A 144,179-nucleotide genomic window follows, 5' to 3' on the forward strand; every position below is an offset into this window, starting at 1 on the left:
TTAAAATCTAAACTCCATACTCATTCTTTGAAACAAGCATCTGAAGATCATTCTTTCCCACCTCTCAGTTACATCCACCCTTCTCCACCATTAACCATACTTAACTATTTGTAGTTTCCATGATGCTTCAGTTTTGCATTTTCTTGCTTTTTTGCACACACTCACAGTCCTGTATCTTCCTGCTATCTGCTTGACAAGTAATTACTGATCTTTTAAGTACAACTCCCCTGTGATGCCTTTCATGACATCGTGTTCCCTAACAGAATGTAACTCCAGTCTTCTTTATGACCCAGATGGTACTCTTTACCTACTTCTATCACAGCACTAGTAACAGTTTAAAACTGTTGCCTCCCTTGAAAATAATTATAACCCACACTTCATAAACACTATGTGCCAGGCATTGTTCTAAAGTTGTTGTACGTGAATTTACCTCATTTGATCCTCAATGCTATGAAGTAGGTACTGTTTGTTATCTTCTTCATTCTTTGGATGAGGAAAATGAGTTGCCAAGTAGTAATTTGCACAATATTACACAGCTTATAAGTGATAAGTCAGGATTTGAACCCATTACAGAGGTGTGAGATAAAAGGCTCTTCCTAGACAGCTGGGAGGAAAATCTGAAAGGAGAGAAGACAACAAAAAAAGAGTCAGTAGTTTGGGTCCCTAAAAAAGAAGTCCCAGAGCTTGGCCCCTCTTATGGTCAAAACCTTCAGGGAGATGCAAGAATGGACTCCTTAAAAAAATCTCAGCTAGTTTTAGGAGGACCAGAGAGTGAAAAACACTGCTGCCTCTTATTTACGAAGTCTAGCCAGAGAAGTCTGGCAGCCTCTCACTGCAACACTACCATAGAATTGCAGTGCCTAAGTGAGAGTCTAGAATGGTGGGGTTGAGGGAAGCCTCCCAGAAGCCTACACTTCCATTTCAGTTCATGAGAGTACATTCCAAACTTTCCTATGCCTCCAAAGAAAAAAAATGAAAACCACCAAAATAAGAACAATTAAAAGCTATTTATTCAGAGCTTGCTATAGCAAGGGAGTGAGCCACCATTACTTGCATTTTGCAGAGACACAAAGTAAAGCAAGAGTGGGAAAACATTATAGTGGAAAAAATGGAAGGCTTCATTTGGCCTGATTGTAGGCTGTTGGCATGGGGAAGCTGGAGGTAAGGTAACTATAAGTGGGGTGTCTTATGTGATCAGTTAGGGGAGCATATTTGACTTTCTCTAATTGCTTCTAAGTTGGAAGTAGGGACAAAAATTAGGGAAACTGGCAGGTATTGATCAAGTCCTAGCTGTTTGGGGCTGACTGCTAGAGGCTGTGGTTTGACTTCCTGGACAGTTTGCTGCACAGGTTAGGGTTTGGTTTCCCAGGTTGAATGTTGCTGTTTACGGGTCAGAGCTTTATTTTTATATAGCGACCGCAGGCTGTTTGTATATTCAGCTTCTCACTCCACTCAAAGATATGCTCAAAAGTGAATGAGTGTGAGCCAGCAGATATGGAAGCCTTTAAGTTCAGAAAATGAATGATGAGATAACTTTGTAAACTTGATGACCAATAAGTAGACGGATATAAACAAATCATTCACAGTTTAAAAATCAGTTTCTCCTTTAAAACAGAGACAATACATATCACGTGCAAATGATTTTTTTCCTTTAACACCTTATTCCTCCAGCTTTCAGGCACTGATTAAAGGAACTGAGGATTGTCACTTAGCATAGTAACATTCACTGAAGGCTGCCGATAGGATTTCAAACCTGGGTAATATAAAAAGTCTACTCATTTTGCAGATACATCACCCTGACAGCCACCCACCGAGAAGACCCTTATCCCACTTCCCCTCCTAAATCCTCTGTTACAGGTTGAAAGGTGACTCCTCAAAATAAATGTCTGCAACTTAATCCTGTAACCTGTGAATGTTACCTTATTTGGAGAAAAGATCTTTGCATATGTAATAAAGGATTTTAAGATGAGGCAATCATCCTGGATTATCCAGGTGAGCCCTAAATCCAATGACAAGTATCCTTATAAAGGTAAGGCAGAAGTAGATTAGACAGAGAGAAGAGGAGGAGGGATTAGGACCATGGAGACAAAGACTGGAGTGATACAGTCACATGCCTAGGACTGTATGGAACCAACAGAAGCTGAAACAGGCAATCTATTCTCCCCTAGAACCTCCAGAGGAAATGCAGACTTGCTGACACCTTGAATTCAGACTTCTGTCCTCCAGTGCTGTGAGAGAATAAATGTTTGTTGTCTTAAGCCACTCAGTATGTGGTAATGTGTTATGGGATTCACATGAAACTAATATATCCACTAATATATCCTCCATGTAACATTTCCCAAAATGAACACAGAAGGGAATAAAAATATCTGATATCATGGGTGAGGTAGAAAGAGGAAGAGGTTTCTTTTTACACTGTTAAAGGTGGACACAGGGATATTTCTAACATCATACTGTGGGTGAAAAAGCTAGCAGAATAGGTCAAGAGTCACTTCCAAGTCCTAAGTATCTTTTATATCAATTCTGCAATGCAAACATTTTGAAAAGGCAAGTTGTGGTATAAAATTAATAGCATGTTACCAGCATTTTGGAAAAAAAGGAAATAAAACACCAGAAAATACTACAGTGCATGGCACATATTAAAGAGTAATTAACTCAGAACCCACTCAGGAGGGAAAAACAGGGGGAATTGCTGAAAAATATTGTAAGGTGAATGAAAAACCCACACCACCTGAAGCAAATGATTATGATTAAGACATACAATATACTGCCTAAGGCCTGGGCGAAAAACCTGAGGAGAGTTTCTTTGGGAAATTAGGGCATTCAAAAGTCCTCATGTATACTTAGGAATTTAGAAAGTGACTCAATGCCAAGGACAGGATGCATACTCAGAAAACAACTGAGAAGACCTTAAGATCTCACTTCTGGCTGATATATGTAGGCTCAGGGAAAGCAGAAAGTAAATGTTAAGCCAGAGTTGCAAATTGCTTGGCTAAAGCTTTAAAGTAGTGCCACATCACAAAGCCAGTTTTCAAAGGCTGGGAGAGGTGTTTTGTTTTGTTTTGTATGTGTTTGTATTTTCTGCTCCTGGCATTTAAAAAAAGTTCTTAAAACACCAGTTGAACAAAAGCTAATAGAACAGCAACTCCAGTGAACACACATGCAGGGAATGCAGTCTTTGTAACAAATAGAAAAATAGAAAAATGGACAACTATAGCCTTCAAAAATCAACAAAAGCAAACCCTGGGAAAAAGGAAGAATCTGATGTTCAAGGTAACTAAGTTATACCATTGAAATGTGCAGTTTCAAAACAAAATCATGAGCATACAAATAAAGTAGAGCCATTCAAGGAAAAATAAACCATACATGAGAAAGAACAGACATTGAACTTACTAGACAAAGCCTTTAAATCAATTGTCTTAAATATGCTCAAAGAGCTAATGGAAACCAGGGAAAAAGAACTAAAGGAAACCAAGAAAGCAATATATGAACAAAATGAGAATTTCAATAAAGAGATAGAAATTATAAAAAGAAACTAAAGAGAAATTATTGACCTTATAATGACTGAAATTTTAAAAATCACTAGAGAGATTCAAAAGCATATTTTAAAAGGCAAAAGAAAGAATCAGAAGACTGGATGACAAGATAATTGAAATTATCTAGTTTGAGAGGAAGAAAGAATAAAAGCATGAACAAGAGTGAACAGATTCTAAGGGACACTATCAAGGGAACCAACATAAGCATCATGAGAGTAGCAAATCAGAAAAAAAGAAACAAAAAAAAATTTGAAGAAATAACAGCCAAAAAAATTCCAAATTTGATGAAATGCATGAATCTATACATCCAAGAACTCAACAGACTCCAAGTAGGATAAACTCAAAGAGATTCACAAGGAAACACATTGTAATCAAACTGTCAAAAACTAAAGACAAAGGGAGAATCTTGAACACAGCAAGAGAGAAGTAAAGCTCATTAGATACAAGGAATCCTGAATAAGAACAACAGTCAATTTCTCACCACAAGCCATGGAGTCCAGAAGGCAATGAGATGACATATAGAAAGTGCTGAAAGAGAAAAAATAACATGTCAACCAAGAACACTAAAAATTATACTTCAAAGATGAAGGAGAAGCTAAGACATTCACAGATAAACAAAAGCTGAAGGAGTTTATTACCAATAGGCCTGCCATATAAGAAATGCTAATGGTGGCTGTTTAGGTTAATATAAAAGCACAACAGACTTAACTTAAAAGATTCTACTTGATTAAAGGGCAAATTCACAAAAAAGAATAAATCTATTGTAAGGCTGGTGGCAAGCACCCCTCCCTTCCCTAATGAAAAAAGAGGTGGCTCCTCCTGTCCCTCGGTACCCTCCCCAAAACTTAAACAAAGAAATTCCTTACTCCTGGCGCCGACATCTCCTGGCCAAAGAAGCTCCCATCCCCCAGCCCTAAAAACCTATATAAACCCACTCAGACTTCTGGGCGGGGCAGCTTCTCTGGGTACCATGGGTCCCGTGAGGCTTGCCTGGGTCCCTTTCTCAGGGGCTTGTTACCCCCACCCAGGAGCACCCCAATAAATCCTCTTTACTTGTCCCTTTCAACTCTGCTCGTCTTTCTTTCTCTGGCGCCGGCTACTTCAAAGAAACCTTACATTTGGTGCCGAAACCCGGGAGGGGCGTTTGGCTGCGCTGGCCCACTCTGGGGCCTTGGCTGCACCACCCCCTTCCGAGAACTCTCACTTTCTGGACCGGGACCTCCGCTGACTGCCTTCCAGTCCCTGATTGACGACCTCAGCCTGGGTGAGTCACCCGTGTTATCCCAACCCAGATCCCCCAGGAGCCTCCATTCCTTCTGGGATACTGTTCCCTCTCCGTTAAACCGTGGGCCCACGTCGGAGGCTCCCCCGTTCCGGGGCTGAGGCTATTCGGGAATGCCTGAATTCCTCTAACCCCTTTCCATGCCGGCACACTAGTCTCGGGTGGAGACGTCCCCCCAGGCTTTTGCTGCCTCCGTAGCCAGGATACTGTTCCTGGCTGTTTCCCCATCCGGGTTGAGGTGACATGGGTGACCAAAATTCCCTGCGAGACGCCTCTGGGGTGTCTGCTGGCCAATCTGAAGGCCCTGGATTTAGGCATCCGACCCAAGTGCCTTATTCTTTACTGCAACACTGCCTGGCCAATATATAAATTGGACAATGACTCCCAATGGCCTGAAAATGGGACTTTCAGTTTCAATATTCTGCAAGACCTTAATAACTTTTGTTGCAGGAATGGCAAATAGTCGGAGATCCCATATGTCCAAGCCTTTTTCTGTTTGCGCTCCCGTCCTTCTCTCTGTCTGACCTGCCACCCCGCACAAGTCCTCCTTGTGCTGGATCCCCCACCCCCCTCCACCTCTTCTCCCTCTAACTCTCCACCGGACGTCTCTTCAGATGCCCCTTCTGCTTTCTCCGATCTACCTGACTCCCTCAGCCCTCCCCCTCCACTCGACCTCCACCATACCCACAGGCGCCCGCCCATCCTCCCACATCTCCCAGCCGCTTGCCACCGACCTCTCCAGTCAGCCAGCACACTCGCTCCCATGCAAACCCCTCAGACCAGCCCCTCCTCTGTCCGTTATGGGAGCTGGCAGGCGCCAAAGGGCTTGTGCACATACATGCTCCCTTCTCCTTTCTGACCTTTCTCAGATTGGAAAGCACCTAAGTTCATTTTCTAGTGACCCTACAGCCTATACCAAAGAATTCTGTTACTTGACACAGGCATATGACCTTACCTGGCATGATATTTTTGTTATACTATCCTCTACGCTTACTACTGATAAAAAGAAAAAAAAAACAAAAAAAACATCTGGGCAGCAGAGGGACCACCTATTGCAGTGTGTCCTTGCCAGCCTCCAGGCCCCCGCCCGCCGCGCTGTAAATTACGACAAACTCAGGGAAATCACTCAACAGGCAGACAAAAACCCTCTGGCCTTTCTCAGCTGCCTTACAGACACCCTTATCCAATATACCCGCCTAGAGCCTACCTCCCCCACGGGGACTGCTGTCCTTACAACTCACTTTATTACTCAGTCCTCCCCTGACATCAGAAAGAAACTCAAAAAGGCAGAGGAGGGCCCTGAGACCCCTATCCGAGACCTGGTGAATATGGCATTTAAAGTCTTCAATTCCCGAGATAAACAGGCAGAAGCCCAAAGGGAGGCCCGTGTCTGCCAAAAGGCACACCTGCAGGACCAAGCCTTGTTTGCAGCCCTGAGGCCGGGGAGACCCGAGAAACCATCGACCTCATCTAAGGTGACCAGCTGCACTCTGCCAGGCACCTACTTCAAGTGCGGTAAGGAAGGCCACTGTGCCAAGTGGTGCCGGCAGCCACTTCCACCCACGATGCCTTGCCCGGCTGTGGTCAAGAGGGACACTGGAAAAGTGACTGCCCCTTGGGACAGAAGTCCGGAGGGTCAGTCCTTCCATCCCTAGACCTGCCGATGGCAGCTTTGGGTCTGGCTGCCGAAGACTGAAGAGACCCCGACTCAATGACCCCATCACCCTCACTGAGCCCAGGGTAACAATCAAGGTAGCAGGTAAGGCAGTGTCCTTTCTGGTTGACACGGGGGCTACCTACTCTGTCCTGCCTTCTTTTTCAGGCCCTACCTATCCTTCCCAGGTGTCGGTCGTGGGTATTCACGGCAATCCCTCTTGACCCCCCACCACCGGTCCCCTAACTTGTCTAATAGATGACTGTCCCATCACCCATTCCTTCCTTATCATGCCCTCCTGTCCTGCTCCACTTTTGGGAAGGGCCTTATTAACCAAGCTGGGAACCAACCTCCACTTTTCCTCTGGAACTTCCGCCCTCCTTCTTCTCTCTCTCTCTCTCTCCAGATTCCTCAGCTCCGCCCACAGCCTCTCCCGCTTTACCGAGTCCTACATACCTCCTCCCACCAGAACTCGTAGACCCCCAGGTTTGGGACACCTCCAACCCAGTGGTGGCCACACACCACACCCCCGTCCTCATTCGACTCAAAGACCCCTCATCCTTCCCTTCCCGGCCACAGTTCCCTATTTCACCAACCCACCGCAGAGGTCTAAAACCCATCATAGAATGTCTTCTGCGTGAAATACTTTTAATTCCAACTGACTCTCCCTATAACACACCCATTCTCCCGATAAGAAAGCCAAATGGCTCATACTGGCTAGTCCAGGACCTCAGACTCATTAACGAGGCAGTTGTCCCCATACACCCTGTGGTGCCTAATCCCTACACTTTACTCTCTCATATTCCACCCTCCACCACCCATTTTTCTGTCCTGGACCTCAAGGACGCTTTCTTCACCATTCCTTTAGACCCAGCCAGCTACAATCTCTTTGCCTTTACATGGGAAGATCCCAACATGAACATGTCTCAACAACTCACTTGGACTGTCCTGCCCCAGGGGTTCAGGGACAGCCTCCACCTCTTTGGTCAGGCTCTCGCCCAAGATCTTCTTCAATGCCCCTTACAACCAAGCACTGTCCTCCAATATGTGGACAATTTATTACTCTGCAGCCCCTCATACTCAGATTGCCACACACAGACTGACTTTCTACTCAACATCCTTGCCTCCAAGGGCTACCGGGTGTCCCCCTCCAAAGTTCAGCTGTCTAAGCCTACTGTCACAAACCTTGGACTTAGTCTCACCCCCACTTCCTGACATCTCACTGTTGATCGCCAGCAGGCTCTTTACAACCTCTAGTCTCCCACCACTGCTGAACAAATCCTATCCTTCCTCAGGTTCATTGGTTTCTTCCGACACTGGATCCCCAACTTTTCTCTCCTTGCCAAACCCCTCTATGAGGCAGCACGTGATGCCTCCACTGGCCCTCTGTTAAACCCTCAGGCTGTCTCCCGCGCATTCCTAAAACTTTGAGACTCTCTCCTACAAGCACCCCCTCTAAGACTCCCTCATCCTAAAAAACTCTTTAACCTCTACATGGATGAGTGCCAGGGCCTAGCCCTCAGAGTCCTCACCCAACCTCTGGGACCTACTCCCATTTCCACCCCAGTGGCCTACTTATCCAAGCAGCTGGACACCACAGTCAGTGGCTGCCCCCCCCCCCCCGCCTCTGCGCCTTAGCAGCGGGCACTACTCTCACCAGGGAGGCCCTAAAACTCTCCCTGGGACAGAACTTACATGTCTTCTCCACCCACCGCTTACAGGATCTTCTAACTCACCGCTCTTTAGCCCTCCTCACTCCGTCTAGACTACGGGAATTCCATCTCTTGTTTATTGAAAATCCCACCATTACTTTATCACAGTCCCCGACTCTAAACCCTGCTACTCTACTCCCCATTCCCTGCCTAACCCTGGCCTCACACTCCTGCTCAGAAATGGTTGAAGCCTCTACTACCTCTAGACCCGATCTGTCAGATAAGCCACTTCCTACAGCGGACTTAACTTTCTTTGTTGATGGCAGCTCTGTCACAGGTGAGGATGGCAAACGCCGGGCAGCCTATGCCATTGTCTCTGCCTCTCAGGTAATAGAAGCCTCCCGACTTCCGGAGGGCACCACCTCCCAAAAGGCAGAACTCATTGCTCTCACCCGAGCCTTACACCTAGCCCAAAGCAGGAGTGTAAATATTTACACGGACTCCAAATATGTGTTATGATAGCTCACTGCCATGCTGCCATATGGAGAGAACGGGGCTTTCTCTCCACCATGGACTCCCCTGTTATTAACGCCACCCTTATCTCCCGTCTCCTTGAGGCCCTTCAGTTACCCACCCAATTAGCTATCATACACTGCAACGGACACCAGACGGACGGGTCCCCCTTCGCTAAGGGAAACAACTATGCTGATACTGTTGCCCATAGTCTAACATCCCCAAAACATCCTAGTCCGGCTCCTCTTCTTTTCCTTTCCATTCCTTCCCTCCAGCCTCACTACACTCCAGAGGAGCATGACAGCCTTCTCACCCAAGTGAGATCAACCACCACTGAAGCGTGGGTCCTTCTTAAGGATGGCAAGCTGGCTCTCCCTAAAGCACAGGCCCTGGAACTCGTTAGCCAGGTCCACTCTTCACTTCATATTGGCACTAAGGGCCTCTTCCACCTCTTACAGCCTCTATTTTCACACCCTGCCCTATATTCTCTCATCAAAACTGTTTACTCGAACTGTGACATCTGTGTCTCTGTTAACCCTCAAGGGGGCTTCAAACCCCCTGTATCCACCCACCAGACGCATGGTCACCTCCCCGGACAAGACTGGCAGGTAGATTTCACCCATATGCCACCTCACAGGTGTTTCAAATATCTTTTAACACTAGTAAATACCTTTATGGGGTGGGTTAAAGCCTTTCCCACTGCCAATGAAACTGCTGCTGTTGTTGCCTCCACTCTCCTTACTGAAATTATCCCACGCTTCGGCCTTCCTTCCTCCATTTAGTCTGACAATGGCCCTGCTTTTGTTTCTAAGGTTGTTCATCAGGTCTGTGAGGCTCTCCATGTCGAGTGGAAACTTCATGTTCCCTGCAGGCCTCAGTCCTCAGGAAAGGTTAAAAGGGCTAACAGACTGATCAAAGACCACCTCACCAAACTCATTATTGATACCCGCCAATCATGGCTTGACCTTTTACCCTTAGCTCTCACCCGGATCAGGGCAGCCCCTCGACATCCTACCTAACTTTGTCCTTTCGAACTCATGTACGGCCGGCCTTTTCTCACTAACCACTATCTTCCAGCCCAGTACCCACCTTTGGCCTCCTATCTCCCATATCTCTCCCTCCTCAGACAACTTCTCTGGGCCCACGCAGACAGATATCTACCTCAGCCTCTGGAGACCGACTCAGATATCTCTCACACAGATATCCTTGACCCTTGAGACCAGTGTTGGAAAATTAAAGTCACAGGCAAAGTATACTGAAAAATACACGACTATTACCCTTCAGCGACTATTCACGTCAGCCGTGAATATGTCCTGGCCCACCAGACACAGGTTCAAATATCTGTCAATATTCTGGAAGCAGAACAAACTCTAGCAGGACAACATTCCTCCCGCCCTAAACATCCCCCTCTTACCTCCTGGCTAAATATTATTCAACATACCCTCGCCTTCTTAAAACTCCTCTAAAATAATCTGTAATGTCTCCCACTGTTTCCTCTGTGCCTCCCTTCAGTGACTCCCTACTGGCTGCTGTTCCCCTAAACTTTTCTTACCCCTAAAAGACTCCCTCATCAGGTCCCTCATGCTCCACTCCACTCACTCGAGTTCCCGTATGGGAACCTGAGCCCACAGGCCACCTTATGCAAATCACATATACTTTCTCACCACCCTCACTGACCCCAACCTACAACTTCATGGACGCTGTCTCATTAACCATACTGTGACCATGACCACCTCTTCTGCTCCAGGACAGTTCTTCTGATACAACAGAACACTTGCCCGCTGCGTCAATACATCCACCCCGGGTCTTTATTTCCCTGTCATAATCGTCCCTCAATTAACTCTATATGGTGAGTCTGAATTCGGGTGGCTTCTCCCGGGACCCCGCTCAAAACGAGCCATCTTCTTGCCGGTCATGATAGGTCTCAACTTTGTCTCCTCCATCGCAGCCTCAGGGCTTGCAGGAGGCGCCCTGGGTCACAATGTTATTTCTGCCCAAGACTTTACAGATCTCCTACAGCTATCCCTGGAAACCACGTCGTCCACGTCACTAACTTCCCTGCCGAGACAACCGACTTCTCTGGCTCAGTTTCTCCAATGCCGCCTGCAGAAATTATCCAGAGTAGCAGTAAACCAGATGCTTCTTCACCCCTACTCTCCTCTTCCAGTCACCCCTCCACCAGCCGACTCTGGCCCATAGCCCCCACTACGCCCCTCAAAAGCAGGAAGTAGCCGGAAAGACTGCGGGGCCTTATTATCACTAAAAGGCCGGAATGTAAGGCTGGTGGCAGGCACCCCTCCCTTCCCTAATGAAAAAAAGAGGCGGCTCCTACTGTCTCTCGGTACCTGCCCCAAAACTTAAACAAAGAAATTCCTTACTCCTGGCGCCGACATCTCCTGGCCAAAGAAGCTCCCATCCCCCAGCCCTAAAAACCTATATAAACCCACTCAGACTTCTGGGCGGGGCAGCTTCTCTGGGTACCATGGGTCCCATGAGGCTCGCCCGGGTCCCTTTCTCAGGGGCTAGTTACCCCCACCCGGGAGCACCCCAATAAATCCTCTTTACTTATCCCTTTCAACTCTGCTTGTCTTTCTTTCTCTGGCGCCGGCTATTTCAAAGAAACCTTACATCTATGTTATTGGTTAAACAATGTATAAAAATGTAATTCATGATGAGAACAACAACATAAAGGGGTGTCAGGGCAGAGCTGTATAGGAGCAGAGTTTTTATATGCTATTGAAGATAAGGTTGTATCAATTAAAGGGAGATTATTACAAATTTAGAGTGTCAATTGTAATCCCCATAGTAATCACTGGGAAAATATCTTAAAAATATATACAAAAAAATGAGAAGGGAATCAAAATTCCCTATAATACACAAACAATTAAATACACACAAAGGCACTAAGGCAGGAGATTAGGGACAGAATTTGTATAATATATATATAAACAAATACCAAAATGGCAGAAGTATTTTTATCAATAATTACTTTAAATATAAATGGACTAAACTTAAATCAAAAGAAATGATTTGGCAGAATGGATTAAAAAGCATGATCCAACTATATGTTGTGTACAAGAGACTAACTTTAGATCCAAAGACATGAGTAGACTGAAAATGAAAGGAAGAAAAAAGAATTGCATGCAAATAGTAACCAAACTAGAGCTGAGGTTGCTATACTAATACCAATTAGACTTCAAGTCAAAAACTGTTACAAGAGCCAAAGCAGGACATTAAATATTGTCACAGAGGAAAATGTATTAAAAAATACAATTATAAACATACACACACCAAACAACAGAAGACCAAAATATATAAAGCTAACAGATTGAAGGGAGAAATAATTCTATGATAAAAGATGACTTTTTTAATACCCCACTTTCAATAGTAGATATAATATCTAGACAAATCAATAAAGAAATAGTGGACTTGAGCAACATTATAAATTAAGTCAAACAGAAATAAAAAGCCTTCTACCCAACAATAGCAGAAAAAACATTCTTATCAAGTGCATATGGAATATTCTCTAGAATAGATTATATGTTAGGTCACAAAACAAATCCAAATAAATTTTAAAATATTGAAATTATGCAATGTGTCTACTCCAACCACAATGGAATAAGGCTAGATATCAATAATAGAAGGAAAATTGGAAAATTCCCAAATATGTGGAAATTAAACAACATTTTTAAGCAACCAATGGGTCAAATAAGAAACTACAAGAAAAATTAGAAAATCACTAAGGATGAATGAACATGAAAGTACAACATAGCAAAACTTATGGGATGCACTGAAGACAGAGCTCAAAGGCAAATCTATAGCAACAAATAGTCATATTGAAACGAATAAAGCTCTCAAATCAATAAGCTAAATTTACAAGTAGAAAACTGGAAAAAAAAAAGAACCTCACCTAAACTCAAAGCAAGAAAAAAGAATGAAATAAAGACTAGAGCAGATTTAAATGAAAGAAATAATAGAAAACAAATATAGAGATTCAATAAAACCAAAGGTTGGTTCTGTGAAAAGATCAAAAAAATTGACAAAACTGTAGCTAGGCTGAGAAACAAAAAAGAGAGAAGACCTAAAATAATAAAATAAATAATGAAGGTGGGTGCATTACTATCAATCTTAGGGAAATTAATAGGATTAATTGAGAATACTATTAGCAACTGTACACCAACAAATTACATAACCTAGATAAAATGAACAAATTCTGAAACATACAGACTACCAAAAATGAGTCAAGAAGAAATAGAAAATATAAACAGAAATATAACAACTAAAGAGATAAAATCTGTAATCAAAAGCCTCCCAACATTACCCTATTACCAAAGACAAAGACATCACAAAAAAGAAAAAATTACAGACCAATATCTCTTATGAATATAGCTGTAAAACTCTTCAACAAATAACTAGCTAATTGAATCCAATACCATTTTACAATGATCATGCACCATGACCAAGTAAAATTTATCCCAGGAATGGAAGGGTGTTTCAACATAAGAAAATCAATTATAGTAATACACATTAACAGAATGAAGGAGGAAAAAACAGGATCATCTCAGGGGATGCAGAAAAAAAGCATTTGAGAAAATCCAACACCCTTTCACGATAAAGAACACTTAGAAAACTATGCATAGAAAGGAATTTCAACGTGATAAAAGTTATTTCTGAAAAATCCACAGCTAACATCATACTCAATTGGTAAAAGACTGAAGCATTTCCCCTCTAATATCGGGAAAAGACAAATACTTTTGCTTTCACCCCTGCTATTTAACATTGTACTAGAAGTTCTAGCCAGAGCAATTGGGCAAGAAAGATAAATAAAAGGCATCCAAATTGGAAAGGATGAAGTAAAACTATCTCTATTTACAGATGACATAATTTTATATATATATAGAAATCTCAAGGAATACACAGTATATAGCTACTAGAGCTTAAATGAATTCAGCAACATTGTATGGTAAAAGATCAACACACAAAAACAGTTGTGTTTCTATATACTGGCAATAAACAATTTTAAAAGGAAATTAAGAAGACAATGTCATTTACAATATCATCCAAAAGAATAAAATACCTAGGAGTAAATTTAACTTAAGAGGTAAAAGACTTATACACTCACAACTCCCAATTATGCCTGAAAAAATTAAAGAAAACCTAAATAAATGGAGAGATAATTTGTGTTCATGGACTAGAAGACTTAATGTTGTTAATATAGCAATGCTACCCAAAGTGATCTGCCGATTTAATGCAATTGAAATTCCCATTCTTTTATTGCAGAAATGGACAACTTCAACCCAAATTCATTAGAATTGTAAGGAGTTTCAAATAGCCAATTCAATCTTGAAAAAGAAGAACATGTTGGAGGACTCACACTTCACAATATCAGAACTTACTACAAAGTTAGAGTAATCAAAACAGTGGTATATTGGTATAAGTATAGACATACAGACCAATGTAACTGAATGGAAAGCCCAGACATAAATGTATGGTCAATTAATTTGCTAAACATGCCAAAACTATTCAGTGGGGAAAGAATAGTCTTTTCAACAAATAGTGCTGGTAAAACTGGATACCCTCATGGAGAAAATAAATACGGACCCCCTACCTCGCACTATATGCAAAAGTAAACTGAAAAGAATCAAAGACCTAAATACAAGAGCTGACACTATAAACCTCTCAGAACTAAATATAGGGATAAATCTTTGTAAGTTTAAATTAGGTAATAGTTTCATGTTTATGGCACCAAAAGCACCAGTCACCCAAATAAAAATAGAAAATTAGATTTCATCAAAATGTAAAATATTTATGCATCAAAAGACAACATCAACAAACTGAGGAGACAACACACAGAATGGAAGCAAATATTTACAAATTATGTATCTGATGATGGTGGCGTATACAGAATATATAAAGGGGACTTGCAATTCAACAACAAAGAGACAAACATGAGAACTAAAAATGGGCAGGACTTGTGTAGACATTTCTCCAAATAAGATATACAAATTGCCAACACACATGAAAAGATGCTCACCATCACTAGTCGTTTGGGAAATGCAAATCAAAATCACAATGATATACAATCCCACACCCATGAGGATGGCTATTATTAAAACACATACACATATGCACACACACAAAACAAGACAGAAATTAACAAGTGTTGGTGAGGATGTGGAGAAATTGGAACTCTGTGTGCTACTGGTGGGAATGCAAAATGGTACTGCCATGGTGGAAAACAGTTTGGCAGTTCCTCAAAAAGTTAAGCACAGAATTGCCATATGACCCTTAGATATCCACTCCTAGATATACATATATGTACATACATGTTCATTGCAACACTAATAACAATACTCAAAAGTTGAGTACAGCCTAAAATGTCTATCAATGGATAAATGGATAAACACATTTTGCTATATGCATACAATTAAATATTATTCAGCCATAAATGAGTGAAGTACTGACCCATGCTAGTCACATATTGTATGATTCAATTTATACCATTTATACGAAGTATCTAGAATAGATAAATCCATACACACAGAATGTAGACAGCTGTTGGCCTAGGACTTGGAGGATGTGGGAATGGGGAGAAACTGCTTAATGTGTGAGGGGTTTTACTTTCATAAAAACAAACAAACAAACAAACAAACAAAAAAACAATATGAAGCAAAACAAAGCAAAACAAAACTTCAGCATCAACTCTTGTCTGAGTTTCCAGCCTGCCAACCTTTCTCTGTGAAATTCAGACTTCCAGTCCCCACAATTGTGTGAGCCAGTTCCTTAAAATAATTCACACACACACACAAACTTTCTATTTGTTCTATTTTCCTGTTCCTCTGAAGAACCCTGACTAATATAGATTTTGATACCGAGAGTGGTTCTAAAGAAAAATAATGTTTTATTTTACTGTGTTTTATTTTAGCTCTGGCTGAGAAATCTATTCTTTTTTAATTGAAAACATTGTATATATTTGTGGTTTATAGCATGATGTTTTCTTAAGGATGAATTTTTCTGATTTGGTTCAGGGGTTTCTGGAATTTGTTCCCTAACTTGATTATATATATGTAAAGGAATTAATGACTCTATATCCAGTGGTACAAAGGGCACTATAAGTCCATGGCATGATGGTCAATAGAGATACACAAAATATGAGCATTGTGTACTGATAATCAAATTTTTGTAAAGGCCAGGTTCTGGGTGACCATGTATTTGATACATTAGAACATCTTTCTCAAACTAGTGAATCTAATGATATTGTCTGGTTTTTCATAACTGTAATAGAAAAAGTAGGGCAAGAAAAAAAACATTTTTGTAAAATTTATTTTCCAATTACAAATATATATGAGGAGATAGATATGCATGCATATAAATGTGTATGTATAGCAATTGATGTAGAGATTGTTATACATACAGAGGTTTATTTATTTATTTATTGGGTCATAATCTAAGATGCATTTCTTATTGGAGATCATAACCAAAAAAGTTTGAAAGTCATTATTCAAATGGATTGAGAAAAATGACTCAAACATAAAGTTAAGGCTCTTTTACATTCTTTCAGATTGTGTGTGTGTGTGTGTGTGGGGGGGGTGCTGTAACTGGCTAAAAAACATTTGTACCTGGATTGTTCTTTCTCCCTTTGATAACAAAGGTGTGATACTGAGGTTCCACTATTTTGCAGGTTAATTTTTAAAAATAGAAGCACTGTGTATAACATTTCTGACACAGATAAGTACTTGCAAAAAGACTAAATAGTTAAGGTATATTTCAAAAATATTACCTTACTTATACAGAGATAGCCTCCTACAGTAGCATTTGCCTGATTTAATTATCCAATGTGTAGTCTGCTTATTAAGCCAAATATAATACATTAAAGGATGAGTCACTAATAATTTATTTTATATATATCCAGTTCATTGGTGTAATTTGGGGGCATAATTGATACATCAGTCTATGAGCCATTATATTTAGAGATGAGATATAGTATCTGAGATGGAAAAATATGTATTTTAAAGTATGACTATATAAAATTAATAGTTCCTTAGGCAGAAACATATGTTCCTCAAGTACAATGGCTTTCAAACTATTCTTGGTAGAAACTTAGGGAGTCCCTAGAGTTACTTGGTGTTTGAGGTTGAGTGGGGCAAAGAACAGAACCAGCCAGACTTCCACTTCCCCAAATACACACACACCTATTTCAATCAGAAAAGTTCCACTTACATGTTTTTCATGCTGGGTTTCTACATGATATTTTGTTTGAAGAAAGAGTTAAAATAATCAGGTTTAAAAACCACTACCAAGTGATTGCTTCAAAACCAGGGGTTATTGGTGTTGAAAACAGAAATGCATGTTTTTGAAGAAAATCTTGAAGTGTGCACTTTATAATAATTTTCTTGTAACTTCACAAAATTTCTCTTCTGAGATGACCTTAAAAGAGATATAGTAGAAATACCACTGGATTTAGTAAGAAGCCCCAGACTCAACTTATTCTTGCTTTACAAGTTATAAATTTTGTGTCCTGGGGTAAATCATTCCATTTTTCTGGATTTCAGTTTCTTGTTGGTAAAATGAGGTTGGCTTAGACCAGACTGAAGCCACAAATGGGTTTTAGCTCTTGTGCCAAATATAATTATTGGTAGGGTCTTCCTAAAGCAATGTGTTTGAAGGATTCTGAGGTTCAATAGTAAAGAGAACCATGATTCTCTAAACAATATCCACCAGAGACAAGCGAATGGGTAGTGGAAGCTTTGGGGTGAAATATTTTACATTCCTAGGCTAGATGATCTCTTAAAATCTTTTCCAATTCTAAATAATGTAATATACTTAAAAAGGGAGGAATACATAAAATAAAATGTAAAGCACATGAATAAATGACAAAATACAAAAAAATTTTTGAACAAAGAAACTGACAAACAAATAACATAGGTAGGGAGAAAGGGAGGGATTAATCAGTGAACCATAGGGGATTTTTAGGGCAGTGAAACTATTATGTATGATACTGTAATGGTAGATACACACGTCACACATTTGTTAAAACTCATAGAATTGTAAAACACAAGTAGCGAAGCCTAATGTAAACAATGGACTTTCTTTAATAATTTATCAATATTGGTTCACCAATCATAATAAATGTTCCACAGTAATGCAAGATGTTAATAACAGAGGGAACTAGGAGGATATGTAAACTCTCTACTTCCTGCTCAATTTTTCTATAAACCTGAAACTGATCTGAAAAATTATCTATTAATAATTTTTTAAAAGTGAAAAAAATAACATGGACCACTCACCACTAAAGCAGACTGTCAAGTAAAGAAAGTTTCAAAGAAGAATAAAAATATGTTAAAGACTTGCCTACTTGTCCAGCTTCTTACCTGATCACAGGCACCTTCATGTTAAGTAGTGTATGTGTGCTGACTAGACACTCTATACCTTAGTCGTACTGAAGTCCTCATAGTTTCTTTAACATTCCCTGGTGTCTCTTGTATCCAGGCCTGAAAATATTTTGTTTCACTCTCCATGCTTCTTTTTTTTTTTTTTTTTTTTTTTTTTTTTTGAGACAGAGTCTCGCTTTGTTGCCCGGGCTAGAGTGAGTGCCGTGGCGTCAGCCTAGCTCACAGCAACCTCAAACTCCTGGGCTTAAGCGATCCTACTGCCTCAGCCTCCCGAGTAGCTGGGACTACAGGCATGCGCCACCATGCCCGGCTAATTTTTTCTATATATATTTTAGTTGGCTAGATAATTTCTTTCTATTTTTAGTAGAGACGGGGTCTCACTCTTGCTCAGGCTGGTCTCGAACTCCTGACCTTGAGCGATCCACCCGCCTCGGCCTCCCAGAGTGCTAGGATTACAGGCATGAGCCACCGCGCCCGGCCTCCATGCTTCTTTATTTGGCTAACTCCTAACACTTACTTAGCTTTTATGCCTTAGTTTATGTATTACTTCCTCTAGAAAACTTGCCTGACCACCGCTTACATACACCAACACATAATAAAGTACCTCTTCTAGGTCTTCTCTTAGCACCATTTAGTTACTTACTATATTAGAAATGCCCAGTGATTTGTCCATTATCCCACACTAAACTTAGTCCATTTTTGTTGCTATAACAGAATACCTCAGACTGGGTAATTTATAATAAAAAAAAGGCTTATTTAACGCACAGTTCTGCACACTTGGGAGTTCAAGGGCATGGCCCTGGCTTTTGGTGAGGGTTTTCACACTGCATTATAACATGGCAGAGAAGGTAAAAGGGGAAGTGGACATGTGCTGAGGCAAAACCCAAGGGGCATCCTGGCTTTATAATAATGCACTCTTGAGGGAACTAACTCATATCCATGAGAACTGAAATAATTCATTCCCATGAGAACTAATCCAGTCTTGCCAGAAAGATAATTCACTGAATACCATGAGAACAGTGCCATGCCACGCATGAGGTATCCTCTCCCATGATCCAAACACTTCCCACTAGGCAACACTTCCCAACACTGCCACATTGGAGACCAAATTTCAGCATGTTTTTTTTTAAATATATATAATGCATGCTGTTATTTTTTTATTTTTATTTTTTTATTTCAGCATATTATGGGGGTACAAAAGTTTAGTTTATGTATATTGCCCTTGCCCCCCCCCCATCAGAGCTTGAAGCTTGTCCATCCCCTAGACGGTGCACATCACACTCATTATGTATGTATACACCCATCCCCCTCCCCCCCACATCTGCCCGACATCTGAGTAATGTTATTCCTAAATGTGCTCTTAGGTGATGATCAGTGAAACCAGTTTGATGGTGAGTACATGTGGTGCTCATTTTTCCATTCTTGGGATACTTCACTTAGTAGAATGGGTTCCAGCTCTATCCAGGAAAATACAAGAGGTGTTATATCACCATTATTTCTCATAGCTGAGTAGTACTCCATGGTATACATATACCACATTTTATTAATCCACTCATGTATTGATGGGCATTTGGGTTGTTTCCACATCTTTGCAACTGTGAATTGTGCTGCTATAAACATTAGAGTGCAGATGTCTTTTTTTATAGGATGTCTTTTGTTCTTTTGGGTAGATGCCCAATAATGGGATTGCTGGATCAAATGGTAGGTCTACTTGTATCTGTTTAAGGTATCTCCATATTGCTTTCCACAGAGGTTGCACTAGTTTGCAGTCCCACCAGCAGTGTATGAGTATTCCTGTCTCTCTGCATCCACACCAACATTTATTGTTTTGGGACTTTTTGAAAAAGGCCATTCTCACTGGAGTTAAGTGATATCTCATTGTGGTTTTGATTTTCATCTCCCTGATGATTAGAGATGTTGAGCATTTTTTCATATGTTTGTTGGTCATTCTTCTGTCTTCTTTTGAAAAATTTCTATTCATGTCCTTTGCCCACTTTTTGATAGAATTGTTTGATTTTTTCTTGCTGATTTTCCTGAGTTCTATAGAAAAAATAATTTTACACTTTGTATGGAACCAGAGAAGACCCAGCTTAGCAAAAGCAATTTTAGGCAACAAGAACAAAATGGGAGGTATTAATTTACCAGGCTTCAAACTATACTACAAGGCTGTGGTTATTAAATCAGCTTGGTATTGGCACAAGAATAGGGACACAGACCAGTGGAACAGACCTGAGAATACAGATATAAAACCATCCTGATATAGCCATCTAATCTTTGACAAAGCAGACAAAAACATACACTGGGGAAAAGAATCCTTATTCAATAAATGGTTCTGGGAAAACTGGATAGCCTCACATAGAATTCTGAAACAGGACCAACACCTTTCACCTCTCACAAAAATCAGATCATGGTGGATAACAGACTTAAACTTAAGGTGCGAAACTATTAGAATTCTAGGAGAAAATGTGGGAAAAACTCTTATAGACATTGGCCTAGGCAAAAAATTTATGAAGAATACCCCAAAGGCAATCACAGCATCAACAAAAATAAATAAATGGGACTTGATTAAATTAGAAAGCTTCTACATATCCAGAGAAACTGTCACAAGAGCAAACTGACAACCTACAGAATGGGAAAAAAGTTTTGCAGGCTACACATCTGATAAAGGACTGATAACTAGAACCAGCATGGGTTTTAAAGGAGACAAACAAACCATATACAAACCATAGCAATAATATTCTTGAAAGTGGGAATAATGTGTTGTTCATGGTATTACTCTCACCCCTAACAAAGTTTCTGATACACAGAATGCAATAAAAAATATGGGTTGAGAGAATGAATAATTAATTATAATTACTATTCACAGCAGGACTCTAAAACCTAGACATTATAAAATATAGCAAATAAGACTTTTTAAGCTGATTTCCTTGATCACCCAGAATGTCTTTTTCCTTTTTATATCTTTCCAAAGCATGGGATGGTGGTAGATATATTGTAGGGAACAGAAAAAAAAAAAGAATGTTGTTGGAAGGAGTATTCACCATTAACTCTACAATGGTACCTTGGTATACAGTGTACCATTTGCTGAGGTGTCAGTCACTATACCAGATGTTTAATTTGTGTTTTTTCCCACCTCCACTCCAAGTTGTTATTATAAATTTAATATACACACTCTTCCCCAATGCTTCCACTTTAACATTTTACTAACACTTAGAAATAGTTAAAATCATGTATGATCTGTATATATTTTTAATATATACAGTGGGGAAAATTGAAATAGGATTATCTATGATTTCTCTGAAGTACTATCTACATGAACAAGGCTATTTGATTCTTTTGACTCACTTTACCAGTTAAAGCCAGTCTAGAAGCTGTCAGCCCAATACTTCATTTGACTTCTTTTCCCTGATTGAGCTGATAAACTCAACACAAGTATCAAAATGCTTTGTCCGTGAAAAGCCAGATTAAAATTGTACAAGCTAAATAGTCGAGGTAAAATCGGTACCTTCTCTGCTTTGTTTTCCTAAATTGCTTGTACATAGTATTTGCCTCAAAATTATATTTCATAGTGCAGACTTTGTGCTGCCATAGCAACAGCAGCATTCAGTAAGATCAGGATCTATGTTTTAAATTTAAGTAAATAAAAGTGTTTGAACCTCAGTTGACTTTTTAGACAATGTTTCAGGAATGTATTTATTTTATATATGGCTACCCAAAAAGAGTACAGGAATAGAAAGGGGCAGAAAAAGATGGTTTTCAGCCTAATTTTTAGGGTGATGGAAATGAGTGGCAAAAACACAGATTTTGGAAGGCAGTCTGGAGGCACAATTCCTTCTTTCTTAGGGGGCTTCAGCCTTTTTCTCTAAAGGTCATCAGCTGATTTAATAGAGTCTGCTCACCTTTATAGAGGGTAATAGGTTTTACAAAGTCTACTGATTTAAATGTTAATCACATCTAAAGAATACATTCACAGGAACATCTGGACTGCTGTTTGACAAAAGCACCAGGCATCACAGCCTAGTCCAGTTGGCATATAATTAACCATCACACCAACTTCTCAGAGTTGTTGTGAAGATTAAGAGAAATTATATAGGCAGAGTATCTAGCAGAGTGCTCGGAGTAGGTGGACAGTTTTCACCATGCCTGGTCACAATCTAACCATTGGGATTTTGGTGAAGAAAAACATGAAGAAACAAAGGGTGCTCTACATATGCTCTGGAGCCATCATGCTTTACTCAAAAGTGAGGGAATGAAAATAAAGTTGCTAAAAACAGGCCCCCATTATGTCTGATTCTTCCCCCATATTACTCAAGTAGTAATACAAATTAATAACGCAAGTTTTTTTAAAAAAAAATTTAGTCAGTTAAATAATTTGTTATGTTAAAACTTTAGAATTTGTGGAGGAAATCAGATATATTTTATTATGAATGGCAATCATTCAGAGTTTTTGTAGTAGTGGAGTGAGGAGCATGGCAAACTCCGCCCCAACAAAACAATATTTAACTGAAGAAAATTATTTAAAAAGTAATTTAAAGTTTCTGGAAGTTGTCCTAAGGGCATACAGCTGTATTGTAGTAAGGAGATGACACCATATGGTAACTCAATTCCACAGAAAGAAATGAAGAGAACCAAAATGGTAAATAAGAAGGTTAATATACATATTTTTAAAATCCCACATTGTGTTCTCCTCTCTTTTCATAGTTTCTTTAAAAGACATAAGATTATATAAAGTTAGAATTAAAACAATTTACTGTTGGATTTCTAACATATATAGATGTAATATGTATTAATATAATGATAATAACACAAAGGATGGAAGACAGGCTATAGTTATAGAGTCAAGTTTACATATCTCACTGGAATTAAGTTAATATGAATCTGAAGGCAGTTTTGATTAATGTAATGAATATTGTAAGCTCTAGATAAAAATGCTAAGAAAATAAATAAAAATATAATTTAAAAATTATCAAAAGAATTAAAACATTCCATTAATTCAAAAGAAGATATTAAAGGAGGAAGAAAGGAACCAAAAGACATGAGGCATAGAAACAAAAAGCAAAATGACAGATGTCAATCCAACTGTATCAATAATGACATTGGTGCCAAAAGATTAAACAATCCAATTTAATGGCCAACAATATCAAAACGTATAAAAAGGCCAAATCCAACTTTATACTTCCTATGGGAGATACATTTTAGAGTCAAAGATAATAATTGGTTCAAAGTGAAAGAATGAAAAATAACAATGATAAGGAGTGACTATACTAATATTACACAAGATAGACTTTTAAACAACAAAAAAGTTGGTTAGAGAAAAAGAGGGACCTTTTATAATGATTAAGGATCAATTAATGAAGAAGATACAATTATAAAAACTATACACACCTAACAAAACATGCTTAAAATAAATAAAGCAAAACTTACAGAACTGAAGTGAGAAGTAGCCACTTGAACAATAATATTAATAGTTGAAGAATTCAATGCTCCACTTTCAATTAGTCATCTTTAGAATACTCCAGCCACCACCACCAGATTACTCATTCTTCTCAAGTACACACAAAATATTCTATAAGGTAGATCGTATGTTCAGCAATAAAACAAAAATCAACAAATTGAAAAGGACCGGAATCATACAAAGCATGCTATCTAACCATAATAGAATGAAATTAAAAATCAAGAACAGAATGAAATTTGGGAAATTCACAAACAGTGAAAATTGAAAAACACACTCCTAACTAAACAATGGGTCAAAGAAGAAATAATAAAAAATTAGAAAATATCTTTATATAAATGAAAATGAAAGCAAGACATACCAAAAATTTATGGGATATAGTTAAAGCAGTGCTTAGAGCAAAATTTGTACCTGAAATATTTTAAAAGAAGAAATATATTAAATCAATACATTAACCTTCCACTTTAAGAAACTAGAGAAAGAGCAAACTAAACTCAAGCAAGCAAAAGATGAGAGAGGAAACTGATAAAATATAGAATAGAAAAAATAGAGAAAAATTAAAAAAAAAACAAAGTTGCTTCTTTGAAAGATTAAAAAAATGACAAGCATTTAGCTAGACTGACTAAGAAAAAAAGAGATAGTATTCAAATTACTAAAATCAGGGGACATAACCACTGACTAAATGGAACAAAGGGATATAACTACCGACTAAATATAACTAAATGGAAAAGAAGACATAATTACCGGCTAACTATAAGTAAGTAGGATTATAAGGGAATTGTATGCATAACTATAAACAAATGAAAAAACATAAACTATCAAAACTGATTGAAAAGAAACAGAGTATCTAAACAAGCCTTGTTAGCAAGTAGATATTGAATTGGTAATCCAATGATTTCCCACACAGAAAAGCCCAGGATCAGATGGCTTAATGGTAAATTCTACCAAATGTTTAAAGAAAAATTAACACCACTCCTTCAAAAATTCTTCCAAAAAAATGAAGAGGAGGACAAACTTCACAACATATTCTGTGAGGCTAGTATCAACCTGACACCAAAACTAGATAAAGACATCACAAGAAAGAAAATAACAGACCAATATTCCCTCGTGAATACAGATGCAAAAATTTTCAGAAAAAAATACTATCAAACCAAATATGGCAACATATAAAAAGGATTACACATCATGGCCAAGTGGAACTTATCCTAGGAATCAAAAGTTGGTTCAACATATGGAAATTGTATTAATTAAAGTAATATACTATATTAATAAAATAAAGGGAAAAAACATATGATTAGCTTAGAAAATGCAAAAAAAAAAAGCATTTGACAAAATCCAATACTCTTTCATGACAAACACTCAACAAACCAGAAATAAAAAGGAACTTCCTCAACCTGATGAAGAAACTATGAAAAACTCAAAACCAACATTTCACTTATGGCAAAAGACTGAACACTTTCCTCATAAATCAGGAACAAGACACGAATTTCTGCTCTAGAAACTTTTCTTCAACATTGTATTAGAGGTTCTAGAGAAGGCAATTTGACAAGAAATATAATATGTCCAGAGCAAAATGGAAGTAAAACTTTCTTTCCTCACAGATGACAGATTCTTGTATATAAAAATTCTTAATCCAGTAAGAAAATCTATGAGAAGTGATAAATGAATTCAGCAATATTGCATAATACAAAATCAAAATACAAAAATCAATTGTGATTAACTGTGTTTCTATACACTAGATAGATACAAACAATCCGAAAATAAAATTAAGAAAACAGTTCTATTTATAATAGGATCAAAAGAATAAAATGCTTAGAAATAAATTTAACAAAATAAGTGCAAAGTATGTACTCTGAAAACTAAAAAGTGTTGCTGAAAGCAATTAAAGAAGACCTAAATAAATAGAAAGTCACCCCATATTTATGGATTGGAAGACTTGATATTGTTAAAATGGCACTGTTCCACAAATTCAACTAAAGATTCAATTGAATCCCTATCAAAATCCCAGCTGGCTTTTTTACAGATATTGACAAGCTGATCCTAATATTCCTATGAAAATGCAAGGGACACTGACGAGCCAAAAAAGAAAAGGAAGAGCAATGTTGGAGGACTCACACTTTCCAATTACAAAACATAATAAACAGCTATGGAAATCAAAACTGTGTGGTACTGGCATAAGTACACATATAATACACTGACAAACTTATTGTTGAAATAGAATCAAATGTCCAGAAATATACCCTTACATGCAGCACATTATTTACAATAGCCAAGTTAATGGATAAATGGATAAAGAAAATGTGGTAGATATACAGGGAGGAATATTATTAAGCCTTAGAAAAGAAGAAAATTCTGTCATTTGCAACAACATGGATGAATCTGGAGGAAATAAACAAGACACAGAAAGACAAATACTGCACGGCCTCATTTATATGTGGAATCTAAAACAATCTAACTCATAAAAGCAGAGAGCAGAATGGTAATTATCACAGGTTGGCCCAGGCTGGGGATGGTGGAATCGGAGATGGTGGTAAAGTGTACAAAGTTGAAATTAGACAGGAGAATAAATAATAATTATTTAAGCTGACATATTAATTGGCTTGATTCAATCATTTCACACTGTATGCATGTATCATAACATCATTTTGTAACTCATAATTATATACAATTATAATTTGTCAAAAAATTAAATTTAAAAATACCCTTATATTTATGGTTATCTCATTTTAGACAAAGGTGTCAGGAAAATTCAATGGGGGAAAGAATGGTCATTTCAGCAAATGGTGCTTGGACAACTAAATGAACTTAAATCCCTATCCTATATCATATACAAAGGTAACTTTATTATCATAGACATAGGTGTACAAGGTAAAACAAGGAAACTATTAGAGGAAAACACAGGAGTAAATCTTTATGACCTTGTATTAGGCAGTATTTTCTTAGATATGACAGCAAAAACAAAAATACATGCAAAGACAAAATATATAAGCTAACTTTGTCAAAATTAAAAACTTTCGTATATCAAAGGACACCCTCAAGAAAATGAAAAGACAACCCATGGAATGAGAAAACATATTATCAAATCACATATATGATAACAGACTTGTAATCAGAATATATAAGGAATTCTTACAATTCAACAATAAAAAGACAAATAACCCAATTTAAAAATGGACAAAGGATCTGAAAAGATATCTCTCCAAAGAAGATATACAAATGGCCATAATCACATGAAAAGATTCTCAACATATATTTAGCCATCAGAGAAATATAAATCACAACTACAATGCAATACTACTTTCACAGCCATTAGAATGGCTATAATAAAAAAGATGAATAATAAGCATTGGATAGGAATTGGAGAAATTTGAACACTCATACACTACACTAAAGGGGGTGATGTAAAACAGTGAGGCCAATTGGGAAAAATTTGTCAATTCATCAAATTTTTAAACATAAAACAACTATGATTCTCTCCTACATATATAGTCAAAATAATTTAAAATAGGTATTCAAACAAAAAAAATTGCACCTTAATGTTGATAGCAGCATTATGTGTAATAGCCAAAAATGAGAAACAATTCAAATATCCATCAACTGATTGGTGGACAAACAAAATGTAGTTCTATCTGTGCAATGAAATAATATTTGACAATAAAAATAAATGAGGTATTGATGTATGCTACAACATGAATGAAAAAATGTGGTAACTGGAAGATAGCAGTCACAAAAGACCACACATTGTATGATTCCAGTTATTTAAAATGTTCAGAATAGGTAAACCCATTGAGACAAAAGGTAAATTGGTGGTTGCACAGGGCTGAGGGAATGGGGGATGGGGAGTGACTGTTAGTGGATACAGAATTTGTCAGGTGATGAAACATTCTAAATTTAAATTGTTATGGTTGCATAAATCTGTGAATATACTAAAAACCATTGAATTATACCATTTAAAATGGGTTAAGTTTATGGTATATGAATTATATCTCAATAAAGATGTTATAAAAGGCAATCATATTAAAATAATATTTACGTTAACAGTATGGTTACTTTTTATGTAGGAATTAAAAAAATTGTTTGCTAAATTAAGTTAGGGGATAATTGATAATATACAGGGACGGAAGTGGTGAGGTAGGGGGGAGGAGACCAGGAGGTTCAAATTAACCCAATGTGAATGAATGTCTTTTAATCAGTTTTATTGGAATTCTTCAAAGAAAAGAAATATCTACTTTATATAGAAAAAGATGAGATCAATGTCAACCTTTCTATATCTTCCACATCTACAACTGGGCAATAAAAATACATGTGAATCCTCTTTTTTTTCCTTTTTTTTTTCTGAAAGAATAAAATATGTGCAATGAAACCTGACTTCACCAAAATTCTGTATTTAGATTTTCCCAAGCAAGTAATTAACAATCTTTGTTTCAAAATTCTCTTCACCTCTACACTCAGATTCCCAAAGATGTGATGGCATTTCACAACACAATCAACCAACAATTTGCATTGTTAGGTGATAATGGAAATCTTCCTGAAAGTCAAATATTCTTAAGAGCAAATCAGCTCTAAAATGGGAAATAACAAATTAGCAGGTCTGATTTACAAACAGAAACAGGCCAAATATAATATAACAACTAGCAAGGGTTATATTTTCCAGGCAAATATTGTGAAAGTTCTTTATAAAACTGAGCTTAATAATCAGAATTTCACTTGCTTTTCTTGTATATACCAGACATATATTTCTCAGCTGACAAAATGAAAGATTTCAATTTAGGAAGACTAAATCCACCTTTTACTTTAAATATACATATATGTTAACTTTAAAATATTGTCTAATATATATAAACATCTAAAAATGTGTCTATTTTTGAAGAATGGCTATTTTTGATATCGTTAAACTTATTTGCTATTAAAATAAAAGTAAAAATGAAAACATAGAATTATGTAATTACCATCCACAGCATTTAATAAAGCTCAGGAGAAAATATTGGCTAAAAGGTTTTTAAAGCATTTTCTAATATTTATTACAAAGCACCCTATTTTCTCTAGAGTTCTCTATAGTATATTTTTGTAAACAAAACAATGGAATAGTTTGTCTCTAGTTTGTACTGAAAAATTCATAGCCTTATAAAGAAAACTTAGGAAAAAAAAAAACTTGAATTCCATTCAAATTGTTTTCTTTCTGTTATTTTCTGTTTTCTCCTTTCAAACCCTCTAAAAAAGATATTACTCATCTAAAATTATTATTATATTATTTAGAAACACCAGGAACACATAAATTATATTTCTAAAAGTACTGAGTTTATTTTAAAGCATCGCATCAAGTTTGAATTTCAGTAAACAAAGCCATGTCTTTATTACATGTTGATTTTGACAAAGAGTACAGACTTGCATACAACAGATACAATAAAAGTAGTTTAAAGTAAAAGTGTTTACTTTTCGCAATAAAATAGTATGGAGCTAAAGTACTATATATATATTTTCTGTGTAAGTGATTTAGGCCATGTTTCTTGTCTTTTTAGAATTCTTTAGAATTAATATTTCAAAAGTTGCCCCTTTTATTTGATACTTGTGCTTTTTGCTGGAACAGAGGCATAGAAATAGATTCTCTCTGCTTAGATTAATGTACTCACATAATATATGCCTAAAATGAAATTAAAAGGTCAGATATCTGAGAAATAGTGACATTCATGATCACAAGTTGTTCTAGAGGGGGGAAACCACTAAGATTACTTTTAGCAAAAATCCAAGGAAAACTAACCTTGGGCAGTGATTGTCAACCTATTTTATAATAATCAAAAGTCTGAGCTCATTGAAGAGAATGCCATTTTAAACCTACTTATCCCACTTCCATGATATACACATGTGTATTTCACTAAGGGAAGAACTTAGAAACATGATTCCATCCTAGCTGTGTAAACAAAGGACTTATCAACTGAATTCATCTATTGCTTTTTTGGGGGGGTAGGAAGTCATCTATTCTGATAACTGAAATATGCAATTAAAGGCTACTTTTAGAAACCTGGGGTTCAGTACACAGAAGTATCATCTACAAAAGAATGGGAATGTTATAATTACCACAGGAAATTACAATGTTTAACATATAAACATTATCTGCAAGTACTTTTTAATCACAATGACATCACATCAAAAAAGTACATATTCTTGTTCACTAAAATTAATGAGGCAATTTTGGAATAAGAGACAGATTATTTCTCTCTCTCTTTCTCTCCTCTTTCTCCTTTTTAAACTCTTTAATGTTGAGCTACAGATATAATTAAGCTGCAATAATAATACCAAAAAAAGGTGAAGGGTGTTTTCTTTATAAAATGACTAAAGTACATAAAATGCCTTGACAGATAACAACACTATTATATCTACTAAAAGTTTATGTTCATTTCCCATTCTCTTCACCATAACGCTCACATTTTAATTATATATTCATTTTGATTGTTTGCATGTGAAAACACCAACTAATCTATTATTTCGACATTAAGCTTATTCCTTTTGAAGCCAAGATAATTTTGCTATTTTATAAAAGCAATGGAGACTCATTTTTCAGGAAGCTTAAGGCAGAATGCTTAAGGTTCATGCTTGCTGCTTTGCCTGGGCTTCTGCTTCCTGAAATGAAAAACAAAATAATTAAGTTTATATCACAGAGGAGATATGCATGTGTATTTTGGTTAGATTTCATTAGCTCAAATTACCAAGAATATTCAAAAGCCCCCAGAAAAGATTGCTTAAAAAATTCTTAACAGAAAAACTATAAAATAGGTCTATAAACAGATATAATAAAAGACCACCTAATCATTACTAATAATTTGAAATAACTCCATAAAAGCGAGTGATTTACAGTTATAATTGACATTTTATATAAAAATGGCTAGTTTCTTTCTTGTGTGATTTTTCACAAAAATTGAGTGTTCAAAAACATTGTTACCTAAAGTTTACAGTTAATTATGTATGGTTAATTAAGGTCAAATTACTTAAAAATGTGCTATTCATTAAAATGTCATTGCTTTTATGTTTTCTGACAGTACACATGAAAACAGATCAGGTTGTCTTCCTTCTCCTCTGGCCAATGAGATACCTCTAGCATAGGAACTCTGACCTATGTGGGTGCTCTGGTGCCTGACATAGTACTTGACACAAAATAAACATCAAGAAAAGTTTGTTGAACTAAAGATGAGTGGCAAGAGTAACTTTGTCAAAAGAAACATCAGACTTAAGTTGTAGGGATGCTAGACAATATTACTCTAAGCACCTGTCACTAATTCAATACTGGACAGTCTCAGAAGAATCCAGGAGCCTCTGAGTATTCCAAAATTAGTCTCTGATACTACATTCAAAGAAAGTGGAAAAACAAAAAGAGATGCTAGATTTTTTACTCAAAAAAAGGGCAAAAATGAAGGAAAGAAATAAACAAGAAAGGACACTATTAATATTTTTAATATTAATACATCTTTAAAAAACAGGTGAAATATATTATTGACTCACCTTCTAAAATGCCTAGTCAAAAAAATAAAAAAGTTCCTAAGCTCATTTCAAGCTTCCAACTTAGTGTTTAGCTGTCAAAATGAATATATCTTCCACCTACATTATGCATCGTTTCTTTTCATAGAAAGAGTTTTGAAGAATTTCTGCACACAACACAATGAATTTTATACTAAGACCCTTCAAAGGCCTAGCATAAATTTTTAGAGAAGTACTTGTATAATAACATGTCCTAATGTGAAGTCCTTCTTCCTATGAGCACCGAACACCTAACGTCACACCCTATCATTTTTTCCTGTAATTTGTCAAACATTCCATTGCTCTCAGTTATCCTTTCTATTGGAGGAAATTACTAGCATAGACATCTAAAACAAAATTCAACTTAAAATTCTTCTAATTTGCTTTAGGATACATTATATTTAAAGTAGATTATTTACTTTTCTAATTATGTTTTATTCATCAAACACATAAGTTGAACTGAAAGCTTTATTAATACCTAAAAGTAATTAGTCAATATTTATATGAGAATTGTGAGTCATCTAATCAACCAGAGAGCCTTAGAAGCAAGCATATGAAGTGCTCTCCCTGCTACTCCCAATGTAAACATCATTCCGTAAATGCACTGGTTTTGAGTCAGATAATCCTGGGTTAAAATTCCAGCTCTGATACTCGATTATTACATGTCCTTGGACAAATTACTTAAGTTATCTGAGTATCAGTTTCCTCCTCTATAAAATATCTCTAAGGACACCTAGCTTAGAGGAATGATGTAAGGAAAAAAATGAAGATGTACATGGAGTGTCCAGTTCATTGCGTGGCCCATTGCAGGCATACATCCTTCTTTCCTGCATTTCCTCCTCCTCTTTTTTGCCTAGTAACTGAAACCAAGACCACAGCTACGTGTTATTAACGTACAGTTTCTCTTGGAGATGCAGTAAGCATAGGATGAATTCAGTGGAAATAGGATTGCTTCAAATCTCACAGCCGAGGCAGACTCCATAGGCCCTCCCTAGAGCACGGTGATTCAACCAAAGCTAATGAGAACATTTCTCTAACTAGCACCCTCTATTCTCTCAACATATTAGTGAACATGCCTTTCTGAGGAGAGTAGTTTTCCTCTCTGCACAAACATCACTAGATTTTTATTTTTAATAAAAGTATCAATTATTTTATTTCATATCTCCAAACCTTCACCTCCACCTCAAAGTAAGAAATGCTCTTTGTATTGATAAAATAGAGTAACTAATAGTAAACATTTATATACCTTGTTTTAAACACATTAAATATATAAAAGTATATAAAAATATTTGTCTCCCACAGAAGGATTCTTTGCTTTATGGAATATTTGCCATATATAAAAGTATATAAAAATATTTGTCTCCCACAGAAGGATTCTTTGCTTTATGGAATATTTGCCATAGGGTGCTTTTAAATATCAAGCTCTCTGGTGCTTTAGTTTTCAATTATTTTTAAATGTAAAGCGTGTTTATGCTAATTATTTAGAAAACAGAGAATGAGAGAAAATATGCATTTTAACTATGGTTCCTTTCAGTCTCCTTTTTGTCCTATGCATAAATTTTAAATGTAATTAGAATATTAATTATACTGTGCAAACAATTCTGTAGCTCATTTAATATATCCTTTTACAAACTATCATTTTTTAATGACAGCACAAGTTCATTCAGTGAATAAACTATTTTTGTTAACCTGATAGTTAGACATTTAACTTCTTTCCAAAGCTCAGGATTATATACAGTACGATACTTTGATTCATAATTTTTATCCATAAAGTTTATTCAGTGGATGAATTAATGTGGTTGACCCTCCTGTTAAACATTTAACTTGTCTTCAAAGTTTTAAGATTATAAACAACATTTTCATTGGTGGTTTTATCCATAAAGCTTTTTCCATGTACAGGATTATTTCATTACACTATAATACCCAATGTGAAATTACTGCATGAAGGAGTATAAACATTTTTGAGGTTTTTGCTACATAGTTGTCTTCTAGTTTTCAAAAAGGAGTACAAATTTACACCACCTGTAATATACTAGAGCATCTGTTTCAATGTAACCTTCTCAGCACCGAGTTCTATCGTTTTATTTCTGCTGATTACACAGATGAAAACTACATCTCATTTTATCACATTTCTTTTATTATCAGTGCACTTTCCAAATGTGGGTTAACTAGTTGCATTTCTTATTTGGTATACCTTCTATTAAGCCAGTACTGTTAAAGCGGGAAAACTCTAGAAATTGAGCTGAAGTGTAAAAATATAACCATTCTGATATCGAATTCATGACTTTAAGTCCTGGAAAAAGCTATTAAATACACAATGTATCAGCTCCCTCTTGTCCAGTCCTTTATAACATCCACTGTTCTTTTACTCTATTCCTACTCCAAGGCTTAAACAATGATAGAAAAAAAAAACACTATAAGTACACTGTTTTCCCTATGGGCTCATCAATTCTAACTACAGCTGGGTCCTTGCTCAACTGCCCTTCCATTCACTATTTAGCCTACTCCCTAGCCTATTTTCAAACAAGTGAATCCTTCCAATTTTCCTCAAGATTCTACCGTCCCAAATTTCCCCTCACTCTTAGTAGATAACTTTTCCTCCTACCTTACACTGAAGGTAAAACATTCAGTGAATTTCCCTAACCTTCCCACACATTAAAATTTCTCTATTTTTATCCTTCTCTCCCCATTTCTTTCAATCTCAAAAGAACAACGCATGCCCTCTCATTCCCAAGACTAACTCCTTCCCTGGATCATTCACTTTTCTGTTTCCTCTGTGACTTCTACTTCACTTCCCAATCATCCAGGTTAGTGGCCCCAGAGATAGCTTTAATCCTTCTCAGTTTTTGGCATGTACAGGCATCTCATTAATTGCTAAATCCTACAAAATGTGAATTTTTTGTGTCTCCTAAATCCATCTTTCCCTTTCCAAGACTGCTGTCCTACTTTAGGCGCTCTCAATCATTTTTCTGTGCTCTTAAGGTATCCTCTAATGGGTCTGTCTGTCTCTATTATCTCATTTCTTCAATGTTTCACAATCCATACAATTGTAAATTTTTTCTTCTTAAGACATAGATTAAATCACACTTTAAAATACAGAAATAATCACATTGTTGTTTCCTCCATTCCCCATCATGGCTTTTGGACACCTAGAGAATAAAGCTGAATCTACCTAGCACAGCAATCATAATCTTGCCCCCACCTATGTAGCCAACCTTACTTCCTAATAGAGCCTCTTCTATTTAATATACCTATTCTGGAGCCATTCTATATTATACTATGCTCCCTGATTACAACATCACATGCAACTATACCCCAATGCAATGGTTTCTATTGCTATTTCTGTGAAAGATGCATTAGGGTCACTTCAATATTTTGGAATCCCCAATAGTTCAAATGCCACTTCCTCTATGAAACCTTCCCCAACCTCCTGAGTAGGAATATATGATTATTTCCTCTGGACTTCTTCAGCACTTTATTCACACCAACTTATAAAATTTAACACAGAATGTTTTGAGTTATTATTATGTGTACAAATATTTGTTGTGTAATTATTTGTATAAATGCCCCTCACTGGGTTATAAACACTTTGAATGTAGGGACTATGCTGCATTCTCTGTATTTTCCCCACCATTAATGTCCAGTCAGTGCTTGACACTAAATAAATACTTTTGAATGAATAGATGAATGAATTAATTCTAATTTTAACTGAAGGGGAGGGAGTCATCACAGAAAACAGACTATCCTTTCATACTTCCTCAGATCTGCACTGAACCTGATGACTTAACTTGGGTCTTACTTATTTAAACAAAGTGCCTTGCCTAACTCTTCTTACAATTAAAATTATACAAAGCCTAAAGTATAACAATTTATCTATGGAAAACAAATTTTGGCAAGGAAACACAATTTCACAGTGATGTAAACACAATGCTAGTAAATCTCAAACACAAACACTCAAAATTGAAGAAGGAACTGGGGGAGTTCGAAGAATCTAACATAAAATCACCTGCTAAGAGCAAAACATAAAATGATAGAGCAGGGGACATATATTTTGATTAAGCCAGCTTGTGTGGAGAAGACCTACTGTAAAATTCAAAGGTATATTTAAAAAGTCCATAGATTTGAGACATTTCATTAGTCTATTTCATTTTGCTTTCTTTATTTGGTTTCCCCTGGGAATACTGTCACTTGAAAAATTAATTTGTGTTGGCAGGATAAAAGCCCCAAATTTAGCTAACAATTTGGTGACCAGTTTTGCAACTTAAATGCTCTTAGTTAACTTGAATGGATGACTCTATCATTTTCTCTCAAACAAAGACAACAAATGCTGCCAAGGAGATTACCTTGAACTAAGATGCTTGCTGTCGATGTAGAATCATGCATGACAGCTGAAATAAAGGAGTCTTTAAAATTGCTAACCATTTATTTGTGAATGGGTCAATGAGAAATTTGCTGTCGTGTGCAGCTAACTCCACCTACCTCCTAAACACATACTTTATGTATGTGATTATGCAGACATGTCTGCCCTACTAGGGATTAAATGAATGTAGATTAGCTATGATGCACTGCCTCTGACTTAATCTGAATAAATAAAGGTGAAAATATTACTGATCAAAAAACCCAGCAGTAATATAATGACCTATAAAGCAGGAAAAATGGGTATCATACCTTTGAACCAGGTGGTGCTGTCAAGCCTAAAAAGGCATACACTGCATTATTTTCTCTGGCTTCAAAGAAGGCATCATAGTCCTTGGTGAAAAGAAGGCAAGAAGAATTAGCAATGAGCAACCAACAAAGGAAAGAAAACAGGAGATTTATTCAGAATGATCTAGCTAGTAGACAGGATCAGCGATCTCCTATGGAGCAGAGAAGCTAACTTCCATAATGCTAGAATTCATAATGCTAGTAAAGAGTCAAGTCTTCTGGATCCCATTTAATGTGGGTTAGAAAGTGTGCTGTTCTGTTGGACAGAAACTGTTCCATATCACACAGAATTTAAATCTGCCTGTAGCTTCTTCCATAGCCCAAAACAGCCAACTATTTCCTAGTAAGAGGCTGTTTATTTCTGGTGGGAGACTGCTTTCTAGGACCTCATATTTTTCTTCCATTATTGATTTAGACAGAGATATCCTCAGAATCTACAGTAGACCAAATACTAACTAGACATGCTCAAGGCCAGAAGAATAATGAATCTGTGCTGTGTTTTGAGGAAGGGACTGAGATGCTCATGAAATATGACCAGAAAAGCAACCAAACCATTAGGTAGCTTCAACCTGGGGAATCCAAGAGAAGCCTCATGCAACTGAATTTGGGTGGGCTTCCTACTGTCATCCTCTAAGCCACCAAGCATTCTCCAAAAGTAACAAATAGACTTGCCTAAATTTGACTCTGACTTATAATCAATAGCAAGCATACATAGAATACATAGCCATTGTCTATATCTGGCCTTAACTAGTTTGATTTTTAAACACACAGAGATAAGCTTGGCATTTTGCCTAATTTATTAGAGTTGAAAAGCACTGATTATTTGCTGGCTTCTCTAAAAATTGCCTCACCAACAGGTTACCAATTGCAGAGTTCTTTTCCGAGCACCTTTTTTTTTTTTTTTTCCTGGGAACTTTGAAGATCTGGAGACATAAAGCTTAGAGCTTTTCAAACCATGGATGACCCTAAAAGTTCAAACCCTATCCGAACAAATATCAGACTAGACATTTTCCTCTTATTTAGAGTTTCTTTTAATACAGTCAGAATTGTATAGAGCCACTGGGATCTCTCCAAAAATTGATTGATTAAAGGCATCTTTTTGTATACTCTAGATGTTGACAAAGGAATAAATCCTAAACAACAAGCATATATGTGCAGGCTCCCATACTCTTTGAGTTCACTATTCAAAAGTGGAACTGGATCCTAACACTTATTCCATACTGAGACACATGACTGATAAGAGATACTCAAGGTAAACAAACCATATATATCATATCTACACTCAACCACTTTGAAGTAACCTCAGAATACTAGTTAAAAAATCTAGTAGTCACAGAGAAAGTATTTACTATCATCAAAGTAACAAAAACAACTCATGTTGGTCTTTAGATTCACTTGAAAGAAAGCAAGTCCTCATGCAGATTGAAATCCGATGATATGATGCTATGTAGGGGACTCTAGTTGACTCTGTTTCAAGTATTTTGGGGTCAAAGTATATTATCATTTCTTGGTCCAAAACATAGAAAACATAAACAGTTTGTGAATCTGAGAGAAAAGAACATCAGTTTCTTAATTAAACCACATTAATTCATTCATTCCACAAATATTTATTGAGCACCTACTATGTGCCAAGCACTGCTCTTGATGCTAGGAATATAAGCATAAACAAGACAGACTGTGACAGAGTCTGCTTCTTCTATAGGAACTCTCTTAAAGAGAAAAAGTAAAGATACTATATTTACATCTCTGGGATTCCAATAACATTAATCCAGAATGTATTCTACCATATATTGGTATCATATTAATTATAATTTCATGAAAATGAATTTTAGTTCTTCATATACATAGCATAACCTCTTTCAGAATGAAGATTACCCCCAAGATTTTGTATCTTCTATAGCAGAGCCTCACATATATAAGTAGGGTAGTAGTTTCTGTCAGGTTTCAGTCAGGAAATAAGAACCTAAGGCATAGTTAAGTGGTTCTCAACAGGATGTAATCTTTCCCCCAGGGGATAATCTGGCAATGTCTGTGGAAATTTTTGGTTGTTCACAATTGAAGATGCTGCTAAAGATCCTACAATGCACAAGACAGCCCCCCTAAACAAAAAATTATCCACCTAAGATGTCAATTGTGCCAAGGTTGAAAAACCTGAGATAGTTTAATAGAGGTAATTTAATATGGAGACTTAATTACAAAGGGTTAAAGAACTGAAAGGCAAACAGGAGATGGTGAGACAACCCAGAGATTACTAACAGTAGGAAGCTCCTGCCACAACTAGGTTTAAAGGGAAAAATAAAGATGGTGATATTATAGATCCCAGGAGCTGGGACAGCTGGTAGAGCTGGTAGCACAAAGGAGATACAGCCACTGTCATGGACACCTCCAGAAACAAGGAAAAGAATACCATGATTTTTCCCCTCCTCCATTCCTGTAATCTTCCAACCAGTAGTGCCTCCCATTATTGGCCAAACCTAATAGAGAGCAAGTGGCAATGGGGACTGGGAAATGTAATTTGCAGAGGACGGCCCCTCACAATACCGAACAGAGCAAGAAAACAAATGAAGGGATTTCTGAGTAAATAGAAAAATGAACAACACAGTGTGGTTTAATTAGAGTAGAAGCTTTAGAGTAAAACAAATCTAGGTTTAAATCCTAGTTGCATTACTACTTCCTAGTTGTGTGACCTAGAAAGCTATTTAACCTCTTCTAGACCTCAAATTCTTTATCTATAAAATAGGAGCAATACCTACCTCATAGGATTAGTACAAGAATGGATTATAATACACATAAAACATATAGCACAATTACTGAAAATGTAATAAGTTTTCTATGAATGATTTCTATGTACTCTTCTCCCCATGAATTGGAAAATGACAAATCTTTTTTTTTTTTTTTTTTTTTTTTTTAATTTCAGCTTATTATGGGGTACAAAAGTTCAGGTTACATACGTTGCCCATGTACCGCCTATCCCCCCAAGTCAGAGCTCCAGGTGTGTCCATTCCCCAGATAGAGTGCATTGCACTAGTGAAACCCCTGTGGAAAGCATTATGGAGATACCTTAAATGGAAAATGACAAATCTTACCTTTCACTGTTATTGAACTCCTAACTCCGTGCCTCGTACAAAGCAGGCACTCAACTGAGGTTGGATTCCTTTTTCATTAACAAATATTTATTTGATTATTTGTTTCTCATTTCCATTCCTTCATTTCCATCTTCCCATTTCTCAGTGATACTTGCCTTATTTCTGTAACACACTCCATTTTCCTGCACTGTGGCTTGTAAGGTAGAAATAAGCCAGGTAAATGTGGTTTCTCAAATGTACCCTTATAATCCAAAATGTGTTTACTTTCAAAAGTCAAACAATTGAAATTTCTGCTTCAAGAAGGAGAGACTAAGACAACACCTGCTTTCTTAGATTGGACTAGATGAGGCCTCTTTCAGTCCCTGAGATTCTGAAATTTGCAGAAATTTCAAATATTATGGCATTGATGTTACATTATATAAAAGAATAGCCTAAGTGCCTTCTCCTTATTTACAGAACATGTCTTTGCACATTGGCCCTGTTTGCAGCAACAGGTGAAATCTCCAGGTTCCTCTTTAGAGGTGACAAATTCACTCACAGAGAAAATATTTTCTACCAGTGTACTTTCTCATTTTTATCATATTCCTCCCTAGGATGCTCTGAATTGGCATCTAAAAGGCTTTCTGCCAAAAAGCATCCTTCTCACTCCCATATAAACATATGATGTAGAAGATTTGAATTGATGCCTCTAAACACATTTGCTCCTCAGTCATGTTAAACCTGAGGACTTATTTTCCTTTGGGTAACTACACAATAAAGGGATTGCTGGATCAAATGGTAGGTCTACCTTTAGTTCTCTGAGGTATCTCCATAGTACTTTCCATAGAGGTTGTACTAGTTTGCAGTCTCACCAACAGTGTATAAGTGTTCCTTTCTTTCCACATCCACACCAGCTTCTGTTGTTTGGGACTTTTTGATAAAAGCCATTCTCACTGGAGTTCGGTGATACCTCATTGTGGTTCTGATTTGTAGTTCCCTGATTAGAAATGTTGAGCATTTTTTTATATATTTATTGGCCAATGGTCTATCTTCTTTTGAAAAGCTTCTGTTTGTGTCTTTTGCTGATGTTTGGGGTTGATTTTTTCTTGCTGTTTTTCCTGAGTTCTTTGTAGATTCTGGTTATTGGCCCTTTATTGGATGTATAGCATGCAAATATTTTCTCCCATTCTGTAGGTTGTCTATTCGCTCTATTAATTGTTTCCTTGGCTGTGCAGAAGCTTTTTAATTTAATCAGGTCCCATTTATTTATTTTTGTTGTTGCTGTGATTCCCTTCAGGGTCTTCATAAATTCTTTCCCTAGTCCAGTATCTGTAAGAGTTTTTCCAACATTTTATTCTTCCAGAATTCTTATAGTTTCATGCCTTGAGTTTAAGTCTGTCATCCATCATGAATTAATTTTTGTGAGAGGTGAGAGCTGCAGATCCTCTTTCAGTATTCTACATGTGGCTATCCAATTTTCCCAGCACCATTTAGTGAATAGGGATTCTTTTTTCCAGTGTATGTTTTTGTCTGCTTTGTCAAAGATTAGTTGGCTATATGAGGACGGTTTTATATATGGATTCTCTGTTCTGCTTTATTGGTCTATGTTGCTGTTTTGGTTACTACAGCCTTGTAGTGTAGCTTGAAGTCTGGTAAAGTGATGCCACCTGATTTATTCTTTTTGCTCATGGTTGCTTTGGCTATTTGGGGTCTTTTCTGGTTCCATACAAAGCACAGAATTATTTTTCTAGATCTGTGAAAAATGACATTGGTATTTTGATGGGGATTGCATTGAATCTGTAAATCACTTTCAGTTGTATAGATATTTTAACAGTGTTGATTCTGCCAATCCATGAGCATGATACATTTTTCCATTTGTTTACATCCTCTGCAATTTCCTTCCTCAGTGATAACAGTTCTCCCTGTAGAGGTCTTTTACCTCCTTGGTTAAATATATTCCCAGTTATTTTATTTTCTTTGTTGCTATTGTGAAAGTTATTGAGTCTTTGATTTGATTCTCAGCTTGACTGCTACTGGTGTATAGGAATGCTAGTGATTTGTGTACATTGATTTTGTAACCTGACACTTCGCTGTATTTATTTTTATCAATTCCAGGAGTCTCCTGGCAGAATCTTTGGGGTTTCAAATGTTTATTGTAGCACAATTCACAATTGCAAATGTGTGGAATCAACCCAAGTGCCCACTGATACATGAGTGGATTAATAAAATGTGGTACATGTATACCTTGGAGTACTATTCAGCCATAAAAAATGGCGAACAACCTGGACTGAACTGGAGAACATACTTCTAAGTGAAGTATCACAAGAATGGAAAAATAAATACCAAAAGTACTAACTACTAAAATGTAACTAGTTGATCAACATGCATGTGCACATGTTAGTAAAACTCAATGGAAATCAAGCAGGTTGGCGGGGGGGGGGGGGGCGCGGGGGGGGGGAGGAAGGAATGTGTAAATTCACACCTGACAGGTACAATGCACACTATCTGGGTGATGGGCACACTTATAACTTTGACTCAAACTGTACAAAACCAATTTATGAAACCAAAATGTTTGTACCCCCATTATATTCTGAAATTAAAATAAATAAATAAATAAATAAACCTGAGGACTTAGCAATGCAAGCATATATTTATTCCAAATTTCTATAGCTCTTGCATATATTTTTTGTATCATGTCATTGCATGTATGTGGTTTCATAATCGCTCTCCCATTATTTCAGGTGTGTATGATTCTTTCCACACCCCATGCCCAACCGACTCCTCAAGAGAAGAATCTATGTTTTATATATACTTGTGCATGTCATGGTGCCTAGAATGGCCATAGGCTACAGAAGTTACTTAAATAAACAGTAAATGAAGAATACAAAATGAAGGCTCCATGGTTAAAATGAAGATGAATTAAGATGGCACACTTAGAAATCCCTGTCACAAAGCAAAAACTCAATGTTTTGTTTCCCTCATTTCTTATATGAGCTTTATTAGCTAACTTAAAATTTTGAGAAAATCTACTAATGATACCAAAATATAAGTATTACTAGCTTCAAGTAGAAAATCAGATATTTCTCTTTTTAACTAATTTTAATCTAAATAACCAAAACAGCTGACTTTTCTTCAGAGGCTTTTCTGTGGACACACTAGAAACACAATTTCTCTGGCTGGAAACAAGATGAAAAAATGTAAAGTCGACTATATATCCAAGGTCTGTATTTGTACATTCACAGTTAGTTTCGTGTGTGTGGCTGACTCATCCGTTTGCCTACTAGTAGAAGGCAAAATACTCCAGCTGGTTAGTGGTTGCAGAGGGAAAATGACTGTAAGCAGATTTGGAGGTGGGTATGAAAGAAATAGGATGGATTTGGGGCAATTTATTTCAATAAACAAAAATTAAAATTGTTTCCTTACCCCACGGTACTGGCTTTCATTGAAAATCTGAGGTGGCAGAGGGTACCCTGTGGCTGGTCGACTGTTTTCAGGTACATTTTCTCTCATCCACTTCCGATTCTCTTCATTTGCTGCAATATCTTTTTCTTCAAATCCTATTTTGTTGGCCTCTAAGAAACCAAGCACATCTTGCTGTTTCTTCTTAATCTAGGACCCAAATGACAAGAAACCATATTGCTTAGCAAACAGCTTTTGTTGTTTGTTTTTATTTTTCAAATTCAACAAAGAGTTTATGAGCTAGCATAAATGAATTGAGATATGGAACAAAATTTGTGGTTTCTTTGAGAAGATATATGCTTTTTCCCTCTTTATTATTGTCTTGTTAATGATGTCTCACAAATGAGTCAAGGACCTTTTAGCCCACAGGTCCTTCTATCAAGCTAACTTTTTCTTTTTTTCCATTGAAAATTCCCATTTTCAGTGATGCAGATGCAAGGCTAGTTGATACTATCAATAACCTAAAGTAATGCAGTTAACTCAAAATTGTGGGTAGTGGAAAACTATGTTTTCTTCTGACTATCTACAAGCCTGTCTTAATCTCATCTCTTATTGAAAGTCTTTCCAAACAACCCAAGTTTGCTTCCCATCTTAACAAGCATCGTATAGTCAATGAAAATTAATCCTTTCTTGAGGAATCACACAAGGTTCAGAGTCACTTAAGTCTCAAGTTTCATTGTTCAGAACAGAAACTGAGTAAGAAGATATAAGACCTAAGCCTGTCTGTATACTAAGTTAGGAATATATCTCTACCACTCATTAGCTCTTAACGTGCTACTAAGGTATCTTTCAGGTATGCCTGTGCTACTTCAACTAGATTAACAGATAGAAATAGCATATTTATTTTGTCTCCTCATCATACCTAGCAGAGAGTTTTTAAAATAGTAAAAGTAATACTCCTTAGTTAGGTTTCTCCTCTGATATACATTTCTTTTAGAATCTGAATTCACACATCTATGGTAATTTATCCATATTTGAAACCATAATTTAACATTTCTGAGCTGCAGGAGCACAATCAATTAGAAAGTTTCTTCATGGAGTCACACTGAAAAGACACATGAGGCAGATGCATCAAAAAATAAAATAAAAGAAGTAGTCCTGCCAATGAGAATTAAAATGCAAAATAAGAAAATCACATATAGACAGGTCCCCTCCAGGTTTACACCCCACTCCCCTTCCACACAGGCATGCATGCACAGAGGTTGTAATTTTATCCTTCTAGTTGCTCGTGATTGTCGGTAATTTTCTCCCTCATCACACAACTGCAGGAAAAACAATTTCAATTTCTCACAATAGAAGGTAGAATTTTTAAAGGCTATTTAGATCAGAGTACTGAATGCCTGCTTTAAAGATCAGTTACAATACGGCAAAATTTGCTATAAGGTAATTTTTCTAATAGGGATTATAGGTCTGTATTGGCTTATAAAATCAAACTTTCATTCTTAAATATAACATATACCTTCTTTTGATTTTTGAGGAAAAGCAATGTAAAAGTCAATAAAAAGGAGTGTCTGTCAGACTAATGGACTTGCTGGAAGATTCGATTAAATCAGTGATTTGAAATCTCCATTATATAGTAGGGGGTTCAATCAATGTGAAATGTGTCAAGTAATTTGTTGATTATTAGCATATTTATAAATTTTAATAGATATGAAAATATCCCATTAATATACTTTCAGGAACCTAGCATTCCATCAGATTTTTCTGAATGAGTAAAGAGTTAATGTTATAGCTAACATGCTAAGAACCATACATGACCCTGTCAGAATGTCATCAGTCATGTTTGCGTGAGTACACAAAAAGCAGAGGACTTTTAAGATAAATGACTCTGTGAGGCCTTTTCCACCTTATTGAATGTTTACTATGTTGAGAACACCATTCACTGTGCTGAGTTAAGATGGTGGACAGGCCTGGTATCACTGGGCATGACAGTATACCTTCACTGAAGTTACCACCCTCAAGCTATCAGCTCTGGACCACAAGAATTTCTCCCATGCTCTGAGATTGCTTAGTGACAAGTACATATGCCTCCTAAAGTGTTCTACATCTCTGTAAGGTTGAACAGAATGGGCCATATTCATCCCTTGCTAATAGGTTCTGCTATGTCAACTATGAACATTTGTTCAGCTTTTAATCTTCAGGGAATGTAAAAAAAAATATTTCCTGACTTGATTGTATCTATAAGTCCAAGATTTCACATATTAACTTTTATTTCCAAGAAATCATATTTTATATATAAAGAATTATAGCCTTTCTTATATGACTACGGGCACAAGTTCACTATAACACACCATAACAAGGGGGCATACAGTAATACTAATTTCCTAATTTCAGTAACAGGACTTAAAATAGAGACACATTGAATAGATGTGACTGGAAACCACATACCACCAGAACAAATAGGAATGGGTGTTACAAGGACTCACCAAGGAATAAAATTTAAATTTCCTACAGAAAAAAAATGACTTTGGAGCTAGAAGGTTACTGATAACCTTTTCAGCACATAAATGTATTTACAAGTGGACAATGACACTGTCCAGGAATTTAAATCAATCTTTTTCTAAGAGTAAACCACATCCCTCATCTCTACCCAAAGAATTCCAAGTCATTTCTGCCCCAATGTCAGGGATTTCAGATTTAGGGTATTCTTCCCCCTAAAGACACAGAGCAGGGCCATTGAACAATTGTTGCCTGGAGGAAACAGTTGCCTTCAACAAGCCTCAGTAAGTTTCTGGTCTACCATGCTAAGGGTCATTTCTTTTAAAGAAAGGAGACTGACAAGGTTTCTGCTATAGAAGGTACCAGCGTGAATGTTTCAAATTTAAAAGAAAAAATAAAATTTCACTAATGATACTGCAAGTGAGAAAACAAGAGATCTTTTTCATAAAGGAAAGTAACAACCTATCATAAAACATTTTGATCATGGTGGGGTTTTTGCTTTGTTTTATAATCAACCTCTGTCGTATTTTATTTACTGGCTCTTAATAAACACTTACAGAAGTTCTGACTACAAAGCACTAAAATCTAAAATTATTGTCATAAATTGTACTAGGTAGTTATTCAACAATTATTTCTTGGGTGCCCCATAAGTGGCACCCAAAGCACTTTACTAAGTTCTCTAGAACACCTAAAGAAAAATAGAGATCCCCTCCCAATATTACAATCGAGTGGGAAGGGTTAGACATAGATATATTTAAAAGTTCAATTACAACAGGGTATTTATGTATTTATTTATTTCACATGGAGCATCATAGCCATTCTTTCTCTTTCTGCACACAGAACTGACTGCATCTCAGGGCAGCAGATGTTTTCAGGTAGTCTCCAACTCCCTCACCCCCTCTTTCTTTCAGGCCTCAGGCTGACCCCTCCTAGAGAAAACCTCTCAAGAGAATGACCAAATGCAAGCACCCTTAGTACAGCACTTACTACCATTTTCAATCCCTTCCCAACCAGCTGGGATAGAAGATGCCACCTGATTAGAATATGAAAACCAAAGCATTTCTCTAATAACATAGTACCATTGATGAAGTCTCCATAGGTTTTGTAGTTCAAATGTGTGTGAATATATATATGTGTGAGTGTATAATATATATAATAATTTCTATATATTTTATATAAATTACATATATATAAATAAGATACTTTCTGTTGCCATTATGTTGTACTGTTCAGAGCTGCAAGACAGCAGTATAGATAGGTAGAAAGGCCCAGGAACATCTCATCATGTGGTGCTTTTAGCTCACTTCACAAGCTGTGCAGTTTGTCTTTCCATCAGTCCTCCACTCTTCGCTTCTGCTTGGATTTTATGAAAACCATGGCTTTGATGAATTTGCACCTGTGCTAGTGCTTGGGAAAGGTCCATGCAGGAATGGGCATAGTCACATGATGATTGAGATGGCATCATCCCTCAAAATAAACTAAAACAAAACAAAAACTGAAAAAAAAAAAAAGAACAGGACTAGAAAACTCAGTTTGTTTGGTTTTTTTTGTTCAGTCTCCGTAGAGACTGTCAAAAATTGCCCATGCTGACTCTATTTCAAGTCCTCATGGCGAGATATTGGCAAAAGTTTTCAATTAGCAATAATCCAGCCTCGGATAAACCACATTGGCTACGATACTGCCACTGCACAAAGCTTAAAACTCAATTTTTTTTGACATATCTAAAAAAGGAGACAAGAACATTAGCATTTGTTCTCCCCATGGAGACAGGAATGAAGAGGGAGGAGGGAAGAGGGACTTGATTTCTTCTGTTCACAAGGGAATGGCTGGAGAGTATTCTTCAGAGTTTTTCAGGTAATGGGACCCAAAGGTAGTACCCAGACAGGTCCTCAATGATTTGTTTGATTTTGTTACAAATCTTTTCCAGGGAGTCACCCTGTACAATGGCTGTAAAATATTCTCCAAACTCCTACTCCAGTTTCATGGATCTGTCATAGATCTTATTCTCTTATTTGTATGTCTGCTGTTGGTTCATTTCCATAAGGGCTTCAGTGGACTTGGGCTTGATGAAAATGGCAAGAGGGTAAAGTTGTGCTTGCTGTAGTCTCTTGATAGCATTGCCAGAAACATCTAAGATGCAGTGCTTGCCCCTCTCTGCAACTTTCCGCACTGACGGGATACTGGTCTCATTAGAGATTATCATTGAATTGGCCTGCCTCAATGAAATTGTTTTCCTAGATATCCTTCTCTTTTTCCTCAGAACACCACAAAGTGGTAGTCTTGTCCATCTACCTCATTATCTTTGTGTGGCTGGGTAGTATGTGGCACATGGGATCCAAATATATGCAAGAACCCAGAGATCAGGTCATCGTGACTCAGTCCTTCATTGGGCCCAGAATGATCACGGGCCTTGCATAGTGAAATTTCTTGCCATGTCACTGGCTCATATGACAAAATGGCATCCTCTTGTCTTTTGGAACTGCTTTTGCTGTCAATGGTGTTGGATGTCACTCCCTGTTGTATGCTGCTCTCCTGGACCATGTTTTCTTTGCTCTTGTAAAACGGAAATTTTCGAGAGAGGTGGAAACTCTTTTTACGTTTTGTTGCGATCGACCTGTTAGACTCAATCATCCCTGTCCTAGCATGGAACTTCATGGTTTTAAATCGAGCTTGCTCTTTCTTTTCTAACCTTTTCTTACTGGGGAACACAATGATCTGCTCGTTTTCTCCATGTGGTGTCACCAGCTTTGCCTGCCACCACTCATCATCAGAGGTATTAATGATATGTAGAATATCACCAGAAGAGAAGTTGAGCCCCTGGCTTGACAAGCAGCTATCACAAGTCTGATCATAATCAAACAGGGCACTGACATATAAGGACATCTTCTCACTGGTTTGGAGGGACCCAGACCCAGAGACCATGCTGCTGTTCATCATTTATTGTCGTAAGTTATGTGGCTTTGACTCAAAGTGACTGTACTCTGGCGCCGGGTTGGAGTCCAGGTCTAGTGCTGAGAAAGTGCCAGCTCGGGCCAGTCCCTCTGTCCCATGTGGAAGACTAAGGACATACAACAGGGTATTTAAATAAGAAGCTAAGACAACAATACAAAGTGAGAAGAGTCAAGTGAATGACAAAGCTAATGAGAGAAGAGAGAATAAGCACTTACTGCTATTATCAATGCTACCTAGACTAAGCTCAATAAGGATAACACAAATGCTATATTTTGCATCCATCTATATTGCATGTAATCTATAGTTTGGGTAAAAGGAAGATATGTTTAGTATAGTTTAATATAATTGGCCAGCTGTTAAAACTGAGCTCACAAAGGTGACAACATGTTATACTTGAACATTAAAAGTACAGTCTTACAAAATAAACTTGGAAACTTTCAAAATGTATGCTCATAATTTCTCCTACTAATTTATTACACATAATTGAAGTCTATAAATTTATAAGTAATTGTGTGGATGTGTATTTTGCCTTTCTAAAGCAGGTTATAATTTGTGACCCAGTCAACTTTCTCAGGAGAAATTCATATATATATATATATATATATATTCCCTCCAGTTGGTTATGTTTATTTCAAGTGTTGCCCTAGGAAGGGCCATTCTGCTTTTTAGGAAAATAATAAGCCTGCCTTTGCCTAGGCTGTGCCTAAGGATTTAACAGTGAGGGAAGGAAGAGCAAACAAAGAGCATTTAAAGCTGCCTGTTCAGTCCTTTACTAATCCACTTACAAAATACACCTAAAAAGAAAATCAAATCTAAAACTCCAGTTAATCTGTTTGACAGTGGACCAGTGCAGCATTGCCACTGTGTAGTCCTTTGGTAACCAGAGAGTCTGCATTTTTAAATGAATACTGTCATGAGTCCTTAAGCCATTGGCTTCCTATTGCTCAATCAATCTTAGGACATAACCACAGCAAGTGACACTTGTTTTTTAGTTTGCCTGTTTTACAATATTTTCAAAAGTAGTTTCGTCACAATCAGCCATGTAAAACCTATAATTCATATCTCTTTACCAATAAGTAACAAGTCTGGGTTAAGGTGACTAACAATAAGTTTCTTATTCATCTCCCACCTCCACCACTGGCTCATTGGAGTTCTCCTGACAGATGTTCCAAGATGTGGCAGCATGAGAACACAATCTAAGGTTTGCTATTTTACTGCTGCTAAAAGAAAAAAAAAAAGTTCTACTGTTACTGTTTTCCTTTTTAGTTGCACTTCTACCACAGTCATGTCTGAAGTATCATTTCTAAAGAGATGTTAAGGCCTAAGTAATTTCAAAAACAGATTCTAGTGTGAAAAGAGAGGAAAGTAGGTCTTTAAAGGTAGTTTCTCAAAAAGAGTTATGTCTTCAGGTGGTCACAGTAAGGAAAACACAGTCATGCCTTGTTTCTGGGTTAAAAAGGCTCTTCTTGACTGTGAAATATCAGTTCTGAATAACCTAGTCTATCCAGCCCTTTCTTATCTAGAGCTCCTCCTAGTCCATACTTCTTTCTAGAGTCAGAAGGAACTTCAGTCTGTCTCCCATTTCTTCAGAGATAGATTTATGTGTAGAGCCAGGGGAGGCTGTGAAATATAGTACATTGGGAGTACCATCCTACCCTAAATGCAATTGTTCCTGATACCTGAAACTCTACCATCACTGACTCGCTACTTTAAACATCACAGAAAGGTTAGACAGTATGCATATTTGGAGTGTAGGTAGGGACTCTCTGGAGAGAAGCAAATAAAGAAGACAGCAAAGTTTCTCTGTCTTAGGATTTTGCTTAGAGAACAATGCAGCCTATGCCTCCCTTTTTTCAAGAGATCAGTCACTTAATAGTTTTAGGTGGGCATAGTTAGTGTGGAAGATATAATTTTTGTACTTTAAATTTACAAAGAAACGGACAAGAAACTTCAAAGATATCAGACCCTTCCCATACTTTCTTTTTGTTTTTCTTAATAAGCAATGTACCCATCACTTAAAATAACACTGCCCAATAACCTTTTCAAAGAGTAAAATTATCTGATTACAATGCACTGCTCTTAAAAGAAGAAACAAGCTTTAACTAAGTCAGTAGCAAGTCCCTCTTATCACTCAGAAGGACTGAAATTCCTTCTGACTCTGGAAAACCGTATCGACAGAGAAAAGTTGTAGGTAAGAAAGAGATAGATACATGAGAGTATTCAGAACTGATATTTCATTTAGTTAAGAAAAGCCTTTTTAATCCAGAAAATGAGCATGGCTGCACTTTCATCTCTTGCAGGTGAACATAATCTCCACATAGTCTTATCAAATGTACATGACGAGAGAGTTGTTAACAGATTAATAAATGATAGACATAAATTTGGCCAAAGGCTTAAATCCACAGAGTTGAAACACGTACAATAATCCAACTACAATACCGGTTCCTTGTGGCCAGTTCCAACCCCTCCCCTCCCCCCACCACTTAATTTATAAGTTCCTGCATAATGAGGCTCTGCTCCACGTACCTTTCTAAAAATACCCAGCCCCCTCTCCTCTAGGATCAAATCAGGCTGCCTTTATTCTTCCCTGAACATGTGGTGCCCAAAATCTCAGTGCTTTTTCTCACTTTGTTCCCTTTATCTGCAAGTATTCCCTTTCTACGCTGATACCATCATTCAGACCTATTAATCCAGGTCCAATCTCTTTGTGAAGCCATCTGTGGCCACTCCATCCCCTCCTCTAACCTCCTGCAGTCTGCATCACCCAGTCTGGAGTTTAATGAAAGAGTACCAATGTTTGTTAATCATTTCACATGTCAAAGTTGCATCTCCTCCAGTTAGTTGATAAGCCACTTGGAGATAGGGGCCATGCCTTTTGCTTCTGTCTCCCCATACAGTGCTCCCAACAGGGCTGGATACAAAGTAGATACTCAATACAGAGTGATTTCAAAATTTTATTTTAAATTCATAAAAATTTTTAGTTTTTAATTTTAAATAAACTTTAATTTTGGAATAATTTTAGATTTACAGAAAATTTGCAAATATAATACAGAGAATTCTCATTTATCCTTTACTCAGTTTTCCCTATGGTTAACATCTTCTCCCACAGTGGTACATTCATTGCAACTAAGAAATCAACATTGGTACAATCCTACTAACTAAACTCCAGCCTATTTGGATTTCACCAGCTTTTCTATTAATACTAATATCCTTTTCCCTGTTCCTTTCCAGAATGCCACATTACATTTAGTTATCATGTCTCCTTAATCTCCTCTCATCTGTGACAGTGTCTCAGAGTTTTCTTATTTCCCATGACCTTGACAGTTTTGAGGCACACTGTTTTGTAGAATGCCCCTCAAATCAAGCTTGTCTGATGTTTTTCTGATGGTTAGACTGGAGTTATGGATTGGATATTTAGGATGAATATTACAAAGGAGAAGTACCTTCCTCATCATGTCATATTAGAAGGCACATGATAGCGACATGACCTTTTTTTTTTTTTTTTTTTTTTTTTTTTTTTTTTTTTTTTTTTTTTTTTTTTTTTGAGGCAGGGCCTCTCTGTTGCCCGGGCTGGAGTGCAGTGGCATCATCACAGCTCACTCCAACCTCAAACTCCTGGGTTCAACCGTTCAACCGATCCTCCTTGCCTCAGCCTCCTGAGTAGCTGGGACTACAAGCGCACACCACCATGCCTGGTTATTTTTTTTTGTGATGACAGGGTCTTGCTATTGCCTGGGCTGGTCTTGAACTCCGAGCATCAAGCAATCCTCCTGCCTTGGCCTCCAAAAGTGCTAGGATTTCAGGCGTCAACTGCGCCTGGCTCAACATGACTTGTTGATGATGATGTTAACCTTGATTACTTAACTAAAGCACTGTCCGCCAGGGTTCTCCACTGTTTTTTCCCTTTCCACACAGTATATTTGGAAGTCAGTAAATTCAGCTACTCAAGCAGCCAAGGTGCTTTTTTAAAAACTCCTACTGCATACTGGGAATCTGGCAATACTTTCTAGAGTTGCTTGGAAGTTTGAGAAAAGTCAGATAGCTATAATCAGCAACCTATAAGAGCTTATTCAAAAGTAATACACATCAGCCTTTGAGGTTGTCTGGGCTGGATTTTTCAATGTTATTTGGAAACATTACTTCAAAAGAAATTCCCTGGATTAAATGTCTCTTGTCAAATTAGATTAATGGGTTACCCACAATGTATTGGAGAAAATTTCATTTATTAGTGAGGTTTAGTTATGTTTTAGCCACTTTTTTCAATGTCACATTATTTCTGCCATCCCTGAAGTACTAATGCCTGTGGAATGTACAATATGCCTATATACATTCCTTTTACTAGGGATTGAATACAGGGAGATATTGTTAATGGTTACTGTTTGCACACAGATTCTTGTCCATCCCCAATGAGCAAAGGAAGACCTTATTCTCCAAAATACCACTTGGACATCCTAGAACACAGCTGGTCAGAAGATAGAGTCCTCAAAAATCTCCAGAGCCCAACAGAATACCTCAATGTTAGCATATCCCATGGTAGGGAAGATAGCAACTGCTCTAATCAAAGCACAGAGGATTGAAGCTTAAATTTTTTACAAGATTTAGAGCTCTGGCTTCACAGAAGGTGTGGACCCATCCAGCATAGAGAGACACTTTGGGATATCAGAAGGTGCTCAATAATAGTTTCCAAATTCATGAGAATTTCAAGTTGTGGCTGTGGTCTGGAAAGACTGGGAGATACACTGTCTTCTCATCCTTCGTGTCGATAACAGCTGCCCTTGGTAGAAGGCCAATTAAGTTATAGCAGCTATAGTGGGTGGGTGCTTTACTCATACTATTTCATTTAATATTCGTAATAGCCCTATAAGGTACATGTTATTACCTCTGTTTTACAGATTGGAATACTGAGCCTTAAAAAAGTTAAGTAAAGTTACCCAAAGTCACAAAGTGAGTAGGTGGCAGGGCTGGAATTCCAACCTAGATGTCCCTAACTTCAAATTGTAAGTTTGTTTCCACTATATTTCCCTGTCTATCCTCATAATATTTTGTATGGATTTTTTCTTAAGAGATTTTTATATAAGGCCTACAACCTCTAACAAAGAATAGTATCACTTTTGAAGTGTTCTTGCTATATAATTTAATTCTAACTTCTACTTATGAGACTGTGATTTTGCTTCCTTTATAATCCAAATTAGTATATACATAATTAAATCAATCTCTACATCAACAAAAATGAATGGAATACCCAATTCCAATGCTAGCATCCTCTGCTATTAGGAAGGGATCAGTGTTTGACCCCCGCCTACTGATGTTAAGGGCTACCATTCAGTCAAGCATGTAGTTACTGAGTACAAGACTACTGTTCTTACCCTGATAGAATTAAAAATAAAATAAAATAAGGATATTAATTATGTTCTCAAGGAACTTATAAATTGTAATTATAGGATTATAAATTCCATACTAGCAGATTATTTAAATGATGGAATCTAACCATCCCTTAATCAAAGTCTGGCCTCTTTCTGCTACAAGGAAGTGGGTGGATTAGGGCTGGACTAATAAGAAACAGTGGGACACAAACCCCACTTTAGAGTGTGCTAGCAATAGGCTGCAGAATTCTATATATATCAAGTCCCTCTCTGCATTATACCACATATAATCTCACTGTGAAATATAATACAATAATTATAATTTATTAAGTGCTTCCTATGGGCCAGGCACTGTGCTAAACTCTTTACATGGTTATTTTATTTTAATTCTCACAGTAATCTTATGAGGCAGCTGCTGTTTTTTTCATTCCAGATACACGAAGAAACTAATGCTCAGATGGATTAAGGAATTTGCTCCAAATCACATTTGCCCAAGCTCTGTCAGGGTAAAAGGCACTACTTAAACACTAAGCATACCGAATAACAAAATAATGTACTGTCATATATGTTGTCTCATGCTAATTAGACTGTATGTCAACTTAATGAAGGCTAATTGAGCACAGATATGGCTCATAATGCTTTTGTATCATTCTTAATTCCAAATCTTGGCCTAAGGTAAAAATAAGAACACCTGTTGATTATTTTAAGGGTTTTATACACATAGTAAGTTTTCTTAGATGATCCTTCTGTTCTTTCCCACTCTGCGGTTCTGTGATAATGAAACGTGCCAGAAGCAGGAAAAGTTACTGTGAAGAAGCAATGATTCATATGAATTACAATGACTTCACCAAAAAAAGGTGTATCTCCATTTGAAAATGTTTTCATGTATTTGGACAAATAAAGTGTGAAATTAAGAACATTCCAAAGTGCTTCCACACCGGTGTCAGTGGTTTGTGAACATAGGTGGCTACAGAAAATGAGTGCTAAGAGGGAAATAGGTGCTTTAGGCTATTCTGGCAGCTTTGGGAGTAACCTTAAAGCACAAGTCTTCCTTAAAACAAAGCACACTAACTGTTATAAGCAAGTGCCAAAGCTAAATATTTGTGACAAGTGCTAGTCTAATATATGTGGATCTTCTGATCCAAGAATTTCAGACTAAGGTTGCACTAAGAATTTAAAAATAAACAAACCAATTCATTCCAGCCCCCAGCTCCCTTCCCTAATCACTATTATCAACCCAGTACAATGAGTTCCTGCATAAATTTTATTCCTCTTTAGAACTCTGTCATTATAGGATCAAGTGAATTCGATTGGTTATAAGGATCATTAAGAGCCATAAAATGATGGCGATTTTATAGTCAGTAAAAATGTTCTCCAACTCACTACATTCTCTAAAAAACAAATTCTGGCAGTAAGGAAATTTAATTAGGCAATCTATGTACTAAAGCCACACTTCCTGTAACTGCTACAGGGCTTCTAATTCTGGTCAGACAGATTCTCCAGTCAGCCTTCCCATATAAGGATAAGCAAACACTCGCGAATCTTCAAACAGGCTGATGTGAGGTCACAGGGTAGGCACATGAGAACCAAATATGGTAGCCAAATTCTCCAGCTTACAACAAACACTTTTTTAACAAAAAAGACTATAACCACCAACTCCAAACTATCAATTCTTGAATCACAAGAAAAGTAATAAGCAATTAATCTATTTGTATTAGTGTTAACTGGATGACAGATAAAAGCCAGTCTATGTTACCTCTGCTTTTTTCTTCTTTTCCTTTTCTACTGCAGGAAAGGCTACTGTGAGATGTGCTGCTATATTGGATACATACAACAGCAGAGTATTGCATCTGAATATATAAATTAGTCCAATTTACCCCTGTACAGAAGGAAATACAGATTTTCCAAGTGCTCCATGAGAATAGCCTCTGCCTCATTGTAGGGAAGGCACAGTCCCACATTGTGACCAGGAAAAATATCAATAGACATGACATTGTTTGGTATGAAGGATAAGTCCTAAATGGATCTATGTCCTCTACTTGAGCTCCAGGGCAGAAAAAGACCCTGAGATGGGGACCGTGGCCATGAAGAGAAGATAATTCCCCCTACTTCTTGCTACCAAAACTCCTGGATTAAGGGCAAGTAAAGATTGTGTCTTGATTTCCAATGATTACAGAGTTCCTATTAGCATTATCATATACCTTGGCAATTTTGAAGGCTGATAATTCCATCAAAGTCAAATAAAATCTGAAGCATTTTGATAACATGCACCAAGAGCAGTGGAAATGTTTGTGTTCCTTGACCCAGTAATTTCACTTCTGGATTCCTAGTTTAAGTAAATAATTCAAAAGAGGACAGAATTATATGCCTGAAAAGATTATGCAACATTTTGCTGTGTCTTGTTGTTGTTGTTGATCTGTTTGTTTGTTTTCAGTAGTGAGGGATATGCCTGCATATCCAACCATTCGGACATGATTAAGTAAATGTTTGGTGGTGTGGCCAATTTTGAATGCTATAAGAACACAGAAACTGACCACAGTACATTATGAAGCAACAAGGAAAAATGTTTACCATATCGAAAGTGAAAAAGGAAGTCTAGAGAATAACACATTTGCTCAGCTGTGAAAAGGAGAAGTGTGAATATTTTTAAAGACTAACAGGAATTTAAACACAATTATTATGACTGCTTCAGATAGCAGGAATGAGTACTTATCACCTTGCTCAAGAGACCAATTGAGTTATGTTGGGATCGTGAGATTATGGGGATTTTACCCCCACACTTTTCCAGTGGTGTTATACCGTTTTATGTAATTTTTAAAAATTAATTCATATATATGGAGCTTTTACTAGAGGCAGCATGGTATAGTGGAAAGACCATAGACTGTGGAACTTGTGGCAGATGTATTCTAATGTGGCCACTCCATGATCCCCACCTCCTGGTGCTCATTCCCTTGTATAATCTCCTCCCCTTGAGTGTCAGTAGGACCTGTTACTTGCTTCCAACCAATAGAATATGGCAAAGGTGAAGAGATGTCACTCTAATGATGATATGTTACACAAGGCATTTTCTAGAAGACTTGATATGTTTATACAAGGCTTTTTCTAGAAAATTCACACTAGAGTCACTCTCTCCTTTGCTGACTATGAAGAAGCAAGCTATCATGAGTACTACAGCCTCAAGGAAATGAATTCTTCCAACAGCCATATAATCTTGAAAATAGATTCTCCCATAGTGGAGCCTTCAGATGAGAAGTCAGTCCTAACTTTGTAGTCTTACAGAGAACTCAGCTAAGCTATGCCAAGACTCCTGACACACAGACACTGTCATATAATAAGTGTGTGTGTGTTTTTAAACAACTACATTGGTAATAATTTGTTACATACCATAGAAAATACAGAGAGCCTGACTGACTTGCATTTGAATCTCAGATCCTCCACTTATTTGTGTGAATGAGCAAGTTGATTAACTTCTCTGAGTCTCAAATTTCTCATCTGTTAGTTGAGAGTAATAATACCTACCTCTCAGAATTGTTGCACAGAAAATTGTAAATAAGAGAAGCAATGTGCCTATTGCACTGCCTACCATAAAATAAGACAAATTGTAAATTATAAGCTCTCTCATGGCTCGTAATGTTATCCAGTGCCTACTATCACATCTGGCACATAGCAAATGTTCTATAAATATGCAGTGAATGAATAAATAAATGCAAATAAGCTCTAAAAGACTGATAGATACTATTTTAAATATATATAAGGAACTGTATATATACAGAATTGAGAGAGAATCCCTGCCCTCAAGCTATTAAAAATAATGAATGACACCATAGTGCATTAACCATAATACAGTAAAGACGTTCTGGGGCAGTATGATAGTGAAGGTATATAGATGCAGAACCAGATTTTGGAATCAAACATAAGAAAATTGTATCTGTAAAATTCAATATAACCTTTCCTAAGTTGCTATTAATATCAATAGAAACTACATACGAGGATGATAAGGTGTTTACATAAAGCAATGTAGTTGCTAGATAGTCACTATAAAGCAAGTGGTTTGTAATATGTTGGGCTGATGCTTGAGCATTTATGAAGTCTTATGAATTTCTTCACTCATATCATGGAGCTCTGAAAAACAAGATGGGCTGCTTAGTACACCCAGTAATGTCTGAAGGACAATTAGGAGACTAAGTTTCGAAACTTAGTAAGACATAACAATTAATTGCATTATAGTAAAACTCCAAAAGTGTTGTTCTCAGAAAAAAAGGTTTACCAAAGTAAATATACCCTGATAATGGTCCATACAAAGGTGCTTCTAATGTAAGACAGTCTAAAAGAAAGTTGACTAGCAGTTAAAGATTGTCAAGCAATACATTTCTTGAGTCCTAATGCCAATTTCCATTAAAAACCATTCTGAAAAATTGTAAAATTGTTCTTTTTCTTAGATTACCTACATTATTTGGCATCTATTAAACTGCTCCAAATGCAAAAGAATTACCACTCCCAGTAGACAGATAAATTGAAAGGAGTAGAAAAAGTTCCAGAGTTAAATCAATTTGAACTTCAATCCCTATACTCAAAACCTGCTCAAGAACTCTAGCTAGTATTCACTGTAAAAATCTGCCAACATTTGTTTCCAAGAAAAGGGGAAGACCGTAAACATTGTGAAACAATAAGAGTCACTGACTTAACCTCTGAAAGTCCCCCAAATCATTCTATGAAGAAGACCAATAATACCCACACAAAGACACATGCAAATTCTCAGAAATGCAATTCCTAATAATTTTAGATTGAAAGAAAATTCTTTCTCCACTTCCCTTTATTTTTTCAATGGGAAAGGAAGCTATTTTTACGTAAGTCCTGCTGTATTTTCATCCCAGTAAAATGTTTTTTTGCTAGGACTAAATTCTCTCTCAGCATAATAAAAATATATTAAGGCAATGGCTTTTTCAAAGTCAAAAGTGGTATTATCGTGGCAATAAAAAGAAGGGGAGCAAAACATAGAGAGCAATTCAGGGAGTTTTGACCTATTGCTAATGGCATCACTCAAGTTGGGAGAGAATCTCAACCTAACACCCGCTGTGAAGCAAAGCATCAAATGCAGGAAAGAATCATATTCCTTTGGCATACTGATCAAATTCTTCTAAATGGCACAAAATGCCCCAATTCAACTTATTTAAATTCATTTATTTACCCTTAATAATTATCATTCTATTAAATGCCTAATAGTAGGAAATATAAAATCTCTGTATGCATTATATAATTGAGTAACTTTTACAGCTAACTCTGTCAGAATTTTAGATCACAGGGTCAGCTTTCCAAACAATGAAAACCTTGTCTAACTGAATAGTATGTTTTATTAACTTCATACAATGAGACAAATAAGCATGGCTTTATTTTTTTTACACACTGAAAAATTAAACATAGCTACCTAATTCAAAACTAACCCTCAGTTACAGTCTATTCAAGGTAAAAGTCTAAATGGCCTTACAAAAACATAGGATGATTGCAATTTGTTTTTAAAAGAATTTGTAATGATCTCTATAAATAAATATATACTCATGAATATTGATTAACAATCTAAAATTTGTTTATATTAACATTTGTTCAAGATTGAAGAGGCTCAGCTGGTAGGTAAGTCTTCATCTGGTTACTTTCACACATAAAAACTGCAGATCCATGGTCACTCTCTCTAAACTTTTCTGAGAAAATAACTGCTAAACACATCTTGCCAATAATAGGTCCATATCATAATCTTCATACCCAAAGGCCTGCCCATGACTGCTGAAAACAAACACAAAAACAAAACAAAAAATAAATAAATACTATCTTTTCTGACTACCTTAGCTGTAGTACTGTTTTTTTTTCTCTATAGTTGGTGAGGTGATATGATTTCAATACAAAAGAAATTAAACACTTTCCTTTCAAGGGAGCACATCAACTTAGAGAATTCTGTATCCTGGCCAAATTATATTAATCTGTCATAGTAAAAAGAACTAGTCTGAGGCCTTAGCTGAGGAGTGTGCCCAGATGAACATTCCAGAGAGCACTAGGAATGTACTCCCAGACTCAAGCCAATAAAGCATGTTCCAAACTTTCCAGCTGAGAAACTGCCAAATATGACCTAATTAGTTAAATAAGATCAGAATCAAATGGTCCAAGAAGTTAACTAACTAGTAAACACAGGTTGTTAAAACAAAAGGGGCTTGGGTTATGTAATTCTGTGGCCTCACCACCAAATTTCTGTGCAATTTAATTGCTACCATAGTCATTTGGACTATGACTACCAATAGTAACAGCATGTCCAGCAATAATAACTACTGTCAAGAATGGTGAACAGTCTGATATTTTACCCCACTTGCAAACTAACAAGTAAGTCTGCCACCGTTTTAGGGATGCTGGCAGAAAACGTGGGCCTCCTGGGCCACAGATACAGCAGTAGCCAGAGTATCAGCATTTTCTCGTATCTGCCCCCTGATCCTCAACTTCTACAGTGTGACCCAGAGGACCAGGACAGGGAACCTGAATCTTTTATACTTGTCAGTAAGCAAACTTGCCCTTTGCTGTGGAAGGAAACACTTCATCTTTCAAGGCCAAAAGCAGTCAGTACCTCTGCTCACAAGATGTACACAAATGCAAGAGAGCAGCGGAAAATTTTCTGCAGACATATAACCATTTTTTACAACCTCTTTTGGCAATACAGAACTCCCAGCTCTTGTTTTACAGGTTTCTGAAGTAGAAGCTCATCTGAACATCAAATATACTGTTGGGTGATGAAAGCTTGTAATTTCACCACCTGGTTGAACAGAAAATTGTGGGAGTTAAGCTGTGTAGTAATTCAATTAAAAATAGAAGTCATGGATTATTCAAGAATCCATCAGGCCAGACTGAACTATTCTACCTTCAGGGATGATAACACATTCATTCAGCAGTCCCTCATAAGGTGGGTTGTTTATTTGTGAAATCAATTCTTGCAACTCATGTTACATCTTCAACTTCTCTCACTCTAAAACCAAATTTCCATGTCTGCCAAAAGACAAAAAATAAATTATTACTGCATTTTAAAGTCTAGACAAGCTGTAAAGTATTTATTCTCTCTATAAACATGTTTTTGCCTTGAGCATTGTGATCTTGATTCAAGGAATGATATGTTGAAATAAATCTAATACTATTCAAGTTTTTTAAAAAAAGCCCTGGAAGTTATAACTATAGAATCCTTATTGAAAGTAAGGTATATGGAAAAATACCCTTTAATGTCTGATGTTACTAATAAAATGTTATGTAAGCAGAATTGATTTTTTGTCTTGTTTTGTTTTGATTTTATCAATATTAGTAGTAAGCAAAACTTACAGGGAATAAAATTACAAAAATTAAAATACTCATTTTACTATATGATTTTTAAAAGTGCTCAACTGCTTACTGCAAATGTGGCCAAAACTTGTTTAGGATCCAGTGGGAGTCTATATACTGAAAAGTGAGGCTCAATTATAAGCCAGTTTCCATGGTAAGCCAGTAAGATATAGTCTCTTCATTAAGATAATGTGTTCATAGGCACAAATGAAATGATTTAGTCTAAGGTATCATCTAGTGATCTGACAATAGATAATTTATTGAAATATATTTAATTGCCCGGAGCATCTGACTGGCTGACTAACAAAGAACCATATGTATAATTAGCAGCAAACAAGTAGATCCCTGTCTATTATGGTCTTTCTAAAACGTGAATATATTATTGATATCTCTGTACAATCTACCAAAGCAATAACATCTCAGGAATGCTCCTTTGTTTGCTGGTAGATATGTAGTTTCCTTAAATATTCATGTATCTTTTAAAAGATCTACCTGATAAATATTTGTTAATGATTCTTCATCATAAAACCCTGCAATTTTAACATTAGATTTGAAGCACACCAACACTTCAGTCAAAGGACAGTTTTGTAGGGGAACAGGGAAAAAGCACTAAATATGCCTAGCCTTCCAGAATGTGTGGAATTCTATATAAATTATTCCATTTTTCTTGGTGTAAAAACAAGTGAGATTGTAAAAAAAATGCTCCCGTACAGAAATTTTAAAAATGATTAACATTTTTAAAAATTTTCTTCAGTTCATGTTTATATGAAATATTTTAGCAATTAAATCCATCCCGAAAACTGGTAGTTCTTATTCCATAGCCCAGGTCTTCAGGGAGCATCAATGGGGAAAATATTCTTTCTGTTTTAGAAATTTTTAAAATTTAGTAGGACATTAAAATTCAATTTGCCACACTTTGGTAAAATACTTGTGATAGTTATATATTTTAAATACTTATGCCATATGCCAGACATTACACTAAGCACTTTACCTCATTTTAATTGGTAAGAAAACAATTATCAGAGCAGTTAGCCCTCTTGACCAAGAAGACACAGCTAGAAAATAGTGGAATACACATTCAAACTAAGCAGCTCAACTTCAGAACCCAAGATCTATACCAACACATTATACAAGTGGAAATTAAGTAATTAAGTAAGCTGTAAAATTTTTAAAGTCCAGTAATTTTTAAAACAGAGAATTTTTCACCTTAAGGATTGAAAGGGGGGAATCTAACCAGTCAAGTCAATGAAAAAAATCTGTGGCTTTAAACTAATAAAAAGAAAACTATGAGGTTAAAATATAGAATTCCTTTCTTTTGAGATTTGAAAAGCATACTTTAAACAGTTATTCTAATACATATTTTTGTCTAATACATTTTTCCAGCATTCATTTCTTTTCAAGTCTAGAACTTAAAAATGGATTCAAAATGGTACTGCATAAAAATCCATTAAAAATCAAGTAATAATCATACAGGTTCTTATGAAACAGTTTACGATAATTAGGAGAGAGCTAGGTGTTCCTTGCTTTGAGATAGTCTTAGAAAGTTTCTCCAATAATGTAGTGTCCATTAAAAATCAGAAGGAGGTTAAAAATTATCAGAAACTTAAGTTTAGGAGCTACGACATAATTTAAAACAGTATTTATTTATTTTTTTACTCTTTTCTTTACCTGATGGTGTGTTACTGAATATACTTTCCTTGAGGCTGTACTGAATACATTTATTTCCTAAATAAACACACAGCTGCTGAACAGTTCAGAGAAAAGTTCTCATCACAACTTCTGGTTAATATGATTTGTGGGGTTCACCCACATGTAGGTATGATTAGTGAAGGTCTGGAAATTCCAGTTTTTCTCATTGCACCACTATGTAGCCAGTTTGACTAAAAGTTGAAGCTGGAAAATTTCTTGTGACTACTACATGTGCAGACACAGATGGAATTTATTTGCAATGTTAAAATTTTCCATTCAAAGGACAGCTGCAATTATTTTGCCCTTTCTATCGAGATGTCTGATATATTGCAGCAATTTTCCCATCTAGCCTAGCACAGAGTAGGGACCTCATCAATCCCTCCCTCTCAGCTAAAAACTTAATTCCATGGAATGGTCTGGTTTGGAAAGGAGATGCCCATTCAAATCTCTAATCTCTGCTTATTCAGCAGGGCATCAAATCATAGAATAAAGCTAGCTAGCTCTTCCATCCAACAGAGGGAACAGGCACATTTGGATACATTCAATGTGTGCCTACTGCCAATAATCTACTAATACAATTGAAGAAAAAGATGTCTCATGACTGTTTGTGAATAGTATTTACTGAGAAAAAGAAAAGCTTAAACTAAGTTCTAAATTCTGCATTTTTAAATGTGCACATGGCACCCCTTATGAAGAACCAAAATTTGGCCTTGAAAATTTGTTCTCAGAAGGAGAAACAAAATAGGTGTTGTTGGTTGACTTTATATAAGTCAGGTCCTGCATATTAATGAATGTATACTTTCTACAATTATACTAATAATTTCAAGATGGAGGAGGATAAAGAAGAGGAGAATGGAGTACAACACCAAACGTGGGTTATACTAAGGTATTACACTTGAGATTAGAAAGGGAAATAAATAATCACCTATCATTATAGTTAAGACTATTTTTAAGAAAGAAAAAACAAATCCAAAACTGCAGAACAGCATGGAGACCACATACTGCTTAATAGGCAGGAAAAAACAAGAAGTTAAAACCTCCATTATAGTAAATATATTTTAAAATTTATTTTAAAATGTACACTGTGAAATTCACTATTTTGTTATAGATTTCTATGAATTTTGACAAATGCATAGGTCATGTAACCACGAGCATAATCAGAATACAGAACAGTTTCATTACTTCCCCAAAATTCCTTTGTGCTACCCCTTTGTAGCATTAGTTTTAATGATTAAAATTTCAGTTCACAGATATTCTTCTTAACTACTATTACATAGTTACTTGCTGGTTTCTCTCAACCACTTTACTAAATAAGAGCATTTTTTTTCACAGAAACACAAATGGATAAGGGTCTGTATGTCAGGACAGCAAGTATTTATTAAGCACTTGTTCTGTGCCCAACAGTGTTCTGGGGACTACAAAAGAAGACAGAAATATTATATACGGAGATCATAGACTTGTGAAACTTTGCAGAAATATAAGACATTCTTAAATGAAATGCTTAACCTTCACACGGCACTTTATGCTATTACATCCATTTCTTTCATCTGAACCAAGAAGCATTCAAGAAGATTCTTAAGGAATGGAATGAGAAAAAGAAAACAGTGTTTGAGGGAAATCAGTAGAACAGCAGTATGCCGGATAGGTTTAAAACAGACTACAGGTAAGAGACTACTATTTAATCTAGGTCTGAAAGGACAAAGGTCAAGTGAAAGATGTGTGCTGTAAAAGTGCAGAGGAAGTGGACAATACAAGAGACATTATTAAAAGAAAAATTGATAGAATTTGCTGATTGTTTGGAACAGATTAAGAATTAGGATTTATTCAATCACTCACTCATTTAACAAGTAGTTATTGAGCAGAGCCTATTAGGTTCCTGGCACTTGTTCTAGGAATCATTAAAAAAAGCAATAAAGATATACAAGGAAGGTCCCTGCCCCTGTGGAGCTTATAATCTGCTGAGAAGAAGACAATAAAAAGGAAAACAAATTAATAGAGAAAATAATTTCAGATAGTCATTAACTAATGAGTGTTATCACTTATCAAAGTATTAGTATATCAAAGATGACTTCCAGGATACAAAGGGGACAGGTGCAAGGGAACTAAATATGGGCCAATGAATAGATTAGGCTTTTAAAACAAATCATCTCATTTAATTAAACAATGATACTGACAATAACATGGAACCACTGGCAAAAACAAGACATTAAGAAGGCAGACTTTCTATATGTATATGAATTGACTATGTCTGGGGGGTGTATTTTTAAGAAGGGAAGGATTGTGAACAAAGAGGCAGGGGGTAAAGATGGCGAGTTAAGTTTTAAGTAAATTGAATGCTATAAGTTCTCTATTTTGAGAAGAAATCAACCAATGAGTATGATAGCAGACAGAACTATCTGAACAAAAACCAAACTACCTTGATACAGCACAACAAGATGATATATTCAGTAAATTATATCTTAACAAGTGAAGACATTTTAGTTTGTAATAAACACATAATGGTTATTCACAGTAAGCTATGAGTGCAAATTAATGCAATATGCTTCTCTTTTGCTTTCTACTCCCACAGTCACCTGTTGATGTAAGTGTTTCTGCCTTTTTAGTGTTCTTATCACATAAAAGCAAGCTTGCCAAACCTAGCTTTCATGTGGAAGGGAAAAACTCTGAAAAAAATGTATACACACATTTACATACAAGTCTTGCTATTCCTACTACATTACAATCTCCTCAAGGGCAGCTCTCACATCTGATATATGTGTGTGTTCTTCAGAATACGGAACAGAGTGCATAATACATTAGAGGTACTCAATAAATATTTTCAAGTAAAGGCCCATTTAGGGCTGAAGTTCTTATTTAAACCACAATGCATTACATTGATAGTTTTCCTCTCTTGTGAGAATACTAACCAGATCAATTCCATTGACATTGTAACCACTGTAAAATCAGTTACTAGCAGTATTTTCATCCTTCAATAAAAGCCTGTTTTGGTCTAATTCTAAATAAGTATTTGCACACATAGTAGTAACATTCATCGGGTGTCAGGCAGATGGGAGAGGGGAGGAGGGGATGGGTATATTCACACCTACTGGATGCGGTACGCACCATCTGGGGGATGGACACGCTTGAAACTCTGACTCAGGCGGGGCAAAGGCAATATATGTAACCTAAACATTTGTACCCCCATAATATACCGAAATAAAAATAAATAAATAAATAAACAAAAAGACAATTAACTGAAGTACAGTGGAATATATGGACTTTGAAACCCAAGAACTAAACCAGAAAAGAGGCAGGCAAAGGGGTGACACAGGCAAAAATGCTCTGCTAGAACCTCTGACTCCTCCTAAGTTTTTACCTTCCACTTCCCTATTCCCAGGCCCCGAAGTCCTAAAAATGTCTTCTGTTTGTAGACAGTAAAGAATCTTTCTTAAAGCTGTTAACCAGATGCTTGATGCATGAGCTATTAGAAGACCTACTTAGAATTGGTTTAAGTTCAAAGATGGCAATATATGATACATACAGCTGATTTTGTTCTCTGCCTGTCTAGTTTGAAAACATAAACTGTTCAAAGCTGGCAAATATGCCTTGGGGCAGTAAGCATGACATTATGTGCTATATGTAGGCATAATATCCCAAAGTTCATAAAAGAGGAGGCTAAGCCAAAATTTTCTTGGAAATGTGACCAATATTTTATTTTTTTTAATTTTTTTTTTCATAATATTCTTGCTTATTTTTTTTTCAGCTCATTATGGTAGTACAAAAGTTCAGGTTATATATATTGTCCATGCCTCCCCATCCCCCCGAGTCTGAGATTCAAGTGTGTCCATTCCCTAGACAGTGCACATCGCACTCATCATGTAGGTATGCACCCATCCCCTCCCCCCCCCCAACATCCCCTCCCCCCCCACCACCATCCCCCCCAGTCATAACTTCAATGTGTCCATTCTCCAGGCAGTGTGCAGCACACTCATCAAGTAGGTATACACCCATCCCTTCCCCCCAGCCCCCAACTCTGTCCGATACCCAACTGGTGTTATTCCCAAATGTGCACTCAGGGAAACCAGTTTGCTGGTGAGTACGTGTGGTGCTTATTTTTCCATTCTTGGGATACTTCACTTAATAGAATGGGTTCCAACTCTCTCCAGGAGAACAAAAGAGATGCCACATCACCATTATTTCTAATAGCTGAGTAATATTCCATGGTATACATATACCACATTTTGCTAATCCATTCATGAATTGATAGGCATTTGGGTTGTTTCCACATCTTTGCAATTGTGAATTGTGCTGTTATAAACATTCGGCTGCAAGTGTCTTTTTTATAGAATGACTTTTGTTCTTCTGGGTAGATGCCCAATAATGGGATTGCTGGATCGAATGGTAGGTCTGCTTGAATCTGTTTAAGGTATTTCCAAATTGCTTTCCACAGGGGTTGCACTAGTTTGCAGTCCCACCAGCAGTGTATGAGTGTTCCTGTCTCTCTGCATCCACGCCAACATGTATTGTTTTGTGACTTTTTTTGGTAAAGGCCATTCTCACTGGAGTTAAGTGATATCTCATTGTGGTTTTGATTTGCATTTCCCTGATGATTAGGGATGTTGAACATTTTTTCATATGTTTGTTAGCCATTTTTATATCTTCTTTTGAAAAATTTCTATTCATGTCCTTTGCCCACTTTTTGATAGGGTTGTTCGATTTTTTCTTACTGATTTTCCTGAGTTCTAAATAGATTCTTGTTATCAGTCCTTTATCTGATGTGTAGTATGCGAAAATTTTTTCCCATTCTGTAGGTTGTCTGTTTACTCTCGTGACTGTTTCTTTGGCTGTGCAGAAGCTTTTTAATTTGATCAGGTCCCATTTATTTATTTTTGTTGTTGCTGTGATTGCCTTAGGGGTCTTCCTCATAAATTCTTTGCCTAGGCCAATGTCTGTAAGAGTCTTTCCAAATAAACAAAATTGACATGCCCCTGGCTAGACTAACCAAGAGCAGAAAAGAAAAAACTCTTATAACTTCCATCAGGAAAATGAAAGGAGTAATCATGACTGATGCCACAAGGTACATGATATCATCTATGAATTCTACAAAAATCTTTATGCACACAACTTAGAAAACATGGAGGAAATGGACGAATTTTTAGAGACACACAGCCTGCCCAGGCTCAACCAGGAAGAAATAGAATTCTTGAATAGACCAATATCTAGATCTGAAATCGAAACAGCAATAAAAAACCTTCCCAAAAAGAAAATCCCTGGACCAGATGGGTTCACACTTGAATTTTACCATACCTACAAAGAAGAACTGGTGCCCATCCTGCATAAACTATTCTCCAATATCGAGAAGGATGGGATTCTCCCCAACACTTTTTACCAAGCCAACATAATCCTGATACCAAAACCAGGAAAGGATGCAACAAAAAAAGAAAACTACAGACCAATATCCCTTATGAATATAGATGCAAAAATTCTCAATAAAATCCTAGCAAATCGAATCCAAGTGCTTATCAAATAAATAATCCATCACGACCAAGTGGGCTTCATCCCAGAGATGCAGGGATGGTTTAACATACGCAAATCTATAAATGTAATTCACCACATAAATAGAAGCAAAAATAAAGATCATATGATCCTCTCAGTAGATGCAGAAAAAGCATTTGACAAAATTCAACACCCTTTTATGATAAGAACACTTAACAAAATAGGCATAGACGGGGCCTATCTAAAAATGATACAAGCCATATATGACAAACACACAGCCAACATCACACTGAATGGGGAAAAACTGAAAGCATTCCCACTTCGAACTGGAACCAGACAAGGCTGCCCACTGTCCCCATTACTTTTCAACATAGTATTGGAAGTCCTTGCGAGAGCTATCAGGCAAGGGAGCAGAATCAAGGGAGTCCAAATAGGGACAGAAGAGATCAAACTCTCACTCTTTGCTGATGATATGATGTTATATCTAGAAAACCCCAAGAATTCAACCAAGAGACTCCTGGAATTGATCAATGAATTCAGTAAAGTCTCAGGATACAAAATCAATAAACACAAATCAGAGGCATTCATATATGCCAATAACAGTCAAACAGAGAACCAAATTAAGAACTCAATACCCTTCAAAATAGCAACAAAGAAAATAAAATACCTAGGAATATATTTAACTAAGGAGGTAAAGGACCTCTATAGGGAGAACTATGAAACACTGAGGAAGGAAATTGCAGAGCATGTAAATAGGTGGAAAACCATACCATGCTCATGGATCGGTAGAATCAACATTGTTAAAATGTCTATACTGCGCAAGGTTATCTACAGATTCAATGCAATCCCTATTAAATTACCAACATCATTTTTCACAGATATAGAAAAAATAATTTTACGCTTTGTATGGAACCAGAGAAGACCCCATTTAGCAAAAGCAATTTTAAGTAACAAAAACAAAATGGGAGGTATTAATTTGCCAGACTTCAAACTATACTACAAGGCTGTGATTATAAAAACTGCTTGGTATTGGCACAAGTGCAGGGACACAGACCAGTGGAACAGAACAGAAAATCCAAATATAAAACCATCCTCATATAGCCATCTAATCTTTTACAAAGCAGACAAAAACATACTCTGGGGAAAAGATTCCTTATTTAATAAATGGTGCTGGGAAAACTGGATAGCCACATGTAGAAGACTAAAATATGACACACAGCTTTCACCTCTCACAAAAATCAAATCACGGTGGATAACAGACTTAAACCTTAGGCCGGAAACTATTAGAATTCTACAAGAAAATGTTGACCAACATTTTAAATGACCAACACTAGCAGCTGGTGTCCTGCTAGTTAACTACTGTCTTACAACTGATTGGCAAAGACGACTACATAAACATAGTCTCAAATAAGCATGACATGTCCAGTTCCACAATTCATAATTGTGTCCCCACCACTCCTTTTTCTTTGTTTTTTTTTTTTTTCCACTTTTTGGTCTGTGTTTTGTAAAGAATTGTGAGGACTTGCCTCAAAGAGGTACATATGTTAGATACAAAAATTTTAGAAGTCAAGACAGGAAACCAATCTTTAGTAGAAAAAAAGAGGTCCATAAAAAAGATTCATTAAATTAATATACATAAAGTGCTTAAAACCATGTCTGACACACAGTAAGCATTCAATAATGTTAGTTTTTGTCATTACTACTATTTCCAGGGGTGAGAGAGGCAATATTGGTGTATTGGCAATAACACTGGACTTCGAGTCAAAAAACTTGGTTCACAATTTATCTATTCCACCTATTAGACATGTATGGTCATAAACATGTCACTTAAACTTTCAGGGCCTCAGTTTCCTTATATCCAAGAAAGGGACATGGGTACTTACCCACATAAGTTATTATGAATATTAATGTGAATATATGAGAATGTAAGTGAAAGACCCTTGTAAATATAATCAAGTAAGGATTTAATTCAATAAAATTACTTACTTGACTTTTCTCTCACTACCATAGCCCACATTTGAGTCTACTAATTTCCACGGTTCCAAGTCCCCAGGCCGTGTGTGCCTTTTGATTAGAGGATCCCTGTTACTTTGAAGCCATATCAGGGCCTTTTTGCATTGTCCTTCTTTCTCTTAATATCTCTCTCTCTCTCTCTGTCTTTCTCTCCCCCTCTCTCCCTCCCTCCCACACATGCATGCACATGCACACACACACACACACACACACAAAACTTACTGAATTTCAGATCAGTTTCTTTCCTTTTCTCCTAGAATCCTATGCATTATATCATGATTGGATCCCTGGACTGAGGCTAATTCCAAACACTGTCACTTCTTTTAGAAAGTCAGTATTCATTCTCCAAATGATACTGCTTTCAGCCCTTTAAGAAGGACATGGCTTGGTCTTCTCAGGTCCTCAGTTTCATATCCTTAGTTATATATAGCTGCACTATGGATTTTGGCAGTGCGCCTGTTGTTCAAAATGCAGACTGTTGAATCACATTCCCATGGATTCTAATTCAATAGATCTTGGGCATCCATGAATAAAATTTTGAACAGCCACTCTCTGAGATTTCTGAAACAGGTGGTCCTCATATTGCACTGTGAGAAACAACAGAATGTTTATAGAACACAACTAACACTAAGTCATCCACTACTCCCCTAGTCACATATTTGCTATTACCTCTCTCAGGAATGCCCTTTTCTTCCATCTCAGGTAATGAAAATCTCACTCATTTTTTTGAGATCCAGCTCAAATGTGGCCTCCCTGTCCATTTCTCCCACACACAGCACTTGTGCTCTTGCCTATCCAACAAGATATTGGACATTATCAGCATGGGGGTATAAGGAAGTATTGGGTGACTGTAGAATCCCTAGGCTTTACACAGTTAAATTTTGCATGAGTCTGTACCCTTTAGTTAAGTTTGCTATCAAGGCTTTAAACTGGGTAAACTAATAAAAGTGAAAAAAAAAAAACTGAGCATCTGATTGGTCAGGGTAGTAACTCAGACCACACAGGAACTGGAGAGAGGGACTGACAGTTATGTCAGGACCAGATATTGAGCATAAGAGATAAAGAGATAAAAAATAGGTGTCAGTTAGAAAACCATACAAGTTCAGTAGGGAGTATTAAATGGTAACATTCCAATGGTCTAAGAGCAAACAATGGCTGATTGCACAACTACCTGAGTATGTACAGTTGGTGAGTTATGTAATAAAAAGGAGAAAAGAAGGGAGAGTGGGACATAAGAGCAGAGTTGGCAGTGACACATGAGAAAAACTACAGTTAATAAGTAGCAAAATAGTAATTTGAACCCAAATCAAATTGATCTCACTATACCAGGAGATTTTCAAATCTTGGTGTTGCCAGGAATATAATTCAAGAAAACTAGACCTGGGTCTAAGAATTTGCATTAAAATACTACTCTGGGTGTAGGTGAGCAGTCTGTAAATCACACCTGAGAAAGAGTGAACTATTGCTTCACACTGTTTGCTTGAAGCACTATTTCTCTTTCCCTCCCTTACATTCTACTTTTGTCAACTGAGGCAAGTTTCCATATCAGCCTTTCAGAGATTCTCAACTACCTACCAAGCCCAATCATTAAAAAGAAAAATTCCCTGACCTTTTTTCTCTTTCCCCCACCCTTCCAAGCTCTAGGGTCTAAAAAACTGGAGACTTAAAATTTATGAAAAAAAGGGCAACTGCCTTTCTTGGACAGCTTGGTAGCAGTCTCTCCCAGGCATACTAAATCCTAAACCCTAAAACCCATAAACATGTTTTATTTGCTAAAGTTAAACATCATCATGTTACCATAACACCATATGATGTTAGCCTTATATTTATTGAGTGCCTACTATACACTAAACACTGTGTGAAGCATATCAGTTAATCTCTTAATCTTTAAAAGAAATCTGTAAGGCTGGTTTTATCTTAATTTGACAGATAAGGAAGTAGAGTCTCTGAGAGGGAAAAGTTAAGTAATATACTTAAGATAACCACAATTAAATAGTGGTTTGAAACATTCCACGGGATTTGAAACTATCCAGCCTGAATCCAAAGCCTGTGCTCTTTACTGTTCAATTCTACAGCCTGTGTAAATACAGATGTCTCATGAGTACTTGCTAGCTCATAAATATACACAGTTTGACTACTGGCATCAGTCTAAGATACCACCACAAAAATCTAAAAAAGCAAAGCAAAACAAGAAAAGGGACATAGTCCAAAGCCCAGAATCACAATCCTTCATAACATTAGAACATGCTTGGTAAACCTCTATTGCCAGGCATATACAGTCATGGTCAAGAATTTATATGCCGAAGAGAGGAACAAGATGGCTGACCAGAAACACCAGCAGCCAGATCATGTCAGAAAGAAGGAAAAGTTTCAGATGGAAAGAAAAGAAAAACAAACAAACAAACATAGATCGGGTGTAATTCCAAGGGAAAAGTGCCAGAACCTAGCAGAAATTCCAAGGGAAGAAATTGCAGAACAGAACGAGAAGGAGCAAGATATCAGCAGAGTTCAACCCCCAGAGGCATGGAGTCCAGTGAAAAGGGTAGGTGGAGTGGTTTGTTTTTCCCTCCCTCACATCTATGGCAGTTAGCAGGCTTCTGAGCTGCTGGAGAGCTTTTCTGCCTTCATGAGCACAAAAGCTGCTGTTGCCAGTGAACTGGCAGTTTTTTGACAACAAAGCACCAGGCTGCAAGCCCCCTTGGGGTGCTTCTTGTCATAACAGAACCAAGCCCAGATGGCAGGCACCATACTACTTCTCCACCCACTGTGCAACTTTGTCCTCCCCAGGGCACTTCAGCCCCTGAATTTTCTGTATTTCTTGTTCCCACGCAAACAATTCCCAACTGTGGCCCAGACTGCAGGAGCCACAGGGGCTGGTGGGTCCTGTGGATCTGCGTGACCCCAGAATCTGGACATTACAGACAAGCTGGCTTCTGGAGAGAGGGACAGACATAATCAGAGTGCTAGCTGTCCTCCATCCAGACTCTTTGCCTGCCCTTCCCCTCCCCTGCCTGCCGCTGCCTAGAGAGAGGATTGAGCCAAGGCTCTCAGAAACAGTTGCTTCCCCTCTGTTGGTGCATCCAGAGAGTGGGGCTCAAACCCTTCCTCTTAAAGACATGCAGAGGACTAAGGGATGCTTGGAATGTGAGCTCCCTACTCACCAGCTGTCCCCAGTGCTGCTTGCCTGGCTGCTTCATCAGAACAGGGCACACCCTAAAGTGGAGGGACATCAAACCTGCTTGAGCACCCCATAGCCAATTCAGGACCAGCATGCTTCTCCTTGGCATAGTCAGTAATTTATCTTGAGGGACATGCGGACAGGCCCGCAGGCCAGATCCTGTATCTCCAGGACTCAATTGTGTTACTTGGGGGCACAGAGGGATTTGTGAACTAATCTCAGGAGGCAAGGGAGCCAGGGTGGACAGAACTGAAAAGAGAGGGCAGCATGGGTGCTAGCCACAGCACACTGGTGAATCACCCTGCCCCCCATAGGAAGGCTGCACTGTCAGCCCAGAGCAGATTCCTGGATAGGGAAGCTTATAGCCCACAGCACCATCATGGGGGAGCTCAGCTAGTTTGATCTCCTGTCTGCTGGTGGATGCCAAAAGGAGACTGTGGAGCAGGTAAGGGGGAAGAAGAGCAAAACCCACTCTTGACAGTCAGATTGTGAATTTCAGATGGCCCCTCCCCAACAAGCAGACTTTCTGGCTGAGTGGGGTCACTTCAGCTCTGCCCTGGCAGCTTTCCCCAGAAGCTTGGAGCGGACCTTTGACCCCTGCAGAAACAGCTACCTTCCCAGCTTTTGTGGAGCCTGAGGGCAGCTTCACCCAACCCAGCCCCACCTAGCCTCACCCCCCAGCCGCCTCTGCTAAAAGGACCCATCTGGATGTTCCAGGGCCCCACCCACCACCTGGGGCATTTGAGTGCTTCTCCTGAGAGGCTAGATCTGGCCATGGGTCCCCAAAACAATACTGTAGCCTTTTCCTTCTGGCAAGTGACACATACTGACAGGAAGGTCAATTTGCAACATTTACTGACTTTACAACATTTACTTTACAACATTTACTGACTCAATCACGCGGTTTACTGACTCAATCACACGGGGTGTGGTTGATTCTTTACCCACAAGCACCACCTACTGTCTCAGAGTTTAAACTAGGTGTGGCAATACAATTCACACTGTTGAGAAAACCACAGGACTGGAGAAAGAGAAAGTATTTCAAAGACCTCCAGCCTCCTTCATCAAGGAGAGACAGGGAACCTGCCCACACGCATACTTCACAATGCTACAGCCTGCAAACAACTAGCAACTGAGAAAATAACCACAGTAAGGATATCTATAACCAAGGCATCCATCCAGAACCTAGATTGCCATCAAAGCACACACACGCAAAATCAAAGATTTTACCAAACATATGGTACAGACACACCTTCACAAAAGAAAAAAAGCCCCATCTAAACTAAAGAAAATCAAACATAAGAAGCAACAGCTGTTCCAGATGAGGAGTCAGTCATAGAACTCTGTAAATTTGAAAAATCAGAGTGAAAGGACACCCCAAAAGGGGAACACCAGCTTTGTAGCAATGGATGCCAACAAAAATGAAAATACTGAAATGGCAGATAAAGAATTCCACATATGGATCATAAGGAATCTCAATGAAATCACAGAGAAAATGGAAAACCAACTAAAAGAAACCAGAAAAATAATTCAGGAAATGGATGAAAAATTCACTAAAGATATTAACACATTAAAAAATAGAGCTTCTGTAAATGAAAAATTCATTTAAGGAAATACAAAACACAGTGGGATGTTTTAAGAATAGACTAAACCAAGCTGAAGAAAGAATATCAGAGCTTGAAGACAACTTTTCTGAATTAACTAAGTCAGTCAAAAATAAAGAACAAAGAATTAATAGGAATGAACAAAGCCTACAAGAAATATGGCATTACACAAAACTGCCAGATATAAGAATCATAGGGATCCCTGAGGGTGAAGAAAAAATGCACAAGGGCTAGAAAAGTTATTTAAGGGAATAATTGAGGAAAACTTCCCTGGTCTTGCTAGAGATTTATACATCCACATACAAGAAGCTCAGCAAACACCTGGGAAATTCAGTGCAAAAAGGTAATCATTAAGACACATCATCATCAGACTGGCCTAGGGGAACACAAAGGAGGAACTGCTGTAAGCCACATGGCGAAAACATCAAGTAACTTACAAAGGAAAACCCATCAGACTAACTGTATACTTCTCAAAAGAGACCTTATAAGCCAGAAAGGATTGGGGACCCATTTTCAATTTTCCAAAACAGAACAACTTCCAGCCTAGAATTCCGTATCCTGCAAAACTAAGTTTCACACGTGAAGGAGAAATAAAGTCTTTTCTAGACAAGCCATCACTGAGGGAATTTGTCAAGACCAGACCTGCCCTATAGCAAATACTGAGAACTCCATGGATCAGCACAATAGACACCCACTAGTGTAAAATCACCCAAAGGCTTAAGTTCAGAGCTCATACAAAACAATAATACAAGAGGTAAAACAAAGCAAATGGTACTTCCCAACAGGATGAACAGAACAGCACCCCACATATCAATTCTATCAATCAAAATGAACAGTCTGAATTCCCCACTCAGGCTGGCTGAATGGATGAAAAAACAAAACCCAGATACTTGGTGTCTCCAGAAAACACATCTAACCCATAAGAACAAATAGATACTCACAGTGAAGGGATAAAAAAATATTCCATGCAAATGGAAACCAAAAGAAAGCAGGTGTAGCCATTTTCATATCAGATAAAATTGACTTTAAATCAACAACAATAAGGAAAGAGAAAAATGGTCATTATATAATAGTAAAGGAATCACTGCAACAAGAAGACATGACAATCTCCCATATTTATGCACGTAACACAGGCACAACCAGATTCATAAAGCAAATTCTAATAAATCTAAGCAAAGAGATAAATAGCAGCATCATAATTTCTGGGGATTCAAAACACCCCACTGGCAGGACTGCACAGATCATCCAAGTAGAAAATTAAAAAAAAAAAAAAACACTCGCTTTAAATGGGACTCTAGAACAAATGGGCCTAGCGAACATATACAAAACATTTTACCCAAACACTACTGAATATACATTCTTTACATAAGCACATGGAACATTATCCAAAATTGATCATATCTTAGGCCACAAAACATGTCACAACAAATTCAAAAAATAGAAATTATATCATGTATCTTCTCAGACCACAATGGAATAAAACTAGCAATCAATTGCAAGAGAAACTTGCAACTCTACACAAAGTCATGGAAATTAAACAACCTCCTGCTGGAAGATTATTGGGTCATTAATGAAATTAAAATGGAAATCAAAAGTTTTCTCAAACTGAACAACAAAGGGGACACAAGATACCAAAATCAAGGGGATTCAGCAAAAGCATTCCTAAGGGGAAAATTCATAGCCATAAATGTCTACATCAAAAAAAAACAGAAAAATCACAAATTAACAATCTAATGACACATCTCAAGGAACTAGAGAAGGAAGAGCAATCCAAACCCAAAGTCAGCAGAAGAAAAGACATAACTAAGGTCAGAGTAGAAATGAACAAAATGGAAAACAAAACAAAAAATACAAAGGATCAATGAAACAAAAAGTTGGTTCCTCGAAAAGGTAAACAAAATTGATAGATGGCTTGCTATATTACTCAGGAATAGAAGAGAAAGGATGCAAATAAGTTCAATCAGAAATGAAAAGGGAGATATTATAACTGATACCATAGAAATACAATATATCATCTGTGAATACTATGTCTGTTTAGACAGATTGGCAGTTAGCCCACATTTCTTTCCCAGAGAGCAGGTGACATCAGTTTCTTTATCATCATCATCATCATCATCATCATCAGTACTATTTATTGAATGCTTACTGTGTGCCAAGAACTACATTGAGAACATCATCTTGTTTAGTCATTACAACAATTTTGTGATAACATATGTACTATTACCCCCATTTATTAACTGAATTTCAGAGAGAATTAAATGAATATCATATCATATAAGGTATTGTATTTAGTAAAGGATTTTAGGGACAATGTGAATTTATCCAAGTATACCTACAATAATAATAACAAAAACAACAATAATATCAAATAACATTATTGAACAGTTACTGTTTTAAGCACTTTGCTAAGCATAGTATCTCATTTAAACTTTGTAACAGGCTGGGCGTGGTGGCTCATGCCTGTAATCCTAGCACTCTGGGAGGCTGAGGTGGGAGGATCGCTCAAGGTCAAGAGTTCAAGACCAGCCTCAGCAAGAGCAAGACCCCATCTCTACTAAAAAAGGAAAGAAATTAGCTGGACAACTAAAAAAAAAAAAAAATATATATATATATATATATAAAAATTAGCCAGGCATGGTGGCACATGCCTGTAGTCCCAGCTACTCGGGAGGCTGAGGCAGAAGGATCCCTTGAGCCCAGGAGTGTGAAGTTGCTGTGAGCTAGGCTGACGCCATGTCACTCTAGCCTGGGCAACAGAGTGAGACTGTCTCCAAAAAAAAAAAAAAAAATTATAACAGTCAGGTAAATATTATTTTCTCTGATTTTACTGAGGCTTAGAGATGTCGTGTGTGTGTGTGTGTGTGAGTTTGTATGTGCATAGGCACACACACATATATATAAAGAGAGAGAGATGGAGAGATACACATATACATATGCATGTATGAACATGCATATATAATATAGTTAGCATCTATTATGTGCCAGGGATTATGTTAACTACTACACACTTTATGTTATTTAATTTCATTTGGTAGTGCCCAGCTTTGTACCCAAAGCTGCCACTTTTACAAATAGCGTCTTCTAACAGCTTGGCATTTGTCTATATCTGACTGAGTTCAATACGCTTTATATAAGGCTCTGAAAGGTTCTCCTTAGAGATATTACTGCTATAACCTATGGAAGCCAGTAAGGACTGCACAACCAAAACTGAAGAAGACTCGTGGAATTTAAATGGAAAATATTTACATTTCAATCTCAAACCAAACTGATCAGCATGGCTGGTGTTTTTTTCTGACATCAAATATGTGTCATTTTTCCACACAACCAATTCTCCATTCTCCAACACTAATTGGGTGTCCAACAATTCAATCCTGACACTATCTCTGTGGAGTTACTGTTATCTCCCCCAAGTTAAAAATCTCAGTTCCAAAAGACTTTTCCTACTTTAAATGGCAGCCCAAAGTGGGATCCCCTCATGACCTGTCATACTTCTATGTGGTCTACTACAAATTCATGAGTTCCCACAATCCCCCCTCAGGGTTGATAATTCACTAGGAAAACTTAAAGAACTCAGGAAAATGCTCTACCTACTATTATAATTTATTATAAAGGATAAAAATGAGCATCCAGATGAATAGGTGCATAGGGCTAGGTCCAGAAGCGTCCCAAGTGCAGAAGCCTCTCCGATATGAAGTCAGGGTGCACCACCCTCCCAGTATGTGGATTTGTTCAGCAATTCAGAAGCTCCTCAAGCCTTGTTGTTTAGGGGTGTCTATGGAGGTTTCTCCTCTAGGTACCAGCTGCCATCCTGAAGCTATTTAGTCTCCTTATCCCCAAGAGTCACCTCATTAGCATAAACTCAGATGTGATTGAAAGGGACACTCTTCTATCACTCAGGAAATTCCAAGGGTTTTAGGAGCTGTGTGCCAAAAACCCAGGACAAAGATATATATATATATATATATATATGTGTGTGTGTGTGTGTGTGTGTGTGTATATATGAAATACAGTAGTCTAAAATTCAAATAAGTCATTTTGAAAACTGTTAGCACATTAATTTTGCACAAATTGGATACTCAGTTTTGAACGTAATTATCTTTAATTTTTCAGCAAAAATTTGATTGGCTCATCCCGAAGTTGATCATCACAATTTAACAGATAAAAATTCAGTTAAAATGATAACTGCTACCAGTTGTTAGTACTTTCTAATCCCCCTCTAATCAGCAAGAGTAACAAATTGACTGAATTCTAGCAGAGGACAAAATCCCATAATATAGTTTACTGCCTTGTTTAGATCCTTAGGTTCAGACTCAATTGATTTTTAAAAAAGTAAGTATCCATTACAATATCCTAATTTCTGTATTCTAAAAATGATGGACACCCATACCTTCAAAGGCTAGCAATATATAGAAAATAAAATTCAACTCTCCCAATTTGAAAAAAAGACTAATGAAATCATGTTTCATAGCTCTTTTAAATGATAAACTGAGAAGTGATGAATATTCGCTTGACTACAAATTTACAAATAGAACTTTATCTACAAGTTCATCTTTTCAGATAGATATCTGGTAAAATGTGTCACTCTTGTTGGTAGAAAACTGTTTTCCTGAAAGATTAAGAGTGAAGAAATCCTGTATTGACAGGCTTCTACTGAAATAATATTTAAACCTGTTTCTTCTACATGAAAAATTTCCAAGGGCAATCCAACATGGTTTTCCTGACTTCTTTCCCTGAAGAGCCACAAATCACCAACTAGTGAACATATTTGCCTTACTTCAAAGTAACAACGTATTGTTCTAAAGATCACTGACCCAGTGACCTAATTAGGAGCCCCAAGGTACCGATAATCTCATTTGGGAGAAGTAAATACAGAAGAAACCTAGGATACTTTTGATATTAAGGCAATTAAGGGAAACCAAGCTTTTACCCAGTTTGGCTCAGAGTCAAAGTACAAACACAGGAATCCAGAGATTTATCTTCATATGTCAAGAATCAGTTGGGGATATACATTATAGGAATGAAAGAACTGAGGGATATTATGTTGATGATAGTAGTGCCAAGAATACTATGGCCACTTCAAACTTGTAAAGAGCATTAGAGTTTATAAAGTTTACCATTGTGTTTTTATGGCTCTATTTTATCTCTCCTATGACTTCAACTCCAATTTTACTGTATATTATTCAACTTGCTATAGCTACACCAGGGATCACCTGCATTCCTCAAATATGCCAAGATCATTTCCTCCTCTCAGTCTTTTCAGCTGCTATTCCTCTATGCCTGAAAGGTTCTTTTCCTTACATATCACTTACCTGGGTCTTCCTTCTTTTCTTCAGTACTCAGCTTCAATATCACTCCACAGTGGGACCTTCCCTGATCATAGTATCTAAAGTAAGTCTCTTCTTATGCTCTCACATTAAATCTTGACATCTACCTTCCTGGCACTTATCACAAGTTATAATTACATATTTATGTATGCATTTACTTCTTTAAAATCCATATTTTCCACATAAACACATTAACATCAACCACCACTAGGAAAGGCCTACACATATTTTCATGTAATCACTAAACTCATATTTTCCAGAGTCCTGATATCTAAAACTGCCTGCTTGCTGCAATACATGAGAGAACAAGAAGCAATATGGCCACAGTTTATTTTTTTAATAACTTGTGTAAAATTGCTAGAGAGTGCAAGAATTCAAGAAAGGAATAAAGTATGTGATCATATTGGTTAATACTCCAGTCATTAGCACACTATTGGCTTAGGCTATTTAACATCATGTCCAGCTTACAAGAATATAAAATAACAACAAATAAAAATAGATAAAATTTATGATTTAAAAAGGCAAGTAAAAGGTTATAATTATTTAAAGCTTAAAAAACAAATAAAATAACTGTATTTTAGAGATTTATCAAGATAGCAAGTAAAAAGAAGTCATTTCTAAAGCCAAAGTAAAAACAAGACAACTGGTTTCCTTCAGGCTAAGAAGCTGTCAACAGTCCCATCTGATAGTTTGTTCAAGAATTTTTGTGCATTCTTCACATAGACTTGAACCCCAAGGGTTTTGTAAGCAATGAGACAGGCTCTCTGTTCTGAAATAGACTCAGCAAAGTAAGGGCATGTGGGGTAGGAACTGTGCAGAACAGAACATCTTGCTTGTTTTTATGTATAAAAATAAAATGTAACTCTTAAATGGGAGACTACTTGATTGCTTCAGCAATGGTACTGGATATCTCCTTTAGATCAAAATAAAATATGGCAGTTTCAAACCCAGGAAGTAACTGAAAAATTTGTACCACATTTCCAACTGATGTGGGGTCTAACAACCAATTACTCAACATTTGGCCTTTGAATCTCCATTTTTCACAATGACAACACTCTTCTGAAAAGCTCAAAGTATTTATGTCAGGTACAACTTTACAAATATTCTCATGCCAGGTTTGGAAGATCTGTAGCATAGGCAATGTTAAACCCAATCTTACGTAAAAGGAACAAAAACAGAGAAAAAGTGAATTGCCTAAGGATACATGATTTATCAGTGGCAGAGCTGGGGATTCTATTACATTTCCTATTGTCACTATAACAAATTACCACAAACTTAATGGCTTAAAACAACACAGATTTATTCACTTACAGTTCTGGAGGTCAGAGTTTGAAATTAGTCTGACAAGGCTAAAATGAAGGTTATGGCAGAGCTGGTTCCTTCTGAGGGCTATAGAGAAGATCCCATTTCCCCTTGCCTTTTCTAGTTTTTAGAGGCCATCTACATTTTCTTGGCTTATGACCCCTTCCTCACATCACTCCAACCTCTTGTTTCCATCATCATTTTTCCTATTTTCTCATCTGTCAACAAATCTTCCTCTGCCTCTCTCTTACAAACACCCTTGTGATTACATATAGGGCTCACCCAGATAATCCAGGATAGTCAGCCCTTCTCCAAGACCTTTAATTTAATCACACCTGCAAAGTGTCTTTTGGCATATAAAGTGCATTCACAGGCTTCATAGATTAGAGCCTGGATATTTTGGGGGGCCATTATTCATCCTACTTCAGGAATAAAACTAAATCCAAGTATATTCATTCTTATCCACTAAATCAAGTTTCACTTGCTACTTGCCCACAGCTATGTCTGCTATAGGTTGTTATTGGTTTTCTGTGTGACTCTGGGATTCTCCATAAGGAAATGATTCATGTTCTGTCTGTCTGTCTCTCTCAAATGCACACACACACACACACACACACACAAACACACACACAGAGTTAGGGCATAATATTGATGTCATTTAAAGTAAAAATTTCTTTTGAAAAGCATACAATAATGAAAATATAGATAAAGAAGTATTTATTCAATTTGTTTGTAACAGGGTAAAACATTTTCATGTTTAAAAAAATTTTTGTTAAATTCTAGCTTCAAGATGGCCATCAGTAAACCCAGATGTAGAGTGAAAACTAAAGCCAGGCCTATATACCAACAAGTGAAAAGGGGTCCTCGTACTTAGTGAATTCAGTTATTGCAAATTATAAAAATTTAGATTCAGATAATTCATTTTCCTTACCCTATCCCATCTCACCCCACCCCAAAATATCCTTACCTCTACAGAAAAATTAATTCTGGAGATTCTATCTAAATTAGGAAGATTAGTTTTGATATCAGCAATTTATGTAAAACTGCATAGATTATCCCTATGGTGTCACCAGTGAGCTGTGTGACCTTGATTAAGTCCCTTCTTCTCACTGAACCTCAGTTTTATGTGTGAAATGAGTTTAGACAAGATGACATTAGAAGTTCTCTTCAGATCAAATATTATTACCTTAAATGACATAAATCACCACCTATGGGTAGACTGACTTATTATAGTGAAAGACAGTACAATCTAAAAATACGGATTGAAACCATAATCCTCACTCCGCTACTACTTCTCTAACAATGCCAGGACTAGTCATTTAATATCTGCCATCCAATGACACTTATTAACTACCTTCATATAAACTGAATTTCCCATGACTTATCTTCTTCATAAAGCTTTAAGAAGAACAATAAGATAATTATTACACAGCCTGCTAATTGCCTTGGATAATGACAGATATGACACATTAATTTACTAACAAAGATCTTAGGGTATACAAAAGCAGGGAGACTTGTTTAAAATCTCCCTTGAGGCAGAAAATCATTAGGATTAGACTTCAAAATAGGCCTGTGTTTTATTTCCTCTATAACTATATTACATAGTCAAAACGTCTTCATAGGGAGAGTAAGTTATATTGACAGTCCATAAGACACTGACTCTGCCCAGAGTGGTGTGTCTCCCTCATAAAAACAAGAAGAAAGGCACAATTCCTGTGATGTCAGATTAGATATTCTAAGGCTCTGATCATGGTCCCATACAGACAACTGCAAAATGAGATCATTGGAAAAATGCTCAATTGTTTCCTATAGAAATGCCATCCTGCCTCTTCATTACTGGCAATAATCTAAAACCTCCTATTTTCAATTCCCTATAGTATATCGGGAAATTGAGATTAATTTGAAAATTTGTGTATTAGTTTCCTATTGCTTCTGTCACAGATTACTACAAACTACACAAATTTATTATCTTAAAATTCTAGAGGTCAGAAGTCCAATATGGGTCTCATTGGGCTAAAATCAAGGCATTGGCAGGGATGGGTTCTTTTCTGAATCCTCCAGGAGAGACTCTTTTTCCTTGCTTTCACCAGCTTCTAGAGGCTGTCTGTCTGTACTCCTAGGCTCATGGCCCTTCATCGTCAAGCCAGAAATGCCTATAGAATCAATGTCATATGGTATCACTCTGATACTGCCTCTTCTGTCTCCATCTTTTACTTTATAATCAAACTGTGATGACAATGGCCCCTCCCAGATAATCCAAAATAATCTCCCATCTCAAAATCCTTAATTTAATCACATCTGGAAAATCCCTTTTACCATGTAAGGTAATATAATCAAAGGTTTCAGAGATTAGGATGTGGATATCTATAGGGGGATCATTATTCTGCCTACATCAATTGGCCCTAACACTAATAATTAATCCACTGTTATTGTACACAGATATTCACTTGTATAAATTCATCCAATGAATTCACCCAGTGAATGTAGCTAGAGTAGGCCAATAATCATAAAAATACTCCTCCTCAATTTGTCCTAATGAAAGCAAGGAATTTGAAAATCATTTTTTTTCCGGGCCAGGCGCGGTGGCTCACACCTGTAATCCTAGCACTCTGGGAGGCCGAGGCGGGTGGATCGTTTGAGGGCAGGAGTTCGAGACCAGCCTGAGCAAGAGCAAGACCCGTCTCTACTAAACATAGAAAGAAATGATCTGGCCAACTAAAAGATATATATAGGAAAAATTAGCCGGGCATGGTGGCGCATGCCTGTAGTCCCAGCTACTTGGGAGGCTGAGGCAGTAGGATCGCTTAAGCCCTGGAGTTTGAGGTTGCTGTGAGCTAGGCTGATGCCACGGCACTCACTCTAGCCCAGGCAACAGACTGAGATGCTGCCTCAAAAAAAAAAAAAAAAGAAAATCATTTTTTCCACTTAACTATAAAACAAAAGCACAGCTCTTCTCTATATCTCACCATTTACTCCAGGTACCATGGCCATCAGAGTCTCTCTCAGTCATAAGGAAAATCCAAGCACACTATTTGTCTTAATATGCTTTATCTTCTCAGAAATTTACTATATGTGTATGTATGTGTATACACACACACACACACACGTCAACAGAAAAGAACCCAAACACTGTAAAATAATTTTAAAAACTTTATTCTGAGCTGAGTATCTATGACCATGGCCCAGAGCCAAGCCCAAGAAGCCTTGAGCAGGTGGGCTAGCCATGGCTGGGTTACAATTTGGTTTTATACATTTCAGGGAGACAGGAATTACACATAAAGTCATAAAAACATACATGGAAGGTATACATCGGTTTGGCCTGAAAGGGCAGGACATCTTGAAGAGGGGGATTATAGGTTATAGGTGGGTTTAAAGATTCTTTGATTTGAAATTGGTTAAAAAATGAAGCTTTGTCTAAAGGCTTGGAATGTTTTAAGTTAAAATAAGGAAGTCTGTTAATCAGAGACAAACTACTGGATATACACTCAGGTGTGATTTCAGCTTTGTCTTGTATAGCCTTAGGCCCATTAATGAATTACAAAGGATACCTTCAAGAAGGGAGGGGGGCATGATGAGGCATGTCTGACCTCACTTCTCATGGCCAGAAACTCAGCTTGAGGGTATTTCTTTGGTCCCCTTGGCCAAGAGGGAGTCCATTCAGTTGGCTGGGGGGGCTTAAGATTTTATTTCAGTTCACATATATGTCATACGAATTCAATGTAGTCATATATGATTAAAAACTTTAAAAATAATTAGTAAGGCTCAAATTAGAAGGTGGAAGCCAAGGTGGTAAAGGACATAAAATATATCCACCATATGGAATGTTTGAAAGAACCAGCAATGCTCAGCCTTGAGACAGATAATCAAAAACTGTTCTCAGAAAACTGCAGGGAACCATGGCAGGGGTCTTACCTTAGGTAAAGGGCTCTAATATCAAGGAGAGGATTTACTTCAGAATTTAAAAATCCAAACCACTGGGTAGAGGTTAGAAAGAACCATATTTTGGCTTAATTTAAAATCCTTTCTAGCAACTAGAGTTGTCTTACAGTGGAACAACCTATCTGAACAGTTATTAAAAGTGTTAATGGAGGCAGGGGTTGTGAGGATGTTGCAGAAAGGATATAAAATTAAAGTTAGGAGGAATAAATTCAAGAGCTCTATCATAAAGCATGGTGAATATAGGTGATGACAATATATTGTGTTCTTGAAAATTGCTAAGAGAGTGGATGTTAAGTGTTTTCACCACAAAATGAAAGCTATGTAAGGTAATATTGCCAAAAGCTCAGCACTTGTCCCCGAGGCTTCATCAAAAGAATGAGGACAAGTGGTTTGAGGAGAAGGAAAGGGAGGTTTATTAATTTGCCAGCAAATGAGGAGAATGGCAGACTCCTTTCTTAATGTACCATTGTCTTCTCTATAAGTAAAAATACAGAGCTTTTAAAGGAAGGGTTTTCAGCTTCAGGGTATTGTTGTTTAACTACAGTTGATGGTTCTGATCCATCCCATCTCTGGCAAAGACATCTCCTGACCTCCACCCAAACAATTCTGTTGAGCCATCTTCTGTGGTACAAAGAACAAAGGCCACTCCCCTGACCTGACCACTGGCTTCTCAGGCATCGATGCAGGTTTTAATTCCAAAAAAGAGTGGAGGAGGTTTTAAAAAGACAGCTCATAAAATATTTTTACCCCTTTTCAGGCTGTTCCCTCTGTTACAGTAACATAAATTTTAATTGGCTATATTTAACCATTTCACAATGTATATATACTCAAAACATCAAGTTGTATATAATAAACGAATATAATCATACAATTTTGCCTGTAACTTTAAAATAAATAAATAAATTTGGGAAACAAAAAGAATTTGTGGAATTGTATTAATAGCAAAACATATAATACAGATATTGGAGTCAAAATAATAAAGAAGTGTCAATGGAAAAGGTCAATATTTTAAAAGCTGCAAAAAAGGATGTTAGCATTGAATATATTCAACAGACTAAGCAATAGGTCCATTTCACCTAGAAGATTCTATGAGTCTAGAATTAGAGTTTGCCAACAAATACAATTTCTTACATAGAAAATCTTACGCTAATGCTGCTTTTTCTATTGAGGCAGAAATATTGTCAAAAAAAGCAAAACTATCAATCAACAAGCATTTACTGAGCATCTCTTCTGTGCTAGGGATTGAAGACATATGTGACATAGTCCCTGTCCTCAGAGAGTTTAACAACCTAATGAGTTGATCAGAATAAAATAAAAAAAGACAACTGACAATATGATGAGCCTCCCTCATGAAAGATATAGACAATAAAGACAGTAAGTGCTAAAGGAATTTAGAGGTAGAGAGAAATGCCTTACCTGAAGAAAATCTGTGAGCAAAGACACAAAGGTGGGGATATACCTGGCATATGCAGAAAGTAGCTAAGCCCAAATGTCTAGACCAAAGAGTGTCTCTATTGCAGTGCTTTCCACTGATGGCACACCTGGTGATTTTTAGTACATGAATGAATACATTTATTTAATTGTACGTTTTTATCCTAATGTGCAATAGAAAAAATAGGTAATTCGCACATCAATGCCACAATTTCACAGACATTATGGTTTAAGATAAATGAAGTGTTTTATTCATGCATGCATTCATTCATGCATCCACTAATTCTATCAGCATGTATTCATTTCATACTTGCTGGGGAATGGGCATTGTGCTGCAGTCTGAGAATACAGCAGAGATTAAGTCCCTGACCTCAAGGAATTCACTAGTGGGGAAAACATAAAATTCCAATATAATGTGCAATGATACAAAAAATGCACAAGATGTTACTGGAGTATAAAAGGACACTTAACCCATATTGAGAGAGTTTTATGGAGGCGAGTAAACTATTTTTAGGAAGGTTAATATGGGGATTCTGGATAGAATGGATTGCAGAGGGAAAGACAATTGAGAAAATGCTTGATTAGTCTCTGAGTAAAAGACCAAGTACCAATTTAATTCAGCTCAGTTTTAGCCTATAGTTCTCAGAAGTATACACATTATCAAATGGATGCTGAGATTCCTAAGCCTTGTTTCTCGGGTTTAACAATATCAGTATCATCCTTCTCATTATTAAAAAGATAACCTATCATAGAAGCAAAAGTTCAGCTAATTTTTTCAAATCCATGGGTTTCACCAAAGAATACCCAAAAGAACCATGGGCTGAATATAAGAGTCTAAAATTCTGACAGAGGGTTCATTTTTAAAAGAAACTTCATTTTTCAGAAAAACAAAACTACTGTCCACACTTTAGGTCCTGATACAGCATTCTTTTTTCTAAGGCCTAGGACTTTATTTACAATAAAATTGGCAGTGACCCATAATTTGGTTAATAGTTCAACTAGGATCATTGTGTTTCCTTAGTCTTGATTATCCACAATTAAAAGAATTGGTACTGGAGAAGACAGAACTTACCTAGGGCTTTAAAGACTTGAAAGGCCTGGGTTTTGAGTGAAATATAGTCTCTACTTGTACAGGCTTTTTATGAGGAAGCCATCTTTATTAAGTTTTACAGATCATTCATCAGTCAATTATCTGATCCATCACCTTCTTTAGAAAACACTGAGGTTGAGTCAGCTTTAAATTAGCGATCTCCAGGAACAAATTATAATAATACACCCTTCATGATTTCTCTAATGACTTTAAAAAAAAAATCTGTGTTCTTAATTCCAAAGTTCAGGACAAAGGAGGAAAAAAGCCTGTTGACAAAAAAGAACTGAACAAAGGATGATTGGTGATGCATTAATACTATGTCAAAAATATAGTTTAAGGAAAATGCAGTGGAATAGTAAGTGAAGCTCAAAATAAATTTTTATATAAAATGAAGTTAGTAAATACAAACCATCTTAACCTCACAGTTTAATTTGTGACCTGAAATAAATAATACCTTCAGATATCTATTCATGATTTACTCTCAGTCTTGCCTCCAATTATGCATTTTGGGGTTAAGTGCATAACCTGTGCCTCAGTTTACCTTTCTGATTCATAAGCTGTATTTTAAAGAAGTCATATTTGCAGTATATACAGTAGGGGTTCACAAAATTGTTTATAATTTTAGGATGGCCTAGAGACTTGGACCTACTACAAATCTGCCTGAAATTGTTGAAAAACACCCAAGGAGAGTATTTTTAATATTTTACAAGTAAGTATAAGGGCTACTATTAAGTCAATGGATTCAGGAAAAATGGAAGATGGAAAGAAAATTATCCAAAAAGAGATAAGTCTATCAATAAAAGAATGTGATCCTCAACATCTCTAATCATCAGGGAAATGGAAATCAAAACCAAAATGAGATATCACTTATCTTCAGTGAGAATGGCCTTTATCAAAAAGTCCCAAAAGAATAAATGTTGGCATAGATGTGGAGAGATAGGAACACCCATACACTGCTGGTGGGACTGCAAACTAGTACAGCCTCTGTGGAAAGCAATATGGAGATACCCCAAAGAGATACAGGTAGAACTACCATTTGATCCAGCAATCCCACTACTGGGCATCTACCCAAAAGAACAAAAGACATTATATAAAAAGGACATCTGCACTAGAATGTTTATACCAGCACAATTCACAATTGCAAAGAGGTGGAAACAACCCAAGTGCATATCAATACATGAGTGGATTAATAAAATGTGATATATGTATACCATGCAGTTCTACTCAGCCACAGAAAACAATGGAGATCTAGTACCTTTTGTATTATCCTGGATAGAGCTAGAGCCCATTCTGCTAAGTGAAGTAGCCCAAGAATGGAAAAACAAGCACCACATGTACTCATCATCAAGTTGGTATTAACTGATCAACACTTAAGTGCACATATAGTAATAACATTCATCAGGTGTCGGGCAGATGGGAGGGGGGAGGAGGGGATAGGTATATACACACCTAATGGGTGTGGTGCGCATGGTCTGGGGGGATGGACACGCTTAAATCTCTGACTTGGGTGGGGCAAAGGCAATATACGTAACCTAAACATTTGTACCTCCATAATATGCTGAAATAAAAATAAATAAAAAATAAAAAAAGAATGTGATGATTTTCAAGACCATAGCATTCTCTTTCTAAAACACAATATACAAAAGTCTTTGTATGTGACAACTTTAATTTGGAAAAGTGAATGTCACAAGCAGCATATCAGCCTATTTTCTGGAATTGCAGGTCTTGTATAACCTTTCCTTAGTACCTTTTCCCTTGCTTAAAATACAACTGCTTTGGGACACAGGTGTTGTTTTTAATGTCATGTTTAACTAACTGCAAATCACTGTACATTCTTACAAGGGCACAGAAAAGAACCAAAGAGAGAGGCAGGCCAGGAGGAATGAGGGAAGGAAGGAGGGAGAGAAGGAGGGAGGGAAGGAGGGAGAGGAAAGGCGAATGGGGGGGGGAGAGAGAAAGATATGAACATAAGAATCTACAATATTTCCCATTAGGAAAAGAATTCATTTTCAGTGAAAAAGAAATAATAGCTAGGACTCTCTTCTGTGCCAATATTAAGATTTCCAAGCAAACAAGGAGCTGAGATTTTCTTGAAACATCGCCCGGTACTACGAAAAACAAATGCAAAATTCTGATTTATAAAAGGAAAAGAAAAAGATCATTATGCCTTATGTTAATAGTTTTAACAAATTATTTTTGGGCTACTAATGAAGAATGACTTTCTTTTAAAGGAATTCAAAGTACTTACTATTAATCACATTTAAAAATACCTAGCATTCCTGAGAAGTAGGGATAAGGTCATTTCTTCTATTTTACACATTTTACATGGAAGTGGGCGGGGGAGGTTAGACCATTTCCCCAAGGTCCTTTACTCCCCAATACAGGGCTTCCTGGTTGATTAGTACACTGGTGACAGGAAGGATTCCCAGAAAATTATCATTTGTTTACATTAAAATTAAAAATGTGGTTTATATTAAAATGCCACAGCCTTCAGTTCAGAGTTCTAAAACAGCTATGTCTTCTCTACAACAGCAGTGGTATAATTCAAAATTGTATAAAATGACTTTTTTCTGGAAATCAAACCTTTTAAAGGCACTGCATTGAGTCTTACATTAGCCATGTCATGTGACTTTCTTCATTAATAACACCATCAACTATCATAAATTAACAATGCTCAATACTTGAGTTTTAAGGATTACTGATTAAAGAATGCTTAAAACACTGATTTTGAAATTAGTTTAAATTCAATAAATCTCAAGTATCATGAAATAACCAATGTATGGGAACATCGCCTTATGATATGATCTTACAATGTACTGATCCACAGGCAGGAGCAATACACAGAATGCTTTCTAGAAGGAGAAGAGGGGCAGAAGAGAAGAGAAAATAATCATCAGACTTATTTTAAGCTTTCTAAAACAAAATAGATTGTAAGCTCTTTCAGGACAAAGGCCTTGTCTCCTACAGAGTTGAACATTTTATCAGTGGGTACTTAATAAATATATGTTGAATTAGTAACTGATGGATCTCTATGTATTGTACAGATCTTGACTTCCTCTGCTTCCACAGTTTCAAGAATCTGATCTCCCTCTTCACCACACAAAAAGAGGTAAATATATCCTTCACTGGTCACCCAGATTTCCACAATCTTAGTCGCAGAGTCTAAGACAAGGAATAGAAAGTAGTACTGCAGCATATTACCAGGGGAGGTTGCATATTTCCTTTTTTGGAGAGTTTACTAAGAGAAAATTGATTACAATCTTTCTGGGACAGTTCACAGACAGTCCTTACGTGGATGGAATGGATGACCTCCCATGATCCTCTGTAGCCAAATATTTCTAATATTTTACTTTCAGTATGTTTGATGCTGATGAAAATGAAATGGACTGAAAGTCCATTTCTATTCAATAGAGAAGGGACTTTCAATGTTATGCTCAAGGTTTCTTAATAACAAGTGACATAATAACAAAAAGATTAATTTTTAATTTTTTTTTTTGTAGAGACAAGGTCTTGCTATGTTGCACAGGCTGGTCTTGAACTTTTGGCCTCAAGCAATCCTCCTGACTTAATTTTTTAATCCATGACCCTTCTATCTAGATATCATTGTTTTAGTCCACTTAAAAAAAACATTATGAAAATTTTAAAGCAATAATACTATTTTAAAAAGAACTACCTTGGTGCTAGAAGAAAATTTATCCACCAGGGGCTGGGCACAGTGGCTCATTCCTGCAATCCTAGCATTCTGGGAGGCTGAGGTGGGAGGATCGCTTGAGGTCAAGAGTTCGAGACCAACCTGAGCAAGAGCGAGACCCCATCTCTACTAAAAATAGAAAAAAATTAGCCAGGCAACTAAAAATAGAAACAACCAAACAAAACATTAGCCAGGAATGGTGGTGAGCACCTGTAGTCCCAGCTTCTAAGGAGGCTGAGGCAGGAGGATTCCTTGAGCCCAGGAGTGTGAAGTTGCTGTGAGCTAGGCTGATGCCATGTCACTCTACCTGGGGCAACAGAGCCAGACTCTGTCTCCAAAAAAAAAAAAAAAAAAAAAGAAAAAGAAAAAAAAGAAAAAAGAAAGAAAGAAAATTTATCCACCAAAACATTGATGCTTATAACTTTTAATAATAAGGAAACCATTGTTGCCAGAGTTCAAATGTTTGTGGTGAGGAGAATTAGAAATATGTTGGTGGGGAGGGCAAGGGGGAAAGAGGAGTTAAAATTACCTTTTAATGATTTGGTGGAAATCTATGGAGAAATATTAATTATTTCAACACAGCCTTTTTTGCCATACAGTTGGCCAGAGGCAAAAATATTTAATAACCCCCATACTGGAAATTATCTCAAGAGGTGGTCCTTATGAAATTTAATTTTAGCAGTAACATGAAATAAATCCAAAGTAAATAAAGCATATTGATACATAGAACCACAAATCAAACATCAAATCAAACTGTCTGGAATCCTATAACCCCTGGAAAAGAAAGGAAAAGAACCAAGGAGAACAAGAAGAGAAAGACAAACATAAGATAGTTTGGGTGTTATAAATATAGCAGTTAACAAATACAATTCAGATTTTTGTAAGAAATAATTTTTTACACAGAAGATCAAGGCCAGGGTGATCCCAAGGTGAAGGGATTATAGAGATGTCTAAAAGGCATTTTTCAGATAATGAAAAGGGGCTTTAATGTGTTTTGCTTCAGAATCCCAAGGTAACTGATAGACATAGAATATGAAGCCACAAGTCTTTAACTTGTTATCACTACTACATTTGGCTTTAATCAGAACTGTTTACTAACCATGCCTCTGCAAAATATTGAAGTATAAGAAGAAAATGCAAATTGTGCTTAGAATCTATTTCCCCACCCCCTCTAGTAAAATGGCAGGAAAAGTAGATAAAGGTTCAGCTGAAGTAATAAATTAACACTGTTTTCAGAATAGTTTTTCAAAGAAAATGTTATCATTAGGGTGACTGGAAGGGGTAGGCAAAATATATTTGGACACTTGTTGGGGAGCAGGAGAATGCTGAATGCTGTGAGACATCTTAGCAACATGCGAGCAGGGAGTTCCTCAAGTATCTCTGCCTTTGAGCCCTTCATGTTTCTCCTTATGAGCAGACCATGTAACTTTGTTCCCCAAATTGACATGCCCATGCTTTCTCACTCTTCTGGCTCAGGGAGGAGTCTGAGGAATTTTTATTTCTCTCCTTGCCCTTGAGAACCTGTGTCCAGAGTCTAGTCCAGTGGCTAGCAATAAATATTTTCTGAATGAATGAGTGAACTTAGTTGAGGGTGAAAGTAAGATAATACTAGCCCAAATCATAGATCTAGAATAATCAGAACCTATCTATATATTCTATTCAAATTTTTCACCCTTTGCAAGGCTCTGCATTTGAGCATCTTTGTCAAGTATTTATATGGTACGTGTGTGTGCACATGCTGTCAAGTTTAATTCAGTGTAGAAGTACTGAACCAGAGCTCCATAAACTCTGATCTAGAGTTTAATAATTACATTTATATGGAGACCCAAATTTCTAATTTAATTCTACTTATCTTGTTTCTGAATTGTAGTCACCAGATCCCAAGTCAGCCCAGAAATCTTAAGAGGAATTATCTGCCAAATGACCTCCTAACCCTATATATACTCTTCTCAGCATCCTGGAAGCTAGATTAGCATTTAGAGGGAATGGGTACTAAGTATAAAAGCCTAAACTGGAAAATAAAAAGATTAAATTAATTACACCTCTTTATGACTAAAATAATCTGTGCCATAACAAAAAGTTAAAGTGTAAAAAGCAATATTTTCGAAAGAGTCAAACTGGTCTTTAACTGAATTTTGGTAAGTGGAGATAATGGAAACTGTCCAGCTGTTCTTCACACTTTCTATAAGAACTTTGACTTTCTTGATTATTGTCTTACAAGGGAAATTTAAATTTGTCACTAAAAAAAGATATGTTGCTAATGGTCAACATAGACTTTACATGATAACTGAAACTAGCAAAGGCTTTTATACTTTACAGATGAAGATTTTGAAGTAATTTGGATTTGTTTTGATAAAAATTATTCATTGGACATTTTCAAGTAGAATAATATAAAGATCTTTATTTGATTTTATTATTCCCTGTCACAAATATTCATCTTCTCTCCCTGTTACAATTTCCAAAACATTAATTCTTGAGTATTTCAGCCACTAGTCATTGAGTTACTTTAAAGTTGATCCTCTGCTAAAATAAAGAATCAACAATGATCTGATAAATCTAGGATGGGAAAACAGATGAACAGTATTTTTCAAGGCAAAATTCCAGTTCACTTAGTTTTGTTCTTTTTTAATGGCTCTGGAATGATATAATTTTAACTGTTTTCAACTATCTTCCTTTTCCTTTCCTCTCATCAAAATACTCAAATATTACTCTATATACTCATCTCTTCCTCATTATGTACTCCACTTCTTAACCCTTCCCAGTGAGGCTGTTGTCTTCACCATTACACTGAAACCGTTTATTTCCAAGATCATTAATAATTTCCTTATTTCGGGGGAGGGGCAAGATGGCTGACTAGAGATATTGCTTGCTGACTGTCCTGGAGGGAAGGACAGGTTTCAAATAAAGGAGAGGGGAGAGGGGATGAAGCTCAGGTGTAGGTCAGAGAAGTGCCAGAGCCTGCTGGGGTGGGGGGGGCCTCACAGAAGAAAATTTGTGAAGCAGAGAAGAGGATAAAGTAAAAAAAAAAATCAATGAGGATAAAACCCAGAGAGGCTCAGAGCCCAGGGAAGGGGTAGGGGGAAATCCCATTCTCTCTTCCACACTCCTTCGATGATCAGCAAGTTACCAAGTTACTTGGAAGCTTTTCCACTCCCATGAGCCCAAACACAGTGTCAAACACAGAATTCTGGGGAGAACCTGCATGATCCCAGAGCTTGGGCATTCCATGAAGGGTTCCCCTCTGAGGAGAGTGACCCAAGAGGCTGGAGAGCTGGCTTTCCTCCATTCAGACTCTTATCCTTCCCCACCACTCTCACCCACTGTAACTGGGGGAGCAGTGTGAATCTAGAATTTGGTGAGTGGCCACCTCGCCCCAGCTGGCATGTCCTCCAGTCTGAGGTTTCCACAGAGAGTGGGTCCCATGCCTTTCCCTGTAAGGACCTGCAGTAGACTTGGGGTGCCTGATCTGGGAGATCCCTGCCCATCAGCATTTCTCGGAGACACACTCCAGAGGGTTAGACACACAGGTCAGATCTCATGACCCCAGGACTCAAGTGGGTTGCTGGGAGACACAAAGGGGAGGTTTAGGACATGGATTCAGGAGGTGAAGGAGTCCACGGGGGTGGCACTGATGGGAGAATAATGGGAGTCCGAGGAGAGTGATCTTGGAGAGCGCCCATACCCCTCAAAGAAAAGTCATGCTGGTAGACTAGGGTGGGTCCTCCAACAGGGAAGATCCCAGCCTGCGGTGGCACAGCAACCAAGTGTGGCACGTTCAGCTGCCCAAGCTGTTGGGGAATTGCTGCTCCTTCCTCACGAGCAGCCTTCCTGGTCTGGAGAGCCTACCTTGACCCTTCTACCAGTACCCCTCCCCTAGTGGCCTGGAAAACAACCTCTGAGCCCTGCCAAGGCTTTGCAAAGCTTTCCAGGCTTGCAAAACCTAACCACACCCTGCCTCGCTCCTCCACACACCTGTGCTGTAGTGGAGATCAAGCAACCCATTAGGAGCTACAGAGCCCCTCCCAAACCCTGGGTCATTCAAGTGTTCCGCCTGAGGGACTAGAACCTATTACAGAAACAAAAGAACATCTCAGAAGTTGGCTCTTTCCAGCAAGCATCAACCAATGACAGGGAGAACAACTTTATAGTTCATTACAGCATCTACCAACTCAATCAAACACGGCGGGTCTGATTCTTATTCACAGGTATCACACATCATCTTGGTGATTAAGCTGGGGTCCCATACAATTAACACTGCATGGAAGAGGTGAAGACAGCAGGATAGAGGCAATCCAGGGGACACCACTTTTTAGGAAAGAAACAAATTGACAGGCAGCTCGATCTGTGTGAGGGTCTTCCTCTTCCACTGCAGACCTCTGGGCTGACTGGGGAGCTGTTCAAAGTCTGTGTAGAGACATTCCACCAGACAGCAGGTGCAGCAGAGATCTGGTGTCTGCCAATCCCAGGTTTCTGCAACCAATGACATCTTGATTGCTCTTGTGCATGGAGCCAGGTTCACTCAGAACCTAGCCTCCCAGCAGTAGTATTTGCATCACCCCGACCAGGCCAGGGAGGGAAAAGATGCTCCCCTATGTCATGTTCTGTGACTGGGGGCTGAGTACACCTCCTCCCTGGCATGGGAGCAGAAAAGAGGAGGAGCTTTGGATGCCAAAGGTACCATTTGGGAAGCCTGGGGCTACTGCCTCAGTGGGTCCTAGGTGTGAATGGAGAACCATAGCTAAACAGCAGCTCCAGCTGGCCTATGTGGACCCTGGGTTGCTGAGACAAACCCCTGCCTAAGCACCTGTGCTTCAGCAGTCCCCACACTGGTGAAATAGCACCCATTATGGGTGTCTCTGCTCCCCAAATCCCCAGAGCCAGCTCTAAAGATCTCACTGTGCAGAAGTGCAAGGCTATGCCTCTGTAGCTCCTGGGCTCCACCAGGCCTGTGATCCCAACCCTGAGACTCCAGAATTGTGCCTGGTCCCCAAGACTCTACTACTGCATCCCCACCACTATGGCTGGGCTGGCAGAACCTCCCTTATATCCAACGCATCATTCAAGACCCCAGCCCTGAGCAGCCACCACTCCTGAACATGGTTTGAGAGAGTCCCTAGCAAAGAAGAACAGGTGCCCTGCAATCCTATTAACCCATAACTGAGAGAAGAGGAGCAAGATGAGAAGAAACCAGCAAAAGAACCCTGGCAAAATGAAAAAAAAAAAATAGTTCAACACCCCCAAGGGAACAAAATGGAGCTACAGTAGTGCACTCAACCCACAGGGATATTGCTGAAATGACAAAAACAGAATTCAGAATATGGATGGCAAATAAGATGAATGAAACTAAAGAGAAAATTGAAAACCAAAAGAAGCCCCAAAAAATATTTCAGGAAATTAATGAAATCATGAAAATGTCACTGGAGAGCTAGACAATATAAGAACGGCTATAACAGAACTTAAAGAAATGAGGGAGTCATTTAGGGAATTTCAAAACACAGCAGAAAGCTTTAAAAACAGGCTAAACCAAGGAGAATACGGAATCTCACAGCTTGAAAACAAGGCTCTTAGGATAACCCGATCATTCAAAGAGGCAGAGAAGAGTATAATTAAGTCTGAACAATCATTGACAGAGATATGGGACTATGTGAAGCCAACTATCATTCCTATTATAGGTATCCCTGAGGGCAAGGAGAAATATCTAAAAGCATGGAAAACCTATTTGAGGAAATTCTTGAGGAAAACATGCCTGGTATGGCCAGAAATTCAGACATACAGATACAGGATGGACATTAAACACTGGAAAGATTCATAGCAAACAGGTCATCTCCAAGACACACAGTAACAAACTTAGCCAAAGTCAAAATGAAGGAGAAAATTTTGCAAGCAGCAAGACAAAAGCATCAAATAACCTACAAAGGAAAACCCATCAGGCTAACTAACTGCAGACTTCTCAGTGGAAACCTTATAAGCAAGAAGGGATTGCCCCATATTCAATTGACGAAAACAGAACAACTGCCAGTCTAGAATTTTGTATCCTGAAAAACATAGTTTCACAATAGATGGAGAAATCAAATCTTTGCCAGACAAGAAAACACTGAGGGTATTTGTCATGACCATACCTGTTCTTTATGAAATAATCAAAACAGCACTATACACGAATCAGCACAACAGATTCCCACCAGTGTCAATACACTTAAAAAACAAAAAACAAATTCACAACTCTTTTTAAACATTAGAAAAAGAGGTAAAACAAAAGAATAAGGGACTACCTAACAGGATGAACAGACCAACATCCCACAGCTGAATGCTATCAATTAACATTAATGGACTGAATGCTCCTCTCAAAAGACACAGGCTGGCTAAATGGATGAAAAAATACAAACCAAGTATCTGCTGTCTCCAGAAAACACTTCTAAACCACAAGGACACACACAGACTCATCATGAAAGTACGAAAAAAATATTCCACACAAATGGAAATCAAGAGAGCAGCTGTAGCCATTCTCATATGAGTTAAAATGGACTTTAAACCAGCAAAGGTAAAGAAAGACAAAGAGGGTCATTATATAATGGTAAACAAAGTAGTAATTCAACAAGAAAACATAACAATCCTAAATATATATGTGCCCAACACAGGAGCTCCCAGATACATAAAGCTAATTTTACTAGAGCTAAGCAAAGAAATAAATACCACCATCGTAATTACCAGAGACCTAAATACCCCATTGTCAGAGCTCAACAAATCATCAAAGCAGATAATAAACAAACAACAATGGACTTAAACCAAACTATAAATCAAATAGATCTAGCAGACATTTACAGAACATTGTACCAAAAAAAAAAAAACTACAGAATAAACATTTTTTCTCAGCAGCAGATGGGACACTCTCCAAGACTGATCATATTTTAGGTCACAAAACAGGTCTCAACAAATTGAAAAAAAAAATGAAATTATATCATGTACCTTCTCAGACCACAGTGGAATAAAAATAGTAATCAATCAAAAGAGAAACACTCAAACATACACAAAGTCATGAAAATTAAACAACCTACTGCTGAACAATTATTGGATCAAGAATAAAACTGAGATGGAAATAAAAAAATTCTATGAACTGAATGACAAATGGGACACAACCTGTCAAAATCTATGGGACACAACAAAAGCATTCCTCAGCGAAAAACTCATAGCCTTAAATGCCTACATCAAAAAGACATAAAGATCACAAACTAACATCCTGCTGTCCCACTAAAAGAAATAGGAAAAGGAAGAACAAACCAAATCAAACCAAAAGCTAGCAGAAAAGATGGAACAACCAAGGCCAGAACAGAACTAAATGACTTGGAAAACAAAAGACAATATAAAGGATTAACAAAACAAAAAGTTGGTTCTTTGAAAAGATAAAATTTATAGAGCTTTTGTTAGATTAACCTAGAAGAGAAGAGAAAAGGCCCAGATAATCTCAATCATCAATAAAAAAGGTGACATTATAATTGATATCACAGAAATACAAAACATCATCCATAAATACTATGTAAATCTCTACATGCATAAACTAGAGAATGTATAGGAAATGGACAAGTTCCTAGAAACACACAACCTCCCAAGACTCAACGAGGAAGAAATAGGTCTCCCGAACAGACCAATAACAAACAGTGAGATTGAAACAGTAATAAAAATGCTCCCAACAATAAAAAAGCTCTAGAGCAGATGGACTCACAGTCAAATTCTATCAGACCTACAAAGAACTGGTACCCATAATACAGAAATATTTCCATAATATTGGCAGGAAGGGAAACCTCCCCAAGTCATTCTAGGAAGCCAGTATCACCTTGATACCAAAGCCATGAAAGAACACAACAAAAAAAAGAAAACTACAGACCAATAAAATATCCCTTATAAATGTAGATGCAAAAATCCTCAATAAAATACTATCAAACCAAATTCAATGGCACATAAAAAAATAATCCATCAGGATCAAGTGGGCGTCATCCCAGGTATTCAAGGATGGTTCAACATACATAAATCAATAAATGTGATTCACCACATAAACAAAAGCTAAACAAGACCATATGATAATCTTTATACATGCAGAAAAAGCATTCACCAAATCCAGCATTCTTTCATGACAAAAACCATCAACAAACTAGGCATAGAAGGAATATATCTTAAAATTATAAAAGCCATGTATGAAAAAGCCACAGCCAACACACACTGAATGGGGAAAGGCTGAAAGCATTCCCCTTAAGAACTGGAACAAGAGAAGGATGCCCACTGTTACCACTTCAATTCAACATAGTGCTGCAAGTCCTAGCCAGAGTAATCAGGCAAGAGAAGAATATTAAGGGTATTCAAATAGGGAAAGAGAAGGTAAAACAATTGCTCTTTGCTGATGACATGATCTTGTATCTAGAAAACCCCAAAGATTGCACCAACCATCTCATGGAATTGATAAATAAGTTCAGCAAAGTCTCGGGATACAAAAATCAATGTACAGAAATCAGTAGCATTTCTATATAATAAAAACAGTCAAATTGAGTCTCAAATCAAAGACTCACTACTATTCACAATAGCTACAAAAAAATAAAACATCAAGAAATACACTTAACCGAGGAGGTGAAAAATCCCTACAAGGAATACTATGAAACTCTGATGAAAGAAATTGCAGAGGATATAAACAAATGGAAAAACACACCTGCTCATGGATAGGCAGAATCAATATCCTTAAAATACCCATACAACCCAAAGTGATTTAAAAGTTCAATGTCATTACCATCAAATTACCAAAGTCATACTTCACAGATCTAGAAAAAATAATTCTATCTGAAGAAATGAGTCCAAATAGGCAGAGCAATCTTATGCAAAAAGAACAAATCTGGAGGCATCACATTACCAGACTTCAAAGTATATTACAAGGCTATAGTAACCCAAACAGTGTGGTATTGTTACAAATATAGAGATATATACCAACAAAACAAAACAGAAAACCAAGATATAAAACCATCTACCTATAACCAATTGATCTTTGACAAAGCAGACAATAACATACACTGGGGAAAAGAATCCTTATTCAATAAATGGCGCTGGGAAAACTGGATAGCCACATGCAGAAGAATGAAACATGACCCAAACCTTTCACCACTGACAAAAATTTATTCAAGATGGATAAAAGACTTAGGTCTAATGTATGAAACCATAAGAATTCTAGATGAAAATGCAGGAAAAACTCTTATTATCAGCCTAGGAAAAGAAATTATGACTAAGACCCCAATGGTAACAACAAAAATTGATAAATTGGATTTGTTAAACAAAAAGCTTCTGCACATCTAAGAAAACAAAAGACAGAGCAAATAGACAACCTACAGAATGGGAGAAGATATTTCAAGGTACACATTTAATAAAGAGCTAAGAACCAGAATTTCCAAAGAACTCAAACAAATCATCAAGAAAAAAACAAACAACCCTATTAAAAAGTGGGCAAAAGACCTGAACAGAAGCTTCCCAGAAGAAAGACAAATGGCCAATAAACATATGAAAAAAATGCTAAACATCTCTAATCATCAGGTAAATGCAAATTAAAACCACAATGAGATATCACTTTATCTCAGTTTCAATGGCTTTTATTAAAAAGTCAGAAAACAATAGATGCTGGAATGGATGCAAAGAGAAAAGAATGCTTGTACTCCTTTGTGGGCCTGCAAATTAGTACAACTTCTGCAAAAAACAGTATGGAGATTCCGCAAAGAATTAAAAATAGACCTACCACTTGATCAAGAAATCCCATTAGGTATGTGTCCAGAGGAAAAACTTTTCATCAAACAGACACCTGCGTTCAAGTGTTTATTACAGCACAATTCACAATTGCAAAGATGTGGAATCAACCCAAGTGCCCATCAATTCATGAGTGGATTAATAAAATGTGGCATATATATACCATGGAGTACTACTCATCCATAAAAATTGATTAATTAGTACCTTTTGCAACAATCTGGATGGAACTGGAGACCATTCTTCTATGTGAAGTTTCTCAAGAATGGAAAAACAAACACCACATGTACTCACTATTAAATTGGAACTAACCAATGAGCACACATGTGCAGAGAGGGAAGCAAAACTCAGTGAAAACCAACCAGGGAGGAGAGTAGAGTGGCAGAGTGGGAAAAAGTCAACCTAATAGGTACTATGAACACCATTTTAGTGACAGGTACACCTGTAGCCAGGACTCAAGCATTACAAAAATGTTCCATGTAACCTTAAACATTTGTACCCCCTTAATAGTTTCAATTTCCTTATTTTGAATTCAATGACCTTGTTTTCACAATTCCTATATGGGACTAGCAAACAATGCTCACCTCCCCTGAAAATTCTTCCCTACCCTGGTTTCCATCACAGGATGCTATTCTGATCGTTCTTAATTGAATCCTCCTGTTTCCTTCTGCTGCTACTCCTTTCATATCCTCCTAAATGTGAAAATTCACCAAGGTCCTGTCCTTGTCCTCAGCCTTTTTCTCATCTCATTCTAGAGCCCTCTTGTCATCACATTCTATATCTCCTCTTTCCTGGTGAGTTCATAGTTTCATGCACCTCTACGTGTATGACTCCCATATCTACTCTCTTCCTACCATCTTTCCCAAAGTCTAGTCACACATTTCCAACTAGCCACTGGTAATCTCCACTTGTATGGCCTGTTTTGCACTTTAATTTAAATAATACATCCATTCATACATCAGCAAATATTTATTTAGAAATGTATCATGTTATAATTATATTTTGGGTAATAAGAAGTAGAAGAGGTAGATAAATTGCTGCTCATCACTCTGTTAAATTTAGAAATAGTACTATTCTACAGAAGAGCTTACAAAGTATCTTTAACTTTTGACAGGCCCATCAATAAGTGAGGAGGAATGCTAGGAAATGAACTATAAAAATATTGGCCTGGCCTCAAAATCTCTTCTGTTAGGTACAGAAATCTGCCTTATATGACTTGAAACAGTTACTGTGGAAGAGGCAATCTCTACAAATTAAGAAAATATTTAGAAAAAAGTTCAATGCTATTATATATTATATAACAACATGCCATCTGTCTTTTTTATCATATTCTTTTACATAGACTAATGACTCACCATTAATCATATGAAATAAAAATTGCTATATATTGTTACTAAAAAAAGAATTAATGCTCACTATTTCAACACTAAATATTTTGAAGAAATTTTATGGCATCAAATGCTGGTCCTTTTTATAAATGTGTGTATAGAATTCAGTCATAATTACCACATTCATTGGGAAAAATTCTAACTAGTTTTCCTTTTAGCTGTTTTTGGAGCAATCCATGTTCTGATAATGCAAGGATTCAGATTTTGCTTTTTTTATTGTGCCAAATTTCTTCCTTTAGCATGAGCTCTTGCACAAGATGGAATCTCATTTTTGTGCTAATTGTTCTATTTTAGGTGTTTTATATATATTTTAAGCAATATGATGTTTACATACTGTTTCCCTAGTTTTATACATTAACCTTAAAGTACAATTCTAAGACTTCCCTATGTAACCACATTATGAAAGCAAAAAACCCAAATCCATCTCTGTAAATGAGTTATTTTCAGAGAGTAATTAGATATCAATTTACAGTAAATCCACTTGGACATCTAGACATAAATTATTTAGACAAGATTGTGTTAGATGCTTTGGGTTTTCAAGAAACTAGTGACTGAATTTTTAACATACACACATGGTGTGTGGCTGGTGGGACCTCTCCCAAGCAGTCCCTGACATTTGGGTGGATGTCCTAGGATGTGTTGTTTAGTTCCTCAGTTTAACTTTTGGTAGAGTCAGATTAAATCCCAAGTAAGATATATATTCCTCTCTTCATCTCCCCATGGAGAGCCTAATTATAACCACCCAATTTCTAAGGGGATACAAACACATACAAAACAAAACTCATTCTTCAATTTTAGGTTCAAAATCAAATCATAAATCCTAATCCTATCAGAAAGTCATAAATGTTTAGTCATATTTTCTTCATAATATTTTTGTACTTACCTTTCAACATCCTCTTTTCCAAAAAAAGAAAAAAAAATCACATAAATTCAAAATCTGGTATAGAGTTAGACTTACTCTGGATGTTGTCACATTTCCTACTTAATCACTTTAAAATTCACCAAGTGTTTGTTTTGCCACTGTCAAACTCTCTAATCACCACCACCAACTCTGGTTGTTTCCTTAACATTGCTTAGAAAGTTTAAATTTAACACCTTTATTCTTAAATTTTAAGTACAAATTCACTGAAAATGTTTCACCCCAACTAATGCCTATTTTGAGATACTCAGAATATTTAGCTGATGCATAGGACCAATTATATTTATGTTTCTGAAAGTGTGAGATCAGTTTCCATGATTTTCAGTAATCAATTTCCAATGATAACACTTGTAGGAGCTTTCTTCCATGATACCCTTAATTTTATATTATTCATATTCAGCTTATGAAAATGATTAGAGGCAAAAAAGGTTTTTGTGACCTACTCAAATCACACAGGCAACAGCCAATAACAAATATCTAACCCTTAAAGCTAAGTGCTCTGGTTAAAAGCTTAAAATCCCTCCCCAAAACAATTTGTCTTATCTACTTTTCATTAGATCACAAGAAAATTACAGGGTAAGTTTCTTATATTGAGAGAAAGGTACACATTCAGCATTCTAACTAATACACTGTGCTATTATAACTTTGATTTTCTACTCTGAAGAATTCTAAGTTATCTACTTGATGTAACAGACCACCAGGATTATCCTTACTATTGCTATAGACCAATTACTTAAGAAGTATTTTTCATCATTTTCTAAGTTCATCAGAAAAGCAGTATTGCAATGACTTGTAAATTAGTTTCAGAGCCACATTTGGGGCGGGTAATTAGTAAATATCAGTTAGTAGGTAGAACAGTACAGAGGTTAAGATGTTTTCCTGAATCAGACAAATCTGGCGGATACTTTGCTAACTCTGTAAACTTGCTAGCTCTTTGAGCCTGTCTTTTTCCTAAAAATGGGGATAATAAGAGTACTGGCTTCACTGACCTGTCCCAACAATTAAGTGATATAATACATGTAAAGTTCTTACCACTACACCTGGCACATTGTAAGTACTCTCTTAATATTACTATCAACTAAAGCTGACAAATTTTGCATGAGAAATTAAAGTGAGATGATTTATCACATTTTTAACAAATTAAGCAATTGTCTATGTTTGTCTTCCTTCTAAATCAAAATTTAAATATTATAGTGGAGAGAACAGTTTCCAATATCATACAACTACTATTAAATATATACTTGCTGTTATAATTTGAACATTGAAAAATATGCTGCATTTATGGTGAAATGACTAAGAGGTGATGGAGAAACAGAAAAAATTTTCTCCTGTAGTAACTGTTATCAAAGATGATTATTCTCTGGTGTTTAAAAGGTAAAGTTCTATTTGTCTTGACTAATTTTTGGAAATACCCCAAGCAGAAATGATTTGTTCCACCCCAACTCCGTAACGGGGTGTCATTTCTCAAAAGAAAATGATGCTACTAAACTCCCTATTCCCTGCTACCTCATTCCCACCTCACTCTCAAGTGTAGGTTATGGATGAGGACACATTTGCCTAGTTAGGCATCATCCTGACTAAAATGGCAACTGTATTTCCAAATCACGTGATGAGATTTTAATGTAGTATTGACATAATTTCTATTCAACACCTATATAAAGAGAGTATGTAAGTAACACAGTGTTTAGGAGTGGATTCTAATGTCAGAACAAACTGAGTTCTAATCCCAGCTCTGCCATTTCTAGTTCTTTGGTCTTGGGCAATGTACTAATGTTTCTGGATCTTAGTTATAACCCCTCCAATTACATAAAATGAATCTAGTAGTAGAACTTACTTCACAATGTTGTTATAAGGATAAATTAAATTAGATTATGCAAAGTACTGGGCACAGTGCCCGACATATATAATGCATAAAGAAGTGTATGCCTTTACTATTACTAGAGTCAAATCTTGATTATTCATGCTAATAAGCCAGTAGTGCAACAACAACAAAAAAATATAACAGCACCGAATACTTTAAATACACAGTCTTTGAATTTGTCATGATGTTTTTATACTTATACTTGAATTTTGCCTGATATTCTGGCAATCTGCAACATTTCAAACAAACTAATAAAGCCAAAATGTGAGGCCTGGGGTAGAAAATAATCCCCTTGCTTAAAATTATTCTTTGCTGGCCAAGTATAAAAAGTCAGCTTTGTCTCTCATTTTAATAAAAAAACAGTCATCATAAATGAGCTGCCCCTACTCTCTAAATGTGTTTTTGTTTAATCTTGGTCTGGATTGGAGTAAGTAATTAAGTGCTGGGTTTAAAAGGCTTCCCAGTGGGCTACAAAGTACAATGCAAAACGAACAGATGGTCAGATAGTCACCAACATATTCTCTCTTAATCTGTTTATCAGTAAGAAATGGAATACAAAATGTATCGTTGATAATTCAGTTAGAGTAAAAAGTATTTTTGTAAGCGATACATGGTTGACTAATGTTAACTAATGGTTGACTGCACGATACATATTTTAGAAAAGATTTTAAAGATTAGCCACAGACAATTAGAACACTCAACCTGATTGTGTCTGAGGATTTAATTTATTTTATTCCCCAGGGCTATCCAGAGAGTGTGTTGACCTTAAGGTTTATTGAACAAAACCCTTCCTCAACAGAATTACTAGTCTTTGTGCTAGGTATGAATCCTTTTCCATTAAATGTAAACTTGCAATGTGTTATTATCTTGAGAAACAAAACGTGGCATGTTACTATGTCACAGCCGGTCAAGACATACATGAAGAATTCTGAACAGGCAGAACTTACTTCCTATAGACAAACAACTTGGAAGCTACATTGCTGCTACACAGTTCCCATCAAGAGCTACAAGATTAAGGCCTGAATTTTTACACCTTGACCTATACAAGACCAGTTTAAGCTTTCCAAATGTGCATGTCTTCTCTCTCTCTCTAATCTTGGGTGAACAGTCATTCATTCCTATTTCCCATATATTACTGACATTCATGTTTAGACATACCATCCCTCCTCCACACTAGCTCCCCATTTTTGTATTCTCTGTGTACATGCCCAGGCAACTCTTCTTCCGCTTATAGGACTTACTCCTTCCCCTACCTCTTATGTTCACATTTATCTCCTCATGCCTACTAGATGCCAAGAATCACTGGGAGAACGGATTTCTTGATGGTTAAGCACATATTCCTTGGATTTAAAACAGCTTGAGATGGATTCAAGCCATGTGGTTTACTAGCTGTGTGACCTTGAGAAAGTTGTTTAACTTCTCTGAACCTGTATACTTTATTTCCTTCTCTGAAAAATAGAGATAATCATAGTACCGAATTCATATTGTCAAGAAAAAATAAGACAGTGCCCGACACACTTAAGTATACCTACTGGCTATCATTATTATGCCTACCATCAGGAAATCCATTTCATTGGCAAATATTTTTTGGGTAAGACCTCAAAAGCACAGGTGACCAAAACAAAAATAGACAAATAGGAATACATCAAGCTAAAAAGCTTCTCCACAGCAAACAATCAACAGAGTGGAGAGACAACCTATAGAATGGGAGAAAATAACTGCAAATTATCCATCTGACAACGAATTAGTAATCAGACTATACAAGGAATTTAAACAACTCAATAGGAAAATAATCTGATTTAAAAAGTGGGCAAATGATCTGAATAGACATTTCACAAAAGAAGACATACAAATGACCAACAGACATGAAAAGATGCTAAATATCATTAATCATCAGGGAAATTCAAATCAAAACCACAAGGAGATATCATTCCACCCTAGTTAAAATGGCTATTATCAAAAAGACAAAAAATAACAAATCACAAGGATATCAGCACTCTCATGTTTATTGTAGAACTATTCACAATAGCCATGATATGGTATGAACCTAATTGTCCATCAAGGGATGAATAGATAGAGAAAATATGGTAGGAATATACAATGAAATATTACTCATCCGTAAAAAAGAATAAAATTCTGTCATTTCCAGCAACATGGACGGAGGAGGGCATTAAGTGAAATAAACTAGGCACAGAAAGGCAAATATCACATGTTCTCATGTGGGAGCAAAAAAAGCTGATCTCATAGAGGTTGAATGATGTTTACCAGAAACTAGGAAGTGTAGGGGGGAGAGAGGGATGAAGAGAGATTGGTTAATGGGTACAAAATTACAGTTAGATAGAAGGAATAAGTTCTACTATTTGACGGCACAGTAAGGTGACTATAGTTAATAATAATTTAGTGTATATTTAAAAATAGAAAATTTGGAATGCTTTCCACACAAAGAAATAATAAATGCTTGAGGTGATAGATATCCTAAATACCTTGGTTTGATCCCCATAATTATGTACAATTATTATGTAGTAATAAAAATTAAAAATAAGAAATACATAGCAAAGACAAACATATTTACTTTCATTTCAAAACTTTTGAAAAGCAAGGGCTAACTCATCTGTATTAGGGCAGAGCTAAGTGCAAGTTTGAAAACTTATTTTTTTTATTAAGCTATGAGGTATGGGGAATCTTGGGATATAAAAAAAATAAGTTAATATTGTCATGTCAATTATCACAGATCCCAATCATCCCCTAGCCCAGTATAACATCTATATTACTGGTTATTTCATGACACCCAGCAGGAAGAGTCAGAAGACAGAAATTACCAATCCAAAGCCAAGAAGCTTTTAAACGTTCTTCAGATAACTATACTTAGTCACTTATACAAGTATGTCACTTTGTGCAATTGTTCAGTTCCATCAGGATGTTTGCCCCCAAATTTGTAAGTCACGTATTAAAACCAACATGGCAGCAGTCTTAAAGGAAAAGTTCAGTAATGCAAACTGGAGTCCCTTTCCGAAATACATCACCACCTCATTTATGTTATAAAAGAGCTCTTCCTAAAGCGTATATACACTTTGTACTGTTTTGGTATTATTTAAAAGTACTATAAGATTATAATAAAGCAAGGACTTATTTTGGCAATATTTAGTACAATTTTGATAACAGGTTCATATGAACTGTATTTATTTCAACAATAGACAAATCTTTAATAACCCACGAGAAAAAAAAATTGAAACAAAACCCAAGTACCATAAACACCTGCCAGTTGCATAATGTTCAACAATGGAGTCCAATAAGGAAATAATAGAAGACAGAATCCATTTCTAAGACTCTTAGAAATTTAAGTCTCAACAAAGAAAGAGGTGCAGTTATTCTTACTTGAATAGAAATTCTGAAAACAATTTCCTCTTGAAACTGGTTTTGAGGGAGGGGTAAAAGAGGGAGAAAGCAAAGAATAAATAGCAGTATTGAAACTGCCTGGCTCTCAAAGCGAAACTAACTGCCTGATCTATTCAGTCTAATTAGGGTTTAACCAAAGGCATTAAGCTTGTTTCTGAAAACTTTACAATTAGTATATTAGACTGAGACTCTGAGCAACTCAAATTTTACTTCGACGTATCAGAATAAAAATGTATGGAAAATAATGAGGCAATAGGCTCATAAAGTGGGGTCTAAAGGAAATACAAAAGGTTTTCTTTTTTTCAACCTAAACTTGCTCAAAGCTGTAAGATTAAATTTTCTGATATTTCAAAACTGTCTAAACACATGCACACATGGTGGCCAGAAAAGACAAAGTTCAAGGGTCAAGGTTCTTGTGATTTAACATAATCTTCAGTCCTATTCCAAATCCTCTTGAGTGTAAATAAGCAAGCCAAAAAACAAAAACACCCAACAACAATCTGGAGTAGCTGCTGTTCTAAAGTTCAAGAACAGGGAGCGCAGGTTCCGATAGCCTACATCCTGAACCTACAGGTCTGCTCTTGCCACTGTGGGCTTTTTCCTTAAGTTGTGAAAAACAGAGGTACTTTCATTTATCATGAACATACACTTAGATTTCACCCCAGTTTATCTTATTCTCCACATAGCTGCTGAAAAATTATTATTCTAAATTAAAAGCAAGTGAATCCGGAGGGGACAGTGTCCTATCATTTGAAGCAGCAGCAACTCAGCCTGCCACTACACAAGAAGCCACTTGTTAGTTCCCTTTCCAGTTCTCAACATATTTGAAGCAATCAGGGAGTGTTAAAAGTAAAATCTTTTCAAAGAATAGAAAAAGTCAAAATGAGAGACAATATGGGGATAAAAACCAGACCCCCTGTCACATTAAGTTAAAAAAAAATCAACTTTGAATCATTGCTCCCAACTTCCCCTCCCATTTTGTCTGGTTCTAACAGGCCATTAAGCTGAAAAGTTAAACACCTTCTCTCACACACTTTCAAAATAACTCTATTACAGGGGTCTCACTCTCTCCAAACAATCACAATGCCCCAGTAGGCCTCCACTAAGTCCCCATCAGTTACCACATGTGTACCTCCATCATTTACAGAAGAGCACTCGTTCTCCTCACCTTAGTACTTAGAGTATATTTGTCAAATGTCTCGCTCTTGAAGCTCACCAGTGTATGATTTTACTCAACTTCTTCACCTAACCCTAAAGACCCTATACCACCATCTCCCATCTACTAAAACGCCGCAGCTTTCTTTTTCCCTCGAAGGAGAAATGTGACCCGAACGTTGTGAGGCAAACAAAGCCAAACTCTATTGAAAAAAATGAAATTGATGCAACAAAGGGAAGAAAAAGAAGGGAGGGGGAAGTTTTTGTCTTCCAAAGGAGAAGCTGCCGGACAAACTTCTGCAATTTAATGGCTCTTGGGCAGCAGAGGACTGGTGTGTAGGAAAACAACAAAGGTGGGCTCCCCGCTCTCCTTACCGCCGTAGAGCCAGAGGAAGATGCAATATATACACGGATCACCATCCTGGGAACAGCGGCTGCGGTTGGTTGGGTCCTGAAAAGGGCTGCAAAGCAGCTCCAGCAACGGCTGCAGCTGAGCTGGGGCAGAGGCTGGTGGAGGAGAGTGGGGGAAGGTGGAAGAGGAACTGGCCAGAGCCCCGCCTCCGCCCTTTCTCTGGGATCCAAGCGCTGCAGTCCCAACCCGAAACTCCGGAAGGCACAGGCTCCTTGTTTGCATCATTTCTAAACTTTTTTTTTTTTTAAAATAGGAAATCTCGAATAGCACCGCGAGATCTGTGGGAACATTTTTTTTGACTATTCCCTCCCAGAGAAGAGGGGGAGGAGGAGAAGAAAAAAGAAAAAGGGAGCAGTGAACTGAATTAGATTAGAATAAAGGATCTTTTCCCACGGAGACCAAAAATCCTGTACATAACTCCCTGCTCAGAAATGTATGCAAATAAGAAAGCAGATCTTCCTCAAAGAGCAAATTCTTTGTTGAAAACCCATGTTCTCAAAGCCTTGCACATTTTAAGACTACTATTACGTAGTGAATTTTATGTTAGCTGATTGGAGGAACTAGGCATACTAATCGATGCCACAGAGAGTTGAAGAAAAGTTTCAGGTTTCCCTAAGCCCAGAAACAAGATTGATTTTCTTTTTGAGTTTTGCGTTTTGTTAAAATAAGGACCCCTGCTTCTGTGGGAATTTGCAGGAGGCCTGATTGACAAGCTCAAGAACGAACGAAGAAATTACAACCAAAAAAAATGAAAATACTGTGTAAGAAAGTGAATTATTTTTGTTTTGCTTTGCTTTTTAACTGACTGAGGAATGGGAATTTGGATCTTAAATTGCAGGATATGTAGAAATGGTGAACAGAGATAGCAGATGATTATTTGTAGCTCTAGGGAAATGAGCAAATAATTGATAATACCCAGAGAAGGACCACACACATACTTCAAAGTGTAGTTTCAAGTTCCCAGATTATGCCAAATGGACAGAAAAAAGAAACTTGCAAGATCAGTGAGAGTGGTGAGAAGTCAGTTACCTTTCCTACTTCTTTACTTTTCCTTTACAGTTTGTCCACCCTCCCCATTCTAGTGATTTACCACCTTTACCTAGGCTCAATAATTGCAATAGCTTCCAAACTATTCCCTGCCTACATCTTTTCCCTTCTCCAATATATCTTAAACACTAATTCCAAATTAATCCTTTACATGTGATCCATACAACAGCCTTGAGAGGTGGGTACTATTACATCAGTTTTACAGTTGAATAAATTGAAACTCAGGAAATTATGAAAATAAGTAATTTTCTCAAAGTCGTATAGCTTGTAAATTCCAGAGTCACGCCTTGAACTCAGGTCCAACCAACTCCAAAGGCCACAGTCTGAACCAGCATTGTTAAAAAGCTGCCTGGAACAGGGAAAGTACTCAAAAAATGTTAGCTATTTTTCATCCTAAAACATCACTTTCATGTATCACTAAAGACAATGTAGGTGGAAATATTTAAGATAGTTCTCCATCAGCTATAAAACCAAACCTAAATTATGTTTATAAGGAGTACCCACCATAATCTGACCCCACACCTTTCATTCTATCTTACCCTTTGCTCTCCCCTAAACTAGCTTCCTTCCATAAGCACTGTTGACCACCCACTGCAATCATCACATTTATGTCCACTTTCATGGCTTTTCTCTTCCTGTCCCTTCCTTCTTCTCCCCATATCCTCATACCTTTTTCTACCCTCTCCACTTGTCCAATTCTTAACACTTTCTTGACACAACAAAAAAATCTTTATACATATGATGAGGCAAAAGTAAGTCAGGGTGATTTAGCTACACTCATCATTCCCAACATCAGGGCTACTGTTATTGTGTCTTCCAGCCCACATGACAGAGGAATCTTTCCTCTGGTTTTGATTTGGCAAAATAAACATAATTTGTCTTATACTACCATAGTACAACTTCCCTCCTCTCAATGGTCAACATGTACTCTATTTGGACCTTAGTCTCTTTTGAAATGATGACAAAAAAATAGAGAAAGAAAGAAAAAATCTTTTATTTATCTTACATACCCATATGACAAAATTAATTATCTCCAAAGAATTGAATGGTGGATTAGCAATGAGTATGGTGGGCCTTATCTGGAACTTTGAGAAAATTGGAAAGATGATTTCTGATGTATTTTTCTTTTAAATATGGATATATTAATCTAAGTGAAAATTTCTCCAATAAATTGATTTGTAAACAAAATATGTTGCTCCTTATTGATAGCACTTGAGATACATTGGGGGGCATTACTAATATTTCTAACCTAGAAATTAATTTTACAGATAATATTAAACTTGCTTCTCACTACATTAAACCATTCCTGGAATGAATACTCTATAATGGTCATTTCTGCTTCATTTTAAGCCATCACAGAATAGTCCCCCAAACCATCTGCTCATCTAATTTGACTGGAAATGTTAAGACTTGATTAAAGTAAGATGGATCAAAGGATTTTCAAATAGTATTTGTGACTTACAGTCTTAAGAAATCTATTTATTAACCAAATTTCAATCCTTTTTAAAAATTACAAAATAAAGGTATGCTGTGTGCAGAAAACTTAGCAAACACTGAAAGGAAAAAAATACCTATATGCCCAGTATTTGAAAATAACCTCTGTTAATATGTTGGCATAAGCCCTTCCAGGCCCAATCAGAGTTAGGTAAATGAGGGTAGGGATATGGGGTTGAGGGAAGTGGCAGGCAGAGAGAGAGTGTATATATTTTTAAAATTTATTTACCATAAGATATATACTATTTTTTAAATGGCTTTTTTACCTATAAAATATACTTTAAAAATTTTCTCATGTCAGAAAATATAATTCTACAACATGATTTTGAATGGCTTTACATGATTCTAGTTTATACATGCACCAAAAAATTTAAATAATTATCTATTATGGAACATATTGTTTGTTTTCAATTATTCTATATTTTAGTTCATGCTGCAGTATATATCAATAATTTTTTCCCACATCCCTAATAATTTCTTAAGAATAAATTCCTCAATGTGAAATTGCTGACAAACTGGAAAGATAATCCAGCCTATTGTTACAATGCTATACATTGGGCCCACTATTGCTCTGGTCTAGAGTGAGAAAAGAATGTTGATTTCAGTGAAGGATTAGCTGATGTTACCCCAAACACAAGAATTGGGTTATGTCTATAAGAGTCTTTCCAACATCCTCTAGAATTTTTATAGTGTCATGCCTTAGGTTTAAGTCTATTATCCACTGTGAGTTGATTTTTGTGAGAGGTGAGAAGTGTGGATCCTGTTTCACTCTTCTACATGTGGCTATCCAACTTTCCCAGAACCATTTATTGAATAAGGAGTCTTTTCCCCAGGGTATATTTTTGTCTGCTTTGTCAAAAATTAGGTGGGTATATGAGGATGGTTTTATATCTGGGTTTTCAGTTCTCTTTCATTGGTCTATGTCTCTGTTCTTGTGCCAGTGCCATGCTGTTTTAGTTACTATAGCTTCACAGTATAGCCTTAAGTCTGGTAAATTAATTCCTACCAATTAGTTCTTTTTGCTTAAGATTGCTTTTGCTATATGGCATCTTCTCTGGTTCCATAGGAAGCGTAGATTTATTAGGGAAAGAGTTTATGAAAAAGACCCCAAAGGTAATCACAGCAACAAAAAAAAAAATGAAAAAGTGGGACCTAATCAAATTAAAAAGCTTCTGTACAGACAAGGACACTATCATGAGAGCAAACAGATAACCTACAGAATGGGAGAAAATATTTTTTTTTTTTTTTTTTTTTTTGTTGTTGTTGAGACAGAGTCTCACTTTGTTGCCCAGGCTAGAGTGAGTGCCGTGGCGTCAGCTTAGCTCACAGCAACCTCAGACTCCTCGGCTTAAGCGATCCTACTGCCTCAGCCTCCCGAGTAGCTGGGACTACAGGCATGCGCCACTATGCCCGGCTAATTTTTTCTATATAGATTTTTAGTTGTCCATATAATGTCTTTCTATTTTTAGTAGAGACGGGGTCTCGCTCTTGCTCAGGCTGGTCTCGAACTCCTGACCTCGAGCGATCCACCCGCCTCGGCCTCCCAGAGTGCTAGGATTACAGGCGTGAGCCACCGCGCCCGGCCAGAATGGGAGAAAATATTCACATGCTACACATCTAATAAAGGGCTGATAACTAGAATCTATATAGAACTCAGGAAAATCAGCCAGAAAAAATTAAACAACCCCATTAAAAAGTGGGCAAAGGACATGAACAGAAACTTTTCAAAGAAGACAGACTAATGGCCAAAAAACATGAAAAAAATGCTCAACATCTCTCATCATCAGGAAAATGCAAATCAAAACCACAATGAGATATCACTTAATTCCAGTGAGAATGGCATTTATCAAAAAGTCCCCAATCAATAAATGTTGGCATGGATGCTGAGATATAGCAATACTCACACACTCCTGTTGGGACTGCAAACTAGTACAACCTCTGTGGAAAGTAATATGGAGATACCTCAAAGACCTAAAAGTATAACTGCCATTTGATCCAGCAATCCATTACTGGGCATCTACCCAAAGGAAAAAAAGAGACATTCTATAAAAAAGACATCTGTACTAAAATGCTTATAGCAGCACAATTCACAATTGCAAATATTTGGAAACAAGTCCTCATCAATACATGAGTGGATTAACAAAATGTGTTATATGTATACCATGGAGTTCTACTCAGCCATAGAAAACAATGGTGATCTAGCACCCCTTGTATTATCCTGGATAGAGCTAGAACCCATTCTACTAAGTGAAGTATCTCAAGAATGGAAAAACGAACACCACATATACCCACTATCAAATTGGTATTAACTGATCAACACTTATGTGCACATATAGTAGTAACATTCATTGGTTGTTGGGCAGATGGGAGTGGGGAGGTGGGATGGGTATATTCACACCTAATAGGTGTGGTGTGCACTGTCTGGAGGTTGGACATGCTTGAAGCTCTGACTTGGGTGGGTAAAGGTAACATATGTAACCTAAACATTTGTACCCCCGTAATATGCTGAAATTTAAAAAAAGATAAAATAAAATAAAATAAATTGGATTATAGAGGTATGAGTTGAGGCCTTATGGCCATGGTTCTAGAGAATGGAGTCTGAGGACAGTTCCTAGCAGGTCTTACTCTCCTCCCCTCCCCACTTCCCACCCTTTTAATCCCCTGATATATGACTCTAATATTCTGTACTCTTTTGAGGTTGGAGGTGGCACTTTCTTGTCCCATATCCCCTTTGATGGGCCAATTACTCATGCCCATAATGGTGTCCACATGAGTACAACACTACCCAAAATACACATTTTGGTTCTCTGTCTTGGGTTTTGGGACCAATTGCCGAGCTAGCAAGGATAGCACAGTTTCAGTGAGCTGTACATAAACAGTAGAATTGCAGCATATGGCATGGGCATTGGTGAACAGACAGAGGACAAAGGCCACAGAATTGAGGATCTGTCACATGGATGGGACCCATATAAAAGTCCAATAATCACTGGTAGATATGGTTCAGGTCACATAGAAGGCATAGGATAAGAACTAGAAGACATCTCTCATTCAGAAACTCTACCTCAGGTTTCAATCTCCATCATTCTCTCCTTCCAAATATTCACTGTACTCAATGGAGGCTCCACTTTATGATGAAAAAACTCTCCTTTATCTTCAATCTTTTCTCTGAATGTTCTTTCCACCTCCTTGCCCTGATACTTCCCCCTCTCAAGTAGAGACTGCTTATGCTCCTACAACTCCTCTGGGTTGAGTCTTCAGTGGGATTATCTTCATTCCCCATGCCAAAAGCAGCTGCATTTTCTTGCTCAGCAAATGCCCCCTGGGCAGAAGCAGATCTAATTTACCACTAATCTCTTTGGAGTTGTGATCCATTCCCTTTTTCTTTCTTTCTTTTTTTCTTTCCTTCCTTCCCTCCCTCCTTTCCTTCCTTTCTTTGTTTGTTTCTTTTTTGTTTTTTTTTTTAGAGATGAGGGCTCACTCTGTCACTCAGGCTGGAATGCAGGGGTTGGTGCACTGTAGCCTACTCTAACTCCTGGGCTCAAGTGATCCTCCTGCCTTAGCCTCCCAAGTAGCTGGGATTACAAGTGTGAGCCACGATGCCTGGCCCCATCTCCTTTTCTTACCCTGTTAATAACTCACTTTCTTGTTTAGGTTTTTGATATTTTTTAAGAAGAGTTTGTAAAATATCTTCTCACATTTTAAATTGCCTTTAGCAAGAGAGTTGTTCCCGATCACCTAGTCCATAATTTCCAGAAGCAGAAATTTTCCCTATTTTTAAACTTTTGCGAAAGTAAATATATTATTTACCTACAAACTACAAAATTGCAATTAAAAAGTGTTTAATGAAATATCTGCAAAACATTACCATATTAACTTCATTAATATTAAATTTAATGTTCATAAAACTTTTATTTAATTTGAAAACTATTTGTAGTTTAGATTTGTTTCTCACATCACCAGAATTCTCAATTATACATAATGGCTGCAGAGAAATCACTGTCAAGTATAATTTAATGAATTGCTTGTGGATGAGTAATTTTAAATTTAAAAAGAAAGTAATAAAAATCCTATAATATTTTTATTTACTACTTATATTTAAGTAAGATTGTAGGTACATTTGCATTTTTATATGTTTGATACACTGTGGAGTGATGTTTCCAAAATAATAATGCCTGGGGTCTTGATCGTCCTCAGAGAGTCTTTTTTTTTTTTTTTGAGACAGAGTCTCACTCTGTTGCCCAGGCTAGAGTGAGTGCCGTGGCGTCAGCCTAGCTCACAGCAACCTCAAACTCCTGAGCTCAAGCGATCCTCCTGTCTCAGCCTCCCGAGTAGCTGGGACTACAGGCATGCGCCACCATGCCCGGCTAATTTTTTCTATATATATTTTTAGCTGTCCATATAATTTCTTTCTATTTTTAGTAGAGGTGGGGTCTCGCTCTTGCTCAGGCTGGTCTCGAACTCCTGAGCTCAAACGATCCGCCCACCTCGGCCTCCCAGAGTGCTAGGATTACAGGCGTGAGCCACCGCGCCCGGCCCTCAGAGAGTCTTGATTGTTGAATGAACCACCAATATCACTCAGTGATGCCCTGATGCACACATTCTTGCCTGCTATTGCACATGGGAGACCAGGAATGTAACATTTTTCCTCTATTAACACACAACACATTAATATATAAATATCTAAAGCACACAGAAAAATACTACATATTGGAGGATTTACTATTCTCCTCAAGTGTCAGCAGAAAGGCAATGTCTCCAGTGGAAGCAGGGCAGGTTAAAGAACAGAGTGTTCTGTTTAGGAGTTCTAAGCCTGTCTCAGTCACTTGCTATATGGTGATGTGCAACAGCAGGAAGCAACTTTAGGACTCAGTGCCAGAAGTTATCTTGAAAGTAACTAAATGTGTCCTGAGTTCTGATCCCACCCAAGATGCTATGTCTCCAGTTAGAGCCACTAGAGGGCGCCACTCACCTACATAAATATGTGTGTGGTGCTTGCAAAAGCAAGACTTAAAAAGAGTGAATATTTTGCTTTTAGGTGGATTCTAACAAAGAAGAAAAAAATAAAAAACAGAGAGAAAATTTGAATTTTTACCACCTCTGTACAGAATTCCAGCAGAGGGATACAATGTCATTCCATCCATTGTCCCTGAGAACTTACAAGAAAAGTTCTCAGGACACATTAGGACTCCAGGCAAGAGCAACAATTATTTTCAAAACCTTCTGATACTTTTAATAAGGACTACTGACCCATACTTCTTTCTTTAGGTATCACTGATTCCAGAAGAAAAATGAGACAACTAGGTTATCATTTGGAAGAGATAGAATGGGGCTAGGGTGGAGGAAAACTTCTCAGGTATTATTTCTTCCAAAGAGAGACCTTCTTTGAGATCTGTTGTGTGTGTGTGCATGAAACACACACACACACACACACACACACACACACACACGTACACCTCAACCATGATTTAAGAAATTTTAAACCCTAAAAGGACTTCAGAGGTCATTCAGTCTAATCCCCTATTCTCCCCCCACACCCTACCAATAATAACACCATCAAGCGGTTGTCCAGGAACTACTTGTGGACAACTCTAGTTATAGTGAACTCACAATTCCTGAGGCATTTCCATTCCGTTTTTAGTCAGTTCAAAACATTAGACAATTTTTTTCTGAGGTTAAAGTGAGATCTCTTTCCTTTTGTTTCCTTGATACTAATAATTCCGAGTTATAAATTCATCTCTATTGTTGTAATAGGAGGCCGTCTGTTCTCCAAGTTAATATTTTCAGTTTATCTGACCATTATTCACATGCTGTGATCTCTACAGGTCTCTCCTCTAAGTATGTTTCAGTTTGTTAGATTCTGCACGTGGCCTCACTGTGTAACTTGGACTTTCTCATGGCATTGCAGGCTCAGATAGTCAATCTTCTCAAACGGCAGCTCAGAGCCCAGAAAATATATGGGCAGAAACTATATCATCTTTTATCTTTACCTCAGAAGTCACATAGCATTACTCCTCCAAAGAGATATACTTCAGAAACAAGGGAAAAAAGACTTGAATGGACCACGAAGTGACCTTTAAGGTGATGTGGGATTGCTCCAAAAGTGAAAGTAATTTGTCTTTTGTTAACAGAAAAAGAGCCAAACTCTGTAAAATAATTTTAAAGAGATTTACTCTGAGCCAAATTTGAGGATTATGACCTGGAGCCATGCTCAAGAAGTCTTGAGCAAGTGGACTATCTGTGGCTGGGTTACACTTTGATCTTATACATTTCAGGGAGACAGAGGTTATAGGTAAAATCATAAATCAATATGTGGGAGGCATACATTGGTTTGGCCTGAGAAGGTGGGCCATCTCAAAGGAGGGGGGGCTTACAGATTATAGGTGGGTTTAAAGATTCTTTGACTTGTAAATGGCTAAAGACATGAAGCTTTGTCTAAAGGTTTGGAATGTTCTAACATGAGCTAGGAGCTGTTTATCAGAGATAATCCATGGGACATACATTTGTTGTGTAAATTGAGGATGTGCCAGTTTGTTTTGCATACCCTTAGGTCTGTTAATGGGTTACAAAGGATGTCCCCAAGAAGGGAGGGTGGCATGATGAGGCATGTCTGACTTCCCTCTTCCTGGCAGGCAATTTAGTTTTAGGATATTCCTTTGGCCAAGAGGGGGTCCATTCAGTGATCTGGTGGGGAGTGAGACTTAAGATTTTATTTAGTTCACACTCTGTCCCCAGAACAGAATGTCATAATCCAAGTACAGTGTGACTAGTATCGTGTAGAGTAATGTGGGATCCTCATTCTGGATCCTGTGTTTCATTTTTAGCCTTCTTATTTGGTTTGGAATAGTATCTCATTGTGGTTTTAATTGACATTTCCTTAATTACCAAGAAGTGGTGCAGCATTTCATATATTTATTGCCATTTGGATATTTTCTTTTATGGAATATCTGTTTAGAACTTTTGCCCATTTTTCTATTTTTTTGCCTTTCTTTGTCTCTATTCCTAATAGAAGACTTGTGTCCCTTATTTGTTGCAAATAACTTCTTCCATCCTGAGGTTGGACTTTTTAAATGGTCTCATTTTATGAAAAACTGTTCTTAATTTTATGTTAATCTTATATCTCAACTTATTCCTTTATGGTTAGTATTTATTGTGAATTAAGAAATCTTTCCAGACCCTGAGGACATGAAGATGTTCTCTCACATTTATTTATAAAAGCTTGATTGTGGTGTCTTTTACTTTTAGATTTACAATCCACCTGTGATTTATTTGTGTGTAAGGTTTTAGATATAGATCAGGTTTAATTTTTTTTCCAAATACATATCCAATTATTCTAGCACTAATAATTGAAAAAACATCTTTTTTCCCACTGCTTCGCAATACCACCTTTGTCAAAGATCAAATGATTATACATGCATGAGTTTCTTTCTGGTTCTCTCTATTTTGTTCCATTTGTTTGTCTAACCTTTGTGCCATTAACACACCAATCTTAATTACTATACATTTACATATCTTAAAATTTGATACAGCAAGTTCTCCTGTTTTAGTCTTCTTTATCAAGGGTCCTGATTGTTGATAGCCCTTTATATTTCCTTTTAAAAAGTTAGAATGTTTGCAATTGCAAAATAGAAATATAATTGATTTTTTTACAGTGACCTTGTATACTGTAATTTTTCTAAGCTTATATGTTAATATTAATAATTTATCTGTATAATCTTTTGCATTTTCTGTTTGCACGGTTATATCAACCATAAAAATTGTTGGTTCTATTTTTCCTTTCCAATATTATACTTTTTATTTATTTTCATTTTTTATTACAGTGACAACTTCAAAATACTCATTACTTTTACTATTGCTGTGTAACAAACAACCCCAAAGCTTAGTGTCATGAAACAATCATTTCGTTATGCTCACAGATTCTGTGGGTCAGGAATCTAGGCAGGGCACAGTGATGACTACTTGTCTCTTCTCTACTATAACTTGGACCTCAGCTGAAAAGCCTTGAATGCAGGGAGTTACTTTGTGGCTGGAGGCTGAAATGTATCTGGTGCTGGTGTTGAGGTAATTCAGACACTAAGCTAAGCTGTAAATGTTGACTAGAGTGCCTACACGTGGCCTCACCATATAACTTGGGCTTTCCCAAGTATGGCAACCTCAGATAGTTGATTTTTTCATACTGAAGCTCATAGCCCAGAAAACAAGGCAGAAACTACATCACCTTTTATGATCTGACCTCAGAAGTCACATAGCATCACTTCTCCAAAGAGCTATACTCCGGAAATGAGGGAAAAAATACTTGAACAATCCCCAAGGGAACTTTAAGGTGATGTGGGATTGCTCCAAAAGCAAAAGTAATTTGTCTCTGGAATTAGATAACATCATCTGGAGCCAAATTATTGGTACAATATTTTTATCTCAAGATCTAGCACTCAATCAAAAATAATCCTGCTTAAAAAATAGATCTGACTGAAAAACTAAAACAAAAAGAAAATCATAAAAGCAGGCCCCCAAAATAAAAAAGACATATTATCATCAAAGGAGCAGAAATAGAACTTTTTGCTGACTGCTTATCAAAAAAAAAAAAATGGGAGGCAGGACAATGGAAAGATAGCTTCAATGTGCTGAAAAATATCCTGTGAAAAATAATGTGAAGTAAGAACATATTCAGATAAACAAAACAGAATTCTTACCAGAAGTTCCATTGAAATTCTAAAGGATGTATTTTAGGCAAATATTTAAAAAAGAGTATACATAGAATCTGAGAGATGCAGCAAAGAGTGAAGACCCCTACAAATGGTGAATATTTGAGTATATATGAAATGAGCAATGACTGTACAAAACAAAGATAATAATGTCTTGTGAGTTTAAAATATGTTTAGAATTAAAAGACATGAGAAAATTGTAAAATTGTATATGCAATTAAAAATCTTCCCATAAAGTAAACTATAGGCCCAGATGGATTCATTGGCAAATTCTACCAAACATGTATGGAATGAACAATGCCAATTTACTCATATCATTCCAGATAATAGGAGAAAAGGGATAGCTCCCAATCATTTAATGGGCATCTTAGTATTTATTCCAAAGGTTGATGAGTGTATTACAAGAAAAGAAAGCCACAGGGCAAACTCATTTCACTCTTGAAAAGTAGAACCAGGTGTTTTGATCTTTAAACAAAGAGCAACAAGCAGCCACTGAGGTCCTGTTGATCAAGGGGCCAACAATATCACATTTGTGTTTTAAAACAATCCCTCTGGAAGAATCAAGATGGCGGACGAGAAAAACCACCAGCCAGAGTGTCTCTGAAAGACAGCGTTTAGAAGAAAGTGAAAAAAATACTCAGGTAGACGAACATAGATCAGATGAGGATCAGAAGGGAGAGTGCCTGAAACTACAGGAGATGCCACACGAAGAAGCTGTGGAGGAGAACTGGAAGGAGAAAGGCGCCCAAGAGGCTTGGAGACCAGCAACAAGGGTAGGTGGAGCAGCTACATTTCCCCTCCCTTGTGTTTTAGACTGCAGGTGGGCTCCTGAGTAGAAAGACCTGCCCTCTCCAGCCCAGAGATGGCCACTGCCAGTGAGCCCTGAGCCTCTTGCAGACAGGGCACCAGGCTCCCAGCTCCCTCAGGGAACCTCCCAGTCTGCAGACCTGAGCAGATAGGCAGGCAACATATTGCTTCATTCTCCCCTCCCCCTTTGCCTACCGGCCACTACCGAGAGAGACAATTTAGCCACCACCTGGAGGCATCTTCAGGGAATGGGACCTCTCCTTTTGGGGACCTACAGCAGACTGAGAGGTAATTAGATTGCGAGCCCCCTACCCACCCACCCTCCTGGGTGCTGCTTGCCTGATGACTCCAGGAGAGCGAGGCAGATCCTGAGGTGGAGAGATGCCAATCCAGCCTGGGCACCCCGTGGGTGACTTGAGACCAGCACTCCTCTCCCTGAAAGGGTCAGGGACTGATCTCCAGGGCCCAGGGGACAGGCCTGCAGACCAGATCCCGTACACCCAGGCCTGAATCGCATTGACCTGGGACACAGAAGGGTTATTTATGAATGACCCTACTGAGTCTGTGTGCCTTCAGGGGCAGACAGGCGTGCCTGAGGGGCAACCCTCCTCTCACAGAAAGGCCGTGCACCCAGCCCAGTCTGCGATCCTGGGCAGGGAACCTCCCGGCCTACATGAAAGCCAGGGTAGATCCACTGGCTTGAGGTCCTGCATGCTGGCAGAGGCCTGTGAGAAACTGCGGAATAAGGGAGGGTAGAAAGGAGCAAGGCCTGCTCTAGACTGTAGGTCTCAGACAGACCCACCCCGCACATGTAGACTTTCCTGCTGAGAGGGGCCATTCCAGCCCCTCCCTAGCAGCTTTTCCCAGAGGCAAAGAACAGACCTTTAACCCCTGCTAACAGCATTTATTGAGCTTGAGGGCAGGCTTACCAAACCCAGCTCTGTCCAGACTCACTCCCTGACCTGCCCCCACAGAGGTGCAGAATAAGGACACACTTGAAAGTCCCAGGGCCCCACCCATCACGTGAGGCATTAGAGTGTCTCTGCAGAGGAAGGAGAGCTGGTTACAGGACCCAAAAACAACACTGCAGCCTGCCCCTCCCAGCAAGCACCACCTACTGACAGGGAGGTCATTCTGCACACCCTTTTACTACATCTACTGACTCATCATATAGGGTGTGGTCAAATCTCACCCACAAACACCACCTACTGGCTCAGAGACTAAACAGGGTGTGTCATCATCTAAACGAATATCTAAAGGCAAGAAGCAGCAGCTGATCCAGATGAGAAGGAATCAGCAAAAGAACTCCGGAAGTATAAAGAATCAAACGGAAAGCACACCCCCAATGAGAAACACCAGCTCTCTAGCAATGGACATTAACCAAACTCAGAATACCAAAATGACAGAAGAAGAATTTCAAACATGGATCCTAAGAAAACTCAACGTTATGCAAAAAATAAAATAAAATAAAATAAAAATTACCAACACAAAGAAACCACAAAAAAAAAAAATCCAGAACTTGGAAGAAAAATTCACTAAAGACATTGAAATATTAAAGAAAAACCAAACTGAACTCCTGGAAATGAAGAATTAATTCAGGGAACTACAAAACACAGTGGAAAGCCTCAAGAGCAGGGTAGATCAAACAGAAAACAGAATCTCAGAGATCGAAGATAACACCTTTAATTAAATAAGTCAGTCACAGAGATAGAGCAAAGAAATAAGAGAAAAGACAAGAGTTTGCAAGAAATGTGGGATTATGTGAAGAAGTCTATCGTGAGAGTTATGGGCATTCCTGAGGGTGAAGAAAATAATAATCAAGGGTTGGATAAGCTATTTGAACAGATAATTGAGGAAAATTTCCCAGGACTTGCTAAAAATCTAGATATACAGGTACAAGAAGCCCAAAGGACCCCTGGGAGAGTCATTGCAAATAGGAAGACACCACATTATGCAGTCATCAGACTGGCCAAAATATCGACTGAAGAGGCACTTCTTCAAGCTGTAAGGTGAAAGAAACAAGTAATATACAAAGGAAAGCCCATCCAAATGCCAGATTTCTTAACTGAAACCTTACAAGCAAGAAGAGACTGGGGTCCCATTCTCACTCTTCAGAAACAGAATAATGTCCAGCCTAGAATCTTGTACACAGCAAAGCTATGTTTTCTATATGAAGGAGAAATTAAGACATTCTCAGATAAACAAAGACTGAGGGAATGCACCAAGATTAGCCCTCCAAGAAGTACTCAAAACAGAGTTGCACATGGACCAGCACAAGAAACACTCATGAATATAAAACTACTCAAAAGCTAAAGACAAAAGGCCAGATACCACAATAGCCCAAGAGAGAAAACGTAGCAATGAAGTTCTACCCAACAGGATGAACACAAATCTGTCCCACCTATCAATTCTCTCAATAAATTTGAATGGCTTGAACTCCCCACTCAAGAGACATAGGCTGGCCCAAGGCATAAAAAAATACAAGCCAGGTATCTGCTGTCTCCAGGAAACTCATCTAACCTGTAAGGATGCATTTAGACTGAAAACAAAGGGGAGACAATCAATTTTTCAAGCACACGGAAGCCAAAAGAAGGCTGGCATGGTGGTTTTAATTTAAGATAACAAAGTTTTTAAAACAACAAAAGTAATGAAAGGCAAAAATGGTCACTATATAATGGTGAAGGGTACAGTTCAACAAGAAGAGATAACTATACTTAATATGTATGCACCCAACTTAGGTGTGCCCAGATACATAAAGCAAACCCTACTTGAACTAAACCAAATGATAAACAACAACACCATAATAGCCGGAGACTTCAACACCCTGCTGACAGCACAGGACAGATCTTCCAAACAGAAAATAAACAAAGAAATAATGGACTTAAACAGAACGCTAGAACAAATGGGCCTGACTGACATTTGCAGGACATCCTATCCAAACTCCACAGAATATATGTTCTTCTCATCAGCTCATGGGACATTCTCTAAGATTGACCATGTCCTAGGACACAAAGCATGTCTTAAAAAATTAAAGAAATAGAAATTTTATACCATGCGTCTTACCAGATCACAGTGGAATAAAAGTAGAAATCAACCCTAACAGAAATTCTCATTTCTACTCAAAGTCATGGAAGCAAAACAACCTTCTCCTGAATGATTATTTTAGCAATGAGGAAATCAAGATGGAAATCAAAAGATTCTTTGAACTAAATAACAAAGGGGACACAAGTTATCAGAATCTGTGGGACACAGCTAAAGCAGTCCTGAGAGGAAAGTTTACTTCTATAAATGCGTATATCAAAAAGACAGAAAATTTACAAATAGACAACCTAATGAATAGACTCAAAGAGCTGGAGAAAGAAGAACAGACCTATCCCAAACCCAGCAGAAAGAGTGAAATTAAGAAGATCAAATCAAAACTAAATGAAGTAGACAACAGGAAAGGTATACGGGAGATTAAAAAAACAAAAAGCTGGTACATTGACAAGATAAACAAAATCAACATGCCTTTGGCTAGGCTAACTAAGGCCAGAAAAGAAAAATCTCAATTAACCTCAATCAGGAACATGAAAGGAGAAATTACAACTGATGCCGTGGAGATAAAGATATCATCTATGAATTCTACAAAAACCTTTATGCACAGAAACTGGAAAATATGGAGGAAATGGACAAATTTTTAGACACACACTAGCTCCCTAGGCTCAACCAGGAAGAAATAGAATTCCTGAACAGACCAATATGAAGAACTGAAATCGAAACAGCAAAAAAAAAAAAAAAAAAAAAAAGACCGAAAAAGAAAAGCCCAGGACCAGATGGCTTCACAGCCAAATTTACAAAGAAGAACTGGTGCCTATCCTACAAAAGTTATTCCACAACATTGAGAAATATGGAATCCTCCCCAACACATTTTATGAAGCCAACATAACTCTAATACCAAAACCAGGAAAGGACGCAACAAAAATAGAAAACTACAGACCAATATCCCTCATGAATAAGATGCCAAAATTCTAAATAAAACCCTAGCAAATCAAATTCAGGTGCTTATCAAGAAAATAATCCATCACGACCAAGTGGGCTTCATCCCAGAGATGCAGGGATGGTTCAACATACACAAATCTATAAATGTAATACACCACATAAATAGAAGCAAAAACAAAGACTATATGATCCTCTCAATAGACGCAGAAAAGGCATTTGACAAAATAAAACACCCTTTTATGATAAGAACACTTAACAAAATAGGCATAGATGGGGCCTATCTAAAACTGATACAAGCCATATATGACAAACCCACAGCCAACATCATACTGAATGGGGAAAAATTGAAAGCCTTCCCACTTAGAACTGGAAGTGGCAAGGTTGCCCACTGTCCCCACTGCTATTCAACATAGTGCTGGAAGTCTTTGCGAGAGCAATAAGGCAAGAAAGCAGAATCAAGAGTGTCCAAATGGGGACGGAAGAGATCAAACTCTCACTTTTTGTGGATGATACGCTATTATATCTAGAAAACCCCAAGGATTCAACCAAGAGACTCCTGGAACTCATAAATGAATTCAATAGAGTCTCAGGTTACAAAATCAATACACACAAATCAGAGGGATTCATATATGCCAATAACACTCAAACTGAGAACCAAATCAAAGACTCAATACCCTGCACAATAGCAACAAAGAAAATAAAGTACCTAGGAATACATTTAACTAAGGAGGTAAAAGACCTCTACAGGGAGAACTATGAAACACTGAGGAAGGAAATCGCAGAGCACGTAAACAGGTGGAAAACCATAGCATGCTCATGGATCAGAAGAATCAACATTGTTAAAATGTCTATACTACCCAAAGTGATCTACAGATTCAATGCAATCCCTATTAAATTGCCAATATCATTTTTCACAGATATAGAAAAAATAATCTTGCACTTTGTATGAAACCAGAGAATACTCTGTTTAACAAAAGCAATTTTAAGCAATAAGAACAAAATGGGAGATATTAATTTATCAGACTTCAAACTATATTGCAAGGCTGTGGTTATTAAAACTGCTTGCTATTGGCACAAGTGCAGGGACACAAACCAGTGGAACAGAACAGAAAATCCAGATATAAAACCATCCTCATATAGCCATCTAGTCTTTGACAAAGCAGACAAAAACATACTCTGGGGACAAGAATCCTTATTCAATAAATGGTGCTGGGAAAACTGTATAGCCACATGTAGAAGACTGAAACAGGACTCATACCTTTCACCTCGCACAAAAATCAAATCACGGTGGATAACAGACTTAAACCTTAGGAGTGAAACTATTAGAATTCTAGAAGAAAATGTTGGAAAGACTCTTTCAGACATTGGCCTAGGCAAAGAATTTATGAAGAAGACCCCAAAGGAAATCACAGCAACAACAAAAATAAATGGGACCTGATTAAATTAAAAAGCTTCCACATAGCCAAAAAAACTGTCATGAGAGGAAATAGACAACCTACAGAATGGGAAAAAAAATTCACATGCTACACATCCAATAAAGGACTGATAACTAGAATCTATTTAGAACTCAAAAAAATCAGCAAGAAAAAAATCAAACAACCCTATCAAAAAGTGGGAAAAGGACATGAACATATGTTTTTCAAAAGAAGACAGAAGAATGGCCAACAGACATATGAAAAAATGCTCAACATCTCTAATCATCAGGGAACTGCAAATCAAAACCACAATGAGATATCACTTAACTCCAGTGAGAATGGCCTTTATCAAAAAGTCCCATAACAAATGTTGGCATGGACGCGGAGAGACAGGAACACTCATACACTGCTGGTGGGACTGCAAACTAGTGCAACCTCTGTGGAAAGCAATATGCAGATACCTTAAACAGATACAAGGAGATCTACCATTTGATCCAGCAATCCCATTATTGGGCATCTACCCAAAAGAACAAAAGACATTTTATAACAAAGGTATCTGCACCCAGATGTTTGTAGCAGCACAATTCACAATTGCAAAGATGTGGAAACAACCCAAGTGCCCATCAATGCATGAGTGGATTAATAAAATGTGGTATATGTATACCATGGAGTACTACTCAGCTATAAGAAACAATGGTGATATAGCACCTCTTGTATTTTCCTGGAAAGAGTTGGACCCATTCTTCTAAGTGAAGTATCCCAAGAATGGAAAAATAAGCGCCACATATACTCAGCATCAAATTGGTTTCACTGATCATCACCTAAGAGCACATTTAGGAATAACATTGATTGGGTGTTGGGCAGATGTGGGTGGGGGATGGGATTGGTGTATACATACATAATGAGTGCGATGCACACTGTCTAGGGGATAGACACGTTTGAAGCTCTAACTTGGGGGTGTGGGGGAGCAAGGGCAATATATGTAACCTAAACTGTTTTACCCCCACAATATGCTGAAAAAAAGACTAAAAATAAATAAATAAATAAAATAAAAATACAGTAGCAACCAAAAAAAAAAAGCAATATTGAAGGAAAAGACCAAATTTGGAGGACCATTGATACCCAATTTCAAGACAGTATAAAGTTAAAATAATCAAGACAGTGTGGTAATGGTGAAAAAAATAGACAGAACAATGGAATAGAATAGAGAGCCTAGAAATAGACCCACATAAATACAATTAACTGACCTTGTTTTAAATTTTTTATTGATACCTAATAATTGTACATATTCATGGAGTAAATGTTACATCTTGATACAAGCATACAATATACAATGATCAGATCAGGGTAACTGGAACATGATTCACCTGAAACAGTCATCATTGCTTTATGTTGGGAGCATTTGAAAACTTCTAGCTATTCTGAAATACAATAAACTATTTTCAACTATAGTTGCCCCATTGTATCACTGAACATCAGAACATCTTCCTTCTATTTAACAGAATTACCCCTTCAACAACACCTCTTCATTACTCATTCCCACCACTCTTACCAATCTCTAGTAGCCATCATTCTATTCATTACTTCCTTGAGATCATTATTTTTTAACTTTGACAAAGGAGAAGAGGCAGTACAATGGAGAAAAGGAAGTCTTTTCAACAAATGGTACTGAAACAACTGGACATCCACGTGCAAAAAAAAAATAACAACAATAATAATAATAATGAACCTTGACATGAGACCTTACATTCATCACAGAAATACACTAAAATGCATCACAGATCTAAATGTAAAATACATAACTATAAGACTCCTAGAGATAACATATAATAAGATCTAAGTGGCCCAGAGTTTGGCAATGACTTTTTAGATATAACATCAAAGACGTGATCCATGGAAAAAATAATTAATAACCTGAATGTCATCAAAATTATTTTTTTTGCCAATAATAGACAAATCTATAGTATCATCTCTATCCATATGATACTTTATGGAAAGAAAGTAGACTGGTAGTTGCTAGGGGCTGGTGGTGAGGGGTGGGAAAGGATAGGAGTTTGGGAGGTGAGGACTACAGGGTATGTGGTTTCTTTTGGGGGTCATGAAAACATTCTAAAATTTATTGTGATGATGATTTCATAACTGAATACAGCACAACTAAAAACTATTGGATTGTATACTTTAAAGTGGTGAGTTATATGACATACGAATTATATATTAATAAATCTGTTACCAAAAAATTAAAATTTCTTTTTTTTTTTTTTTTTTTGAGACAGAGTCTCACTCTGTTGCCCGGGTTAGAGTGAGTGCCGTGGCGTCAGCCTAGCTCACAGCAACCTCAAACTCCTGGGCTTAAGTGATCCTACTGCCTCAGCCTCCCGAGTAGCTGGGACTACAGGCATGCGCCACCATGCCCGGCTAATTTTTTGTATATATATATTTTAGTTGTCCATATAATTTCTTTCTATTTTTAGTAGAGACGGGGTCTCGCTCTTGCTCAGGCTGGTCTCGAACTCCTGACCTCCAGCGATCCACCCGCCTCGGCCTCCCAGAGTGCTAGGATTACAGGCGTGAGCCACCGCGCCCGGCCCAAAAAATTAAAATTTCTGCTCTGCAAAAGACAATGTCAGGATAATAAAAAGAGAAGCCATAGACTGTGAGAAAATATTAATATTTGCAAAAGACATACCTGATAAAGGACTGTTATCCGAAATATGCAAAGAACTTCTAAAACTCAACAAGAAAACTAACAACCAATTTAAAAATGGGCCAAAGATCTTAACAGAAACTTCATCAAAGAAAACATACAGATTTCAAATGAGCATATGAAAAGATGCTCAACATCTTATATCATCAGGGAAATGCAAAATAAAACAATAATGAAATAACATTACACACCTATTAGAATAACCAAAATCCAGACCACTGACAACACCACATGCTGGTGAGGATGTGTAGTAACAGGAATTCTCATTCATTGCAGGTGAAAATGCAAAATGGTATAGCCACTTTAGAAGATGATTTGGCACTTACTTACAAAACAAAACATATGCATACTAAATGATCCAGCAATCATGCTCCTTGGTAGTTACCCAAATGAGTTGAAAACTTATGTCCACAGAAACCTACACATGAATATTTATGGCAGCCTTATTCATAATTGCCAACACTTGGAACCAACCAAGATGTCCTCAGTATATGAATGGGTAAACTGTGGTACATCCAGAAATGAAATTTATTCAGCTCTGAAAGGAACTGAGCTTTCAAGTCATGAAACACATGGAGGAAACTTAAATCTTTACTATTAAGTGAAAGAAGCTAGTCCAAAAAGGCTACATACTGTATGATTCCAACTATATGACATTCTGGAAAAGGCAAAACTATATATACAGTAAAAAGGTCAGTGGCTTCCAGGGGTAGACGAGGAGGGGGGTATAAATAGGTGGAGCACAGAGGATTTTTAGGACAACAAAACTACTCTGTATGATACTATAATTATGGCTGCATGTCATTATAAATTTGTCCAAACCCACAGACTGTACAACACCAAGAGTAAGCCCTAATATAAACTATGGACTATGTCAATATAGGTTCATCGATTACAACAAATGTACATCTTTCTTAAAGTGCCACTATTTCATTCAAATTAACAGATGATATTCTCCCACCATCAGTCTTATAGAACCTCTTTTTTCTTCTTAGTGAAATCACTAATAGTTGTTCATCAGTTTCATTTACTAATTTTCTTACTACTTACTCTAAGTTGTTCCCCCATGCCTCATAGAGCCTGAGAATTAGGATAAGAGTGCTTCTGTGGTTTAGAAATGGTTTGGCCCTGCCAAGTCTCATGTTGAAATTTGATCCCCGATGTTGGAGGTGGGGCCTAGAGGGAGGTGTTTGGGTCATAGGGGTAGATCATGAATCCCTCATGAATGTCTTTGTCCCATTCTCAAGAGAGTGAGTGAGTTCTCACTCTTAGTTCCCACAAGAACTTGTTGTTGAAAAGAGCCTGGCACCTCCTCCTCTCTCTCTTGTTTCTTCTCACTCCATGTGATTCCCATTCTCTCTCCATGTGATTTTTGCCTCCCCTTTGTCTTGTACCATAGGTGTAAAAAGCCTAAGTCCCTCACTAAAGCAGATGCTGGAGTCATGCTTCTTGTACAGCCCGCATTGTATGGGCCAATAAACCTCTTTCTTCATAAATTGCTCAGTATTAGCTATGCCTTTATGGCAACACAAATGGACTAAGAAAAGTACCATGTGTGAATATCAAGTCTATGAGTATTTGGAATGCACTCATATACTACATAAACACTATAAAGGTGATGAATACTAGTATTGGGAAAAAAAATACATTGTAGAAAAGAACATTTCTATTTCTAGACTATAAGACTGTAAATAAACACTTTTGCAGTGTTTATGATGTGGCAAGAAATGTGTAGAGCCTTGTATGTACACTCATTATTCCAATTAGTTCTTCATAACAGTCCTATGAAATAGCTATTAATATTATTATCCCTATTTGACAGAGGATAAAACTTAGGCACCGTATTTAAGTAACTTACTTAAGGTCACCTAACTAGTAAAGAGAGAAGCAATATTTTGAAAGAAGTTTTATTTAATTATGTGTTTCTAACCACTATGCTATACTGCCTCCCTGAGGACAAAGATCATATTTTATCTATTTCTTAATACCTCAGAATGTGTATCACAGTAGTTGCTCAAAAATATTTCCTAAATCAATGGCTATATAATAATGCATTTTTGTAAGTCAATGGACTTTCACACATTCAAAGAATTTATGTGCCCTAGGAAAATATCTCATCGGTCTTGGAATTTTGATCCCTATTTATTAATGTTGTTCTGCCCTTACCAGTCTATGGAGGTCTGCCTAAATACCATTATTGTCTTCCAAAATTAATCTTTGAAATTCCAGCAACAAAAGCTAAAGGATATTTTAAAACCAGCTAAATAGATTTCAATATATCCTTTAATAAAGGACTATAGGATGTATCATTGTAATGATCAAATACCTATTTTAAGGTTTCATTCTTATTTTTCTCTAATGAGACTCTATTATTTTACTAGGGAATTTCATCTTAGATATGATAGTATTGACATCATTTTTTAACTTAGCTGGAATTACAGAAAAATTATTTCTAATTCTTTAAGGTCTCATTTTCCCATCCTAACTGAACACCTACTATATCTCCAGGGGTTCACAATCTCATAAAGACAAACAAATCTAAGTAAATAAATATAATATAAGATAATGACAAATTCAATAAAATAGACACAAGCAATGTTTTATGGGAAGAGATTCATCAAGACAAGGTGGATCGGAAAAGATTACATTCATTCGAAAGACAATTTACTGGGCATCTACCACCACTCGCCAAACACTGTGCTCATTATGAAAGAGACAGAGATACATTAAAACAAGATTCTTACACTTAAGGGGGGTCATAGTCTTGTAAGAATAACTGGTAGGAAACCAAGAAATTACAGTACTGACTGAGGAGTGTTACAGAAAACTGTATATAAATCAGACAACATAAAATAGTATAAGAGAATGGTAAAGAGAAAGCTTAAATATTCTTTGTAGAAATTGGAAAGATTTGCTGAGAAGCTAAATTTCTTCTTTTGGATTATTATTTATTTATATTACTTTGAATATGTAATATATTCACATGGTTCAAAATAAAGCAATATAACAAGGCTTATATTGAGAAGTCCCATTCCTATCCCCTCTGTATCTACACTACTCCCTCCACCGCCTCCATTAACTGCTTGTGTTTATTCTTATGGATACTTCAAGTGTTTATGTGAAAATAATAAAATGAAGATACATATATATATAATTATCATTTCCCTCCTTATTTATTTAAAAGGTAGTACATTTCTAACTCTTCTGGTGGAGATATTTTTTAAAAGGTAGTACACTATAGATACTCTTCCTTTCTTTATTTTTTTTTTTTTTTTCACTTAACTATGTATCCTGGAATCTTCCCATGTCAGTATAAATAGAGAGGGTCCTCGTTCATTGTTTTTAAACACATGCATAGTAGTCCATTGTACAGATATACCATAATTTATCTAACCAGTTCTCTAGTGATGGACATTTGTATTATTTCCAATATTTTATTTATACATATAATGCACCAATAAATAGCTTTGTATACATATGCATTCATATCTGTAGCCATAAATTCTCAGTAGGATTGCTGAGTAAAAGGACAAATACATTTGTATTTTTTATAAATATTACCAAATTATCCTTCATAGGAACTGTTTTCCCAAAATATATGAGAGTGCATATTTCCTGAAGCTTATTGATGGAAATTCCCTCTCATTGTACTTGATTTTTTTAAATTTGTTTTTTTTTTATTTCAGCATATTACAGGAGTACAAATGTTTAGGTTATGTATATTGCCTTGCCCCACCCAAGTTAGCTTCAAGCGTGTCTATCCCCCAGATGGTGCTCTCATTGTACTTTAATGCATATTTCTCTTTTGATGAGAGAGTCTGAGAATTTTTTACATGTATGTGGAATTTATACTCCTTTTTGTGAATTGTGTATTCATGTCATTTGTCATTTTTCTGTTGGATTGCTTGTCTTTTGCTTTTTTAAAGTTTTCAAAATATTTATATTTATTTTAATTGACAAATAGTAATTGTATACATTTATTGAATACAATGTGATGTTCCAATACATGTATATGTCAGGTTTCAGTCTGAAATGTCAGTTCTTGGTGTGCTCATGGCCAAAGAATGACCAGAAATAGTTTCTAACTAAATTTATTTCATCCTGTCTAGAGGCCATCAATCTACAAATTGCCCTACATCCTTTGCAAGCCCTGGCGCCTACCTCCTCCTCACACCTACACCTACAACAATGTACTGAGAACATATACTGAAGTTCCCTGGAGAGACCCCTGGAGAACCTGCAAGAGACCACTCCAATAGCGATCTTCACCCTCACTCAGCAGGAAGCAGTCAGATGAGTCAACATCCCTACCCAATGATTTGGGACTCTAGAATAAAGAGTGGGGACATGTTAGGGAGATAGTGAGGGATTCCAGGTCTCCTAGGAATGAAAGTGGGCCCCCATCCTGGTGCCTCCCCACCTTAATACTGTTCCGAGTGGCTGCCATACCTGGGGGAGAAGGGGATACCCTATGAATCTGCCAATCAGTACTTAGCATGCCAACTGCAAAAGAATGCAGAGGACTCTTTAGCCTATAGGCCAAGCAGCATAGGTACAATAGAGTCTGGAAACTGACCTAGAACAACCAGCTTTCAGAGAGGCTCATGGAAGAGCTGCATGCATAGTAAGACTTAGGTGATATAACTCCCAACTGTCCGATCAAAGTGGTCCCATATTGACATCTGAGCCATGAGGGAGGTTTCAATTTGGACACTACAAAACAAGACCAAGGCCATAATCACACCCTTCCTTTTGCTCTCGCTTTGCTGTGACAATGGGTCCAGTCATCATCTGTGGCATATGTATCATACTCGGTAAGCCTATATCTTGCTCTTTCTTGCTCTATAATTCTATCGTTTTCTCCTCAGTAAACCGCATTTTTGTGCTTGCCTTACTTTGGTGCATCTGGTCATGCTCGTCTTTTTCTTATCAATTTCTAGAACCTCTTTACAAACTAGAAATATTAGCTCTTGTCTGTGTAAATTAAACAAATATCATTTGTAAATATTGTAAATATTTTTCCATTTATAATTTTTGTTTGTCATTTAAAAAATTATGATGATTTTTTTTCTTTTGGTCATGAGGAAGTTTTTGTTTGTTTTTAAAGTAGTAGACATTATCAATATTTTCTTCTTTGGTCTGGATTTTTAGTCATAGTTTAAAATGTCTGTCCTATCCCCTCAATTATAAAGAAATCTACCTATGTGTTCTTATTGTCCTTTTATAGCTTTTTTTTTACATGTGACATTTATTCTGGGTGTTCAGTGTACATTACATCAATCTCTCCACATCTATTCTCTCTTCTGGTTTTTGCTGAAATACTTTAAAGCAAGTCAATTCCAGATGTAATATCAGTTCACCCCTCAATACTTCAGTATGCATAGGTAACTAATAAGACTTATTTTTCCACATAACCACCATTTCATTATCATACCTACCAAAATTAATTATAATGTCTTGATAGCATCTAAACCCAGGCTAGGTTAAATTTTTCTTAATTATCACAAAGATGTCTTTTTACAACGGTGTTTTTCTCATCAGTGGGCAAAACAGGGTCCACACATCATGTTTGATTGTTAAGGCTCTTAATTTTGTTTTATTCTACATCCTCCTGCTTTCCCTCTTAAATGAACGTAAATTTAAGGAGCAGACAGAGGAGAACCAAAAGAGTGCAGTGTTGCTCTTTGAAACTGGATTTAGAGCCTCCTCAAATTCTTTGGGGAAAGAAAGAGGATTTAAACAAACAAATTACATTTAGCTTTTCTCAAGCATATTTAATTTCAACAAGGCACATAATTCATAAAAAGTAATTTGTTTTTTGATAAATTTAAACTTTATGGAATTGGTCCAGGATTCTTCAAATAGTTTTTTGTGAACATACTGATCAGTTCTCATTTTATATACTTATTGTTATATTTGAAATATTTTCTAATAGGAGGACAAAATAATTTCAGGAATGTATAATAATTTGAGTACAGTATGTACAATGACCCTGGACCAGTGTGGCTGGAGTGTAGTGATCAAGTGTAGGAGTGAATTGAGATGAGGTGAAAAAAAAGAGGAAGATGCCAAACCATGCAGGGCTTTCTAGGGCCAGTAAGGATTTTCTTTATTATCCTGAGAACAATGGAAAGTTATTGAAAAGTTTTAATTTTGCAGTTGTACACCATCAACTTACGAAAATTATGAATATTTCTGTGTTTGATTAAGTAGCTCACATAAAAATATACAAGAGAATGTAAGCTGTTTGGCTCTCATCAACCAATATGTGAGTCAAAACTGAGTGAATTTTTAAAAACTGAGTAAATTATATTGTCAAGCCTGGAAACATGGCATTACATTTCTCTCCAAGTTTCCACCAACTCTCAAAGTTTATGCAGAACTAGAATTGACCTTCTACCTGACATATTCAGGTTTCAAAAGTTTCTATTTAAAAGAAAATAAGTTATATTTATGAAAAAAAGAAAATTCATATAGTCATTATCTTTTCAGAAATAACTTCAGTGCTATTCATTTTCCTTCTCATTTACCTCAGATGCATGTTTTTTCTGTGATGAAAGCTTAAATTTCACTTAATATTCACCAAATGAGATTTAAGGTACTAGCAATACACTAATGGGCTGTTAAAATAAAAACAGATTCGCCTGAATCACAATGACAATGTGCTATTATTCTGACAGCTGTATACAATTTTTCATACTTATATCAATCTCTCAAAATCAGCCTTCTTGGAAGTCAAAATACTGTCACAGAGAGAATGTCAAGATTGAAGTCAATCAGAACAGGATGACAAAACCAATTCTATACATATTTATAGTGTACCTCAGAGTCACAGGCTCTCTGAGACTTTTTGTTTATGTATAAAATGGTTATAATAGTCCCTAATGTGCAAAGTTGCTGTGAGGATTGAGTGAGATAGCTTATATAAAGCACCTGGTACACAGTAGATATGCAGTATAATTAGAATATTTTTTTGAAACGAGATCTCTGGTCTCAAACTCCTGGCTCAAGCAATTCTCCTGATCCAGCCTCCTGAGTAGCTGGAATTACAGACACACACTGCCAGGCCCAGTTTAATTGTTTTATTGTGGTATTTAATACACTACTGATGACAGATTTGGGGAATTTGAGATATGTTGGCATTTCTTAGTATATGTATTAACAGTTAGCTGATAATATCTCATTGATAATTGATATATTTCATCAATCATATATTTTTCTGATAATCACTCATGAATAGTGTTTGAGGGATCATTGCTTTTACTCCTTATGCCCGTAGTGCATCCACTTATAGTTTTATAAATTAGGCAATTAACAGTACTAGACAAAGTGATTATGTGTGATCTTGCTTCACTTTCTTAATATATTCAGCTATTTTTTCTGTTAAACATTTATTTTCTTACTAGTAAAGTAATGTAACTAAATGATTTTTCTATTCCCAGGCCATATCATCATGTTTTGAGCTATGCTAACAATCATCAAATAATATTGCTATGACTTTTGATGCACTTTCTTTAAAAGTATCTAGTACCCTCTCTACTTTACTCCACTCATATACCCCATGCATCACAAATACTTAGGGGGCATCTCTCAGATGCTGTGTGAGCCAATCCTTTTGGCTATTACATGATGCCTCCCCTTTTATTGCTTTTATGGCTATAGTAATGCCTCCTATGCCAAAAATAAAAATAAAGATTAACATATCTGGAGACTTTAACACCCCACTGACAGTACAGGACAGATCCTCCAAACATAAAATAAACAAAGAAATAATGGACTTAAATAGAATGCTAGAACAAATGGGCTGATTGACATCTACAGGACATTCTACCCAAAATCCACTGAATATACATTCTTCTCATCAGCTCATGGGACATTCTCTAAGATTGACCATAACCTAGGACATAAAGCATGTCTTAAAAAATTAAAAAAAAATAGAAATTATACCATGCATCTTCTCAGATCACAGCAGAATAAAGGTAGAAATGAACCCTAACAGAAATTCTCATTCCTACTCAAAGTCATGGAAGTTAAACAACCTTCTCCTGAACGATTATTTTATAAAATGAAGAAATCAAGATGGAAATCAAAAGATTCTTTGAATTAAATGATAAAGGAGACATAACTTATCAAAACCTGTGGGACACAGCTAAAGCAGTCCTGAGAGGAAAATTCATTTCCATAAATGTATATATCAAAAAGACAGAAAACTTACAAATAGACAGCCTAATGGATAGACTAAAAGAGCTGGAGAAAGAAGAACAGACCGACACCAAACCCAGCAGAAGGCGAGAAATTATTAAGATCAAATCAGAACTAAATGAAAAGGACAAAAAATAAAACCATAAGGGAAATTAATAAAACAAAAAGTTGGTACTTTGAAAAGATAAACAAAATAGACACATCTCTGGCTAGACTAACCAAGAGCAGAAAAGAAAAATTTCTAATAACCTCCATCAGGAACATGAAAGGAGAAATCACAACTGATGCCACAGAGATATATGATATCATCTATGAATTCCACAAAAATATTTATGCACACAAACTGGAAAATGTGAAGGAAATGGAAAAATTTTTAGAAACACATAGCCTTTCCAGGCTCAACCAGGAAGAAATATAATTCCTGAATAGTCCAATATCAAGAACTGAAATCGAAACAGCAATAAAAACCTTCCCCAAAAGAAAAGCCCTGGTCCAGATGGGTTCACACCCAAATTTTACCACACCTACAAGGAAGAACTGGTGTCCATCCTACATAAACTATTCTCCAGTATCGAGAAGAATGGAATTCTCCCCAACACGTTTTATGAAGCTCACATAACATTGATACCAAAACCTGGAAGGGATGCAACAAAAAAAGAAAACTACAGACCAATATCCCTTATGAATATAGATGCAAAAATTCTCAATAAAATTCTAGCAAATCAAATCCAAGTGCTTATCAAATAAATAATCCATCACGACCAAGTGGGCTTCATCTCAGAGATGCAGGGATGGTTTAACATACTCAAATCTACAAATGTAATTCACCACATAAATAGAAGCAAAAATAATGACCATATGATCCTCTCAATATATGCAGAAAAAGCATTTGACAAAATTCAACACCCTTTTATGATAAGAACACTTAACAAAATAGGCATAGACGGGACCTACCTAAAAATGATACAAGCCATATATGACAAACCCACAGCCAACATCATACTGAATGGGGAAAAATTGAAACCATTCCCACTTAGAACTGGAACCAGACAAGGCTGCCCACTGTCCCCATTACTTTTCAACATAGTATTGGAAGTCCTTGTGAGAGCTATCAGGCAAAGGAGCAGAATCAAGGGAGTCCAAACAGGGAAAGAAGAGATCAAACTCCCACTCTTTTCTGATGATATGATATTATATCTGGAAAACCCCAAGGATTCAACCAAGAGACTCCTGGAATTGATCAATGAATTCAGTAAAGTCTCAGGTTACAAAATCAATACACACAAATCAGAGGCATTCATATGTGCCAATAACAGTCAAACGGAGAAACAAATTAAGGACTCAGTACCCTTCAAAATAGCAACAAAGAAAATAAAATACCTAGGAATATATTTAACTAAAGAGGTAAAGGACCTCTATAGGGAGAACTATGAAACACTGAGGAAGGAAATTGCAGAGCATGTAAATAGGTGGAAAACTATACCATGCCTATGGATCGGAAGAATCAACATTGTTAAAATGTGTATACTACCCAAAGTGATCTACAGATTCAATGCAATCCCTATTAAATGACCAACATCATTTTAAACAGATATAGAAAAAGTAATTATACAGTTTGTATGGAACCAGAGAATATCCCGTTTAGCAAAAGCAATTTTAAGCAACAAAAAGAAAATGGGAGGTATTAATTTGCTAGAATTCAAACTATACTACAAGGCTGTGGTTCTTAAAACTGCTTGGTATTGGCACAAGTGCAGGGACACAGACCAGTGGAACAGAACAGAAAATCCAAATATAAAACCATTCTCATATAGCCATATAATCTCTGACAAAGCAGACAAAAACATACTCTGGGGACAAGAATCCTTATTCAATAAATGGTGCTGGCAAAATTGGATAGCCACATGTAGAAGACTAAAACAGGACCCACAGCTTTCACCTCTCACAAAAATCAAATCACGGTGGATAACAGACTTAAACCTTAGGTGTGAAATGATTAGAATTCTAGAAGAGAATGTAGGAAAGACTCTTTCAGACATTGGCCTAGGCAAAGAATTTATGAAGAAGACCCCTAAGGCAATCACAGCAACAACAAAAATAAATGAATGGGACCTGATTAAATTAAAAAGCTTCTACACAGCCAAAGAAACAGTCACAAGAGCAGACAGACAACCTACAGAATGGGAAAAAAATCTTCACAATACTGCACATCAGATAAAGGACTGATAATAAGAATCTATTTAGAACTCAGAAAAGTCAGTAATAAAAAATCAAACAACCATCTCAAAAAGTGGGAAAACGACATAAATACAAATTTTTCAAAAGAAGATATAAGAATGGCTAACAAACGAGACTGGGCGTGGTGGCTCACGCCTGTAATCCTAGCACTTTGGGAGGCCGAGGCGGGTGGATCGCTCGAGATCAGGAGTTCGGGACCAGCCTGAGCAAGAGCAAGACCCCATCTCTACTAAAAATAGAAAGAAATTATCTGGCCAACTAAAATATACATGGAAAAAATTAGCCAGGCATGGTGGTGCATGCCTGTAGTCCAAGCTACTCGGGAGGCTGAGGCAGTAGGCTCGCTTAAGCCCAGGAGTTTGAGGTTGCTGTTAGCTAGGCTGACGCCACGACACTCACTCTAGCCTGGGCAACAAAGCAACACTCTGTTTCAAAAAAAAAAAAAAGAAAGAAAAGAAAAGAAAAGAATGGCTAACAAACGTATGAAAAAATGCTCAACATCCCTAATCATCAGGGAAATGCAAATCAAAACCACAATGAGATATCACTTAACTCCAGTGAGAATGGCCTTTATCAGAAAGTCCCAAAACAACACATGTTGGCATGGATGCGGAGAGACAGGAACACTCATACACTGCTAGTGGGACTGCAAACTAGTGCAAACCCTATGGAAAGCATTATGGAGATACCTTAAACAGAGTCAAGTAGACCTACCATTTGATCCAGCAATCCCATTATTGGGCATCTACCCAGAAGAACAAAAGTCATTCTATAAAAAAGACACCTGCACCCGAATGTTTTTAGCAGCACAATTCACAATTGCAAAGATGTGGAAACAACCCAAATGCCCATCAATTCATGAGTGGATTAGTAAATTGTGGTATATGTATACCATGGAGTATTACTCAGCTATAGGAAATAACAGTGATATGGAGTCCCTTTTGTTCTCTTGGAGAGAGTTGGAACCCCTTCTATTAAGTGAAGTATCCCAAGAATGGAAAAATAAGCACCACATGTACTCACCAGCAAATTGGTTTCCCTGACCATCACCTAAGTGCACATTTGGGAACAGCACCAATTGGGTATCGCACTGAGGTGAGGGGTGGGGAGAGGGGATGGGTGTATAACTACATAAAGAGTGCATTGCGCATGTCTAGGGAATGGTCACGCTTGAATGTTCTGACTCAGGGGGATGGGGGTGTGGAGGGAGGGGATGGGGGTATAACTACATGATGAGTGCAATGCGCAATGTCTGAGGAATGGACACGCTTGAAGTTCTGACTCGGGGGGATGGGCAGGACATGGGAAGTATATGTGGCCTGAACTTTTGTACCTCCATGATGATAAGCTGAAATAAAAATAAATAAATAAAAATAAATAAAAATAAAAAGCCCTGGAATCCAAGACCTCTTAAGGCACCACTCACTACTGATGACTGTTGAAGGTTCTTGCTGCTGATGGTACTCCTGGACGTTTTTATATGAAGGCTGCTGCTGTCTTCTGCCCTTGCCTGGGAAGGACATCTTTTTCTCTCTTGATATCCTTCTAGGACTAAAAAAATGAGTTCTTTTTTTTTTTATTTCAGCTCATTATGGGGGTACAAAAGTTCAGGTTATATGTATTGCCCATGCCCCCCATCCCCCCGAGTCTGAGCTTCAAGCATGTCCATTCCCTAGACAGTGCACATCGCACTCATCATGTAGGTATGCACCCATGCCCACCCCTCACCCCCATCCCCCCCAGCCAGAACTTCAAGCGTGTCCATTCCCCAGGCAGTGTGCATCGCACTCATCAAGTAGGTATACACCCATCCCTTCCCCCCAGCCCCCAACTCTGTCCGATACCCAACTGGTGTTATTCCCAAATGTGCACTCAGGGAAACCAGTTTGCTGGTGAGTACATGTGGTGCTTATGGAAACATTCTTGGGACACTTCACTTAATAGAATGGGTTCCAACTCTCTCCAGGAGAACCAAAGAGATGCCATATAACCATTATTTCTAATAGCTGATTAATATTCCATGGTATACATATACCACATTTTGCTAATCCATTCATGAATTGATGGGCATTTGGGTTGTTTCCACATCTTTGCAATTGTGAATTGTGCTGCTATAAACATTCGGGTGCAGGTGACTTTTTTTACAGAATGACTTTTGTTCTTCTGGGTAGATGCCCAATAATGGGATTGCTGGATCGAATGGTAGTCTACTTGAATCTGTCCTAGAGACTCCTGGAATTGGTCAATGAATTCAGTAAAGTCTCAGGATACAAAATCAATACACACAAGTCAGAGGCATTCATATATGCCAATAACAGTCAAACGGAGAAACAAATTAAGGACTCAATACCCTTCAAAATAGCAACAAAGAAAATAAAATACCTAGGAATATATTTAACTAAGGAGGTAAAGGACCTCTATAGGGAGAACTATGAAACACTGAGGAAGGAAATCGCAGAGCATGTAAATAGGTGGAAAACTATACCATGCTTGTGGATCGGAAGAATCAACATTGTTAAAATGTGTATACTACCCAAGGTTATCTACACATTCAATGTAATCCCTATTAAATTACCAACATCATTTTTCACAGATATAGAAAAAATAATTTTATGCTTTGTATGAAACCAGAGAATACCCCGTTTAGCAAAAGCAATTTTAAGCAACAAAAAGAAAATGGGAGGTATTAATTTGCCAGACTTCAAACTATACTACAAGGCTGTGATTATAAAAACTACTTGGTATTGGCACAAGTGCAGGGACACAGACCAGTGGAACAGAACAGAAAATCCAAATATAAAACCATCCTCATATAGCCATCTAATCTTTGACAAAGCAGACAAAAACATACTCTGGGGAAAAGATTCCTTATTTAATAAATGGTGCTGGGAAATCTGGATAGCCACATGTAGAAGACTAAAACATGACACACAGCTTTCACCTCTCACAAAAATCAAATCATGGTGGATAACAGACTTAAACCTTAGGTTGGAAACTATTAGAATTCTAGAAGAAAACGTAGGAAAGACTCTTACAGACATTGGCCTAGGCAAAGTATTTATGAAGAAGACCCCTAAGGCAATCACAGCAACAACAAAAATAAATAAATGGGACCTGATCAAATTAAAAAGCTTTTGCACAGCCAAAGAAATAGTCATGCGAGTAAACAGACCACATACAGAATGGGAAAAAATCTTCGCAATACTACACATCAGATAAAGGACTGATAACAAGAATCTATTTAGAACTCAGGAAAATCAGTAAGAAAAAATCGAACAACCCTATCAAAAAGTGGGAAAAGGACATGAATAGAAATTTTTCAAAAGAAGATATAAAAATGGCTACCAAACATATGAAAAAATGTTCAACATCTCTAATCATCAGGGAAATGCAAATCAAAACCACAATGAGATATCACTTAACTCCAGTGAGAATGGCCTTTATCAAACAGTCCCACAACAATACATGTTGGCGTGGATGCGGAGAGACAGGAACAGTCATACACTGCTGGTGGGACTGTAAACTAGTGCAACCCCTGTGGAAAGCAATATGAAGATACCTTAAACAGATTCAAAAAATGAGTTCTTTAATTTCAAAATATGAAGGGGGTACAAATCCTTTAGGTTACATGGATTACTTTTGTAATC

The 144,179-nt window shown here is 37.1% G+C and overlaps 1 protein-coding gene, 1 non-coding gene and 1 pseudogene across 2 annotated transcripts; all 3 read right to left on the reverse strand.

Annotated features, from left to right (window-relative positions):
- Positions 1–28,987: 28,987 nt before the first annotated feature.
- Positions 28,988–110,118, reverse strand: SH3BGRL (SH3 domain binding glutamate rich protein like). Its single transcript, XM_069463319.1, has 4 exons — positions 109,912–110,118; positions 42,183–42,368; positions 35,659–35,739; positions 28,988–30,099 (listed from the first exon to the last, which is right to left on the reverse strand). Exons 1-4 carry the CDS (start codon positions 109,954–109,956, stop codon positions 30,067–30,069), a joined length of 345 nt encoding a protein of 114 aa, XP_069319420.1. The 5' UTR covers positions 109,957–110,118; the 3' UTR covers positions 28,988–30,066.
- Positions 46,213–46,353, reverse strand: LOC138379206 (U4 spliceosomal RNA). Its single transcript, XR_011231992.1, has one exon. It is a non-coding gene; the product is annotated as a U4 spliceosomal RNA (small nuclear RNA).
- On the reverse strand, positions 46,498–47,633 carry LOC138378058 (disks large homolog 3 pseudogene; annotated as a pseudogene).
- Positions 110,119–144,179: the final 34,061 nt, after the last annotated feature.

Source organism: Eulemur rufifrons, chromosome 30 (assembly GCF_041146395.1).
Source record: "Eulemur rufifrons isolate Redbay chromosome 30, OSU_ERuf_1, whole genome shotgun sequence".
Taxonomy (NCBI): Eukaryota; Metazoa; Chordata; class Mammalia; order Primates; family Lemuridae; genus Eulemur; species Eulemur rufifrons.

Coding starts and splice junctions, on each gene's coding strand:
- SH3BGRL (XM_069463319.1), bottom strand. CDS start 109,956: ATGGTGATCCGTGTATATATTGCATCTTCCTCTGGCTCTACGGCG. Junction 42,369..109,911: donor CTTCCTCTGGCTCTACGGCG/GTAAGGAGAGCG, acceptor TTTGGGTCCTAG/ATTAAGAAGAAACAGCAAGA. Junction 30,100..35,658: donor CAGCACCACCTGGTTCAAAG/GTATGATACCCA, acceptor TTTTCATTTCAG/GAAGCAGAAGCCCAGGCAAA.